The following is a 112,965-nucleotide window of genomic DNA, read 5'->3' on the forward strand; positions in this document are numbered from 1 at the left end:
GTGGATAAGACTCTACACTACCCTTGACTCTCTGTTGACAACACAAGAAATCTTAAGACTTTTATAAACCCTGAGCTCTGATACCAATATTGTAACGACCCCTCCTTGGTCGCTACCGGTGTTCGAGACTTTCGAGGGATTTTCGCTAAGTCCCGAACAAGCCTCATTTAAAACTTCCGCTAGATTCATTAAATACATATAATCGCATGCGTAAGCGAATATTAATAATTAAACTACTATCTATTCCATTCAAAATAAAAACAATTCACGTTTATAAGTTAACAACATTTTTTCAATATCTAGCAATTTCGTCAATTATCAAATATAACATATATAACATATTTATTGGAATATAGTTTTTGAAATTTAGCATCCACTCACCTCACAATAATGGGACACTACTTTACTATTGATTTTTGCGTATATTTAGTTATTCTTTTTTTTTCCTTTCCTTCTTCTCCTCTGTCACTGCTCCTTCTCTGATTCTTCTTCTTTTTTTTCTTCTTTCTTCTCCTCTATTGCTGCTCCTTCTCTCCTTCTTCTTTTTTTTTTCTTCTTTCTTCCCTCTCCTTCTTCTCCTCATCGCCGTGCTCCCCCTCTCTTTCTTTTTCTCTTTCTCTTTCTTTTTCTTTACCCCGAGACGCCTCTCCCCCTCTTCCCTTTTCTTTCCTCTCTCCTTTCTCTCCCTCCGGTCCCCCATCTCTTCCTTCTCTTTCCTTTTCTCTTTCTTCTTCTCTTTCTTTCTTGTCTTTTCCCCCTTTTTGGCAGCTTGACTTTTCTTCCTTCTCTTTTTACCCCCCCCCCCCCCCCCCCCCCTTACTTTTTCTTCTTTATTGTCTTTTTATGAGAGGGGCGTTACACCCACTCTATCTGCTCGATTGCTACATTGTAAAGCACACTTTAAAACCCAAAATGATTTGTCGAAAAACACTGTAATTGTAATTCTTACTATTCAATTAATGTAGTAAAATTACAAATTTCAATTTTGTATAGAAGTTCGATATGGTGAAGCTTTTTTTTTAATAAAAATATTAAGATAATATCACCAGAAAAAAAGAAAAAGTTGAGAATTTTCTAATTAATAAAGAAAAGAATGAAAATTGATATGATCAAAAATGGAGTTGTAGGCGAGTATAGTGTAGAGAAGAAAATGAACCCTCATTGCCCAAAAAATGGTCCCCGCAGAACTTCTACTCACTCGGATGAGGCCTCCTTTGAGCTTTGAGCAATGCAATGAGAATATTATACCATGCTATTTTCTAATTTTGATTAAATTTATAAGGGATATTTTGATTTGGAGAAATCAAATTTAGGGAGAAATAATTGGGAAAAAAAATCAATGTTTTTGAATCGTGATACATGTGATACTGATGTATCTGAAAAAAACTTTTTCGTATTAAAATTTTATAAATTAAATTGCTGAAATTTTATATAATAAAGAATCGTTGGTCACAAGGGATATCCTTTCTTTCTACGAAAAAATTTCTTTATTTTACAGCTTTTTTTATTGTTTAATTGTCCCTCGTAATGTGGTAATTATTTTAATTTTAAATATTATATCTGTAAATAAATTTATGTGTTGTAAATTAATCTTAATTAGTCCTACCGACATTAATAATTTGATTTATATATACGATAATAAACACATAAATATACACAGAATCATATATTCAAAAGGATTAAGATCATTAAAAAAAAAAAGATATAAGGCTAGATTGCTACATATTTTCTTTTTCATCCTCCATTGATATAAAAAGATACCTTTTTAAAATTGAATTAAAAAATTTTAAGAGTAAACCACATTGGAGGAATAAATGGAAGAACATAACTACTTACACTTGGAAGAAATGTAGGTAAAAATATAGGTGAATGGGGCACGTTGAAGGGCCAAATGATTTTTATTTTTAGAAGACATGCCTATTGGATGGAAGAAGATCCTCATTTATAAGTTCAAAACTCATTTAATCGATTACTAATATCAGATTTGTGACATATATGAATGCATATTGTATATATATACAAATTATATACATGCTTATTCAAAGGTTTTTCTTTTTTTGGAAGATCTTTTTATACAATTCTGCCATATTGAGCATTGCTTCATGTGGATTGTGTTTATAGGGACTGACCTATTTGGATCGAAATAAAGAAACAATAGTGTCCTTCCCAAAAGGTGCAATTGTCACCAAAGGAAGTATGAAAATCCAGTAAATCATGAATGATTGCAGTCCCTATGCTACGAACTTTTTAAATACGGGGCATCCTTGTGTTTTGAGTACAATGGAAGATCAAGAGCAATCTCTGCAATCTTTCTGTATTCTTGAATCTTTGTAGGGATGGCAAATTATTCAAAGTTAAGTAGTAGTGCTGACAAAAACAGGTTCTTAAACGTCTCCATCATAATAGTGTGACTATAATTTTAATGCAATAATAACAGGCTCTTTCCAAGATAGTGTTATGCTGACAGGAGTCTCCATGTTTGAGACTCCTCATGGCATTACAGCTTATCTGCAATAAAACTCATCTTTCAAAAAAAAAAAAAATTAATGCAATAATAACAAACATATGATATTCAGTGTATCTTGCACAAATTTTGCCTTCTACTTTCAATGGAAAAGAATATGAACAAAAGAAAAACAGAGTATGGTTAAGCTCTAATTATGGCCTTATCCACACGAAACAATTTGATTAGCTCCATCAATAAGTAGCCGACTTATATGCATTTCGCAACAGTTGAGTAGCTGGAATAACACTCACACATGTCTTCGTCACAACATCTAAACCACTAACTGTTACTTTTCTTTTCTTCAAATCTTCCTTCCATGCTATAAACATGTTCTCTCTCTCTGTTCTGTTTTGTTTCTATTAAGCATGCCAACTATTGCAATAATTTTTTTTAATGTTTCTATTAAATGTGTGATAAAAATATGATTATATAGAGATGACAATTGAAAGCCTCAAATTAAAATCAATCCAGAATCAAATGTAATTAAATTAAAAAAAATGACGTATTTGAGTTAATTCAGAATGATTCGAACTCGAAATGAATTCATATGTAAATAAACTCAACCCCGAGTTTGAACCAACCAAAGCTACCCAAACTCACCCATTTTGCCACCTCTACTAGCTTTAATCACAGCCACTTTCCCTTTCATATCGACCAATTACGAATGCGTGGTAGAATGGTATTAATAACAATGAAACTGTTTATTCAATAAAAAGAGGAAACTTTCTTCAATCTCTACTGAGAATGAGATAATTATTCCTTCTTAATTTATATTATATAGGCTTGAGGAGGACGAAGATTGCAGTTGTTTTCTGGTTTTCCGGGTTCAAGAAAATGGGCGACGCCGAAAGCTTCCGTGAGTACATCTCGAAGAGTGGATCAATGATTTTCTTTCCGAAGTGTTTCTCAATAAGTGCTTCCAAGGCAGCTCTTATGTACAGCGTTCGCTGTCTTAGGTCAGGCATGGCTCTGTGCTGCTTTGGGATGTTCAATATGTCCATTCTCTCAATGCTGAAACATCCGTTTCCCTCTATAATTTGCCGCAATTCTTTTGGGTACGTGTAGTAAATTGGCAAGTTGAAAGTATCAATCTTCGCCTCACTTACTATTCCCTGCATCACAGCCATTTCAATAATGAGTAAGCTAAGTTCATTTCGCTCGTGATTCTTGTTAGACTTGAGCTAAGTGTAGAAACTGATAAATGGTATTCAATTTGAAACCGAAAGAGTAATTGATTAGAGGTAATTATTATAAAAAAATAAAAGAAAAAAAGAAAGCAAGCTACCATTTTGGCCATGTCCATGAGGCAAGAACCCACAAGTTCAAATTCTGATCCTGTTGTAATATGAGGGTGGGAGATCATATCAGGAACAGCGGGTATAACAAGAGCCATTAACCCGCCAGGCGCAAGCTCTTTCACTCTTGCCTGTAAAAATGAGCCTATGTCCTTGGCAAATTGATCCGAATAAGCTTCAAAGACTTCCTTTGGTGCACCTGTGTAATGAATCCGACCCTGATTCCAGGCAGGATCAGTTTTGTCTACGACTTCTTTTGGCACCTTAGAGAGCCAATTGAGTGCACATGATGAGTAAACAAAATGCAGGGAAGCCGTGGGAAATAGGCGGCCATGGAAAGAACCTGGAACACAAGCTGCATAGTATTGCCTCCCAAGTTCTGGAAGTGATGCAAACAGTGAATTGAAGTCGTTGCTAACTTGGTCATTGAAGAAAACCTGGAATTCAGGAGTTGGATGGGTTTGGAACTTGCGCTTTAGTGCCTCTAAGATATTTTGGATTGCCAGAATTGTATTGGGTCCACAAGAGCAACCTAAGTCTGCAATCCTTATTGGCTCTGAAGCTGCTAATGAAAGTTTTTGAATGTCAAGTTTCATGGCGATTTCCTCATTGATCATACGTTTGGCAGTCTCCATAATTCCTCTCTGCACAAAATGATAAGGCATCCCTGCTTAAATTTATTAGGCTAATTGCTCATTAATAGAATTAATGAAGTTACAGGTGGTACCTGATACATTGAGTTCTGGGCATAGCTGTAAGGTCCATCTCCTCCGTTCATAGCATATGAATCGGCCATTATGCTTTGGCTTTTAGCTTCCATCAAAATGTCTGCAAACCTCCTCAATGCACGCTCGAAAATGTACTTCACAACTATATGACAATGTTTCCTTTACTTGCACAAAATCTTTATATACATACTAGGATGATACCCGTAGCTACGCTACGGAAAATGTTATAAGAAATATAGATTATGTTGTATTGGATTTCAATTTAATACCTTCAAAAGATAAATTGTTTGTAGAGAAAAAGATAAATTGATATTAATTGCAAATAGTTATTTGTGTCGATTTCAATCATTAGAAAGTTGGTAAAGGATAAATTTATTTTAATAGTATATATAGTAGTAATAGTTTTTTAAGTAAAAGAGATAATAAAATAATCGAAAGGAAACACCACAAACAAATCAAATTGTCAAAAAAATAGTTTCTATTTTGGTCAAACAAAATGATCACACTATTAGACGATTGTAAGATATGTCTTTTTCCCATTTGTTTGGTTTTTGTTGTTGTGCTGCTTCTGCTAGACCTATTGTATATATGAAAAGATAAAATTTGTTTAGTGTCTAACTTTTATAAGCTTTTAAGTCGAATTCGTAAAAGATTTGTAAAGTAATGTAATTAACATACATGATTTTTTATTTTTCACTTCTGGTTCTTCTAGCATTAAGTCCTCGGTTGTTAAGACAGAAGTAGTATTTTTAGTCGTATCTTTTTCAGCCACAACAGTAGTAGGCAAGAAAATTAAGGTTCTAATCCTATAGAAATTACTTATATATACGTTGTGATAAGATGACTCATGAACACAGTTGCAATGTAGTTATCAAATTAATTTTTCAAACCAATCCTTCAACCAAATTATTTAATGCCTCTGAAGTAGTTGTTGTCCTTATGATAGTTGAACCATTTTGTAAAATCCAATTAGCTAGTTAAACCAGGTATTTAAATCTTGGCCGTAATTCTACTAGGATATAGAAAAGGACTGACCATTCAACAAATTTCCATGATCAAATAGAACATAGAAGCATGGCTGCGGGGAGATGAATTTGTTAAACAAAGGATAATCCCTTTTGTTTGTGATAAACGTTATATAGACCTATTGTATACATGAAAAGATAAAATTTATTTAGCGTCTAACTTTGATAAGCTTTTAAGTTGAATTCGTAACAGATTTGTAAAGTAATGTAATTAACATACATGATTTTTTATTTTTCGCTTGTGATTCTTCTAGCATTAAGTCCTCAGTTGTTAAGATAGAAGTAGTATTTCTAGTCGTATATATTTTCGCTACAACAATAGCAGAATTTGAATCGCTAGGCAAAAAAAATCAAGGTAGATATCATGTTTGGAGTTATTATGCCTTTGATAATGACTCCCCTTGGCTAATGGTTAATCAAGGTTCCAAATTTGACTTGATTCTAATGGATTCCTACTTTGAGATATATTAGGCCCTCTCAGCAGTCCCCTATTTGCTAATTACTAATGGTAAATAACAACACAAAAACAGGGTGATCAATGCAATCATTCTCCCAAAGTTTACTTTACTTTCAAATAGGTCATCTAAAGCCAACTGTCTGTCACTTATTGGCAGTTTTTTTTCCTCCAATTAGGGAAACAAAAATTTTTTTGGGTGGGCATGAAAAAGTAAAATTCAATCTTTCATCAAGGTTTTCATATTTATTTGCAACTCAAAAAATAGATCTGAAAGAAAAATAAGCATTTTCCTTACAAAAAAGAAAGCAAAAGCAATCATTCCCCTTATGTACCGTCACAATAAAGAGAGTTCAACTCGACATGCGAGGAAACCGAAGCTAGCCAACAGGCAGAAGATTGCTTTCTCTACAAACTATTTTAAAGGTACCAAATTGAAGTCCACTCCAACATAATCTATATTTCTTGTGATTCTTTTCGTAGCGTAGCTACGGGCACCATCCTAGTATTGTTAAATAGTATTAGGTGTGGTTGGCTTGCAAGAAAATTAAGGTTCTAATCCTATAGAAATTACTTATATATACGCTGTGATAAGATGACTCATGAACACAGTTGCAATGTAGTCGTCAAATTAATTTTTTCAAACCAATCCTTCAACCAAATTATTTAATGCCTCTGAAGTAGTTGTTGTCCTTATGATAGTTGAACCATTTTGTAAAATCCAATTAGCTAGTTAAACCAGGTATTTAAATCTTGGCCGTAATTCTACTAAGATATAGAAAAGGACTGACCATTCAACAAATTTCCATGATCAAATAGAACATAGAAGCATGGCTGCGGGGAGATGAATTTGTTAAACAAAGGATAATCCCTTTTGTTTGTGATAAACGTTATATAGACCTATTGTATACATGAAAAGATAAAATTTATTTAGCGTCTAACTTTGATAAGCTTTTAAGTTGAATTCGTAAAAGATTTGTAAAGTAATGTAATTAACATACGTGATTTTTTATTTTTCGCTTGTGATTCTTCTAGCATTAAGTCCTCAGTTGTTAAGACAGAAGTAGTATTTCTAGTCGTATATATTTCCGCTACAACAATAGCAGAATTTGAATCGCTAGGCAAAAAAAATCAAGGTAGATATCATGTTTGGAGTTATTGTGCCTTTGATAATGACTCCCCTTGGCTAATGGTTAATCAAGGTTCCAAATTTGGCTTGATTCTAATGGATTCCTACTTTGAGATATATTAGGCCCTCTCAGCAGTCCCCTATTTGCTAATTACTAATGGTAAATAACAACACAAAAACAGGGTGATCAATGCAATCATTCTCCCAAAGTTTACTTTACTTTCAAATGGGTCATCTAAAGCCAACTGTCTGTCACTTATTGGCAGTTTTTTTTCCTCCAATTAGGCAAACAAAAATTTTTTTGGGTGGGCATGAAAAAGTAAAATTCAATCTTTCATCAAGGTTTTCATATTTATTTGTAACTCAAAAAATAGATCTGAAAGAAAAATAAGCATTTTCCTTACAAAAAAAAAAAGCAAAAGCAATCTTTCCCCTTATGTACCGTCACAATAAAGAGAGTTCGACTCGACATGCGAGGAAACCGAAGCTAGCCAACAGGCAGAAGATTGCTTTCTCTACAAACTATTTTAAAGGTACCAAATTGAAGTCCACTCCAACATAATCTATATTTCTTGTGATTCTTTTCGTAGCGTAGCTACGGGCACCATCCTAGTATTGTTAAATAGTATTAGGTGTGGTTGGCTTGCAAGAAAATTAAGGTTCTAATCCTATAGAAATTACTTATATATACGCTGTGATAAGATGACTCATGAACACAGTTGCAATGTAGTCGTCAAATTAATTTTTCAAACCAATCCTTCAACCAAATTATTTAATGCCTCTGAAGTAGTTGTTGTCCTTATGATAGTTGAACCATTTTGTAAAATCCAATTAGCTAGTTAAACCAGGTATTTAAATCTTGGCCGTAATTCTACTAAGATATAGAAAAGGACTGACCATTCAACAAATTTCCATGATCAAATAGAACATAGAAGCATGGCTGCGGGGAGATGAATTTGTTAAACAAAGGATAATCCCTTTTGTTTGTGATACACGTTATATAGACCTATTGTATACATGAAAAGATAAAATTTATTTAGCGTCTAACTTTGATAAGCTTTTAAGTTGAATTCGTAAAAGATTTGTAAAGTAATGTAATTAACATACGTGATTTTTTATTTTTCGCTTGTGATTCTTCTAGCATTAAGTCCTCAGTTGTTAAGACAGAAGTAGTATTTCTAGTCGTATATATTTCCGCTACAACAATAGCAGAATTTGAATCGCTAGGCAAAAAAAATCAAGGTAGATATCATGTTTGGAGTTATTGTGCCTTTGATAATGACTCCCCTTGGCTAATGGTTAATCAAGGTTCCAAATTTGGCTTGATTCTAATGGATTCCTACTTTGAGATATATTAGGCCCTCTCAGCAGTCCCCTATTGGCTAATTACTAATGGTAAATAACAACACAAAAACAGGGTGATCAATGCAATCATTCTCCCAAAGTTTACTTTACTTTCAAATGGGTCATCTAAAGCCAACTGTCTGTCACTTATTGGCAGTTTTTTTTCCTCCAATTAGGCAAACAAAAATTTTTTTGGGTGGGCATGAAAAAGTAAAATTCAATCTTTCATCAAGGTTTTCATATTTATTTGCAACTCAAAAAATAGATCTGAAAGAAAAATAAGCATTTTCCTTACAAAAAAAAAAGCAAAAGCAATCTTTCCCCTTATGTACCGTCACAATAAAGAGAGTTCAACTCGACATGCGAGGAAACCGAAGCTAGCCAACAGGCAGAAGATTGTTTTCTCTACAAACTATTTTAAAGGTACCAAATTGAAGTCCACTCCAACATAATCTATATTTCTTGTGATTCTTTTCGTAGCGTAGCTACGGGCACCATCCTAGTATTGTTAAATAGTATTAGGTGTGGTTGGCTTGCAAGAATATTAAGGTTCTAATCCTATAGAAATTACTTATATATACGTTGTCATAAGATGACTCATGAACACAGTTGCAATGTAGTCGTCAAATTAATTTTTCAAACCAATCCTTCAACCAAATTATTTAATGCCTCTGCAGTAGTTGTTGTCCTTATGATAGTTGAACCATTTTGTAAAATCCAATTAGCTAGTTAAACCAGGTATTTAAATCTTGGCCGTAATTCTACTAGGATATAGAAAAGGACTGACCATTCAACAAATTTCCATGATCAAATAGAACATAGAAGCATGGCTGCGGGGAGATGAATTTGTTAAACAAAGGATAATCCCTTTTGTTAGTGATAAACGTTATATAGACCTATTGTATACATGAAAAGATAAAATTTATTTAGCGTCTAACTTTGATAAGCTTTTAAGTTGAATTCGTAAAAGATTTGTAAAGTAATGTAATTAACATACATGACTTTTTATTTTTCGCTTGTGATTCTTCTAGCATTAAATCCTCATTTGTTAAGACAGAAGTAGTATTTCTAGTCGTATATATTTCCGCTACAACAATAGCAGAATTTGAATCGCTAGGCAAAAAAAATCAAGGTAGATATCATATTTGGAGTTATTATGCCTTTGATAATGACTCCCCTTGGCTAATGGTTAATCAAGGTTCCAAATTTGGCTTGATTCTAATGGATTCCTACTTTGAGATATATTAGGCCCTCTCAGCAGTCCCCTATTTGCTAATTACTAATGGTAAATAACAACACAAAAACAGAGTGATCGATGCAATCATTCTCCCAAAGTTTACTTTACTTTCAAATGGGTCATCTAAAGCCAACTGTCTGTCACTTATTGGCAGTTTTTTTTCCTCCAATTAGGGAAACAAAATTTTTTTTGGGTGGGCATGAAAAAGTAAAATTCAATCTTTCATCAAGGTTTTCATATTTATTTGCAACTCAAAAAATAGATCTGAAAGAAAAATAAGCATTTTCCTTACAAAAAAGAAAAGCAAAAGCAATCTTTCCCCTTATGTACCGTCACAATAAAGAGAGTTCAACTCGACATGCGAGGAAACCGAAGCTAGCCAACAGGCAGAAGATTGCTTTCTCTACAAACTATTTTAAAGGTACCAAATTGAAGTCCACTCCAACATAATCTATATTTCTTGTGATTCTTTTCGTAGCGTAGCTACGGGCACCATCCTAGTATTGTTAAATAGTATTAGGTGTGTTTGGCTTGCAAGAAAATTAAGGCTCTAATCCTACGGAAATTACTTATATATAAATTGTGATAAGACGACTCGTGAAAACAGTTGCAATGTCGTCGTCAAATTAATTTTTCAAACCAATCCTTCAACCAAATTATTTAATGCCTCTGAAGTAGTTGTTGTCCTTATGATAGTTGAACGATTTTGTAAAATCCAATTAGCTAGTTAAACCAGGCATTTGAATCTTGGCCGTAATTCTACTAGGATATAGAAAAGGACTGACCATTCAACAAATTTCCATGATCAAAGATAACATAGAAGCATGGCTGCGGGGAGATGAATTTGTTAAACAAAGGATAATCCCTTTTGTTTGTGATAAACGTTATATAGACCTATTGTATACATGAAAACATAAAATTTGTTTAGCGTCTAACTTTGATAAACTTTTAAGTTGAATTCGTAAAAGATTTGTAAAGTAATGTAATTAACATACATGATTTTTTATTTTTCGCTTGTGCTTCCTCTAGAATTAAGTCCTCAGTTGTTAAGACAGAAGTAGTATTTCTAGTCGTATCTTTTTCTGCCACAACAATAGCAGAATCTGAATCACTAGGCAAAAAAAATCAAGGTAGATATCATGTTTGGAGTTATTGTGCCTTTGATAATGACTCCCTTTGGCTAATGGTTAATCAAGGTTCCAAATTTGGCTTGATTTTAATGGATTCCTACTTTTAGATATATTAGGCCCTCTCAGCAGTCCCCTCTTTGCTAATTACTAATGGTAAATAACAACACAAAAATAGGGTGATCAATGCAATCATCTCCCAAAGTTTACTTTACTTTCAAATGGGTCATCTAAAGCCAACTGTCTGTCACTTATTGGCAGTTTTTTTCCCTTCAATTGGGGAAACAAAAATTTTTTTGGGTGGGCATGAAAAAGTAAAATTCAATCTTTCATCAAGGTTTTCATATTTATTTGCAACTCAAAAAATAGATCTGAAAGAAACATAAGCATTTTCCTTACAAAAAAAAAAGCAAAAGCAATCTTTCCCCTTATGTACCGTCACAATAAAGAGAGTTCAACTCGACATGCGAAGAAATAGAAGCTAGCCAGTAGGCAGAAGATTGCTTTCTCTACAAACTTTTTTAAAGGTACCAAATTGAAGTTCACTCCAACATAATCTATATTTCCTGTGATTCTCTTCGTAGCATAGCTACGGGCACCATCCTAGTATTGTTAAATAGTATTAGGTGTGGTTGGCTTGCAAGAAAATTAAGGTTCTAATCCTACGAAAATTACTTATATATACGTTGTGATAAGACGACTCGTGAACACAGTTGCGATGTCGTCGTCAAATTAATTTCTCAAACCAACCCTCCAACCAAATTATTTAATGCCTCTAAAGTAGTTCTTGTCCTTATGATAGTTGAACAATTTTATAAAATCCAATTAGCTAGTTAAACCAGGCATTTAAATCTTGGCCGTAATTCTACTAGGATATAGAAAAGGACTGACCATTCAACAAATTTCAATGATTAAATAGAACATAGAAGCATGGCTGAGGGGAGGTGAATCTGTTAGACAAAGGATAATCCTTTTTGTTTGTGATAAACGTTATATAGACCTATTGTATACATGAAAAGATAAAATTTGTTTAGCGTCTAACTTTGATAAACTTTTAAGTTGAATTCGTAAAAGATTTGTAAAGTAATGTAATTAACATACATGATTTTTTTATTTTTCGCTTGTGCTTCTTCTAGCATTAAGTCTCAGTTGTTAAGACAGAAGTAGTATTTCTAGTCGTATAATTTTCTGCCACAACAATAGCAGAATCTGAATCGCTAGGCAAAAAAAATTAAGGTAGATATCATGTTTGGAGTTATTGTGCCTTTGATAATGACTCCCCTTGGATAATGGTTAATCAAGGTTCCAAATTTGGCTTGATTCTAATGGATTCCTACTTTGAGATATATTAGGCCTTCTCAGCAGTCTCCTCTTTGCTAATTACTCATGGTAAATAACAACACAAAAACAGGGTGATCAAAGCAATCAGTCTCCCAAAGTTTACTTTACTTTCAAATGGGTCATCAAAAGCCAACTGTCTGTCACTTATTGGCAGTTTTTTTCCCTCAAATTGGGGAAACAAAAATTTTTTTGGGTGGGCATGAAAAAGTAAAATTCAATCCTTCATCAAGGTTTTCATATTTATTTGCAACTCAAAAAATAGATCTGAAAGAAAAATAAGCATTTTCCTTACCGAAAAACAGCAAAAGCAATCTTTCCCCTTATGTACCGTCACAATAAAAAGAGTTCAACTCGACATGCGAGGAAACCGAAGCTAGCCAGTAGGAAGAAGATTGCTTTCTCTACAAACTATTTTAAAGGTACCAAATTGAAGTCCATTCCAACATAATCTATATTTCTTGTGATTTTTTTCGTAGCGTAGCTACGGGCACCATCCTAGTATTGTTAAATAGTATTAGGTTTGTTTGGCTTGCAAGAAAATTAAGGCTCTAATCCTATGGAAATTACTTATATATACATTGTGATAAGACGACTCGTGAACACAGTTGCAATGTCGTCGTCAAATTAATTTTTCAAACCAATGCTTCAACCAAATTATTTAATGCCTCTGAAGTAGTTGTTGTCCTTATGATAGTTGAACGATTTTGTAAAATCCAATTAGCTAGTTAAACCAGGCATGTAAATCTTGGTTGTAATTCTACTAGGATATAGAAAAGGACTGACCATTCAACAAATTTCAATGATCAAATAGAATATATAAGCATGGCTGCGGGGATATGAATTTGTTAGACAAAGGATATTCCCTTTTGTTTGTGATAAACATTATATAGACCTATTGTATACATGAAAAGATAAAATTTGTTTAGCGTCTAACTTTGATAAGCTTTTAAGTTGAATTCGTAAAAGATTTGTAAAATAATGTAATTAACATACATGATTTTTTATTTTTCACTTGTGCTTCTTCTAGCATTAAGTCCTCAGTTGTTAAGACAGAAGTAGTATTTCTGGTCGTATATTTTTCTGCCACACAATAGCAGAATCTGAATCGCTAGGCAAAAAAAATCAAGGTAGATATCATGTTTGGAGTTATTGTGCCTTTGCTAATGACTCCCCCCAGCTAATGGTTAATCAAAGTTCCAAATTTTGCTTGATTCTAACGGATTCCTACTTTGAGATATATTAAGCCCTCTTAGCAGTCCCCTATTTGCTAATTACTCATGGTAAATAACAACACAAAAACAGGGTGATCAATGCAATCATTCTCCCAAAGTTTACTTTACTTTCAAATGGGTCATCTAAAGCCAACTGTCCGTCACTTATTGGAAGTTTTTTTCCCTTCAATTGGGGAAACAAAAATTTTTTTGGGTGGGCATGAAAAAGTAAAATTCAATTTTTCATCAAGGTTTTCATATTTATTTGCAACTCAAAAAATAGATCTGAAAGAAAAATAAGCATTTTCCTTACAAAAAAAAAAAGCAAAAGCAATCTTTCCCCTTATGTACCGTCACAATAAAAAGAGTTCAACTCGACATGTGAGGAAATCGAAGCTAGCCAGCAGACAGAAGATTGCTTTCTCTACAAACTTTTTTAAATGTACCAAATTGAAGTCCACTCCAACATAATCTATATTTCCTGTGACGTTTTCGTAGCGTAGCTACGGGCACCATCCTAGTATTGTTAAATAGTATTAGGTGTGTTTAGCTTGCAAGAAAATTAAGGTTCTAATCCTATAGAAATTACTTATATATACGCTGTGATAAGACGACTCATGGACACAGTTGCAATGTCGTCGTCAAATTAATTTTTCAAACCAATCCTTCAACCAAATTATTTAATGCCTCTGAAGTAGTTGTTGTTATTATGATAGTTGAACGATTTTGTAAAATCCAATTAACTAGTTAAACCAGGCATTTGAATCTTGGTCGTAATTCTACTAGGATATAGAAAAAGACTGACCATTCAACAAATTTCAATGATCAAAGATAACATAGAAGCATGGCTGCAGGGAGATGAATTTGTTAAACAAAGGATAATCCCTTTTGTTTGTGATAAACGTTATATAGACCTATTGTATACATGAAAAGATAAAATTTGTTTAGCGTCTTACTTTGATAAACTTTTAAGTTGAATTCGTAAAAGATTTGTAAAGTAATGTAATTAACATACATGATTTTTTATTTTTCGCTTGTGCTTCCTCTAGAATTAAGTCCTCAGTTGTTAAGATTGAAGTAGTATTTCTAGTCGTATATTTTTCATCCACAACAATAGCAGAATCTGAATCGCTAGGCAAAAAAAATCAAGGTAGATATCATGTTTGGAGTTATTGTGCCTTTGATAATGACTCCCCTTGGATAATGGTTAATCAAAGTTCCAAATTTGGCTTGATTCTAATGGATTCCTACTTTGAGATATATTAGGCCCTCTCAGCAGTCCCCTATTTGCTAATTACTAATGGTAAATAACAACACAAAAACAAGGTGATCAATGCAATCATTCTCCCAAAGTTTACTTTACTTTCAAATGGGTCATCTAAAGCCAACTATCTGTCACTTATTGGCAGTGTTTTTCCCTTCAATTGGGGAAACAAAAATTTTTTTGGGTGGGCATGAAAAAGTAAAATTCAATCTTTCATCAAGGTTTTCATATTTATTTGCAACTCAAAAAATAGATCTGAAAGAAAAATAAGCATTTTCCTTACAAAAAAAAAAGCAAAAGCAATCTTTCCCCTTATGTACCGTCACAATAAAGAGAGTTCAACTCGACATGCGAAGAAACAGAAGCTAGCCAGCAGGCAGAAGATTGATTTCTCTACAAACTTTTTTAAAGGTACCAAATTGAAGTTCACTCCAAGATAATCTATATCTCCTGTGATTCTTTTCGTAGCATAGCTACGGGCACCACTCTAGTATTGCTAAATAGTATTAGGTGTGGTTGGCTTGCAAGAAAATTAAGGTTCTAATCCTACGAAAAGTACTTATATATACGTTGTGATAAGACGACTCGTGAACACAGTTGCAATGTCATCATCAAATTAATTTTTCAAACCAACCCTTCAACCGAATTATTTAATGCCTCTAAAGTAGTTCTTGTCCTTATGATAGTTGAACAATTTTGTAAAATCCAATTGGCTAGTTAAACCAGGCATTTAAATCTTGGCCGTAATTCTACTAGGATATAGAAAAGGATTGACCATTCAACAAATTTCAATGATCAAATAGAACATAGAAGCATGGCTGAGGGGAGATGAATTTGTTAGACAAAGGATAATCCTTTTTGTTTGTGATAAACGTTATATAGACCTATTGTATACATGAAAAGATAAAATTTGTTTAGCGTCTAACTTTGATAAACTTTTAAGTTGAATTTGTAAAAGATTTGTAAAGTAATGTAATTAACATACATGATTTTTTATTTTTTGCTTGTGCTTCTTCTTGCATTAAGTCCTCAGTTGTTAAGACAGAAGTAGTATTTCTAGTCGTATATTTTTCTGCCACAACAATGGCAGAATCTGAATCTCTAGGCAAAAAAAGTCAAGGTAGATATCATGTTTGGAGTTATTGTGCCTTTGATAATGACTCCCCTTGGATAATGGTTAATCAAGGTTCCAAAGTTGGCTTGATTCTAATGGATTCCTACTTTGAGATATATTAGGCCTTCTCAGCAGTCTCCTCTTTGCTAATTACTCATGGTAAATAACAACACAAAAACAGGGTGATCAATGCAATCATTCTCCCAAAGTTTTCTTTACTTTCAAATGGGTCATCTAAAGCCAACTGTCTGTCACTTATTGGCAATTTTTTTCCCTCAAATTGGGGAAACAAAATTTTTTTTGGGTGGGCATGAAAAAGTAAAATTCAATCTTTCATCAAGGTTTTCATATTTATTTGCAACTCAAAAAATAGATCTGAAAGAAAAATAAGCATTTTCCTTACCAAAAAAAAAAAAAGCAAAAGCAATCTTTCCCCTTATGTACCCACACAATAAAGAGAGTTTAACTCTACATGCAAGGAAACAGAAGCTAGCCAGCAGGCAGAAGATTGCTTTCTCTAGAAACTTTTTTACAGGTACCAAACCCACGAATGTGCAAATGGTAATGCAATCAGAAGCCGAAAGACTTCTACAAAATAGTTGAGAAATTAGTGTCATCTGAGCAAGTGAGTGAACAACTACTAATTTCTGCTATGCATTTGTATAATAATTTAATCATAATCCGTATTTTACGATTGTGGGCAGTCGAGACCTTGGAGCCTACCTATGAAAGGCCAGTCGAACTATTTTGTGGACATTGATGTCCCATTATCTGAGGGCCACCAGTACATGCCAATAGGGCACTTGGAGGATCGACCAGACTGATGCTTAGGTGCTCGAGAAAAAAGGAGAAAATTAAAACAGAATAGAGTCACTGGTGGCCTCAAACGGAGGTGCACCGTCGCTACTTTAGTGGATGAGTTGTCAAGCCTTGAGTTGATGGAGGAAGGGGACAACCATGGCAATGGCAGTGAACAGCCGATAAGGACGATTTTAATGGTTTGTGTTCAACAATTCCATATGTGATTATCGAATAACATATCTATGTTTACAGTTAGACCATGCGACGACAGCTCCTCAACCACCGATAGGTTCTCTTCAGACGCATACTGTTAATGAGCCATCCGTAAGATCGGTTGTAACGATTTGTGTTTAACATTTTCGCATATGTTTATCGAGTAATACAGTAATTTTTGTCATTGCAGTTAAGGGAGACAACGACAGCTCCTTAACCATCAATCGGGCTTACTCAACCACACAATGGTAACGAGCTGCCAATATGGATTTTAAAGTTGTAACGGTTAATGTTCAACAATTCCTTATATGATTATTGAATAACACAATAATATTTGTTATTGCAGTTGACCCATTCGACAAGAGTCAATGACGGAGTAGTCACAAAACGCCAGCTACGACGGATCATGCACTAACATAAAAAAGACATGTCGGAGCTAAAAGCTTCAATTTAGTCATTGACTCTAGCCATGCAGACGTTTGAGGACCATGTCGTTGCTAGTATTTTAGAAGGCTTGAAATCACGAGTACAATATTCTATCTTCGCTCATATATTGGTCGTTTATGTTTAGTAGGTGTAGTTCTATTTTTTGTTCTTGATTTATGATTTGTGGTATTTTATGAGCTAATGGATTTTCCCATTTGTCTCGTTTTATAGGGCGATCCTTCATCTCATGATGTTGGTGAGGACGACGATGATGCTGATGATGGGTAGCATGATGAAGCTGCTGTTCACATTTACGATAATGTTGTTGGCCGTGATGGAGATGATGCTGTGGCAGGGGATGTGACCCTTCAATCAGATAATGCTGAAGGAGTCCATGTTCCTCAAGCTGATTTGGTTATCTATGCATCTGCGGGAAATGAGGGGGACCTTCACTCTCTCGTGGCTAAAGGAGTCCATGTTCCTAAGGTTGATTCGATTATCGATGCATCTTCAAAAGGGGAAGGGTACCTTCAGTCACTCGTGGTTAAAGGAGAGCATATTCTTGAGTCTTATACAGTAGTCGAGGTAGCAGCATGAGGGGATGGGAACCTTGCATCACTTCAGGCTGAAGGGGACCATCTTTTTCAGAGCATTCCTGAAGCCAGCGGGACACAGTTGTTGTCAACAAAGTCTGATGTCATCATCATGCAGCATCAATTTCATACCCAACAAGCAGGCACGGGTTAAACTGGTGAGCAAATACATGTCAAGTCGTACGTCGACCCTTGAGTGAGCCGTCGGGATATGAAGGTTGTAATGGTGCAAGCATATGAAGCTTTCAAGAAAGACGAGTGTGTAAAGTAAGCTCATAAATAACATTGCAAATATTGTTTTTTAATGAAACATTAATCCACAAGGCTTTTGAAATTCATTCTATTACATATGCATGCGTGACGTCAAGATCTTAGTGGATCAAGGTACTAAATTTTTCGCAACATTAGAGGATCCCAAAGAAGAAATGAGTAGTGAGCATATAAACGCATGGCTCAGTGTACTCTGTAAGTAGATGAGAGGGTTGAAGTCAAACCTGTACACTACTCGTGCATGCGTGGTTGACACGATATTCTTCGTAAGTTTATCTGAAAATTTTCCAATTCTAAAAATACTAAGTTTTTTATTGCATTAAGTGCAAGCTAAAGGATGCAATAGTTCACAGGACACCATCCATCTGCTACACACCACATTTCCAACTGAAGATGCCCGGTCCACGATGGAAATTTTGGATGAGTTATGGGGGTACATGGAGGGTGAGAGGTCGACATACGACAAAAAATGAAAAGATGACGATTTCATCCTCGCACCTTGCAATGTAGGCGACCATTGGGTGGTAACGAAGATCGACTTGGTGAGGTGGATGATTAAAGTGGTGGACTCCACAAGAACTTCGTATGCTAAGGATAACAGAGTACATGCGGCTCAGATGACACTATTTACGACTATTATGTCAATCATCTGCCACCAAGCTAGTTATTTCAACAAAATATGCCAAAAGACATGGGATTTGACGTCGATGCCATTGGAAATCCATTTGCCAAAAGCTAAGGTGCATCAACAGAACGATAATCTTAGCTGCGATATGTTCATGATATGGTACATTGACAATATTTTGCAATCGAAAAATATCAGAGTTAAACAAAATATGATTGCAAATATGCGTCGTCAATACGCTCTAGAAATTTTTTTCAACAGTTGTGAGAGCAAACCCGGAACATATCTACCCTTGTATGTACATCATTTTTTTTATATATACAATTAATTTTATTAATTTTAATATTCATACATTTTATACATTACTTTCCCATTACTTATTCTTTATCAATTAAACATAAAATCAAGCTCAAAAGTGAAAAGCTAAAAATCCAAAAAAGAGAATACTTTGATGCATTTCAAGATTGTAAAGTACATTACCAAAATTAAACTTGCAAATATATCATCAAAAGCCTCCCTAAAAAAACAAAGTACAACAATTGGCCCTTGTCGTGTCACCCCACAAAACTGCAACAAGTCAGCATGTCATGCCATAAGTCTACATTCACTCAACGTCTCACTACAATTGGCCCGTGCCATGTCACCCCACAAGATTGCAACAAGTTAACATGTCACGCTAGAAGTCTGCATGCACTCAGAGTGTCACCACAATTGGCCCATGTCGTGTCACCCCATAAGACTACAACAAGTCAGCGTGTCACACCATAAGTCTGCATTCACTCAGCATGTCACCACAATTGGCCCGTGCCGTGTCACCCCATAAGACTACAACAAGTCAGCGTGTCACGTCATAAGTCTGCATTCACTCAACATGTCACCACAATTGGCCCGTGCCATGTCACCCCATAAGACTGCAACAAGTCAGCGTGTCACGTCATAAGTCTGCATTCACTCAACGTGTCACCACAATTGGCCCGTGTCGTGTCACCCCGCAAGACAGCAACAAGTCAGCGTGTCACGTCATAAGTATGCATTCACTCAGCATGTCACCACAATTGGCCCATGCCGTGTCACCCCACAATACTGCAACAAGTCAGCGTGTCACGCCATAAGTCTGCATTCACTCAAAGTGCCACACAATTAGCCCATGCCACATCACCCTATAATACTGCAACTAGTTAACATGTCACGCCATAAGTCTACATTCACTCAGCATGTCACCACAGTTGGCCCATGTCGTGTCACCCCACAATACTGCAACAAGTCAGCGTGTCACGCCATAAGTCTGCATTCACTTAGCATGTCACCACAATTTGGGCCCTACCGTGTCACCTCAAAAGACTACAACAAGTCAGCGTGTCAAAATGGTGTTGATAAGTCTAAGAACATTCTTATTTCTTATGCACAGGATCCAATTGAAGTGGCAAGTGCAGAGCATACTCAGGACTAAACTCTTTACATATCTATTCTTATTTCATTCTTGAGAATATTAGAGAAGAAGGAAGAAAGTTTAAAAAGACATTGTTATGAACATATTATTCTTTATTTAGTTGAAAGGGGTCTTCCTACCTCAATATTACATAGACTTCCCCTTTTCATAGAGAAAGGAAAAGGAACAGACAAACTTTAAACAGTACAAGCATTATTATACATTTTGGATTGTTTAAGATAATGATGCTAATTGGATGTTACTTCAATCAATATCTGGATCAGAAACAAGGCTGAGTTCTTTTTTCTTGTTCTACTTTCTCATGCGATTAGAAAAGTATTATGCGTCTTCTGTGCAATTCTTGTGAAAGACATGACATGTCTTTTTGTTTTTTATTCATTCGAATTATGTGATGAGTTTGTTGAAAGATTTTTTTGTAGACAAATCTATTCTGCAAGATTTTCCCATATTGCCAGGGATTTTGTGACAATTTATAAGAAATTGATATATTAATTGGATAATCAAATAATATATCTACAAAATTAATAAAAAAAATAAAGACTCATCTACAAGCGGAAACTAACAAACACAAAATCCAAATATGAATGAATGTAAGATACTGCAAGAGCAAATTGTGACAAAGGTATTGCACATGGGTTACACATTTAGTTAGGCCGACAGGCTGTCTTCATCCATAACACACCCTACGTTTTCAGACATTGTCTTTCGTATTGGACAATTGTTTCTTGTGTGATCGGTTTGTCTGCAACTTGAAAATGTTTTCGATTGGCGCACTCGTGGAGGCATCGATTGACTTAGAGATGGTGCTGGATTTGTGGATGGAATTGCAAATGGTGATGGGCAATTCTGTCTATTATGGCTGTACCTCTTGCATTACAAACATCTGCGTGCTCGACTGCCTTCACCAATTAATGGAATCCTTCTCCTCCTAGGTCTTCTCGCTTGGCCTCGCCATGGTGGTGGTAAAACGACAATTTGTTTCACATTAAGGGGCATGTCCCATTCACTAGGATGCCCTACCGGGCGAATGGATCCCAAATAACCCTCCACCAAAACGGTTGTCTTGTAGTAGTCAACACAGAATTCAATGGCTTCACGTTTGCATTTATTGAAAAATACAATAAACTCAATCTTCAAGCACAATGTAAATGCTATGTTAATTAGGGTTCAAATAAAAAATAAAGATATTCTGACCTTATTGCTGCATGGCAGTAAATCTGTTTGGAACTCACAACATGAACACGTATTCCTGGAAAGGTTTACAAGTCTGTCCATTTTCTCGTCTTTAACTTCGAACTCCACTCGATTGATAGGCTTAACTACCAAACGATGTGCATCATTGAACCGTTTGCTCAACTGCCTGGCAACCCAAGGGCTGAGGGGCGTGGTCACCTCGACGGCCTCCTCGTACTGGTCATGGAACCAACGCTGGAACATGTCCTCAATGAACTCGATCAAAACAGTGATTAGCATTTGTCTTGCATGCTTAAAGTATGAGTTAACACATTTTGCAATGTTGGATGTCATCATTTGGTATCACCTTGCCGATGAACATGCACGTGCCCATCTCTCAAGCCCTACTCTCATAAGGTCAGTGTGAGCTTCCGCGTGAATCTGCTTGAGCTGGTTCATATGTTTGTTGAAATCGGAAACCTTATAGCAATCTCAAGCAAGGGTGAAAATCATAGACGTTGCGCTTGAACTTGTTTTTAAAGTTTTTTTTCAAGTGGTAACCGCATAAACCATGGGGCGCTTCTGGGTATGCATTTTGGATAGCTTTTTTAATGCCGAGATACTAATCAAAAATGAACATAGTGTTTCAAGACAACCAACCGTATCACGTAACTTGCTAAGAAACCACATCCACAAGTCTTCGTCCTCAACATGGCTGATGCCAAACGCAACTGGATATACGCACTCGTTCGCATCTTTTCATACAATGACAAACAAAACACCTTTGAGCCTGCCTTTCAGATTTGTCACATCAATTACAACCGTAGGACGCATTACATCCCCAAACCCCCAAATACAAGCCCCGTATGACCAGAAACAATATTTGAATCTTTCTATCTCATCAGTTGCCACTGTAGTCACTATGCCAAGATTTTCTTGTTTCAACATATAAAACTATGAGGGTAGTAGTTGAAATAACTCCTCCAAAAGACCGAAAACAAGCCTCTCTGCATACTCCTTCACTTGCCAAGCCTTACCATATAAGCATTCCAATCCCCACTAAACCCTCATCTCACAAATTTTATCCTTAGGTCTCAATGCTACTCCATTAGCCCGAAACTTGTGTAACATAAGTTCACCAATTATCTTCGCACTTGTAGTTGAAAATCGCCCTTGCAAACCATCAACAATACAAGTGTACACTTTGTGGAACGTTCGAACTTGCCAATATTCTCCTCTGTCAAGTAACTTCGTTGCACGCACACTGAACTTGCATGCTTTGTCCTTGCAACCAACCTCATAACGACCTTTACATGGCCTTTTTACTCTTATCGCAAACTTCTCTTTTATAACTAACATGTTCAAAGCTCGTTTCAACTCGACCTTCGACGAAAACATTCTTCCTTTGTATAAACGATCATTGACACATGTCAACTCCTCAGTGGCAATTGTTTAGAAGGAGAACCTTTCTGCACTTGTAATTAGCCACGTACGAGATATCCCTGCATTTTCCCTTTCCTGATAATTGTCATCGAGCAATGTATCAAGGCAACAAATCCCGTTCTCACCAGTGATGGGTTATTATATATGGGATCATCACACTAAACATCTCCTACATTAATACCTCCAACAGGTTCCGTTTCACCTTCAACATTATTGCAAATTGGAATGTCACTGTTATAAAGCCAATCATCGTCTAAACTGTCATCATGCCATTGTTAAAGCCCATCATCTGAATTGTCATCAAATCTATCTTCACCGGCAACGAACAAATCCTCATTTCCCTCATCAAATGCGGTATTATCCTCCAACGTCTCAATGTCACCCTCCAACCTCACATTGTTGTCCTCAGGTGTCGTATTCTCATTTGACAATGGCATTACACACTCTACAGTTTCACCCGATCGTTGCATTTGTTGGACAGAAGCAAGCAATTGGCTTGATGCACATCCTGATCGAAATTGTGCAGCCAACTGTTCTGTGAATGTCATTTGTCTATCGGGCTGCACAAACTCTTGTGCATACCTCAATTGCCATTATTTTGGGTTACGGACCGAATGCTGTGGTATATGAGAAGCATTGTAAATCTCATTTTGATTGAGCTGATTACCATGTTGCTCAACTTCTTCATGTGACATAACATTTGTTTCGCATCCCTTAATGCTGACATACACAGCCAGAACATTCCTCTATTTCAGCTGAATGAATGCAACATCCTCATCGTCCTTGATAATTGACCGTGATAGCTCTTCGGGTGTACTGATCAATGCATGTAACTCAATCTCGTTAATTTCTGAGTTTACCCCAACAGCATCTTCAACTAGTTGCATCAAGCCCGCAAATAACAAATCACTCCTAACCCCCCACATTCGTGACTCACCACCCTTGTAAATGCCATCCACCCACTGACCACCGTGTCTTATCACAAGTAGCACAATTGGAACCCCACTGAAATTTTGTAAAAAAAAATTGTCAATCATTTTACACAACACATGCCGTATTCAAAAATTTGTCAGTCATGTTGTTACACGCCATGCATATAACGTAAAATGTGGTAACACGCAATGCATATAACGTACAATGTTGTAACACGCCATGCATATAACGTAAAATGTTGTAACAAGCCATGCATATAACGTAAAATGTTGTAACACACCATGCATATAACGTAAAATGTTGTAACACGCCATACATATAACGTAAAATATTGTAACACGCCATGCATATAACGTAAAATGTTGTAACAAGCCATGCATATAACGTAAAATGTTGTAACACACCATGCATATAACGTAAAATGTTGTAACACGCCATACATATAATGTAAAATATTGTAACACGCCATGCATATAACCAACGTCGTGACACGCTAAAATAACGTTAACACATGTTATAGATGCATGGCGTGTAACAACTCTGGGCAATGTTTCTAATCCATATTCTAATTTACACCAAATGTTTTAGAAATTTAAATGTGTTGCAGCAATAAACCCAATAACAGGTACCTTGATGTCATCTCTGCTATAGGGTTTGTTAATTTACGACAATATGGCCAAATGCCGAGAGATAGACCACAGTCTGATGACAATGGTACTCAACAGAGAGTTGACAAAGCTCATACAGTTCAGAGATCTGAAAGAGCTGACAGCGATGGTGTTCAACAGAGAGTTGGCAGAGTTGAGACAGTTTAGAAAGTTGAGAGAGAAAGATGACCGAGCTCAAACAACTGAGCATTTATTTGAAACAATATTTTTAAGGGCATTTTGGTCTACTCATGCTTCATTTTGGCTAAAAATAGATAACTTTATATGAGTGGTTATTTTTGAAATCACCTTATCATGAGGTATTTTTCTCACAATTTTCTCTTTCCTAAAATGTGATGGCTCTGTACTCTTACATGCCAGTGAGATATGAACTTGTAATTGTAGCTGGCAAGCCACCTTTGTCATTCCATATGTTGAAATCCTTAACCATACCCAAGTACTAAATTTGTCAGAGGATCGAGTCGCGTTTGCATGTGAAAACATTCATGTTTATCCATTTTTTATTTTTGTAAATATATCATAAGATAAGGAAAGAATTAATGGGACAACAATTTGGGACGAAAGATTGCTAATAAGTTGGCCAAGATTTTCAGCAATTTTTTATGCAAAATCTCAATCAGATACATACATATGCATGCATGATTGATTAAATTTAGGGTAATATATAGTGTGATAAAATTAGATATTTTAACATCATTATGGTTCGTGAATCTGACATTAATGAATTTTAATTTAATACATCAAATGATCTATGTCTATATCTATATCTATATATTCTTGCCAACAATATTATAATGCTAAGGGATAAAGCTTCTCTACTTTCGATTTACATATATGGATACAAAAATTCTAATAAAAAATTTTAATAAATAAAATCTAAGACATAAGTTCTTATTTTTTAATATAATTTTTTAGATTTTTATTTAATTTAAAAACATTTATAACAATTACTATTTATTAATATGACTAACAATTACTACGTAAAAGCAATCTTTGACTGGTATAGCTTTGAATTCTATAATTTTATGTAATTTATGGTTTTGTTCGTAGTGCTAGATTCTATGTAATACAGCTGGTCATCTTTGATAGGCCAGCAGCCTTTCTAATTGTGTCGCTTGACAGGAGTTGGGAAGTCCCCCCTTTGACTACTATAAGTGGTTGAAAGTTGCTTCCTTTACTCTATGTTGTGCTTTCTTTCGATTCTGGAAGAGATGCTTTTTGCACAGGAGAGGAGCTGCAGCCCCTTTGCTGCTTTTGTATAGAGTTGATTCTATTTGCATAGCCCTTATGTTGTAAGATTTTGTATGTAATCATTCACTAGAGGACCAACATCCAAAACGTACTAAGAGTGAGCATCGGTCGATTTCACTTTTGGAAGAAATTAAAACCGTTGAAACCAATTTTTCTTTATGATCGACCAAAATTGATCGGTCATAAAAAAAAAAATCGATCAACCGAAACTAACCTAAGTTTAAGTCGATTTTGGTTGGTTGGAGGGTGGTTTAGGGTTGACTTGAGCTTAGGCTTAAATGGCCCAAAAATGTTAAAATCATGAAAAAATTTGTATTGAGTTTGGGCTTAAATTTATGTTGTTTAAATTTGAGCTTAAATTTTCATTTTTATAATTGAAATCAAACCATATGATTCATTTTTATTTATATAATTAAACACTATATAATTTTTTTAATAAAATCAATAAACATCATATTATTTATTTACAAGAATGTCAAATCAATTACTTATTTTTTTAGAGAAGTAATAAATACCATATATTAAATTGGATAACGAGAATATTAAATAAAATGGAAAAGATAATGGAAAAAGATTTTCATAAATTGTACATAATATGCAATGCAATTTTGTAATTTATGCAATGCAATTAATCTAAATCCGAGAAGTATAACATAAATTAATAAATTGTACATACTGCAAATGCATAAAAATTAGAAGTTATATAACCAAAAGTGAAACAACATAAATTACTAAATTCAAAACATAGATTTGATGGACCTCGGACCTCCAACTCCAATATAGCGATTTTCCAAAACATGTTTCTAAAAATATTAAAATATAAAATAATTAGTATAAATGATTATGTTAAGATAATCTAAATAAATTATAAATGTAAATATGCATAACACTTATGGATAATATTACCTGAAATGTGAAAATAGTCAATAGGAATATCACATTACTCAGAGTCAGACCCAGCCTCAATCTCACATATGTGCTCTAACGTAATCTTTGTTAAATCTAAAAATAAAATAACAAATATGGTAAAATCTTTAAACAAGAACTAAAGAAACAAACAAATTAATTGAGAAAAAAATGATACTATATTATGATAAATTAAACAAAAAACGAAAGAAACAAAGAAATAATTACCTAAATCAAGTTTATCAAGCTCGTCCAAATCATCCTCAAGCTGCTCCGGATCACCACGTGTGTTTCCATATAGCCAATCTTGACCACAAATAAGTGTTTGCATGATCTTAGGAGTCAAAGAACTCCTATATGCATCAAGCACACATCCATCAGTACTAAAAGCGGATTCTGAAGCAACTGTTGATATGGGAACCACCAATACATCATGAGCAATAGCAGCAAGTATAGGAAACCTACACTAATTGAGTTTTCACCACATGAGAACATCAAAGTCAGTATCCTCGCTAGCATCATCATCCAATGGCTCCGATAAATTTTAACCAATTTCGATTTCTGTTCTTCTAAGCCACTATTTAACCGATGCTTTTTAAAAGCACCCAATCTTTTCTTAGTAGTTATTGGGTCCTTGCCACTCGAAACAATAGCACTACCATGCCCACCTTCACCACTGATGACTTGTCTCATTAACATTTGAGACTTTTGACCACTTTCACTAGCATGAGATTGAGGTTGGGGTTGCAACATAATCTTATAACATTGAAACACCTCATCCATTGTTTTTCTCGTCAAAGAAAACATCAACAAAGCTTGTTTGAGAGAATACATATCTTGCAAAGTAAATTCAACATAAGCAAGTTTTTTTCTTGGATTAAGAATCGAGGCAATGTATAACACCAAATTCATTTTTTCCACATTTCTCCAATACTTGTCATATTTAGCTTTCATTCTCATTGCCATAGACTTCAAATCAACATCATCACTTTGTTGCCATTCAATCAAAGTGCCATACACATCAGAAATAGAATCAAGAAGAAAATTAAAAGTGACATAAGATGTACTTGAAATATTCACAGTCATATCATAAAACTCTTTTAAGAAAAGAAAAATCCTCTTAATAGTTATCCAATCATTATCATCAGACACCCCATCTCCATTCCTCACTAGTCATTTCTGTAACTACTATCACAATACTCAAATGATGCAAAAGCCCTTTCAAATTTCACAGTTGTATCTAACATAAAAAAAGTAGAATTCCATTCGGTGCACACATCCAAAGTCAATAAGCATTTCCTATCCACTCTTGCACTAGTAGCATACTCTTTAAACTTGGCTAATCTAGAAAAAGATTGTTTAATATATCTCACTACTGATCTAACATGAGCAATTGAGTCAGTGATATCCTTTAACCCATCAGTCACAATAAGATTAACAATATGTGCAACACATCTCATATGAAAAAATTTACCTCTTAATAAACTAGTCCAGCAATATTAAATTTTTCTTCAAATGTCCTATTGCAACATCATTGGAATTAGCATTATCAACAGTAATAGAAAAAATCTTTTGAATCCCCCAATCAACCAAGCATTTATCAATTGCCTTTCCAATAGCCTGACCTTTGTGACTCGTAATGAGACAAAAGTCGAAAATCCTTTTTTTGCAACTTTCAATCGTTATCAATAAAATGAGCAGTCAGACACAAATAATTAATTTTTTGTACTGAAGTCCATATGTTTGTGGTGAGACATATTCTACCAAGACATGATCTACAAAATTTTCTCATATGAGTTTTTTCATCAACATAAACCTTATAACAATCCCTAGCAACGATCCATCGTGAGGGTATACGAAATCTAAGACATGCTTCTTTCATGTGTTTCCTATACCTTTTTGCTTCCACAAATTTAAAAGGCAGCTCATCTATAATGATCATCTTAACTAAACTCTTCCTAATTGCATCCTGATCAAGCTTCCAACTACCCAAAGACCCATCTCCTCCAGATGAAAAAACTAATTCCATTTGATTACTCTCCTCACTAACACGGAGTATTTTCAACTTCGAACAAACCTTAACATGATTATTTGAAGAAGATGTTCCATTTTTTTTTTACATCAGCCCATAAAACCTTATCACAATGACTACATGCAGCCTTATGATTACCTTTGTTATCAACAAATTTTGTGAAGTGATCCCACACAAGCGATGACATCTTTGATGGTTCCTTTTGCTTCTGCGGTTTAGAGCTTACTACTTCACTTCTTGCATTGCCTTCAGTAGCATTTGCATGAACTTGAGGTGTAGATGTTGAGTCATTGGTTGCCAAATTTATATTCTCCTCAATTTCATTTGATATCTAAAAAAAAAAAATAATCATCATATAAGTAAATTTGGTATGCCAAAGTGAAGAAGAATAATAGTATTATGCATAAACAAAAAAAAAAGAAAAAACATATTGAAAAGAGGTCAATTTCATTATTAATATTAATATTGTAAGTATTAATCATGAAGATTAAAACTGTCTTTCTAAGTTCTAACCCAAACCACGTCATTTTCTAATTTGTCATACTTTAATGGAGCGTAATATGAATGATTTAAATCCTGAGACATTTTCTAAATTAATTTTGATTTATGAATATGAAAAATAGAAAAATTAATATATTGGTTGATATCCCTTTTTTGTTTTTGGGTTAATATCTTCAATTTGTTCTTTGATTGATGTGCCCTTCATATGACTCATGTCTCCTTTCTATTATAAGAGGTTGAACATGTAATTTTTGGGTCATATTAATTAGCAAAAAAATTGCCTTTTATACACAAGTTAATTTTTGGACACATAAAACTTAACTTAATGAGGGTGTGACATGAATTTATTTGTCATCACCTAAACATTTCTATGATTTATTGATGAAGTTTATTAGGAACTTGCAAATAAAACGAATTTTCTTGGAGAAAAAAAAAATCAATGCAAGCATCAATTTGGCCAATGATAGTATGTTATGAATTATATAGAGACTTAGACATGAATAAAAATTTTTATTATTTATGATCTAATTAATAAAATAAAAAAATAATAGTTAGATAAAGAGTTTATAAAGGAATAATAATATAAAATCCAAATTAATTTCTAAATTCTAACGTTATATTTCTTTACATAAAGAAATTAAAAAATGTATATTTCATTATCTAAAAATCAGGTTCAATTTTCTCTAATTCATGTTGTAAGCATTAATGTAAAAAATATTTAATAAAGAATATAAACTGAATAACTAAAAATCAGGTTCAATTTTCTCTAATTCATGTTGTAAATATTAATGTAAAAAATATTTAATAAAGAAAATAAACTCAATAACTAAAAATCAGGTTCAATTTTCTCTAATTCATGTTGTAATAGACATGAGACAAGAATTAATTTTCTCTAATTCAATTTTCTCTAAATAAGCTGGACTGCTGGAGGCTAGAGCACAACCGGGAGACTAGGGAAGACTAGCTTTCATTGTTCAGTCATCAATGTTTACAATCCACATACACAAAAACAAAAATCACAATAAAAGCCCCACAAATCACAAAACCCATGAAAATACAAAAATCTGAATCTGTCAACTACTCAATTCTTCAACATTGAATATACCTTGAGGCTTGAACAAAGGGAAGATGACAGCAAGTCAGCAACTGCAAGAGACAACTGGCGACTGGCGAGGAGGATGGCAATGACAGCAAGGGATCGGCGATGGCAATTGATGAGGACCAAGGAAGAAGCCAGATGGTTTTTAGGGTTTCAAAGGGAAAAAAGGGGGCTGATTTGATGAGTGAATACAAAAATCGGGGAAAGGAAAAGAAGTTAAGAAGACAAAAGGGGATTAAAGAGGTTAAATGAAATTTCACCCGTCCCCCTCGATTTTTTGGTCGGCTCGGGTGGGGAGGAAGTGTGTATAGTGACCGAACTGTGAAGCACTCAAAACCAACACCGAATAACCGAGTCGACTGTGACCACTGACGTTGGTTGCGGTCAGTTGCACGGTTGTAGCCAACTGGTGCTCTCTCCTAGAACGTACTACAAGAAGAGTCCTCAAAAACCCCTAGAGCTAGGCAACACAACATAGAAAAGAATATCAAAGCACAGCTCACCAGCGTAAGCATCAGCTATGAACATCTCTAATTTGAGTAGAGATGTTATTTGGAATTCAGTGTATCTTGCACACGAAACAAATTGATCATTTGCTCCATCAATTAATTAGTATCTTAATTTAATGCTTTGCTGTACCTTCAATTGTTTTATTGCGTTAGACCAAGTTTAAGGATATGAGGCATTATGTGATCCTCTCCTCTCCTCTCCATGTGATTGTATGTCAAAGTTTTCCCACTTATATTCATTTCTTAATAAATATCTAAAATGGCATTCACAATTTTCATTCAGAACATTTAAATAATAATTATATTAAAGGTGTTTATGGATCGGATCGAATCGAGTTAATCGAATTTTTTAAAACAAAAATAAACATGTATATCCATTTACTTATTATTTTTCAAAATAAAAATATAAAGATTTCGTTGATTGTAATAAATAAAGAAGAATATTGTTTTCTAGAATCGGAAGAAAGGTGCATGGGAGGATTTTGTGAGGGGTTGTGTGGAGTATTTTCTCTCCTAGAATGCAATCAAAGTTTTCTTGTGAAGGAAAACCAGATAGATATAATACTAAACTTATAAATTCAACTCTTATACAAGCACAAAGGCCACTTGTTTAATTTTCACCTCTTGCTACTAAGCCAAGAATGAAATCCTTGTAGGATCCTGTAAGAATCCCTTGAATTTTGTTCGGAACATAACCCTCCTTCTCCCTCAACTCTTTTTGGGTTACGATTACTCGAGTCAGTGCTTTTTTTGATTCCTCATCCGCATCCACAGTGAGAGCTGCATCCAGAACCTGAAAGGAAAGAGATGAACAAACGATTAGATTAAAAATTAATTAGGAAATCATAATAATCATAAATAATAAAAAATAAAATTCCACCATAATCTTACCCTGGTGAAATATGTTGCAGGGGTACACAAGCATTCTACTGTATCTTTTAAAATTCCCTCAGCTTCAAGGTCCTAATCAAATAATTAAGCACGAGTGAGTCAAAGGTATATATACGTACGTATATGTTGGACTCTGGAGTTATCAAATACGGTTAAGTATCCAATATGAATGAGTTCAATTAATTTTAAATTTTTCGTTATATTTGTAGAGTTAGATCTCCATATCCGTATGTCACTGTATCAGATATGGGTATTTCAAAGAAAAGCCCGAGCAGCATATATAGTACATTAGTCTCTAGCTGTGGAATGATAAATTGTGTTGGCTATACCTCAGTGATGGTCTTGCCGCAAATTTTGTTGTAGTGTTCATATACTGCCTGAAGATGTGGTTTGCTCCTTGTGGAAAGGATCATGATTGCGTCCTCGTCCTCAATAGGTTTCCTTTTATCAGCATTCTTGATTGCATTGGAAAGGATTTCAGCTTCAGATTTTGCAACATCGTCATTAACCTTTGGTCCCTCGTACCTGTAAGCACTCACAAGTGCCACCAAGAGCTGTTTCAAGGAATAGAACCCAACATCATGAGATCTTTGTGCATTTATTGAAGGCACATGTTGGACATTATTATTGGGTTGGAAGGCCCAAAAATTTAATGGGCATCAACAGTGTCTTCATTTTCTGGTGGGAATAGTATAATTTTTCATGTGAATTTGACCCAACGTCATGAGATCTTTGGTATACTCACCTTACGCTCACTACCTTTAATGTGGGAAGCGAGATCTTCCTCGATGGAGTGGTCAAACAGGGAATGATAAGCCTTCCTTGCACCCAATAATTCATTTGATGATCTGGTACATGCTATCTCTACAATGACACTATAGTGTCTTGGGCCCTTTTTCATTGCCTTTTCAATCAAACGAGCATCTCTTTCCCAAGGATGCAGGAGTGAAAGCACCACAGCATCCTAACAACCACAAGGCAAACCCCAAAAGAACCTTATCAATATCTTGAAACTATAATTCTAATTGACTTTATCTTTTTTTCCAATATCAAAAACAAAGAAAAACAGCCTGGAAAAGAAGCAATATCAATTATTGAACCTACTTTTGATAGTATTAAGATGTAGATTTTGTTTTACTTTTTGTTTTATCAACAAAACTGCTTTTACACTTACTATCCCAAAAATCTCTCTTGCCCTATTACTAGGTCATTCATGTAGATTTTTACTATCTACAAAGCTATTTAAACTTAAGCTTGCATCTATGTATTGATGATGCTTCTTTTCTCACTTTTCGTGTTTTCATTTATCCGAAAAAGAATGAAGATAATACGAGGATCGGAGTACTCACTCTTGTTAATTTTAAACTAAAAATTTTGATGTACAAAACTACATATGCATCATATATGTCACATACCCTAAATCGCTTGAATTCAAGTTTGAGATTTTTAATGGTAGATTGATGCAATCGCTCAAATCCATTTTCATCCTCAATGAAGAACTTGGAGTATCCTTTCCTGAGGGATTTCTTATGTTCATGGTTTGAATTTGCCAATATAGAGATTAATGAATTCTCATCCACTCCAATCCCTGAAAATAAAGGAAGGTAATGATCATTGATGAATTCATAAACAAAGAATTAACTTGCTAGCTTCAATATATCAAACAATGCCCGCAACAATGTACAGAGCTGTTGTTCTTGCTCTTTTCAATAACAAGTTGAGAGGAAAACATTTTAATTAAGAAGAAAATGATGGAAAATTGGAGAAGATGAAGGAAAACCTGAGAAAGCTTTGATAAGAGCTTCAAGATCAGCCATTCTTTGGTGGTCCCTGTAGTGCAGTGTGGAAAATTTTAGTGTATGAGTTATGCAACAAAGGAGAAATATATTTATATCATCCTGGAAGGTTACATATGTCATTCTTGTATTAAAATTATTTTTGGGGAAAAACTGCAATAATAATGACGAAAAATAGACAAAATAATGGTTTGGCTAACGCTTGGACCCTTAAAAAGTGGTTAACGTTAAAAGGCAACAATTAATTCTTTCCTTTTCTTTTTTTTTTTTTTTTTGAGTTTATGGTCCATACATTTTTGGCGTATAGTACTTGAGCCCACTTTTTTATTCAATTTTATTGTTTTACCCACTTAATATTTGATTTTGGAGATTTACCCCGCAGGCAATCATATTATAGACTCCTCATACAAAGGTTAAAATGGCCGAAACATGATCTAAAGTTGTTGGCCTAACCCTCATTATGCATCATCTCAGCACATTTTAAAATTATAAAGAAGAAAAATATGGCTTTTTTAAAGGATTATGATATTGTTAAGTATTCAAACAAAAATCAATTAATAATAGGCGAAAGAATCAATGAATATGGACAACTCAAGACTTAATTGATGTGGTATAACATCGCTTAACATATATTTTTGAATTATAATTTTGGAAAAGATGAAAATCGAAAAATTAAACTCAATTTTTTCCTTTACATCTAAGAGATAAATTCTATTATTAATTAATAATTTACTTAAAATTAATTAAAATGTTAATTTAAAAATATAGTAAATAAATATGGCTAATTTCGTCAATCAAAAGTTTTACCAACACTCATGCTATTATATGTATTATATGCTTTTTGACAAAATTATTTATGAGTAAGATGTTGACTGGATAAAATTGATAATGACATCCTATTATAAAAGAAGAAGATAATGTCAAATATATGATAGAAGATTTGTCACTCATACAGCTAAGCACCAACTTATCAACTGCTTCAATTTAAAAAAAAAACAAAAATATAGTATATATAGTAAACATTGAATATGGGACAATCTGAGTTTTAGTTTGGGACTTTTAATCATGATTGATGATTGTGGGGGATGCTGTTATATAATTTAAAAGTTAAAAAATAAATAAACGAGTTAAACGTGTTTAATTTAATATTTGGTGTACTTATCTTCCATAAACCATCTTTAAATCAAAAAATCAACAATACTATACAATTGTTTTTTTATTGTGTGTCAAATTTTATGATTGTGAACTTAAATTAGAAATTAAATTCAAAGTAGTTTTTTTTTAAGATTTGGAAAAAAAGAGTCGGATTTGGACCTAAATCTTCTGAGTAAGGAATATATACATTGATGATTGAATCAAATATTCAGATGCATCTATCAAATAGGATCATGTCCCTAGTATTACTAATAATACATGTTTAATAAAAAATATAAGAAATAAAATGAAACATCATCTTGCCGAGCACTCGAGCATTTGGCTTATTAGTTGATGCATAATCTCCTACCTAAAAAACAGGATTCGAATCCTCCTCCCCAATTATAAAAAAAAAAAAAAAAACACCATCTTGTTGAGCTTGCAAAACAAGTGTCTTTCTGAAACTATGCTGATGAAAGAGTAGAACTCACTCTCTCTTTTATTCTGTCTTTTTGATTGAGTCACTCTCAATGAACATCATAGGACCCATAGGGGTCTATTCTTGCTTCTTTATAGTGGTTGAGGTGGAGTTATGTATTGATCACAGTCCAGCTAGATAGGACCCAAGAAGAAGCATTGACAGCTATGATTTTCACATATTGTCCTCTCAAATACTAAGATTTTTTTTATAAAAAAAAATTATATATGTACTAGTAGCTAGGAAATGAAGTAGTATCAAGAGTTGAACTCGAATTCCTCACCTTAACAAAATAATGTACATTTTGCTAACTTCATTAATTATTTATTAACACTCGATGTTTCACGCATCGAATTTTTTAAATAACCATTCAAACATTTAACCATATATGTTATGCAGTTATTCTTTATATCTATGGATTTCAAGCCATTACTTGATTCCCCATGATCAATTAGATAGACAAGGATCATTGAGCACCATAACCAACTTGCAAACACTTTAATGTCACACTTGCAATCTGATAAGAACAGTTTGATTAGACTGTCAGGCACTCCATAGTCCATATACTTAAATTGTCTTCTAAAACATTGCATGCAAAAACACAAAGACAGACAATGAGAAAAGGATATGCTCAGCAGACAAGAGTCGTACTCATTGTTGAGGATGGCCCCAGAAGGTGTTAACTCGTGCTTTTCATGTAACAAAACAAATGAGTAAGATCACTGACAGAATCTATTAAAGATACTATCATAATCATGTCTAAATTTTGATAAGACATAGATATTTAAGAAAAAAAAAACAGTAAAGATATTTAAAGGTTTTACTGATAATTTTTTATAATTTTTTTGCATGAAAATTTTGAATCACACAAAAAAAAATAATTTTCTCTTTTCTCGTAAATTTATCAAAAGCACTCTTACAAGTACATTATTTTATGATATTGCAGAGTTATATATTTTATATATTACCACAGTGAGTCTGCAGATACACAATGTTAATAACAGACTCGATTCACATTCATGTAATTAGTGTCAATTTCAATTTATGACCTAAAAAAATACCCCATATGCTGGCAAAATTCTTTTGATAGCTATTGGCAATTGCTTTATGGTTTCCCCACCCTATTGTCAAGAATATACTTTGCTAATAAGCAGCAGACTGGAATTAATCCACCCTTTGGAATTGAGGGCCATTCTCAATTCTCTGGTTTTTCAGATATAGAACCATGCATAATTGTTAGAATATATAAAAATCCAGCTGGGAAAGAACCAAAGACAGCTAAGGTTTGCAGTACATTTTTCAATAATTATACAGGTCGAAAGCACATCAATCCTTGCCAAGCAATTCCAACACTGGGGCCTTTAGTCTTTTAGTCTTTGTAATTTACAAGAACTTTAATTTAATTTTTATTTTTTTCCAAGCTTTTTGCCTTTCTTTTACATTATTGTTTAACTAATTTGGAAGGAGGTAAAGCTGTTTATAAATACCATGGCATGTTAAACCAACCCATCATCTAAGATCACATGCAAAATATAACCATCCCATGAAAAAGCATATGAAATTTCATTCAAAAATAGATTTACAAAAATTACTCGATAAAATGACAGTAATATGTAAGATTACATAAGAAGAGATATTAGATAATTAGAAATTTAACATCTAATTCAACATAAAATTTTGATTTTATACAGCTACGATGGAATTTAAAATTTTGATTAAAAAAATTAAATGAGAGGTAAACGGTTTGACTTGCAAAGCATTTCGAGCCTTATATATTATAGTCACATGTAACATGCAGCTCTATTCTTTAAATAAAATAATAATTAATGCTTTATCAAAACTTAGCTGTTGAACTAACAAAAGTATATTATAGGTAATATATATATATATGATATGGACAAAATATCTCTACTCTAAGGTTGTCGGTTCTTTTCTAAAATTTATTGAATAAAGATACATATATTTATTATTCAATCACATGTTCAGATGGAAGTTTATATATATATATTAAATTTTATATGGTCTTACAAACTTAAATTTTATGAGAAACCAAAAAAAAAATATTGCTTTTTTTCAATCTCCAATTCTTTTTTAAGGATGTACAACACTTATTCACAATTCTTTTGCTTATTTCTTATGTAATCTTCTGTTTTTGCCAATGCATTCCCTTTTCTTTATTAATTTTTTTTTTTTTTTTTTTTGTTAAGCATATACTTTGCCTAGAAGCAGCAGCTAGCATTGCAATTCCTCTTTTCGAATTGTGTCACTTTGAAAACACAGTGGGGAATAAAGGGTCCAATCTTACTTCCTTTAAGTAATTATTTTTGACTAACTTTCCTGCTGGGAAGAACCATAGACAGCTAAGATTTTCACATTTATATTTTAATTAAGCAGATTATTGGGAGCACGTTATTCTTAAGGAATCCCAACACTTGGCCCTTTGTTGTTTGTCCTTCTCTTATCTGTTAGATCAGCTTTGGAGATCTTCTTCATTTATTTATTTTCAAGTCTCTTTCTCCTACCAAACTAATTTCTTTTATGAGTCCTTTCTTCTATAGGTTAAAGTATTGATGCAACGAGGACACTGTATAAATGGATGAGATAAAATATCATAAATTTTATATCAATAAAAAATGAATAGGATGTTAAATTTATAAGTAAAAATCTTCTTTCACTTAATAGATATATTTTTTTGATGTGGAATTGTGACACATGCACACGTATGTGTACGAATGTTTTTTAATTTTCAAGGTGACAGTTTTTCGATATTTTCACTTTATTTTTCTGAATTGTGGGGAAAGGATAACCTGCGAGTAAATTATTTCATTTCTGCTTAGGGAGGGGGGGGTGGTCCTCAGGGAGCTGTCACACGCCAGAACAAAGTTTTGCAGTCATGAAAAAATGAAATCTCATCCAATTTTGATTCAATCAAATATGAAAATGTGTCAAGCCGAAATATCAGAAACAAGCTTGGAAGAATATGGATATGGAACCAGTTTTTAATTGAACAATGTGACATTATTAAGCGTTTCATACCTACCAATCTAAATATCACATGCAAAAAAATGTAAAGTCAGAGAGAGACATCAGACCTACCAACAGCAGAGAAGGATAAGACAGAAAAGGGGTTTTAAAAGTAACACCACAAACTGAACATCTTATTCAGGTCATCCAGAATTGTTAGCTTTTTCAAGTCATAATGACACTTTGAATGAAAGCAACCCAAGGCAAAGAAATCAACACATGCAGAATTTTGGGTTGTTAAGCACGGTTCTGCTAACATGTTGATGAGATAGAGCACTAAGGTCAATTTGCTTTCACCAAAAGCTTTCTAAAAAGTTGGTAATTACCTCAGTGAAACTGATATGTTACTGAATTATTAATTTAATTTTTATTTTTTTCCAAGCTTTTTTCTTTTCCTTTACATTATTGTTTAACTAATTTGGAAGGAGGTAAAGCTGTTTATAAATACCATGGCATGTTAAACCAACCCATCATCTAAGATCACATGCAAAATATAACCATCCCATGAAAAAGCATATGAAATTTCATTAAAAAATAGATTTACAAAAATTACTCAATAAAATGACAGTAATATGTAAGATTACATAAGAAGAGATATAAGATAATTAAAAATTTAACATCTAATTCAACATAAAATTTTGATTTTATACAGCTACGATGGAATTTAAAATTTTGATTAAAAAAATTAAATGAGAGGTAAACGGTTTGACTTGTAAAGCATTTCGAGCCTTATATTATAGTCACATGAAACATGCAGCTCTATTCTTTAAATAAAATAATAATTACTGCTTTATCAAAAATTAGCTTTTGAGCTAACAAAAGTATATTATAGGTAATATATATATATATGAAATAGACAAAATATCTCTACTTTAAGATTATCGGTTCTTTTCCAAAATTTGTTAAATAAAGACACATATATTTATTATTCAATCACACGTTAGGATATATATATATATATATATATATATATATATATATATATATATTTAATTTTATGTGATCTTACAAACTTAAATTTTATGAGAAACCAAAAAAAATTATATTGCTTTGTTTCAATCTCCAATTCTTTTTTAAGGATGTACAACACATATTCACATTTCTTTTGCTTATTTCTTATGTAATCTTCTGCTCTGGCCAATGCATTCCCTTTTCTTTATTAATTTTTTTTTTTTTTGTTAAGCATATACTTTGCCTAGAAGCAGCAGCTGGAATTCCAATTCCTCTTTTTTTGAATTGTGTCACTTTGAAAAAACAGAGGAGAATAAAGGGTCTAATCTTATTTCCTTTAATTAATTATTTTTGAGTAACTTTGCTGCTGGGAAGAACCATAGACAGCTAAGATTTTCACATTTATTTTGTAATTAAGCAGATTATCGGGAGCACGTTATTCTTAAGGAATCCCAACACTTTGCCCTTTGTTGTTTGTCCCTCTCTTATCTTTTAGATCAGCTTTGAAAATCTTCTTCATTTATTTATTTCCAAGTCTCTTTCTCCTACCAAACTAATTTCTTTTATGAGTCCCTTTCTTTTGTAGGTTAAAGAATTAATGTAACGAGGACGCTACACAAGCAGATAGGATAGAAAATTGCGATTCTCGTATCAGTATATGATGAATTGAATTTTGAGTTATATATCTTCTTTTACTTAATAAATATATTTTTTTATGTGGATCTATAACATGTACACACGTACGTATGAATGTTTTCTATTTTTCAAGATGACAGTTTATTTTTCTGAATTGCGGGGAATGGATAACCTCCTACTAAATTATTTCATTTCTGCTTAAGGGGGGTCCTCAGGGAACTGTCACATGCCAGAACAAACTTTTGCAGTCATGAAAAAAATGAAATCTCATCCAATTTTGATTCAATCAAATATGAAACCGTGTCAAGCCGAAATATCAGAAACAAGCTTGGAAGAATATGGATATGGAACCAGTTTTTAATTGAACAATGTGACATTATTAAGCATTTCATACCTACCAATCTAAATATCACATGCAAAACATGTAAAGTCAGAGAGAGACATCAGACCTACCAGCAGCAGAGAAGGATAAGACAGAAAAGGGTTTTTAAAAGTAACACCACAAACTGAACATCACGTTCCTGTCATCCAGAATTATTAGCTTTTTCAAGTCACAATGACACTTTGAATGAAAGCAACCAAAGGCAAAGAAATCAACACATGCAGAATTTTGGGTTGTTAAGCATGGTTTTGCTAACATGTTGATGAGATAGAGAACTAAGGTCAATTTGCTTTCACTGAAAGCTTCCTAAAAAGCTAATAATTACCTCAGTGAAACTGATATGTTACTGAATAATTAAATGTTTGCATTCAATGATGAGTAATTGAAGCAAATATGAATACTCCATGGTACCAAATATAAATTGCAAAACTGAATGGTGGTTTAGAAAAATATGTCAGAACCAAAGGGCCTTTTTAACTTTTTCTCATTTTGCAAACTTTTATTAATAAATGGCTTTAATTTCATTATCTTTCCTTTTCTTTTTTCACTTAAATCAAAGGGTATCAAAGTCTTAACAAAAATAGGGATTACAGGTCCTGATATTCAGCAAACTATCAGGAGGGAATACAGCAGAAACGGAAGAAAAAGAAACTGAGAGAAACTCCAGTGAAACAAGATGAAGAGTTTTAAGAAACTTTTCACAAGTAAATCAAAAACCCATAGCCCTGCATCTAGTTTTAAGATTGGAGGAATGGGTTCACTTAAAGTACTAGATGTCATTCCTTCTCCAGAAGAAGACTCTGAGAAACTCAAGAAAGCTTTTCAAGGTCTCCTCTCTATCTCCACTTCTTTTTTTTCCTTTAATTCATGTTTATTGAGATAATTGTTATGATCCTTTTATAACTGAATTGTTGTTATTGATGTTATTGGGAAATTGTTTACAGGACTGGGAACAGATGAGGATGAGATAATTATGATATTAGGACACAGAGATGCAAGTCAGAGGAAGCAAATTAGAGAAACTTATCAGCAGCTGTACAATGAAAGTCTTATTGATGCTCTCAATTCTGAACTTTCTGGTGATTTCAGAGTATGTTCTCTTTCTCTACTCCCCATTTTATTTCATTACAAGTTTCCTGTTTAGTTGACTGAATTAAGAATGTGAAATTCCCATCAAAGTTCCAATGGTTGTCTCTTGAAACTTCTGCAGTAAATCCTTAAAAGATTCAGAATCTTGAGAACTCATTGCTGTGAAGTTTTAAAGTTTAACAGTACCAAAAACATTTTAAACCAGGTTATAACTCTGATCTAGGTTGTTACCAACAGGAGGAACCAAATCATATGAATCTATACCAATAGAAGAATGCATTCCCCTAAATCATATTCATACTTTTAGGCTTCTGGTTTCTTCCAGCTTGTACTTCCTTAAATCAAGTATGTCTCAAATTAAGGTTCTCTTTGTTTTCTGATTCACTGGGGGAAGGAAATCATTGCAACAAAAGAATTTTTCTGGGTTATTCCAGAACATTAGGAGTTCAAATTCATTTAGAGTTTCAAATGTTAAGATACAGTACTTTGTTAAGAGGCTTGGTTTTAGTCTTGGAATGATTCTCAAACTTGTTGAACTGCTCCAATGATTTGAAGGAAGCATTTGATTTCTAAAAACAAATGTTCACATCATTGTGAATTCCTATGGTATAATAAACATTTCTGATGTTTAACAGACAGCTGTCATTCTTTGGACATATGATCCTTCTGAGAGGGATGCAAGACTGGCAAATGGAGCATTGAAGTCAAAGAAGAAGGGTGTCAAACAGCTAGAAATCATAGTTGAGATGTCATGTGCATCTTCCCCTCAGCATCTTGTAGCAGTAAGGCAAGCCTATTGCTCTCTCTTCGACTGTTCACTCGAAGAAGCTATTGCAGCTTCAGTATCTATGCCCCTCAAAAAGGTGAGTACACTCAGAATAGATAGACTAAAAGTAATTGACCGCGCCTTCATATACATGAGTTTTAATAGGTTGCAAGCCATCGAGTTGACTTGGAAATTTTGGTGATGCACAGGTTTTGTTAGGCCTAGTTACATCCTACAGGTATGACAAAGAACTGGTGGTGGACATGGATGTAGCAAATTTAGAGGCAGATAGGTTACATGAGGCCATCAAAACCAAAGAGTTGGCTCATGATGATGTTGTGTATATACTCTCTACAAGAAATTTCCATCAACTCAGGACAACATTTGAATGCTACAGGAAAAAATATGGAAATCCCATCGACAAGGTTCTGCTAACATATATAACTATTATGCAGTCTACATATATCATTTCCCTTTTCCTTTTCGACTTTTTCGGTTTCGTTTCACTGAGGAGATCTTCTTTTGGCAGGACATCATGAAATCCGGGAAGGGTGATTTGGAATCACTGTTGAGAATGGTTATTTTGTGCATAGATTCCCCAGAGAAGCACTTTGCTGAGGTGATTGAATCCTTTTCTTCAGCCAAGTAGCAATAAAAACCATGAGAACCATGCTATTTCTGATCCATGATTACTGTAAGACTACTTCCTTTCTTGCTCCTTTTCGGGTGGATTCTCATCTGTTCAAATCATCAACAGGTTGTTGGAACTTCCATCATTGGGCTGGGAACAGATGAAGATTCACTAACAAGAGCCATTGTAACAAGAGCAGAAATCGACATGATGAAAGTAAGAGGAGAATATTTCAACATTTACAAGTCCAACCTTGATGATGCAGTTATAGGGGATACATCTGGAGATTACAGAAAATTCTTGGTGACCTTACTTGGTGGAAAGATGTGATTCTGTCTGTCGTTGTATATAACTAGTCAATTATATCTGCTTCAGTATGAATTGGTGACAATGGATTGTTTGTATTGGTATATACCTTTCCGAGCTCCGGTCTAGATCCCTACTGTTACTCTTGAACGTTTCACTTTCTAGTTGCAATCCAAAAGAAAAACTGAAACTCATATGCTTTAGTTTCTAAATGGATGAATAAATGATATAAGAGAAAGAAGCTTGTATTTCAGTTTTAAATGCCATCCAAAACAATATCTATAGCTTTGACAATATGGGAGGCTAAATTCTCGTCGGCAGAAATGATAACAGTACCAGTTTCTCCCACATGGATCACGGCTTTCTTGGGCTCATGGATTTCTACAACACCCGCAGCACTTTCAGATTCAGTATCATCCCTGACTTGTTTTATGGTTCCGTTAATACCTATCTTTGACAGCTCAGTCAGAAGCCCTTTCGAATCTGGTGAACCCCAGTGTACTAATGGTCTTTGTTGCTTGGAGTCTGCTGGATGGGACCCAGAAAGTAGCCGATGTTTGCCATAATCCATGAAAAGCTCTCCCTCCAGCCTCGTGATTGTTTCCTGCTTCAATGTTTTCCAGTGGAACTTGGAAGCCAAATCTGTTGCAATCTCTATTTCTGTGCTATTCTTTGAGCTTGGTATACGTAATGTTTCATTTTCAGAGTAGAGAAAAATCGTGTTTGCTTCTGAAATTTGGATCTTGCACCTCAAATCCTTGGGAAACTGTCTTAAGCAGGAAAGAGCATGAAGTGCTGTTAGATAAATAATATTTTATACAACACATGGAGGAAACAAACTTCAGTAGAAGTAGAATAGATCACCAGAACTAATTTTGGCTGCAATGTCTTTAGTAAGGGTTGAACTTTCTGCAACCTGCAAGAAACAGGGAGACGTAAATGCAACAGTAGCTAAACCCCGAGAACAATCTGAAGAAGCAGTATTAATAACACATAAATTCCATGTCATCAGGGCAAGCCAGAGGAATTTGCTTAAAAGATCATCCTAACTGATATTGAATAAAAACTTCATTCTTGCCAAAAGCAAAAAAGAAAAAGGTACTGATAAATTTTTTATTCAGCAATCTAAATAAAGACTGGACTTCATGCTTCAGTCATTTTCAACTTGAAATATTGTAAACTCCAAGACAGTTTAGACAATCTTGCATACAGTTGAAGAATTCTAAATCACCTGCATGCAAGACAGATGTTTTAAAAGGTTTTCCTCTGGCTTAAAGTTCTTTCTGCAAGCTATTTGTGTGTGTATGTGCTTGAGAGGGAGAGCGAGAGAGTCAAAACTTACCTCATTCCAGACAGAAATGAACACTGAAGAACCTTCATTGCCATTGGCTTGAAAGGCAAGAGAGCTATGTCAGCATCAACACCACTCTACAAAATGCACATAAATTTATTCCATTGCTCAAAAGCATTCATAATTAAATCATATTCAATTTAGTAGCCATAACAAATAATGAAGATGCTTTGATAAAGCATATAGATGCAAAGAAGCACCTCAAGGACAAGTAAAGAGTTTGGATCTGAGCACCAATGCCGAAGCAAATGAACAACTGGACCGAGCCGCAAACTCCAGTGAGGAGAGAATATGATACAAGGTTCCTGCCAATTGGTTCTATGTACTCAATGTTAGCTTCTTGTAGTTATTATATGATACATGATTAACAAGTCCGTAATTATACCAAACTGATTACTAAGTTCTAAACCATTTTAATGCTTTATCAAAAAGTTACACCTTACTTCCCTAATACATCTTTCTTTCAGAATGACATGTAATTGATGTTACTAGAACCCATAGTGGGCAGGAAAAGAGGCATTGACAAGTGGCACCAAGCATCTTGGTAAGTAATCAATAACCCTCATCATATTAAGACTAAAAATTATCACAACTCAGGAATGTGGTGACAAAAAACACGAACCTTTAATTTAAATTTTTTTTATTGGTGACAAGGAACGTAAACTTTTAAGCCATAGCACTTTGGGTAAAATTGTTCCACCATATCACTAATAAAATATCATAGTAAGCTAAGTAATATACTAAGCTCGTGCTGAGTTAATCCTCACACCAACATGGAGCAATTTGGCAAATTTTCTTCTACCATATGAACTTCAAAAGCATTTTAGCATGCTAAATAGGCCAAGTGCCAAGTTACTCTCCACCACCACAAAGATCTCTCTACTTAAAATCACTTAACTTATACATATTTTAAAAAGTAGGTACCTATCCAATTACAAATTCTCATCCTTTTTTTCTTTCTGCCTATCAAGAAAAGTTTAAATTCTGTTTAATTGAAGATCTGTAACGAGAACAAGGACAATTCGTTGATGGAACAACTAAAAAAAAAGTGCTCAATAAAAAATTAGGTAGTGAAAAATAAAAAATTAATATTATATCAAATAAAATATTTTCAAGGACCCACGGAATATGAACAGAAAAGAGCATGTCACAATTTTCTTTTTTTTTGAAAGGCAAGAGCATGTCACAGTTAACATTTTTCATTTACAAGGGTAACTATCAGCAGGAAATAGAAAAAGAAATAAAAGGGCATATCTTACAATAATTCAGGTGAATGAACTGCAGGAAACACATGAATGTTCCTCTCTTTTATGAGCTTGGCATGTTCAAACAATGGTTCACCAGAAAAAAGCTGTCAAACCAACAAAAAGAGAGATAAAAAAAAGGTCCTTTATATATACAAGACAATAAGTGACTGCTGAAGATATACCTTCTCTTGCCGCTGCTTGCAGAGCCACTCTGGTATTATATTGGTAAATGCCAATAATTCTTCTGCTACAGAAGATATAATGTACATGGGAACCTGCACTATATAGAGCATATGACTGTTGGCAAAGAAGCATGAACCAATGCAAGCATACAAGTGAAATATATTCAGTTTTTCTCCTATTTAAGAACTGCCCAACCAAAAAACTTGAGCTATAAGGTCATGGCATAAGAATAGAATTAAATCTAAAATGCCCACCCACGTACAAGCCTTGGGTCTTAAAGTCTGGACAAAGCCAAGGCCTGCCTCACCCTGTGATGATCAAAGAGGTGTGAAGACCCCAGTTCCATCAAATATATAGATGAGTAGGAACTTCAGTTTTAGTTAGTAGAAATTCACTATGATGAAGAAACAACAATTTCTACAAACAAGAACTCCAGCTGTGAAACAACAATTCCCTCTCTCTCTGTCTCATACCTGCAAGCTCTTGTGTTCCTTTTGAGTATAAGCTTCGGATGTGTGCGTCAAAATGAGTCGCTACACACACAAACCCAAAAGAAAGAAAAAATGAAAAATGCAATACCTTTGCAGATGAAGACTCCAACAAAACTGACATTTGCTCCAAAAGGCCCAGAATGATTCCAAGCCGATCAATAGGAATAAGAACTGATCCACCTCCTCTAACAGAATCAAGGGCACAGGTACATATAAAAGCTAGTTTCTCCATTTCCTCCGTACTTTCATCATCCTTCAGCAAGGATGCAGACATCTCTTCCAAATTGTTGACATCATCGCTACAATCATGAGACATAGAATTTCAGTTCTATCAAAAAAAAAGGCACCCCAGCAAAGACTAACTTAATATATCATTACCTAAAGGCAAAATTACCTGAAATTTAACGAAGCAACTGGATCAAAGTAAGTATTATCATTCTCCATATTTTCTGCAGCACCAAGGGAGAAGAAATCTGAATATATTATCAAATCATTCCCTCGAAGACCAACGAAATCAAAATCTGCCGCATGTGTAGAAACAAAAATAGAGTTCGTAATATAAGCTATATTTCTCTTTGGACCATTTATTGTCCAATTGCAGGTCCCAATTTCCAAACCAGAGCTGAATGCTTTTATAATCAAAGTTCCATTGTAGCAAGCTTCTTCAGCATATTTTAGCGTTTGAACCTTCCTCATGCAATCCTTCACATCATCTGCACTGAAAAGGACCCTCCATTAATTTCTTATACATCAACTTTTACATTCAATAAGCTGTAAAGAAATAATCTGGATACAAAATGCGTTTCATAGATGAAAACTTGGTTGGTGATAACACAACAATAATGGATTACATAGAATTCTAAAAGCAGATTCAGTTACGAATTTGCAAACCATATTTGTTATGAAGAGCGTCTCTATTCTACCATCACCATTCAAAAACAATGCCTAGAGAATTACATAATACATGTACAAGCCATGCAATCAAAAGCTGCACCAAATTAATCTATGGATAAATACAAACATATGATCTAGGAATGATAATCACCTGTACAAAGGCATCCAAGCTCCCAGCTCCTCACAATCTTTGCCTAAAGCTATTTTCTTCATTTCAGATTGAAGAACTTCAAGTTCTTCCCACCTCAACCATTGAGGGAAACAAGAATCCTCTGGTCCATAAAATTGCCTGAATTCCATGTGCATTGAAACAAGATCCTCCATCAAAAGCTGTCCTATTCTTGCAGTTGCTTCAGTCACATATATCTGACCAGAATTAAAAGCAGAGCATAGAAATCAACTTTCAGCTAAGGCTAACAAATATCAACACATAATATTCTTGTTTTAAAATGGAACATTTTCCAAACTCTAATTACCTTTGCAGAAAAGTCCTTGGTCCGAGTAAGATACGGCAAGCCAAGCATGCCCATAGGACTTGAGATCAAAACAACGTCAATAAAGGAAGCATCCCATAGGTGCAAACTTTTTACAGTTTTATACCAAGGCTCTGCATGTACTAAATCATTTGCATCAAGAGCCTTTTCCATCTTCTGCTTTTTCCTAATAACCGAGTCAGTATCCAAAGACTTATGGGCCTCATGAGCCACTGGAACAGGAGAAAAAAAAGCAAGAGATGAAAGGTCCAAGGGGCAATCAAGTAAGATCCTAAACCCAGATACATTGAGCATATGACATGCTGGGAAATGGAAACCACCACCTTTACGAAGGCATGTCTGCAAAAAGCACAAACTCAATGAATTCCCCTATATCAGAGTTCAACATACACACAAATATATTGTATAAAATCACTGTCTTAGACACCCAATAATGAAGTTTAAAAACTCCACTAAGCAAACTTACAGACTCATCACACATCCATTTAACTAAAGATGTTAACTTTAAACCATTTGATTGTTACTTTCCCTACTTGCTTTGTTGCTTCCAAAAGGAAACAAGAAGTGCCTTTGAATACAAAACTAAATAATATTTTTAAAGAACTATAAATTAAAAAAATGTATTTTTTTTGTTAGAGAACAAAACCCATAATTTCACTTTTACATAGGAAAATTTTTACAGAATTTGTGTTAAAGTACAGTAATTATTTGTTCATTGTTAATTAATTATGATTTTATCTTATATTTTTCACCATTTGCTACACACACCTAACAAGAGCAACAATCAAGTGGAATTCTAATAACTTCTCATTGACTTCCTTATTTACATCATCCATGAATAAGACTGTAATCCTTTAAAAGAAATTGGTCCTTCCATATTGAAACCAATTTGTAGTAAGAAGAGAGAGACTTACAAACTTCATTGAGAGACAGGAAATGGTGAGAAAGCTAAGCAAAACTTCACCTGCAAAACAAAATCACATTGAAAAAAGTTAACTTGGATGCCTTGGATTGAAAATTTTTTATCTTTTAATTGTTTTCGTTTAATTTTATTTTCTTCATTATTAACTTGATCGGCGGAGGGGGAGGAGGAGCCGCCGGAGGAAGAAAAGTAGAGGCCAAAGGGAGAGGCGTGGCTAAAGCTTTCAATTTTTTGTGGAGGGAGGGTTCGTAGGTACCGTTTCTGGTAGTTATAGAGACATGAAAAGGGGAAATGGGATTTTGAAATTGTTGGGCTGATGTCTGTGGTCAAGCCAAGGCCCATATCAATTACGTGCGATCGAGATTGGTACTGTGCAAAGCCCACTCTCCCGCTGCCACGTGAGTCACCGGAGGGAGAAGGTAGAGGAGCAGGCGAGGCCGCGGAAGGGGAGGACCACCGCCGCACAGGCCTGGCAAAGGAGAAGAGAGAAAAGAAAGGATGGAGAAACAAGGGGAAGAGAAAAAGGAAGAAAAAGGAACCGGTGGATCAGGGCGGCAAGGGCCGGATCCGGGATCCGACAAAGGAGTGACCCCTACGACCGGCGGAAGGAGATGAGCGAAAACTGGCGGCTAGGGTGAGAAGAGAGGAGAGAGAAAAAAGGAAGAAGAAAATTTAGGTTTTAGGTTTAAATCGAAACTCTTAAACGACGAAGTTTCGAGAATTTTTTATCAACAATATGATTAATGTTAAAAAAAACTCAACTAATGTTAATTATTAATATATAAATGTTGTGAAAATGATTTTAAAACCTATTGTATTTGTTATATATTATGTTACAAATTCAAATGCTAATCCATAATAATTTAAATAAATATAAATATAAATATAAAGTATGATCTTTGTTATTAATAATTGAATTAATTTTTTTAACTGATGGGTACACTCGACCGTTACGACAATCCCTTTCAGTATAGTCTTATTATCGGAATTACATAACTAATTTTGGAAGTTTGAGCAAGTCTTGTTGCCAAAAAAGGTTCAAATAATTATGAAATTCTCATGGATTTTCAACCTAAAAGCCTAATAACTTTTTCGTGCAAAGTTCACCATAAAGTTCTAATCACTGGAAAGCATTAAAAGACTCAGAATGGTCGTTGGTTTCTGATGATTGCTGTTAAACTTTGCATAGAGGTCATTTTCTTGTTACCTCACCAAAACGACTCCCTATAGTACGTTTCAAGCACTTAACACTAACAACAATTAAAACACAAACTACACCATTTTGACATCTGCAAGAATCCTTTTTAAACTTCAAGTACCGTTGACTCCAGCCACATATCAGCTACCCAACTACTCAGCTACTAGAGAAAAATATTACTCTTTCAACACTCCCCCATAATCTTTGATCTAGAAAATTCACAAAAGTGCTCTCAAATACTCAAACCTTTCTCTGCTCAGATTCTTTGTAAAGATATCAACTAATGGCTCATTAGTATGGCAATACTGAAGATCAATCTCACTATCTTTGACAACCTCCCTTAATGAATGATACTTGACTTTAATATGCTTGGTCCTTCCATGTTGAATAGGATTCCTTGCAATAGCCACTATAGACAGATTGCCAACACAAGTCACTGTCTCTATAGTTTGCTTAAACCCCAAATCATCCATTATCTTCCTCAGCCAAATGGCTTGATTAGAGCAGCTGCACAAGCAATATATTCTGCTTCAGTAGAAGATTGTGCAACAACCTCCTGCTTCTTTGAATTCCAAGTGAAAACAGCACTCCCAAAAGAAAAACAAAACCCACTTGTGCTTTTTGAGTCATTTACAGAACCAGCCCAATCGTTGTCACAATACCCTATCAACTGACTGCTTTCTTTCTTCTTGTACACCAGGCCAAAGTTCAAAGTACCTTAAATATACCTCAAGATTCTTTTTACCCAAGTAAAATGGAAAACAGAAGGGTCTTGCATAAATCTAGACAGCAAACAGGTAGCAAACATTATGTCAGGCCGAGTAACTAATAGGTAAAGTAATGAACCTATAATGCTCCTGTAGATCTGACCATTAGCTTTTGCACAACCATCTTCTTTGCTAAACTTAGCACCAAATGACAGAGAAGTGCCTACTGACTTGCAAAAACTCATCTGAAACCTTTTAAGCAAATCCTTTGCATACTTTGTTTGATGCAGAGACACATGATCCTTGGCTTGTACAACTTCCATCCCTAAAAAATAACTCATTAAACCTAAGTCAATCATTTCAAACTCACACATCATTTAAGACTTGAATTCTGCAAGGTGATGGTTATCAGGACCAGTTATTAGAAGATCATCCACATAAAGTGCCACAATAAGTAACACAAATCCTTCACTACTTTTCACATACAAGGTTGACTCACTAACACTCCTTTGAAAACCTTGTTTCTTGAAATGTTCATCCATCCTTTCATACCAAGCCCTCCGTGCCAGCTTAAGGCCATACAGAGCTTTAGCAAGCTTACAAACCTTATCCTCTGATCCCTTCTCCACATAACCTTCTGGTTGCTCAACATAAATGTCTTCTGTTAGGACTCCATTCAAGAATGCAGACTTGACATCTAGATGATAAATTCTCCATCCCTCCCTAGCTACCAAGGTTGCAAGCATTCTGATTGTATCATGTCGAGCCACAGGTGAAAATGTCTCATTGTAATCCACTCCATACACCTGTGCATAACCTTTTACTACCAATCTTGCTTTATACTTATTAACTAACCCGTCTGAATTCAGCTTAGTTTTAAAAATCCACTTAAGCCCAATAACATGCTGGTTATCTGGTCTATTAACAAGAACCCAGGTATTGTTCTTCTCTATCATCTTCATTTCTGAATTCATAGCTTTCTTCCAATTTGGATCAACATTTGCCTCAACAAAACTTGATGGTTTACTCACAGCTAAGTTGCATCTGTTATAGATATCTTGCAAAGTACTGATACCCCTGACAGCATTCTTTTCATCTTCTATATAAAAAAAACTATCACTCTCAGCTTCATACTGATCTTCATTACTAGTAATGACCTTATCAAACCTTTCTACAGCTGAAACTTCCCAATTCTAATTGTATCTTTCATCAAACACAACATCTCTACTGATGAAAACCTTATTTGTTTCAACATTGTACAACCTATAGCCTTTGGATCTTTCACTGTAACCAATAAACACATCTAAAACTGATTTTGCATCCAATTTTGATCTCTTTTCATCTGGTACCTTTGCATAACAAACACAACCAAAGGTTTTCAGATGAGCTACAAATGGTTTACATGCAAACCACATTTCATAAGGAGTTTTGAAGTTCAACACCCTGGTATAAGTTATATTGAGCAGATAATTTGCAGTGTTAACTGCTTCTGCCCAAAATACCCTTGGTAGATTGTTCTGAAATAGTAAACACCTTGCCATCTCAACCACTATTCTATTCTTCCTCTCTGACGTGCCATTTTGTTGTGGAGAATATGTAACTGTCAACTAATGCTCAACTCCAAACTGAGCCAAAAATGCTTCAAAATCAACAACAGTGAATTCAAATCCATTATCACTCCTTAAAGTTTTGATCTTCATCTTAGCTTGGTTTTCAACTATTGCCTTAAACTTGGAGAAGTGCATTAAGGCTTCAAACTTCTGCTTCATGAAAAAAATCCAACAATACCTTGACTAATCATCAATAAACAGAATATATAATCTACTATTGTTCAATGACAAGGTTTTCATAAGACCACACACATCTAAATGAACCAACTCAAGCTTCTTTTTAGCCTTCCAACTCTTCCCCTTTGGAAAATACTTTCTGCATTGTTTACCATACTGACAAACTTTGCACAGCATGTCTGGTTTAACTATTACAAGCAGACCGTCAACCATCACTTCTGAAGACATTTTTATCAGTGAACTAAAGTTCACATGCCCCATACGTTTGTGCCAAACATCAGACAAATCCTGCTTAATATACATAGCAAAGTGTTCAGCATCCTTTAAATTCAAAGGATAACAATTGTTTTTCATTTCTGCATTCAATATCTCACAACCAGCTGAGTCAAACATTGTGCAGAACCTATCTTTGAATAGTAAAGCATAGTTACACTCTGCTAGCTGTCCAACACTAAGCAAGTTTTGATCTGCATATGGTGCATATCTCACATTGGCTATATGCCTTATACCTGCCATAGTTTCAATTACTATAATACCAACACTAGCAAACACCAACAATTCACCATTTTCAATTTTAACCCTAACTCTAAAGCTAGTATCCAGATCAGTAAACAGACTCTTATTGCTAGTCATATGATGAGAGCAGGCACTATCCAACAACCATACATCATTGTTAGCTGACTCTCCAGCTAAATTAGCAACAAACAGCAGCTCTTCTACTTCCTTAGTCTTTTCAGCTATAGTAACCTGACCTTCAGCATTAGACTTTTTGGCTTTACAAACCTTTTCTACATGTCCTAATTGCTGACAAGCTCTGCATTTCACATTAGGACGGTACCAACAATACTTGCTGGTATGATTTCTTTTCTTACAGTAGGGACAAGGATCAAACTTATCTCCATGTTTCTTCTGCTTATCATTACCAATCTTAGTCCCTTTATTTTCATTCTTCTTTGAACTACCAGCTTTCACCTTTAAGTTTTTAGTCTTAGCTACAAGAGCATTTTCAACAACATTCTCATTTCTCAAAGCTTTTCTCTGTTCTTGAACTGGCAAAGCATTTATCAACTCAATCACAAAAATCTTAGTCAGATCTCTTGAATCTTCCAGAAAATATATCTTAGCTTTAAATCTCTTTGAAAGACTAATCAAGAATTTATTCACCACTCTTCTTTTTGTAACCTCTTCCCCCAACAATCTTAATTCATTAACCACCTTCAACACTCTATCTGAGTACTCAAGAATACTTTCATTCTCCTTCATCTTAAGTAGCTCAAATTCTCTAGACAGATTTAGGACCTGAATCATTCTAGTCCTATCATTCCCTTAAAACTCCTCTTTTAATGTATCCCAAACAGACTTTGAATCATCAAAATTAATTATTCTAGCAAAAATAGAATCTGAAACAGCAGATTGAAGGCATGATAGAGCTTTATACCTCTTAGCTACCTCCTCACTATGCTGTTTGGTTTGCACCAAGGTTGGATTTGCATGCCTCTGAATTGGAGCCTCACCTAATTCAACGATTTCCCACAGATCAAAGGCTTTCAGATAGGCCCTCATCTTTACTGCCCAAATTTGATAATTTGAGCCAGTAAACACTGGAAGAGTTGAAGTGGAAAAACTTGCAGTAGCCATCGATTGAAGAAAAATCAAAGATCTAACACTTTCAGGAGAAAAAGTTTTATCTTACAGATTCTTAAAAAAAAACGCTCTGATATAATATTGAATTTTCAGTATAAAATCTTAGAGGAAAAATTAAGAAAGAAATATTTGGAGAAGAAGAGCACAGCAGAATAAGTTTTTGGGAAAAATGAAATTTCTTCTCACAGTTTCAAAGTCCTTTCCAGCATTTATACAAGGATTTTCAAATCAAAGATTAATCGAGCTTAGATCTAGCCTCAGTGAACAAAATACTAGAAAATAGGATCAAAAATCTAACAAGAAAATGAACTAGCATCGATTCTTGAGAAAGATTCAACGGTAACTAAAGCAGAATCTTGAAACATATAATAGACTCCTCACCAAAACGACTCCCTATAGTACGTTTCAAGCACTTAACACTAACAACAATTAAAACACAAACTACACTGTTTTGACATCTGCTAGAATCTTTTTTAAACTTCAAGTACCGTTGACTCCAGCCACATATCAGCTACCCAGCTACTTAGCTACTAGAGAAAAAGATTACTCTTTCAACACTCCCCCATAATCTTTGATCTAGAAATCTCCCAGAAGTGCTCTCAAGTACTCAAACCTTTCTCTGCTCAGATTCTTTGTAAAGATATCAACTAGTTGCTCATCAGTATGGCAATACTGAAGATCAATCTCACTATCTTTGATAGCCTCCTTTAATGAATGATACTTGACTTTAATATGTCTTTATTCAACTTTTTCACTCACAGGCTAACATTATATTCAAAAAATAGTTGTTGTCTTATCCTGTCAATTGCTTTTTCTATAAAGATTAATTACACTTCCATCCAACTCAAATTGAAAATTTTTGTAAAAATTGAACTATCGTATTCTTCAATTACATTGTTACTTATCAGTTAAATAAGATGAGAAACCATTTAAAAAGTTTTGATAATTATAAAAAATCACAAATTTTACTATATTTATATGATTTTCTTAAGAGAAGCCACAAAAGAGATCGTGCAAAAATTAGTAAAAAAATTGGAAAGAAAAAGAAAAACATGAAAACCTGAAATTTCAAAAATAAAAAGATGAAGAAAATGTTTAGAGGCAGCAAACATGTATAAGATATTTGTCCTGAAAAATATGTTTTAAAACTCAATTCGTATTTTTTTAAATTTAAATTTTCTCCAATATCTTACTGTATCAGTATTATCAAAATATTTATATGAATATCTCCTCAACTATCAAATGTTGAAAAAAATAATAAAATACCAGAAATTTGTATGCAAATGTTGATAGTTAGTCAATTGTTATAATATATATAGAACATTATGATGCTAAATCATGTGAGAGGTATGTGATAGTGGTTGAGTCATGCACAATGGCTTTTCCTTTAAACTTCACAGAATTTTACATTGAAGTCTGAATTTGATCCTTCACTATTTCATTTTATTTCATTTTATGACTTTAATTTTTTTATATTTATTAAAAGTTTATTTATAAATAATTGATAATAATGTTAACAATTTAATTGACATGACATTTTAAATGAATGACCAAACATGTTGAGGAGAATTAATCTTTTGATCACGTTATACATAGCAGTATAAAAATATCATTCTTTTATTTTTATTAAGTAATAATTAATATTTTAAAAAATATATATATAAAAAATAATTTTTAAGTATTTTTTTATTAAAAATAAAATTTTTTTAATCCTAATGTGTGTCCCCGTAGATAAAAAAAAATGTAAGTTAACATGTTACGTTATGCTAGAGTTCAACATATATGCATATATACACATAGAATATTAAGTATTTTATAAGATAACTATGTTAATTATTCTATGATTAATGTAAAAGATTAAAAATATTCTATTAATGTTAATTATTAACATATAAATATTGTAAAAATGATTTTAAAACCTATATTTGTTCTATAGTATGTTACAAATTCAACTCATACATAATAATTTAAATAAATATAAATAAAATATGATATAGATTATGATCTTTGTTATTGATAACTGCATAATTTTTTTAATGTAAATAATTTTGTTTTCAATATTATAAATTTAAATGATGCTCTTATTTCACAATTATGTTATTATCATTGAAAGAATTTGACAACATGAATATTAATGTAAAAAATATTAATATATTTTTTGAACCACGAATATTAACGATATCATTAAATTATATACAATTAAATATAAATATTAAAAACAAAAACTTTATATCAATTTCAGTATGTATCATAATATTTTTTTTAACACCAAGTAACCAACATCATTATATAATAATGTAGTAGTAAATTTTACACTCCATCTTTTTACGCATGTTTTTTCTTCTCTCATTTAAATTTAATGTCCAATCAAAATTTTTTAAAATATTCTATATTATACAATTATTTATATCACCTATTCGAAACTACAATGAGTATTTTGGAATTACAACATATAAAGATTTTGTTCGGCTTGATATCCTTACCTACATTTCCATTGAACTAAACATGAAAATTCAACACTACATTTTCATCAAATTAAAATTGAAACCTTTCATAAAAATTCAGCTACCATCTAATCCAATTACACCAACACTTTACAATACTTTCGAAAAAAAACTCATTATGCTCAAGTGATTAAAATGTTTGCCCCGAAATCATGTAGAAGAGGTTTGGCAGCCATAAAAAATCACATAGTTTTGGAGTTATTATGTTATTCTTGCATGATTCTCTTATGACAAGTCATAAATGAGATCATGCAAAAACCAGTAAAAAAATTGATAAGTTCTTAGAAAAAGAAATAATGAATGTAAAAAATCTTTTATCAAGAAAAATAAGCAAAATGAAGAAAATGTTTATAGCTAGCTAACATGTCTAGCATATTTTACATCGAAAATATTCTCTAAAGCCCTCTTTGTATTTTTCATTATTTACAAAATTTAAATTTTCTCCAATATCTTATTAGCATTGTATCAGTAGTTTTACGAAAATATACACATATCTCCTTAATTATCGAAGGCTGAAAAAAATAATAAAAATACTTGCACAACAAATTTGTATGTAAATGTTGATAGTTACTTGATTGTTATAATATATATAGAACATTATGATTTTAAAATCATATGAGAGGTATGTAATAGTGGTTGAGTCATGCACAATGGCTTTTCTTTGAAACTGCACATAATTTGACAGCTTTTTCTTTTTTTTTTTTGAAAAGCCTCATAATTTGACAGTTGAAGTCTGAATTTCGTCTTTTACTATCTTATTTTACAACTTTAATCTATATACTTTCAAATTTATATACTTTTATTAAAAGTCGACATATGAAATCGATGTATGAACAATCAATAATAATAACAATTTAGACATAACATTTTAGTGATGGCCAAACAAATTAAGATAGATTAATTTTTTCGTTATGTGACATTTACTAATAGTAGCGTTAAAAAAATTAATTTTTTTATTAAATAATAATTAATATTTTAAAAAAATATAAAAAAATTAATTTTAAGTATTTTTTTTATTAAAAACAGTTTTCTTAACCTTAACACGTGTCTCATAATAAAAGAGAATAAAATTGTACTAAGTTAACATGTTACGTCATAAAAAATATCACAATTAAATGTAATTGTAACAATTTAACGCTGCTGTCAAGTATCTATTTAAAGTAAGACCAAAATCCCATAATTGAGATAAAACAAAGGTTAGTTTGGTCCAAATGTGTAGCAAGGCTAATTAACTTTCATTGTTTATTTCGATAGAAAACATATATCATAACAAATTTCATGATATGATGCAGGTACCCCAGTCTCTTGGGGTTCATTCTTTTCTGTTACTAGAGATGAAAAGCTTGTTAGAAGGACATCAAAGAAATGGTTAAGACCTGAATCTCACAGCAGGAGAGAATTTGCAGACTTCAAATGGCAGCAGAAGAAATGAATATCTATTAACTTAAGCTGGGAGATAACTTGGATCACAATCCATAGTTGAAAGATTGCAGGCTTCCTTCGTACAGAAGGCATTGACTGTTTTTTCTTCAACTTTTACATGCAAGATCAGTAGGTTGCGGGAGGGGAAACATACAAGGAAGAGCAAAGAATCTTGAGCAAAATCAGAGTGAAGTAATCAATGGCTGTGCCAAGTTGCGCTCTGATTGTGTAAAGCTCACTGGACGCAGACAAGGTTGGCGATAGGCTCCAACTGCTTTCCCATAGCTAGCTTCCATCTGACCTCCTTTTTGATCGAGTTCATCATTTTCCACAGCATTCTGTCCATGAAAATCATATAATTATAGTATTGAGCTAAGATCTTGTGAGTATTAACTCCTGTTGGTATGATTTATGAGATATTTAAAGAATCAAAACAGACCTGAATAGGGTACCCTTGAAATGTAGGAAGAAAGCGGATCTTGCAGTACTCATTGAACATTATGGTCAGCAATACAAGGGGGATGGTGGATATAGAAGCAGCTGGTTTCAACTTGAGTCCAAAGAGACCGATCATAGTGACTTGCATAAGAATGATTGCGACGAATATATAATGATGAATGAATGGCCAAAACTGACCAAATGTGTCATAAACAGTGTTGTACACATCCTGAATCTGCAAAAATGTAGTCAGACTGTTCACTCAGTTCCCAAATGGAAAACCAGGTCAATATATATGGTAAAGGTGAGAAAGTTACCTGATTGATGTACACAGCATAGCCTATGTAGAAGTAGACAAGAAGACATGGAAGCAACAATGGAGCAATAACTGCATACACTATACCAATCAGGATGGACAGGGAGACTGTGGGGATGATTCTAAAGTATTGCAGTGAGTAAAGATATAGGTCTTTCTCTTTTCCTCGGCAGTAGGTGTGTGACTTTATAAGATCCCACAAGAGTAAGCCAGGCTGAAGAACCTCCAAAGAAAATCCTGAGAGCCCGTCTGTCAAGATGTATGTCATAAAGAAATCTGCCTGGAACATGTGAATCCGTTGTTAAAATCATGAACCAAAAAGAAAAGTGAGCATAATATGCTAAAATTACAGACGAAGACAAAGCAAGCTTACTTGCGAAGAGACAAGACTCGCAAGATGACTGGGCAAATTCCTAGGATGACTAAAAGATTCTCCAATTTCATCAAGTAGGGACCCTGATATCAAGCTCAAGAAGAAAACATTTCCCACTAGAAAATAGAAAACCATGTTGCAAGCTTTGATCTCCTCTTTGCTTGTTGAGATAGAGCCACCTACTTTAGCCATGGCAAGCATTGCAAATGGAACAATGTATATGAATCCTTTGAGGATAGCACTGGGAAGGTACCCTGTCACCACAGAGGATAATCCCGGTCTATGGTACAACAAATATGTCAGGTGAAGCAATGTAATAAGTATATTATAATGCCTGAACGGATCAGCAAAAGAACAAGAGTTCTTACATCAATTGTATAGCCATGGCTGGAGGAAACCATTTCTTGAGTTTCTCAAATTTAGCTATCCCTTGAACAGCTGTGACTGGGACTGCGAAGAAAACTGTAAGAAGTGATGCTGCAAGAATGACTCCAATTTTGTGAAGTGGCAAAAATTTATACTGAGTTGCTAGATTCCTCCATGAGACATCACTCGGTTCTGGAGCTGTTCCAGTGATCCATAGAAGTGGATTTGTGTGCTGCTGAGTTTGTGCAGCCAATGCAGCTCCCCAACGGGATTTGAATGTGACAAAGGCAACAGGCAATTCCTACAGAAAGCATGAAGGAACTCAGGAGTAGTGTAGTATATGTAAGACTTCCAGCTAAAATCTTTTTGCTCCTCAAGTACTTATTCATACATTTCTTTCCATGGAATTGGGACTAGCCAAAAGGATCTTCCTCTTTACATGATGAAGATGTCGGAGATGGCTCATGATGTTCCAGCTGAGCACTATCAAGGTGACAGATCTCCAAAACAAACTAACCAGCTCATACCTCAAGCTGTTATCACTTGGAAACAGCCTTTTGGCTATCAACAACAGTAAGAAAAGCAAAAATTTCCCCACCTTTCAAATTCATTCAACAGAAACCTTGCAATCATTCATACAAGCCATTCAGAAAGCACATGTATTCAAAAAAGAAATGATCAGGATTCATCTAGTTTCTTAACAAGCAAAGAGTATACTAAGCACTGGTGGCAGAGATTTAAAAGTTTCTTATGATTAAAGCACCATGGTTTCTAGCTACGCATAAAAGTAAAAGTATAACCATGAGGCCAAGAGTCCATTAGTGTTGAACCTTGCACCTTTTAGACCAGGCATAGGAGGGATCACAATTGCGAGAACTAGCTTGGTTTGTTATGTTTAGTAAGCATTCTAGATGCTTCAAGGTGTGAACACTATATCCAAATAAGATATACAGATGAGATTCTTGAATTTATTTCAGGTAAAAAGGATAGGCACTCGAATTCTAGATGAATATATTAAAATGAAAAAGGAATTAACTGCTTTAAAGTGGTATAAATGTGAATGTGAACTAATTGCTACTATGAATTTCAATTGCAATCCCAGAATCGAATGTATGTATTATTGCTGTCAAGAGATTACCCTTTCTTTGAGCATGTCTTCACTCTGTAATTGACGAATCTTATGACAGAGTTCCTGAAGCTTTTCCTCAAGCAGGGCAGCTTTCATAGATTCATCTCGACATTCATCCAAGAGCAACATTTCTCCAATATGTTTCTTGACAGTGCATTTCTTTCTCAAGTCCTGTATCTTTCTCTGTACATGTTTTGCCTGGTTCTACATGCAATTCATTTGTAAGATTTCTGTTAAAAGGGAATGACAACCAGAGTTGAGAATATCTCTTCTGTAGCAACGATAACTATAAATATTTTGGATGATCCTTGAAAGAAAAAAGCAACTTCCAAAGCATGGTACACTACAATTATACAAGAATTTGACTGTTAAAAATTCAAACAACCTACACCTTTAGTACACTTTGATGACATGTAAGGCAAAGTACTCCTAAGAAACTGCTTCATTTTGAAGAAACACAAAACTTCATCCATGAACAACAGGAGGAAACAGAAAAACTGCAAAGAGGTATTCGATTCAAGACTGTTTGACACTTACCAACAGAACTTCAATGTCTTTCCCATCATATAACATTTGGTAAGAATGATAACTGTAAGGATGATGTTTAGAAAAGAAGTGATCAACACAACATCCACGAGCCTTGTGCTCTGTGCAGAATGGAATCTGTCGAACTAGAATCGTAAACTGATCAGGACGATCCCTCAGGTTCTGCAATTTTTGAATCCTTTTGACCAAAATCTCAGAATATTCCTGGAAAGGGAAATGTAGGAAGTCACCTGTTTTGTCAACACTTCTGAATGTTAAAGTACAAATAATCTGCCATTATAAGTCTGTGCATAAGAAAACAAACTATCACAAGTTAAAATTTCTTGAGTATAATGGGAAGGTATAAGTGCAAGCCAGCTGACCTTATATAAGAGGTATAATCCATAGAAAGATATAAACCACATGCATATAACATGCACCCAAAGCCTGTAAAACAAGAAGCTAAACTCTGTGATTATAATGGTGTGAATGAACAGATTGAAACAAGGCCTGCACTTTGAATCTAAGTATATACTTGTGTCTTTATTACCATTCAATGTTTGTTTAAGTTCATTTACTGAAATGAAGACTGCCATTTTTGTTGGTTATGAAAACTTTGTAGAATCTTTATGGACAGCAATTGCCCACTGACGGAAAATCAAGAAACGAAAAGAACATACATAGTCTTACATGCCAAGTGTGGAAGTCCTACATGTTAGAACCTCTTTCGATGTTTGATATTGAGCAAGAATCCATGGAATGATAACTTGTAGATGGATCGTTCTGTCCACCATAATTAATTGGTAGGAGTATCAACAATCCAATGAGAGAGCAAACAGCAAAGAAATTGATCCTGAAGAAGGAAAGAAAGGGAAAGTCTAAGGAACCCATAGTTCCTTAATTAAGAATTCAAATTAAATGAACTAAATAATAATAATAATAATAATAATAATAATAATAATAATAGAGAGAGACAAAAATGGAGAGATTGATTTGTATATAGCAATACTACACTGACCCGAACTTGAAGAGTCTTATAACAACGAGAGCATCAAGCCCACTGGTTTCAAGGATTTCATCTTCAGTGACACGAAAGGCTCGAAGGATCCAAGAAAAGGAAGGAAGGAAACGAGATGGAGAGAAAGGATCAGGAGGAAGGATGGTGATGGGATGTCGTTTCGAAAGAGGACGAGGGTAGTATATGGGAGCGTTTGATGGCTGTTTCTTCAAGATGGAGAAGAGAATCAGAACCACCAAGGCTAGCCCTATGTTAATGCCTGCTGAAGCCAAAAGGCCCCGAGGATTCATGTTCGAAGAAAGAGAGATCAGATGAGAGAAGGAAGCAAAGGCAGAAGGAGGAGGAGGTGTTGCTTTGTTGGCTTTGGTGTGGTACGTGGCAGTGTTGCGTACAGGGAGGACGTAGATTTTCCTGGATGTTTTTGCATGAAAGCTTCGCCAAATGTATGACACCTGTGATAGAAAAACCCCCCATCAAAAGGTCCGGTCCAACTGACAACCTTGTAAAGTCATATCCTACTTTGATTGTTGTCCTTGTTCTTTTTGTTGAAGATGGAGGATTGATGTGTAAAAGAAAGTGTTACTGACATTAAAAATTGTCCTGTGTGGTTTAAACTATGGATCAAAGTCTTCATTGATGCATTTAGAAAGCGTAAAAACATGCAAATTTACCTATCTTGATGAATCAAAACTCATACTATTGTTTCTCTCTCCTTTTGCAGCTCCTGATCTGATTTATTTATCTTGTTTTGCAGTGTCAAGTGTTAAAAGGGTTTGCAGAACTAGGCAGATGGAATTGGTATATTGTAACTGTAATTCAACATAGCCTATCCAACAGTTCTATGATGAATTCGTCTTCTTTACTTCATAACAGGTCTTACAAGAAGGCAACTCTTTGTATTATTGTACAAGAATTAATGTTGGATCAAATTAAGATTCATTCTTGACTGTGTTACGTAAAGTACATGATGATCATGTTCATGTTCTAAACTTGGGCATTTGAAATTCAGCCAAAGCATATTTGTAAGGATGAAATTTAGATAACTAGGTTAATCTTTTTTTTTTTTTTGTAACTTTTATCTTTTGATTATTCTTTTTTCGGATTCGAAGAGATGTTTAAGGAGACAGAATTAAGTGAATGACAGGTGATGATGACCGTCATCTCTCAATTTTTAATTTATTATTATTATAAATATAAAATTTGATATATATATATATAATATAATTATTTTTATAATTACCTTTTAACCATTCATCGTCCTTCTAACTCTTTTCTATCGGTTTGTACCCCACCTGGCCATCCCTTCCCCCTCTACAAAATAAACCCATGATGAACAAGTCAAAAGCTGACTCATACAGATGAACAAGTCTGAAAAATTCTTCTCTTTTTTCTTTTTGTTTGCTTTATTTTCTATCTTTATCAATGGAAGTTGGAAGATATAACTATTATTTATGTCTATATCTAATTTGCATACACTCCAATAAAATATTTAATTAACACCAATATATATCTTCAATTTGTACAAATTAATTGTTAATATCTTCTTTTCTTGGTAATGTCCAATAAGAATAAAGGCAGATGGAAACAAACAATACCAAGTCATTATCATAATTAATAGTTATTATTTGCTTCTGTTTACAGTTCATTGTAAAGGTGTAGGAAGGTCACTTCAAGGACAAAGTCGGACATTTCACTTGAGGGAGTGGGCCAATATATGCATTTATATATATAATTAATGTACAAGTAGAAGTAGCATATGAGAATATTAATAAATTGAAAAATAATAATGATGTAATTACATTATAATGTATAATATTCTTTAAATTTCAAGCGGTATACTTCATATTAGATATAAAATTAAAATCTCCACATCAAGAGAAAAATCAAAGTCTAACTAATAATTTAAAAAGACCATATGATTGTGTACATTTAAAAGAAATTTCAAGGGCTATAGAAAATAAATGAAGAAAAAGAAAGAAACAATAAGTACACTATTAGTTGGTAGAGGTGTCAATTGTGCAGTTTAGGCAGGTTGATTTCGGGTTATTTTGGATTCTTTTCAATTTTGGATCATTTCCGATTTAGATCATTTCGAATTTGAATCATCTCGAGTTTGAAATCATGTCAAGTTTGAGTGGAGTTTGAATTGTTTCGAGTTTGGATCACATGCCAATTTTTTTGAATTCAGGTCTTTGACTGTTTTTTTTCAATCAATTTGGATTGGATCAAGTTCAATTATAAATCAGTTCATGTGCATTTTTTTTAATTCAATTAGATTTTACCGTTTGTTAACAATGGAAAAAAAAATAGTTAGCATACCATAATTGACATTAATATATTCAGCGATGGAGTTAGCCAACTTTTATTGGAAAAGTTTATAATAGATAATAATTTTTTATAACATGTAAATCAAAAGAAGCAAAAAGAAAAAGACTTATGATAGTTCTCTAAGAAAATTTTGTTCAACGATGGCAATGTCTTTATTAATATAGACAACTAAATTATCTATAAGAAACTCATCATTTATTTTGTGTCGGAGTTTTATCTTTTTCAATATAAATAATTAAAAAATTAATGCAGTCAATATCTAATATTCTTATTGCACCCGAACATTTGACTCAGTGGTTGGTGCACGATCTTCCTACCTAAAGAGCTGGGTTCGAATCTTCCTTCCCTAATTGAAAAAAATCCAATATTCTTATTTTATTCTATTTAACTTAAAATGCTAAATAGTAAACTATAATGTATAAAATATAAATAGTTAAATACAATATACAAAATTAATAATTTTCTCTTATATAATCAGAGTTGTTTAAATATTAAATACTCAAGATACTCTCATTTCAATAAAATATAAAACGTAAAGCACATTAAAAAGATATACTCAATGTAATTTCTTCTTATATAATTAGGATTAATAAAAAAAGATATTTTCATGAAATTTTAAGTAATAACCAATAATGTAACGTTGGAATTTATATTTGAAAACTACATAATAATTTTTTAATTTTTAAAAACTAAAATCATTGAAATAAAATCCACATAACAGAAAAAAGAATATAGAACCTACATAAAAAAAAAGAATATGATTAATGGTTCGTACAAATTTGAAAAAACAATTTATAAAAACTTAAAACTTGTGAGCAAATAGAATAAAATTGAAATAAAAAAATAAATATAAATAATAATATAAATAAAAAAATTAAAAAAAGACTTTATCTCTTTGTAATTTCACAATGAAAAGACAAAAAAGAAGAAACAAAGAAAAACAAAGAGGTGCGGAGAAACTTAAAGAGTTAGAAAAAAATTTTAAAATTTAAAAATTTGAGTGAAATTGAATGGGACTTGTAAGGTCAATGTATTATTTTTTATTTATATTAATTATTTAATAAAAAAATTATTTTGAAGGAGTCAAGAAAAAAATTTATGATATATTGAAAATTTTAAAAATTTTGGGAGGGCCATGGCCCCATAACAAAGGGATGCTCCACCCCTGAATATATTTATTTCATTGATTGAGAAGAAAATTCTCAATTTAATGAAGTAAATAATTATGTATAATAATGCTTAACTAGATAAAAAAATTAAATATCTAATGAAGTTGCCTTTCAAAAAAAAAAATCTAATGAAGATTAAAACTAAAAGGGATATCAATTTTATAATATATGTATAAATTTTAGGAAGAGGGCCAAATTAAGAAAATCTTTGGTGGGTGCCAAAGAGGAAATTTTCCTTTTTCTTTGTTGAAAAGCAATCTTCTTAATAACATTAACCTAAGATTCTGTATCTGAATAATCCGAACAAAAAAATATTAAAATTTATATAATTTGTTCACACTGTACCATTATTTCTATGGTTTCATATTCGAGTTCAGACCAATTTACACATTCTTTGACTCAAAAGAACAATGTTATGCTAATTGTCAAAGTTAATAGGTTTTTAATTTCCTTCCCAACTTCTTAATGTGAACTTATAATATAAAGTTCAATATTTCATGACTTTCTTTTTTCTTCCATATTTTTCAGAATCAACTCTTTTGAAATATAGAATACTACTAATAAATTTTCTCATTACATTGAGGCTCCTACCTCTAGCTTTCCACAAGGAAAATATATACAATCCTAAGTCAAATCAAGAAATATGGGAGATTCCACCAAAAAGAAAGTTATTAGACGGTAAGAGTAGTACAAGAAATTGTTGAAAATGTAAAGGGTAGACAGGAAAAGTTGTGATCACGAACGAATTTACGAATTTTTTTAAGTAGTGTTATAATTAAAATAATTATAATAATTAATAAGTTTATTAATATTATTAATTATATAAAATTTTAATATAAGTAATATAATTAATAATAATTTTTTAAAATTAAAAAAATTCAAAATTTATTTTTTAAGTAAAAAGATTATGTATTGATTAATAAATTTAAATATAATTAATAAAAAATTTTGATGTTTTAATACTATCATCTGACACCACGTGTATCGACGTAGGTTTGCCCCTCAACTTGGGGTCAAAAGAAAATCATAAAAAAGTATTTTGCAGCTCATGTCTTTCACTTTTATGCCTGCGGCTTTAACGTGGGCTCAATGCCATCCCCAGAACTTTCTAATTTGTCAAATGGGGATGGCTGCGTCCTCATGTTGGAATTGCTCATGCTCTGTTTCCCCTCCTTTTAACACTCCATTCTGACCAGGAAATATGAGCTTCTCTGTTTTTCCTAGCATCTTTATTCTTGCCTTGGTCAAGTTTATTGTTCACATTGCTGATACTCAGTTTAAATACTTGTTTTATATATCTAATTAATTGTAAATAAAAAAATGAATATTCAAAATTGGTTCGTTAAATGGATACCTGGCAAGTATATAAATTCGATTGAGTTTTAAAATTCCACTGCTGACTTATAGGTTCATAATTAAAAATTATAATATCATACAATTGAGGTAACTCTCTATGGTTAGTGAATTCAAAATTCATATACATCTCAAAATTTTAATCAATTATTGATAAAAAATAAAAAAATTAAGCATAGTATCTAAAAAAATTTTAAATTATTTTAAAAAATATAAATAAATTTTTATTCTTTTATTACGTTTAATCAAATACTTATAGTACGATTTTGAATCAAATAGATCTTTTCGTTAACTCAAATATCACTTGTTATTTCATATCATATGGTGTTGACGTGACATATTAATATATCATGATATATTATGACATGTAAGTTGATATAATATGATGATATGATCACGTAATATTTTCATCATTCAAGTCCGTGCCATTATCAATGACGTATAAATATAAAATGATAAGTGACGTTTTGACTAATGTTAATTAGTCAACTGTTAGTCATAAAGACCTATTTGGTCCAAAACAAAAATGTAAAAACTTGATTGAGTGTAATAAAAGAATAAGAGTTCATTTTGAATTTTTTTTAAAATTGTTTGAGAACTTTTTAAAATATTATGTCGAAAAATTACCAATCATTGAATTTAAAAAGACATAATGTTAAAAATTACCTTTAAACTACTCAAAAAAATTCAAATAAGCCTTTTAACTTTTATTTACATTCAATTAAGCGCATATACTTTTATTTTTAGATAAATAAGTCCTTATAACTAATGATTGATTATTATCATTAATCAAATTATCACTTGTCATTTTATGTTCACATGGCACTGACATGACGTTGATATGAAAAGTAAAAAATATCACATAATTATGTTATCATAATATATTAATATATCATTTCATCATTAATTAAAATATATCAACATATCACACCATCATCAATTACGATACATTAAAATATCACATCAATTTCATATAATATAAAACAATAAATAAAATTTTGACCAAATCAACTATTAGTTATAATAACTTATTTGATTCAAGTTAAAAGTATAAGGATTTAATTAAATATAATAAAAATATAATGATTTATTTAACAAATTTAAAATAATTTAAAAGTTTTTTTAGAATATATATCATTTTAAAATCACTGATTCAATAATTTTTTAAATTTAAATTATTAATAATAATCGATTTAAATAAAAATTTAATAATCTCATTTATATCTAAGATGAGTTGACCTTTTCAGAAAACACTTTGTAGGGTATAGCTATCCTAAACTCGTGCCCTTTCTGATTTGTGAGGCAGGAACCTGTTCGCTTCTTTACCATTCAAAGCTTGAGAGAAATAGCTAACTATTGCTTAGTCTAAATCATAAAACAAGCAAACAAACAGAAAAAAGAAAGCAGAGAAACAGTGTTCTTTTGACTCAGTCTTCTCAGACAAGAAGAAGAAAATTGTAATAAAGAAGGTAATCACAGGTCAATAGCCCCAAAGGTGACATTAGCATTGACATTGACATGGACATTGACAAGGAAGATACCCTTCTCCACATAACTCCGAACTGCATACTTCCATTTCCAAAACTTTCACCAGTTTTCCTTACAAAGAAAAATCCGCCCTCCCCCTCTCTGTTTCTTTGTTCGGGTCCAATGAAGGAAGCTGACAAACAGATTGATACACGGGGAAAAACGAGTTTGGGAGTCATGGGGTCGGTCTTGTCTACCCTCGCCTTTGGTTTTCTTTCTTTGTTTCTCACTCGTGTTTACCCCGTTTAAGACGGATTAAAGATTCAAGGCCGTCTCTGTTTCCTGGTCTTGTTCTCAGTCTTTGATTTCCAATCTTCAGGTTAACTTCCTTCTCTTTTCTTCAACCCTGAATTTTCTTCTTCTTTATGCACATGTATATATAAATCTAGGTTTGTATGTAATTTTTACGTATAAGATGTTTTATCTGTGTATAATTTTGTTTTTCCTTTGATTTCTCTGACACATCTCTGAATTTGGCAACCCCTTCTCTGTTTCTGCCAAAACCCCTTGTTCCTGTTTGACCCCTCTGTTCAGACACTGGAAAATCCTCTGTTTTCAACCGTTCTGTTTTTCCTTTTTCTTTGCTGTACTCTCTAAAGTTTTAAAGAATGAAAAATACTGACAGAAGAAGATTCCCTGAGCTTGTATCAGAACTACAAGCTTTAGTGGAAGAGATAGCCTCACTTGCAAAAGAATCAGGATCTGAAAGAGAACTATTCTCTGAATTCGCACGTCTTCTCAATAAACTTGCTCCAGTTTTGAGTGATATAAGGGATAACAAAGATGTCATGGACACGGTCACTATCCGAAAAGCGATAGAATCGCTCGAGAAAGAGCTTAAACGTGCTAAGACTTTGATCAAAACCCCTGATTCAAAACAACCGAATATATGGATCGAAGACGTGATACAAGATCTGGGGAGATCCATAGGCCTTGTTCTGTTTGCTAGCATTGATCTTCATTTTGATATGAAAGAGAGAATTGGTGCATTGCATAAAGAATTCATGACTGTGAAGTTTGATGCAAGCTTAAGTCCAAGTCCTAGCCCATCTCCAAGTCCAAGCAATGGATCTGCGTATGTTAGTGCCACAGCATCAGAGAAAGAAATCGAGGAAGAAAGGACGGAAATTGAGGAGGAAAGAACAGAAATAGAAGAGGAAAGATCGAATCTTACTATCGATGATGCTGTCCTGCAACTGAAGTATGGTAATGATGATGAATTCAACTTCGCGCTTTTGGGGTTCAGCGAGTCTATTAGGCAAGGATTGATTACAAATGAATGGATAAATGAAGAAGGCATTATCTCCATTCTAGTTAATAGGTTGGGATCATGTAAGCCAATCAACCGTTTGATCATTCTCCAGATACTGAAACAACTTGCTTTAGAAAATGCTGAGAACAAGGTAAATTATACTGATGAAGAATCTTTTCTTTCAATTTCTCATTCTGTTCTCAATGGAAAGTTTTCTTACATTGCACACTATTTAACAGGAGAAGATGGCAGATGCTGCATCTTTATCAGCATTGGTGAAATCTTTGACGCGGGATGTGGAAGAGAGGAGGGAAGCTGTAGGGCTGTTGCTTGATCTGTCAGATCTTCCTGCAGTTTGGAGACGGCTTGGCAGAATTCAGGGATGCATTGTTATGTTGGTTACCATGCTTAATGGGGATGATCCAATTGCTTCGGACAATGCAGGGAAGTTGTTAAATGCATTGTCAAGCAATACACAAAACGCACTGCACATGGCAGAGGCTGGTTACTTCAAGCCCCTAGTGCACTATTTGAAGGAAGGTAACAAATAAATACCCTTTACTTGATAAATTTGAGTTCTTGATTCTAGATTTTTTGCAAATGTAGTATCGAACTAAGAATGTCTATCAAAATGTGCAATTCTATCATGTTTCAACTGAAGGGCTTAAGTTACCTGTTAAAATCATCACTGTGTCTTGCCAGGCTCAGACATGAGTAAGATCCTCATGGCAACTGCAATGTCAAGAATGGAGCTCACTGATCAAAGTAGAGCCTCCCTTGGAGAAGATGGAGCAGTGGAACCTCTCGTTAAGATGTTCAATGCTGGAAAGCTTGAAGCAAAGTTATCATCTTTAAATGCATTGCAAAATCTGTCAAACTTGTCGGAAAATATACAACGATTGATCACTTCAGGCATAGTAGTATCTCTGCTTCAGCTCCTTTTCTCTGTCACATCTGTGCTCATGACTCTTCGGGAGCCTGCTTCAGCAATTCTTGCAAGAATTGCACAGTCGGAATCTATTCTTGTTAATCAAGATGTAGCGCAGCAGATGCTCTCCCTTTTAAATCTCTCAAGTCCAGTAATTCAGTATCACCTCATACAAGCACTCAACAGCATTGCTGGCCATTCTAGTGCATCGAAAGTTAGAACGAAAATGAAGGAAAATGGTGCAATTCAGCTTCTTCTACCCTTTCTGACTGAAAGTAATGCGAAAATCAGGACCGGAGCTTTGAATTTACTTTACACTCTTTCAAAATATTTACCTGAAGAAATGACAGAACAGCTAGGAGAAAGCCACCTAATCATCATTGTGAACATTATCTCATCATCACCGTTGGACAGTGATAAAGCTGCTGCAGTTGGCATAATGAGCAACATACCAATTAGCAATAAGAAAGTGACAGAAGTTCTCAGGAAAGCAAATTTGCTGCCAATTTTGGTTTCCATTATGACTTGCACTCCTTCAACCTTAACATCCACATGGCATTGGTTAGCAGAAGGCGTTGCAGGTATATTAATCCGATTTACAATCCCTTCTGACAAGAGACTACAGCTTCTCGCAGCAGAAAATGAGGTGATTCCTTTGCTTGTGAAGTTGGTTTCCAGTGGATCATTGGCTGCTAAATGCAAAGCTGCTACCTCACTGGCTCAGCTATCACAGAATTCGCTATCCCTACGAAAGTTGAAAAAGTCAAGCTGGTTCTGCGTTCCTCCTTCTACCACTGCATTTTGTGGAGTCCATGATGGCTACTGCTTTGTTAAGAGCACATTTTGTTTGGTCAAGGCAGGTGCTATTCCTCCATTAATCCAAATATTGGAAGGTAAAGATAGGGAAGCAGATGAAGCTGCTCTAAATGCACTTGCAACTCTGTTGCAAGATGAGATTTGTGAAAATGGAAGTAATTACATTGCAGAAAAGGCAGGTATTCAAGCAATCATCAAAATCCTGGAATCAACAACTGTAAAGGCTCAGGAGAAAGCACTATGGATACTGGAAAGGGTTTTCAATGTTGAGGCTCATAGAGTAAAGTATGGGGAATCTGCTCAGGTAGTGCTCATTGATCTAGCTCAGAATGGCGACCCCAGGATAAAATCATCAACTGCAAAATTATTGGCACAGCTTGAACTCTTGCAAGCTCAATCTAGTTACTTTTAAGACAGTACAAATTCCTACTATCTCACCAACTGGTTTTTTGCATGTCAATTTGCTTTTATACTTTTTTACACATTGTTTTCTTGCTTTATATTTTGTATTTCCTATAAGTTTTGTTTGGTTATTTTCAGATGTATCATAAGAAAAAAAAAAAACATTCTTGATGTAAGTAAAATAATAATTATCGGTATTCAAGTATTCGGCTTAATGATAAATACATATATGCATTTTTCTATTCAAAAGTTAATTGGCATAAAATTTAAAAAAGTTTTTAAATTTTTCAAGAAAATTCAAATAAGTGTTTATACTTTTATTATGTTCAATCAAATTTTTATATTTTTATTTTAAACTAAATAAGCTCTTATATTTTTATTTTGAATCAAACAAACTCTTATCATTAATAATTGATTTAGTAAAAATATCATATCATTTTATGATGAGTGACACTAACGTGGCAGGTTAACATATCATAATTGACGATATCACATGTTAATATATAATAATTGATAAAAATGTGATATGTCGATTTGATATGATAACATGATTATGTGGTATTTTTTATTCTCCACATCAATGTCATGTCAGTGTCATGTGAATATAAAATAATAGGTGACATTTTGACTAATGATAATAAGTCAATCATTAAACATAAAAACTTATTTAACTTAAAATAAAAGAACAAGAACTTGATTAAACGTAATAAAAGAATAAAGTTTATTTGAATTCTCTTAAATAGTTTAGGAGTTTATTTGAGTATTATGCCATGTTAATTTAAATTTCCTCTTCTTCAATAATAATAATAATAATAGTAGTAGTAGTAGTAGTAGTAATAGTCATTAAGCATTCAACTTATTTAGTTTTTTATATATATTTGGTTAAATTATATAATTAGTCTCTGTATTTTATAAAAAAAAATGAATCAGTGCCTATATAATAATTTGTATAAATTAAGTCCTTGCATTTCTCTAATTTGCTAATTTTAATCACTAATTCTAACACGTTAAATTTCAACCATTAACTATATTGACGTGACATTTATTGTTGATGTGATATTGACTATGTGATGATGTGGTATTGACTATGCTAATTTAGTAAAAATGTTGACATGGCAGTTGGCATGTGACATATATAAAATTCAACTAGGTAAGCAAAATCAAAATTCACCGTTCAGAAAATGGTATTAACTAAAACGTTGGAAGGAAAAATATATAAAAATTTAGATGCGGGAAATCTCAAACATATACAAAAATATATTTTTCTTTTCAAAAAAAAAATAATTGAAGGGAATTACATGTCTTTTTTCAAATAAAAATAAGAAAAATTACAAAATTTAGATCAAATTGAAAAACAATTGTGTCTATCTAATCAGAGTTTTTGTTTTATTTTATCTAAAGGGGCTTGAAACTGTTTTATCTAAAAGTGTTTGAAAAATGAATTGGGATTGGGATTTTAGAGAAGGAAATAGAAAAAGAAGAGATTTTTTCTATTTTTGTGATATCTTTGTCATAAAGAGATTTGATTTCTCTAGATTACTTCGAAAATCATGAAAGTGAAGTGTTGATTTTATATGTTTTTGATGATAACAAAACATTTCTTATTCATTGGTGTCTAATTATATTATTTAAGTATGCAAAGGAAAACTTAAATTTATTAATATAATTGATATTTGAAAGCAAGTCAAGATACTTATTCAGTTACAAGATGAGTTAATTGGTTAAATAAGCAAAGCAAAACTAGTTTTAATGAAGATAGCTTAGTCTTAACCGATTAACATAGATTCTTAATCAATTAAAGTAATTCTGGACACTACATTAAGAACAGGCAAAAAGGTTTTAATTGATTAACACAAGGTTTAATTAATTAAAAGAGTGCTGGATGCAAAATAGAAAGTTATAAATTAGTTAACCAAAGGGGCTAATTAATTAAAGGCCACACTTGAAGTATCAAAAAGTGTCAAAATTCAAAATGAAGTTGATAAATGGAAGGGTGTCAAATGACGGAATTCAAATTTGAAGATATTTTAATCGGTTAACACTTTTTTCAACCAATTAAAGTTGAAAGAGGAAAGTCTCAATTAGTTAAAAGGACAGACTAACCAGTTAAAGGAAGACTGCTGGTTGGAAGAAGTCTGAAAACAAAATGTTCTTAACTGGTTAAAGCCATCTTTAACTGATTAGCACAGTGAAGCGGATTGTGAGATAGAAAAGCTTTAATTGGTTAAATCTCATTTTTAATCGATTAATGAGAAACTACTAGAAAAGTTGGAAAGAGCCGTTAGAAGACTAAATAATAGCTATTTTTGTTCTAAAATTATTTCTAACGGCTATAAACTATTCTTGAATATTTAAAGAGGTTCAAATAGTCATAAATGAAGAGACAACATTTGGGAATAAGATTAGAGCCAAGAAGTGTTAGAAAGTCTTTTTTTCAAATGTGCTTCACTCTTATCTTTGTAAAAGAGGTTTGAGCTTAACTTTATACATTTTAGATCAATTAAGTAATCAATTATACTTTATTTTTTTTGTATTATTTATTTACTTAGAGTGTGAGAGATACTTTGAAGGGTAGACTAAGTTTGGAAGGCTTAGGGATTTTGTAAGGGTTTGGAGTTTGGGTTAAAAACTCATTTCGTAAAAGCTTGGTAAAATATATTAATTCTACTAGTTTAGTGAAAGTGAGTTGAAAATCCTTGATTGAGACATCAATATAGTAGATGTAGTCAAAGGTACCGAATTACTATAAATATTTGTATTTTGTCTATTTTTCTCTACCTTCTTTTTACTTGGTGCCTTTTAACTTCAACAAGTTTTAAACCTTCAATTTCAAAATTATACAAAAAGTTTTTCAAGCTCAAGAGCTGTCTTCAAAATATTTTTTAACTACCATTCACTCGCTTCTGGTACTTTATTGGAACCAATAAGAAGCACATTTATTATCCTTATAAAAGCCATTCCAACAGGCAAGAAAAATGGAGCAAAGCTTGCAAAGAATTGCTTGAAGGACCCCAAAGGCAATAGAGGGCTTGATAAATCAATCAACCAAATTATCAAGTTGTTTGGCAAAATATCCAAAGTGTGTGCTAGTTTTGCTTGTTGAGCCAGCAATTGATCAATCTATTTGGACCATACCTTCAGCTAAAGATTGGTGGGAGGGTTATGTTTTTTTGAAATTGATGGCACGGTTATGTTAGGTTGAAGCTCAACATGCTCCAAACTTCAAGCCTGTGGGAATGGCACTGATTTCTTGTTGCCAATCAACAGAAGGTGTGAATATGGCTCTTATAGGCACTTGGTTCTGTGTGAAGTGAAGGTCTTTTGCAGCCATGCTAGTTTTTTTGTTGTTACAAGCGTTGAGCTGTCTCTCCTCTTAGTGGGAGGCTTTTGTATATATTCTTGTATTTGCAATGAAATTACTCTACTTAAAAAAAAAAAAACCAGGAGGTGTGAATATGTTTATTAATCTTTGTATCATTTCATCAATCTATTTGTAACATTTATTTTTTTATTTAGAAGTAATTAAAATTTTAATTTCAAAAAAATCTTTGTAACAATTACCACATCATTTTTTTCGCCACGTCAACATGTGCTATGTCAGTATTTTTGTCATATTTGCACATAGTCAATGCCATGTCTGAAAGAAATGTCACATCAGCTTGGTTAAAATGTCACGTTAATATATTTAATAGTGAAAATTTAACGGTGATAAAATTAGAGATTTAAATTAATAAATTAAAAAAGTATAAGGACTCAATTTACATAAATTATTATATAGAAATTAAATTTACATTTTTTATAAAGTATAAGGACTAATTACATAATTTATCTATATATTTTTAAAAAAATTTAAGTAATTATATAATATTTATTAATTAAAAGTGATAAGAATTGAAATAGTTAAAGCAAATACAAAAATCTTTTCATGTAACTAAAAATTTTTATGTAAAAATAAATTATATTCTTAATTTGGAAAGTACATAATGTGAAAGAAAATGGAGCAAGGAGTAGGAAGCTTCGTAACTCCCAAAGGTAGTGTGAAAAGAGACTTTTTCTTTACAGATGGTTGCTGACACGAGCATATGATACGATTGGGTTCTAAGATTCCACAAACCCTTTATACCCTATGTCGGTAATATTATTTATTATTCACAAATTATTGATAAATTATCCACGAAATAAATTTTATATATTTTAAAATTATATATTAAAAAATTATCAATGAAATTTTATCTAATGACTTAGCACAAATTATTGATTTTTCATTAAAATTAAATCATTATTGACGAAAATTTTCGTACGTAATTTTAAAAACTATACTAACAAATATTAATTTTAAAAACAATACAACCTACTCTTAAACCCTAACTATGTAAATACTTTTTTCCACATTGTTTCTCATTTCCTTCTCTCACTAGACTTAGCTGCCTCTCTCTCTGAACCAACCACCAACCTTTGGTCGACTGCCTGTGATGAGGATGAAAACCAGTACCAACTTGAGGATTCATTTCAATTTCTTCGTTTCCTGGGAATCGTGCTTGGACTGTCTGCCAATATGTTGATCTTTATAATTAAGTCATGAGCTATTAAGAAAATTTTCTAGTTAATTACTATGTGGTGGCTAGCCTTACACATAGCCTTGGCAATTCATTTTTTTTCTTCAAATTTAGTGTTTATCTTTCTTTTTTAAGGATAATTTAAATCTATGTTTAAGAATTGATTTCACTACTTAAAAATCATTACAAAAAACTACTTTTAAAGCAGTAGTGGAACAGAACATCACATTGGGACAGAGATCTCCCTCTTATGCATTTTTGTGTATGAAAACTTATTAACAACCTAAAGCGGTTGTATTTGGGATCATACTAGCCAATACTCACTTTATACATCATCTTAGTACATACAAGAAGAGCCCTAACAAGCACGATTTAGAATCATGTCACCACAACTGGGTTTGAGCACCCCTACACAAAGTCGACTCCATTTATAACAGCAAAAAAATAAGAACTACAAGCCCAACTGCTATTGGTAGTGACAAAGATCGTTTACTTTTCTTTTTTAAATATATAATATTTTTACCTTTTAATATTTTATATTTTATATTAGGGTAAAATATCCCTATATGTTCCTAAATTTTGATTATAATTCACTTTTGATTCATTAGTATTAAAAATGAACACTTTCTCAAAATTAAAAATATCGTTAATGGATTTTGTTAAATGACTAAAATGCTCATATCTCTATTATTTTCTTTATTTAACGTGATTTTGACTAAGCTGCCACATATTACATGAAAAACAACCATAACATGTCACACAAAAATGAAAGAATAACCATGAAACTGATGTTTGATGGGTTGACGAGGTCGGAGCACTTCACTATAGGGAGGAGTTCCCGGATGAAGAGAGTTGAGACTGGGATGCGGTGGTGCGTGGGAGATGAGGAGGCGAAGGCTGCGTTACATCCTCTTTCTCTCCCTCCCTCCTGACATCGACGTCGCCTCTAAAGTCTTGACTAATGACATTCGCTTAATGATTTGGTACAAAGTAGTGATTTGATGGGAACAATTTTAACGAATTTTTTTGTCAAATGTCATTATCGATAAAAATTTTCACCGATAATAATATTTTAATATTTTTTTTCTTTCTTGTTGTCAAAACGACATAATTTTGAAAAAGCTATATAACTTAATAATAATAATAATAATAATAATCTTTTCGATTACTTTCAAAAGAAGTAAAGATCAATTGTGGATTTTGGATTAGCTTCGTGACGTTCATCAGTGACTTTACAACAGTTTAAATGTCTTTAACAAAGGTTGGAATGGACAATCTAATGTCAATAAGAAGTTTTCCTCACATGAAAGTATCTTTTCTATTGTGTTTAAAATTAAAATTTTAAGAGGCTAAAGCAATAAAATTTTGTTGTTGTCAATGGAGAGTACTCAAAAGTATTGGATAAGTTATTATATATTAAGTTTTACCCGATGAGTTATTGCCTAAATAGTTAAAATAAATCCAAAGATCAAAATTGGATGAACTTTTTAAAGTTATAAAACTTGAAAGTAAAATTAAACAGCATTTTTGTGGACTCCCTACTAATGCATACACATGTATGAATTTTCAAAAAGTTAAAGGGGTCATTGCCTTTCTTCGTTCTGTGACTGCCTTTGTTGTCTTTTATTGTGTACCTAAAAATTTTTATGTAAAAAGAAATAATATATTCTTAACTTGGACAGTACATACAAGGGATACGAAGCTTCCTAATTCCCAAACATATAGTGTGAAAGAAGCTTTTTCTTTACACGTGGTTGTTGGGAGAGGAGGATAAGATAAGATTGGATTTTCAACATCTTGTTACCAAATGAACCAAAAAAAGCAAGTTATGAAAGTAATGTGCACTTTATCTTGTTGGGAGGTCACATTTCACATGGAATAACTTGGAATGGTTATGTCATCCCTCTCCTTTTCTCTCACTATTTTTATACTTTCATTTGATTCATTTTTAATAAGAAATGACTACGGAATAATTACTATTGATTCTTTCTTGATATTAGTTATTCTGCACAATCTGGAATGAGCTAAAAAATTTTTGGATAAAAATACTTTTAATCATTTTGTGCAATTACTATTTAAAAAGATAAATTTTGAAATGTTAGTGACCAAAATGGATTGAAAAATTTGAAACTTTTGATAGTTAACTGAGATTGAATTTTACTTTATGTTATTATCATTTCACATGCCACACTAACAAAAAAAAAAAAGTTACGCAAAATGTCATGTATGAAATCCGTTAATGACATATGATCAAAAAATGCAGAATTTTATAATGTTGCAGATCGAAAAGAAATTCAAAGATTTTAGAGATTAACCCAAATGTTTTTACCCTTTTTTATGGCATTTACAACTCAAACCATCATGAATTTCGCTTTGCCAAACATTGAATATATACTATATATATATATTTATATATTTATACCAATTCAATGACAGGTAGACAAGAATTTGATAAATTACTCGCAAAACATCATATGATTTTATTAATTATCACTCACATGAAAGACAAGTATATACTTTTTCTTTCTATCGCAAGGATATGAAAAAAAAGTATAATTACAAGGATAGAAAGTACTATAACTATATATAAGACCAGCATATATAATTGAGCCCAAAAAAAAAAAAGAGCACATATATAGTGCAACGAAGGCTCAGGGATGTTTTAAGTTCGAGTCAAAGTACAAAATAACTATTAAACGAACAAGATGAACATTTTAGATGTAATCTCGTACATCTGACTGCTCCTTATTCTACAGATCGAAGCAAGCATCCCACAGCCAGCAGCAGCACAAGGCAAAGAGACTGCATTTCAAGGGAAAATTTTGAAAATTAATGATGAAAAATAGAGAGAAAAGAAAATGAATGATTTTGTAATTTAAAGGTGGTAGAATCAACGACTCACCATCCTTCAAGGAAGCTTCTGTTCTTGCCTGTGCCCTTGTCTCTTGTCACAGGACAACATGCTGCTATTCATGTTAGTAGAATTGTGGATCAGTCTATAAGTTTAAAATCCAGCATTAAAATTAACAAAGAAAGACTATATATGTTGTTCCGAATCATAATATATGAAAAATCTACACAAAATTGAATTCGAATCCGACTAACATAGAAGAAACATGCATTTGAAAACGAAAGAGAAGAATTGATCAATATTTATGTGGCGTTGAGAGATCACCTGGTGATTTGTCGTTACTTATTTGATCTTGGTTTTTGTGATTTGCCATGAGAAAATCTAGGGACTTAGATCAGCTCTGGGTGGAGAAGATGTTATGTACAATTAGTTGTTGATGATTTGTTCTTGCAATCTGATGAACTTCCTGCATCTCATGGCATATTTATGTAAGCCAAGGGAAGCGTATATTTTCATGTTCTAGTTGGGGAATTCTTGAGAATTCTAGCTTTGCTGCTACTTTCCGTGTTTGTAAATGTTATCTTTAGAATCTGATTCTTAATGGACTTTTGGTCAGAGAAGGCACACCATTTTTACTGTACCCAGATGCCACACTAAAGTGCTCAACCATTGTCCATGAAACCAATATGGAGAATCACTTGAAAGACACTACGCCCTTTTTGCTGCTTGGTGGCATAGGATAGGCTTCATCTTTGATACGCTTTAGATTAATGATAATCAATACACCATTATGATTATTCGCATCTATTTTTAAATTCACAAATTCAGCTTTTTGTACAATTTAAAGTTACAATATAAAATAAATAGATGCATATGTTCATCAATGATATCCGAAATCAAAAGAATCGATAATAAAATAAAATAATATAAAAATTAATCATATAGAATATAAAGACGAACTATTAGTTATTTACCTTTTTTTGAATAGATATTTTGATGCTGCATACTTAATTTTATTTTATTATTTAAACTTTAAAAGTTATTGGGTTACCTTATTTCATTAGTCTCCATCTTTCTCATCTGTTACTATTATATTCAGTTACCTAAGTGTGTTTGGATACGATCTATCAAGAAAGATGAACGGAATAATTAAAGTTGATAACACGACAGCAAAACAAGAATATTCTATTTTTTTTTGGGAGAACTTTCAGTTAATGCTTTCCCATTGTTTTGAACTAACATTTCATGAATGTGGATATAATACATGAACGTAGTTTCAATATCAGCAATTGAGGGTGGAAATAAGATAGAAATTGCACCTGTTTTACTAATTTTGACAGCACACGTTCATATTCGGAGAACTGGGTAGCAGATTCAATGTGCTGACACATGCCAACTTTGTTCCTTTTAGTTTTTTATTTTTTATGCATTCCCTCTTTCCCATTTGAATGAATTGTCAAGATGAATCAGATTTGAGGTTGACAACTATTAAAAAAAGAAACCAAAGGTTGTAATGTTTGACTAGTATGTCTAATCTCAGAAGCAGGGCCATCTAAATCAATGGTTGTTGCCAGGGAAGAGAAATCTATGGAAGTCAACATTATTCCATTACGAAATCGAAACCTTAAAAGATATTATTGGGATCTTACTTGACTTCAATATGGGAACTATGCTTTGTCGGATTCTTGTAGGTTCAAGATGAATGTTAAGGATATGAAATCCTAGCCTTGAAGGCTATAGCTTATGTGGATGGTTTGATAGAACGAAAGTGATGAAAATGAAATAATAGTTGAAAAGGTAAGAGAAAGAACTTAATTGAAGGAAAAAGATTGAAGGTTTAGCTAATCTTTGGGCTCTAAACAATTTGGAATTTATCATTTTTTATTTTGAGTACAACATAGGTTTTTTTTTTCGTTTTCCTTTCATAAAAAGAAAAGGGCTAAAAGGCTATTAATTCATCCAGCATATAATATTCCCAAAATAAGGAAATTACTTCCATCTCCTCCAAATGAATTCTAGGTATTAGTTTTTATCCCATCAACTCCAAAACTAAGAAAGACAATATCATTTACTTCTTATTATATAAGGATGGATTTCTACTTGCAAAGTGCATGTTACATGATAGGTGCGTCATTCTCACATATGAAGTTCATATCATGTAATAAATCTTTTATCTTTACAATCGAGTAAGAGTATTGAAGTAGTGATATAAGAAATTCCACATAGGTTAAATTGGAGGAATCATAGGCACATAACATGACTAAGACCTTTTTAGTTATTATTTGTTGATTTTTGATTGGATGCTTATTCTTAAATTTAACATTTTTTACATACATTATGTCTCTTAATTTTTTTTCTTAACATGTGCCTCTCACTTATTTATTGTTGTGGAAATTGCCCAAGAATCAACAAAGATAAAATCCAGAGAAAATAAGCAAACAGAAAAACACAAGAATTTACATGGTTCGGCCTCTTACCTACGTCCACGGAGTGAAACTGTTTTTCTATTATTGAGAATTTAAAATACAATGAATTGACCTTTATGGTTCCCCAAAACAACCCAAGATCCCTTGCACACTCTTCCTCAATAACCTCCCAAGAACATTCACTCAAACCACTCTAGTTCCACCTAGAGCAAAGGATAGAGTTACAAGATGTTCTCTTTCTAGAGCTCTCAAAGCACTACTTGCAATTCTAAAGCCTAGAAATTCACTTTTATAGTATAAAAGTCCAAAGTAGAATGTGATTAGGATTCGATGTGGAATAAGAAGTTTAAAATCATACAACTACTTAATATTGTATACAAACAAAAATCCTAATCAAATAAGATTTAGAATTCTAGTCAACCTAAAACTCAACAAATCTCCACCTTTGACTTGAATTCAAACTCCTTAAACCTCTTCCACTAGTCGCACCTAATTGCAACTTCCTAACTCCACCTACTTTCCAACACCTTGAACAACTCTCCAAGCACAAGACTTTCTAAATCATTGGCCTTTATAATTACCACGACTACACATACCGAATCAAGCATGGTCCAACACTTGATTCCACAAAACGGCCAATGCACCTGTGTAGCCGTCAAGTCAATGGCACTAATTGACTTCGGAAAGGGACCTCGACGACCCTTCCAATTCACTACTGGCAAGATTTTTCGTCCTTTTACCATCGTCTACACCATGGGAACCTTTCATCACCTCCTCGGCAAATGAAATCTCACTTTGGTAGCTACCATCCCCTGTGCACTGTTCCCATCCTTTCGAGGCCTCACATTCTAGACGATACAAGCCATTATGCAAATTCCCCCTCATCAGGACCATGTCGCCTTGTGTGACTTTTACTACTCCATCACAAGCAGAATATCCATACCCTTTGGAGTCTAACAGGCTCAATGATATTAGATTCTTACGCATTTTTGGGACATAGGCTACACCACCCAAAGAGCGCACAACCCCATCAAACATTTTGATTTTCACCACTCCAATACCCATGACCTTCACTATTGACTTATTACCCAAAGTCAAATTCCCAGCCACCCCTTCTTGAAGTAAATCAAAACAATCCTTTTGATAACATATGTGAGTAGCAGAAGTAGAATCTAAATACCAATTAGAATTTGCATCCATATTTTCTGAAATTGTAAGAACATCACAATCATCACCTTCAGCAACGAAAGCACACTCACCTTTGTTCTCGTTACTTTCATCCCCTTTTGTAGGACAATCCCTTTTAATATGCCCATACCCTTTGCATTTAAAGCATTGAACATTGTTGGATCTAGACTTGCCACCCTTAGATCCCTTACCAGTTGACTTCCTACTATTAGCCTCAATTACTAATGCCAAGCCATTTGGATCTCTATCCCCTTCTTTACTTTTCTTTCGGGCTTCACGAGACATTAACGTTGCTTGTGCTTGTTCTAACGTTATTGTATCCATCCCACATATAAGAGATTCCACAAATACCTCATAGGAGTCTGAAAGCGAAGCCAAGAACAATAGTGCCTTTTCCTCTTCCTCCACCTTGACATCAACCTTCTTCAACTGATCAATGATTCCATCGAATTCATTCATATGCTTCATGAGGTCTCCATTCTCCTCCATCTTTAAGCGATACAACTTTCGCCTAAGCTGCAACTTGTTAGAAAGACTTTTCGCCAAGTAAATTTTCTCTAACTTTGCCCATAATCTTAGAGCAGAATCCTCATCAATAACATGATTAAACACATTATCTCCAATGCAAAGTCGAATAGTGCTCACACACCTTTGCTCTAACTCTGCCCATTCAACATCCTTCATGTCATCTGGTTGCTCTTCCTCCTTTCCTAGCAAGGGGCGCATTAAACCTTGCTGCACAAGGAGATCTTTCATCCTTCTCTGCCACTGCGTGAAACTAGTCTTCCCATCAAACTTCTCAATTGAAAAATTCGTAGAACTAATAACTTTCGACATCCTTGTTGAATCTTGAATTTACCGAACCTGAAGCTCTGATACCAGTTTGTTGTGGAAATTGCCCAAGAATCAACAAAGATAAAATCCAGAGAAAATAAGCAAACAGAAAAACACAAGAATTTACGTGGTTCGGTCTCTTGCCTACGTCCACGGAATGAAACTGTTCTTCTATTATTGAGAATTTAAAATACAATAAATTGACCTTTATGGTTCCCCAAAACAACCCAAGATCCCTTGCACACTCTTCCTCAATAACCTCCCAAGAACATTCACTCAAACCACTCTAGCTCCACCTAGAGCAAAGGATAGAGTTACAAGATGTTCTCTTTCTAGAGCTCTCAAAGCACTACTTGCAATTCTAAAGCCTAGAAATTCACTTTTATAGTATAAAAGTCCAAAGTAGAATGTGATTAGGATTCGATGTGGAATAAGAAGTTTAAAATCATACAACTACTTAATATTGTATACAAACAAAAATCCTAATAAAATAAGATTTAGAATTCTAGTCAACCTAAAACTCAACATTTATCATGTTAGCTCCTGGAGCTTATGATTTTTGAAGATCTCTTGCATGTCATTCCTCCAACTCAGAGGCAGTTGAGTCTTCGTCTTTGTCTTGAGCCGGTGACTCACTAAAACTGAAGTGTTTCCTCTCCTACATTCTCTTTCGAGGATTATATATACCAACACTAGTAGAATTAATTCTTGACATTGCGAACTAATATATTTATTGGTATGCACTCATTGAATGTAATTAAGGGAAATTTACCTACTAAGGATGTGGTCCTTGAATTTTGAAGGCCGCCATGCATAATATGAAAAACATGGTACAAACAAAGGCGGCACAGCAGGGATGATATGAAAGGATACTTTCCATTCATAGAAAACCCAACTAGGGTATTGTACAGAGAATGTCAGGCTTATATACAGAGAATTACAGGTGTAAAAAATAAGAAAGAAAGCCTAACTAATTCTATACTTAACTAACACTAACTAACTAACTTAACTAATATTTAAAACAAAGACTTATTAATTGAAACGATGAGTTTCATATACAATATGCCTTTGTCTCCTTGCTTTAGTTAAATGGTGCGTGTGGGGAGAATGGTATTCTTCAATGGCTTCAAGGCTCGACTACCTCCTTTCTCTGTTCTGATATTTTCTTTTTCCTTTGCTCTTTAGCTGTCCAGGCCAATCTTGAAGTTATTTATATACTTCTATTTCTGATACTGCCCCTCAAGATGAACGATGAATGTTATCAACGTTTATCTTGCCTAACAAGCTCTTAAATTGTTTTGGCTGTAAAGCCTTGGTGAAAATATCTGCTAACTGCAGATTTGTTGAAATGTGCAAAGGTTTGATTTCTCCAGCCATTACCTTCTTGCGAATGAAATGGTGATCCACTTCAATATGTTTAGTCCTCTCATGGAAAATCGGATTCCTATTGATGTAAATTGCTGACTAACTGTCTAAATATAACCTTACTACTCCTTGATGCACAATTCTAAAGTCTGATAATAGAGACTTTATCCACACAATCTCACGACAGGTTATTGCCATTTATCGATACTTAGCCTCTGTTGAACTCCTTGCAACAACTACCTATTTCTTTGACTTCCAACTTACTAAAGAATTTCCAATGAAAATGTTGTATCTAATAATTGACCTCCTTGAATCAGGGCATCCTGCCCAATCACTGTCATAGTAATCTTTAATATTCGAGTTTGATTTGGAACTCATTAAAATTCCTTGACCTGGTGATCTCTTCAAATACTTTAGCACTCTATATGCTACCATTTGATGTTTGTGTGAAAACTTCTCCATAAATTGAGAAAGAACCTGAACAACAAAAGAGATATCAGGTCTGCTACATGTTAAGTAGAGCAGTTTACCAATGAGTTGTTTGTAAATTGTTGGTTCTGCTAACTTTTCTTCATCATCAGTTTTATGCAATTTATGATTGTGATCTATAGGGGTGCTGACAAGCTTTGCTCCTAATAAACCATGTTCCTTCAATAGATCCAAGGTATATTTCCTCTAACAGATTGAGATCCCTTCTGGTGATCTTGGAATCTTAAGTTCAAGAAAGAATTTAACAACACCAAGGTCTTTTAACCTGAACTGTGTACTTAAAAATTCTTTAACATCATGTGTTGCTTTGATAGATGTACTCCCAACAATAATGTCATCTATATAAAGTAACAAAGCAATGAATTGTCCATCTACTATCTTCATAGCAAATAGTGAGTAATTTGAACTTGACTATTTGAAACCATAATGCAAGATTGATGTTGTCAATTTAGGATTCCATTGCCTTGAGGCCTATTTGAGTCCATAAACTGCCTTGTTGAGTTTGCATTCCAGTTCTGTACTGTAGGATTCTCCACTTTAATGTCATAACCTTCAAGTATTTGCATGTAGACATCCTTTTCCAAGTCTCCATTTAGAAAGGCATTATTCACATCTAATTGTGATAATGTCCAATTATGTGCAGTAGCCAACGCAAGGAATACTCATACTGTGGTCTGTTTTGCTCCGGGCTAAAAGTCTCCTAATAGTCAAAGCTTGCTATTTGGTTGTAACCCTTGGCTACAAGTTTGACCTTATATCTTTCAACCTAACCATTAGCATTAAGCTTAGTTTTGTAAACCCACCTACATCCTATAATCTGAGCATTGGAAGGCTTATGCACTATTTTCCATGTGTCATTATCCTCCATAGCTTTTAGCTCCTGTCTCATAGCTTCTCTCCAATGTAAATGACTAATGGCTTCATGATAAGATCTTGGTTCATGTAATTGTGACAATGTAACAATGAAAGCTTTTATGTGCAGGTGACAAGTGTTTGCAGGATATGGACTTTGAGATGGGATAAGCTGTAACACTACTTGATATATAAGGTAAATCAGTATAGTATGCTTTTTGATATTTAGGAGGATGTTTTGATCTTGAACTTTTTCTGATTGGTAAATTGTCTGATGAATCATTGTTGTTTTGGTTAGTAGTTTCATCAGACACATTTTGCATACTGTCAGTTGCAGTAGGCATGCTGACTATGATAGGTGAATGAATTGCAAAATCATGAGAATTTGGTGTCATTGATGTTTATGAGGGTGAAATAGGTTCAAATGAAGTTGGGTCAATTAATGGTTGGTCTTGTGAAGAAAAATTTGGATGACAAATGTCTAAATTGTCTAGATAATCAATATGCACACCAGGTGTTTGATATAATGAAAAAAAAAAACTGTGAATCATGTTGTTTTGAGTGAAATGGAAACACATGCTCATGAAAAACAACATTTCTAGATATGAGGACCTTGTTTGCTTCCAAATCATATACCCTATACCCTTTAATGTTGTTTGGATATCTTAAGAAAATGCATTTACTTACCAGTTTTTCCAATTTCTTCCTATTTTGTGACAATGTGGATGCAAAACACAATGAACCAAAGACTTTAAAATAATCATATGAAGGTAGTTTATTGTATAACAATTCAAAAGGTGATTTGTTTTTAAGAATTCTTGATGGCATCCTATTGATGATATGCATTGCTGTTAATACAACATCCCCCCAAAATTCAATAGAAACCTTAGATTGGTGCATAAGTGCTCTTGCCACAACCAGTATATGTTTTTGTTTTCTTTCAACAACTCCATTCTGCTATGGAGTTTCTACACGAGATAGTTGATGGACAATCCTAGTATTTGGATAAAAATCACTAAGTCTGAACTCTTCTCCATTATTAAACCTTAAGCTTTTAATTGTTAAATTAAACTATCTTTGAACAAATTTCTCAAAAAAAGGAACCACTGTTGAAACATCTGATTTACTTCTTAACAGAAAGATCCAAGTGAAACGACTATAGTTATCCACTATAAAGAGAAAAATCTTTGGTCTACCATTGTTGGTGTCTCATATGGCCCCCAAATGTCAAAATGCATTAATTCAAAAACTCTTTCAATATTTTGCACACGTACTGGAAATGAAAGTCTTTTCTGCTTAGCTAAGGGACAAATTTCACAAACTAAATTCTCAATGCATTTAACATTTGGAAAATTTTGATTTATTACATTGATTCTTTCTACAGGAACATGGCCTAACCTAAAGTGTCAAAGATCAAAAGAGTTATGTCCTGTTTCACAAGAACTGACAGATAAAACCTTTGGAAATTTTACAAGTTTTTCCAAACATAAATTTGAAAAATCTTACTCATCTTGACTATCTTGCATCAGGTAAAGTCTTGAGACAGCTTTAGCTACCCCAATCACAGTCCATGAATGAGTGTCCTGAACAACATAGCATTTTTCAATAAAAACACACATTTTTTCTTATCTTTGGTTACCTGTCCTATTAACAACAAATTGAATTTAAAGCTGGGGATACATAAGACATCATGTAGTATCATTTTTTGACGCGACTTGATTGTTCTTATTTATGAAACTGGAACTTTCTTGTTGTTTGGTTAGTGAACAAAGCAGTTTCTTACTGGTTTAGCATATATGAAACATTTCAAAGAATAAGCTGTATGATCTGTAGCCCCTAAGTTCACTATCCAGTGATGTTGTTTAATCATGTCAGTGCTTACATAATTGAATCTAGAAGGCATGTTATTAACAGTGTTAAAAAAGGAATGGCCTGAGACAATACGTGCAAATGCTGAGTTAACAAGTGAATGTTTGGTTGGTTGTGTGTTCATTGGGACATTTTTACCAAATTTTCCATTTGCCTCATTTACATTAAAGAACTCCATGAGCCTATTCACCTGTTGCTGTATGATAGATAATTAAGACATAGAACCAGTTCCTAAGTCCTATTCTTGCTCAACATGTGTTTCATCCCTTGCACCAGTTTCATAGCACCCTAATACATTGTTAGTTTCCACTTTCCCCTTTATGCCTCTGTTCTTCCCTTTTGTGAACTTGAAATCTTCTAGGAAACCAATGATTCTAAAACATTTATCCTTGGTATGTCCATTTTTCCCACAATGATTGCAAACAACTTATTTTCTCCATTTCTTCTTGTTGTCTGCATTCACCATAATAGTAGAAGACTTAATGATAGGTTGTCCTTACAACATCATGTTTCTTTGAGTCTCTTCTTTTAAAACCAAACTATAGACTTGATCCAATGTAGGAATTAGGTCCATGAGGATTATTTGAGATGTGATAGTTGAAAAAGACTCATTTAAACCATTCAAAAACCTAAATACCATGTCTTTTTGGTTCTGATATGTATACTTTCTAAAGCAGTTAGGATTACATTTCCCACATTGGCAGTGAGGGAATGGTCTGTAACTTCTCATTTCTTCCTAAATAACTTTTAATTCAATAAAATAAACATCTACAGTTCTAGTTCCTTGTGTCACATTTCTAAGGGTATATTGAAGATTACAAATCCTAGTATCATCTGGCTGAGTAAAGTTTTCCTTAAGTGTTTTCCATATCTCAGCACCAAACTCAATACAAAATATGGTTGAAACAACTAGTTGTGTGATCGAATCTAATAGCCACGCCACAATCAAATTATTGCAACAGGTCCAAAAAAGAAAAAAAGGGTCTGAGACATCAAGTCTGGGGATTGTTCCATTTATAAATCCTATTTTGTTCCTGATGGAAAGAGCTAATAGAAAGGATATGCTCCAAGCAACGTAGTTGCTAGTTGTCAATTTGGGGTTAATAACTACTGATCCTGGATTATCAGTGTGGTGCAAATAGTAAGGTGATTAGGGGTCAGAAATAGGTGGAATCTGAGTGATTTGAGTAAAGGTTTGAGAAGGTGAGGTTTAAGCTGGTGTTGATGCAGTTGAATCAGCCATTTTTATATGAGTAATGACTAGTTAGATATGACTGAAAGATTTAAAGAAACTAGATCAGATAATCTTTAGAAAAGAGGTGATTCACTTACTGAGGAAACGATTGAAGGAACGATCTGTATTCTTCAGTGACAGATGTTTGTGATATTTGCTAAGGTAGAGAATCGGTCAGTTCTGATACCATGAAAAACATGGTACAAACAAAGGTGGCATAGTAGAGATGATATGAAAGGATACTTTCCATTCATAGAAAACCCAACTACGGTATTGAATAGAGAATGTCAAGCTTATATACAGAGAATTATAGGTGTACAAATAAGAAAGAAAGCCTAACTAATGCTGTACATAACTAACACTAACTAACTAACTTAACTAAAATTTAAAACAAAGACTTATTAATTGAAACGGTGAGTTTCATACACAATATGCCTTTGTCTCCTTGCTTTAGTTAAACGGTGCGTATGGGGAGAATGGTATTCTTCTATGGCTTCAAGGATCGACAACCTCCTTTCTCTGTTCTAATATTTTCTTTTTTCTTTGCTCTTCAGCTATCCAAGTCAATATTGAAGTTATTTATATACTTCCATTTCGGATATAATATCTTGATCAAACTGGAGATTTTATTAATCCAAACAAACAGCAGACTATAGAGGGCTCTAAGCACAAAAGAGCTTCACACTTTAGAACCAGGAGCAGTATAGCCATTCACAACAGACAAACCTCATGGCTTAAAACCAACCTCCACAAACAAGAAGCATAGCAACCCAAGAGAAAACTGGACAGCAGGGTTAGGCAGATCCATCCCAACCATCAGAAAAAGAGTATAGCTCCTTCATACACAACAAGTGGCAACCACACGAATGAATAAACATCAAGTCGGTTCAATTGGGGTACACCTGCTTCTGGAAGACAGAGAGCAAGGGTGGACAGACAAACCCGGAAACCAGACCAGCAAGAACAAACAACGGAATAGAGCAATAAATATGAAGATAACCTCAACGCCAAAGATAGCAGCAATAGCACCGCAAAGAAAGCAGAGAATATCAGCGGGATAGAAAGCGACAGCCACCACGCAACAACAGCTAATAATTGAAGGCAGGGGAGAAGCAGCTACCACCACGAAGAAGACATAGACTCCTTGTGAACACCATGTCGTTTTAAGTCATCCAAAAAGGAATTCCCCTCCTTTAAGCTATGCTAGAATGTGACATCACCAAGCTGTAAAACCAAAGAATCAATCTCCTTCTGGTATGATTGGTGGATAGAGGACTCTTCACTTAAAAATTGTTACTCACGCATTTTCACTCTTGCTGAAAACAAATCTGGCACAATTAGTGAATTTGGGGCTTGGTACAATAATGAATGGGTTTGGAATATTCAACTAAGAAAAAGAATATTTGGTTGGGGAAGAGTCAATGGGCAAATTTTAATAGGAAAATTAATGAGGTTGTTCTTGTTAGAAATTTGAAGGATAAAATTATTTGGAAGGGATCTCCCAATGGCATTTATTCTTCTAAGAGTTATTGTAGAAGCGTCTCTCCTGGGAATCTGAATGATAAACTGACTTGGAAAGCTGTATGGGAGGGCCTTGCTCTGCCTAACTGTGTTTGGATACGATCTATCAAGAAAGATGAAAGGAATAATTAAAGTTGACAACAAGACAGCAAAACAAGAATATTCCATTTCTTTTTGGAGAACTTTCAGTTAATGCTTTCCCATTGTTTTGAGCTAACCTTTCATGAATGTGGAAATAATATATGCACGTAGTTTCAATATCAGCAATTGATGGTGGAAACAAGTTAGAAATTGCACCTGTTTTATCATAATTTTGACAGCAAAATTTCATATTCGGAGAACTTGGTAGCAGATTCAATGTGCTGATAGATGCCAACTTTGTTCCTTTTATTTTTTTAGTTTTTATGCATTCCCTCTTTCCCATCAAGATGAATCAGAGTTGAGGTTGACAACTATCAGAACAGAAGAAAAAGAAAAAAGAAGAAGCAAAGGTTGTAATGTTTGACTTGTATGTCTAATCTCAGAAGCAGGGCCATTTAAATCAATGGTTGCTGCCAGGGAAGAGAAATCTATGGAAGTCAACATTATTCCATTACGAAATCGAAACCTTAAAAGACAGTATTGGGATCTTACTCGACTTCAAAATGGGAACTATGCTTTGTCGGATTCTTGTAGGTTCAAGATGAATGTTAAGGATATGAAATCCTAGCCTTAAAGGCTATAGCTCCTGTGGATGGTTTAATAGAACGAAAGTGATGAAAATGAAATAATAGTTGAAAAGGTAAGAGAAAGAACTTAGTTGAAGGAAAAAGATTAAAGGTTTAGCTAATCTTTGGGCCCTAAACAATTTGGAATTTATCCTTTTTTATTTTGAGTACAACATATGTTTTTTTTTTCTTTTTCCTTTCATAAAAAGGAAAGGGCTAAAAGGCTACTAATTCATCCAGCATATAATATTCCCAAAATAAGGAAATTACTTCCATCTCCCCAAAATGAATTCTAGGTATTAGTTTTTATCCCATCAACTCTAGATAAAGGCAATATCATCCATTTCTTCTTATATAAAGATGTATTCCTACGTGCAAAGTGCATATTATGCGAGAGGTGTGTTATTCCTACATATGAAGTTCATATCATGTAATAAATCTTTTATCTTTACAAGTGAGTGAGAGTATTGAAGAAGTGATATGAGAAATTTCACATTGATTAAGTTGGAGGTATCATAGACACATAATATGATTAAAATCTTTTTAGTTATTATTTATTAATTTTCGGTTGGATGCTTATTCTTAAATTTAACAATTCTCACATACATTATGTCTCTTAATTTTTTTTTTCTCAACACGAGCCTCTCACTTATTTATCATGTTAGCTCCTGAAGCTTATGATTTTTTTGAAGATCTTGCATGTCATTCCTCCCACTCAGAAGCAGTTGAAACTTCCTCTTTGCCTCGAACTGGTGACTCGCTGCAACTGAAATGTTCCCTCTCCTACATTCTCTTTTGAGGATTATATATTCGAACTCCAGTAAAATTAATTTTTGACATTGCAAACTAATATATTTTTTGGTATGCACTCATTGAATTTAATTAAAGGAAATCTACCTGCTAAGGACATGTTTTTTGAATTTTGAAGACAATCATGCATAATATCTTTATCTATACTATTACTATATATAAATTGCTTAATCAAACTGGAGATTTTAATAATCCAAACGGGGTACAACACACCTTAAACGAGTAACAACATAACTGTCCACCAACACAAACAAACAGCAGACCATAAAGGGTTCTAAGCACAAAAGAGCTTCACACTTTAGAACAACCGGCAGCAGTATAGCCATTCACAGCAGACAAAATTCGTGGCTTAAAACCAACCTCCACAAACAAGAAGCATAGCAACCCAAGAGTAAACTGGACAGCTGGGTTGGGCAGATCTATCCCAACCGTCAGAAGAAGAGCACAGCCCCACTTTACACAACAAGTAGCAGCCACATGAACGAATAAACATCAAGTCAATAGGGGTACACCTGCTTCTGGGAGAAAGAGAGCAAGGGTGGACAGACAAACCCGGAAACCAGACCAGCAAGAATAAACAACACAAGTGGGCAATAAATATGAAGACAACGACAAGGCCGAAGGTAGCAGCAATGGCACCACAAAGAAATGCAGGGAATAGCAGCGGGATAGAATGCGACAGCCACCACGCAACAACAGCCAATAAATGAGACAGGGGAGGAGCAGCTATCACGGTAATTTGAATATAGATTCCTCGCGAAGTCCATGTCTTCGTAAGTCATCCAAAAAGGAGCTCTTCTCCTTTAAGGAACAGTAAAAAGTGACATCACCGAGTTGTAAAACCAAGGAACCATATGGATGCAATGTGAGCAAGTTAGGTAAAAAATTACGCAAATATTGTACGAGAATAAAACATTTCATTTCATCAAATACAAACAATTTTCTTTTAGGAAAAAGAATGAATAATATTACCTCATCACTGTATAGAACAATAATTTTTACCTGCGGGATATGGAAATGCGATATACAGGGTATAATTAAATTGGGTTTGGGCTACTTGTCAAGCCTACGGGCTAGGTTGGGTCCTAAGAATGAATTTTCAAGCCCAAGCCTAGCTCGAGACATTATAATAATAAATATTTATTATTTTATTTAATTTTAATTTTAAAAATATTAAAATCTTAATATCAAAATAATTTTTAATAATAAATATAATTTAAATAGGTAAATTAAACTCAAGCCCAAACCTAAGTTTTAAAGATGTTAATCGGACCTGATCTAATCTATGGACACTACAGGTTGGAAGTGGTTTCAATTAGGACTTTTTGATTATAAAATTGGTCATGTTGCCGATGAAAAGTGAAATTAACTGGTAGAGTTTGGTTATCTTCTCTTTTGTTTTTTTATCAAATATAATTTTGGAAAAAAAAGGGATTCAAATAGTTTACAAATATAATTTTATCATCTTTATATAAAAGTGCCTTTACAAATATTTGATTTACTAGTTCTCTTGTACCCTTTTTGGTATTCGAATAAATTTTATTGGCTTAGCAAAAATATATATATATATATATTTATTTAATTTTTAATGATAATTTTTCATGTGATTCAAAATTTTTTGACAGATTCATATGTAGATTGGAACACAACTAATTGACATGAGAATTAAAATTAGTATTACCTGGTCAGAGCTCTCCTCAAAGTCTGACATCGAACTTGAGAATGCATCTATGGCTGCTGTATTATTCTCAACCTGCCAAAACAAATTAAGACATTATTCTGGCAATGAGGACTTAACTAATTGTGCTATATCACCTCCTGTTTCAAAAATTCCTTTATTAGCAATACAAACCGAAATAATTAATTTCATGATTTTTTCCTTCAAAAACTTGAAATCATATTCATACAAGTATTTATTTAACATTCACACCTTTACAAATATCTCTTGTGCCATTTTTTGTATTCTAAGAAATTTTATCGGCTTAGCAAAAAAACAAAAAATATATATTTTTTGTGTTTTTAATGGTAAATTTATATCATTAATTAAGGTGATTTAATTTTTTTAAACAGATTTATATTCAGATTCGAACACGACTAATTGACATTAGAATTAAAATTAGTATTACCTGAGCAGAGTTCTCCTCAAAGTCTAACTCCGAACTTGAGAATGCATCGATTGCTTCTGTATTATTTTCAACCTGGCAAGACAAATTAAGACATTATTATGGCAATAAGGACCTAACTAATTATGTTATATCATCTCAAAATGGTTAGAATACTAAATTCCTTTATTAACGATATAGATGGAAGTGCATATTATTATATGTACTTGGATGGAGAATGGAAAAGAAAATAATTTCATAATTTTTTTACTTCAAAAACTTGAAATCATATTCATAGATGTTGATGTTTCGATTCTGAGATTCCCAAATAAGTTTAGAGGTAAGTGAGAGCAAAATATATTAGATGTTTCAATTTAAAAAATTTATATATGTAAATTTACCTTTGCAAGCATGCATTCTATATGAGCGGCAAATAAGCCATTACATTCTTCACAACAGTATTCATGATCATCTGAGCATCTTTCTTTCTTACAAATATCATAGTAAAACTCTTTTGAATCATTTTCAACAAATGAATCTTTCAAAGTTAAAAGATGAATATGACGTCTGGATCTAAAAGTGTGAGGTATGGGTATACAATCCAAGTGAAATTTGTTGGCACATTCTAGGCAGCAATATAAGGGTACTCCACAAGATCTATGACATTTACTACAATGAAACAAATGTTCCCCAATTCTTTTAAAGAATTGCTGAAGTTTTGTCCCAAAATAGTAAAGATCGTGTTTGTGGGACTCACATTTCAGAGGCCGCCGACCTCTTAAGGAATTAGCACATACAGAATGGAGGTTGAGGTCACACTGTTTACAACTATATTGAAAACCAAAAGTCATATTGCGACAAGAATAGCACAGAGCAAATTTGTTGATTCTCCTAAAAATCAACAAGTGTTCCAAATGAAATGGGACTCGCATCTTTGGTGGCGTTCCAAGACAAGATTTATGAACTTGAAAATCGAAGGCAGGGTTGGGGCAAAAATAGGTTGGACCTAGCAATGGCAATTCGCAAAATGTGCATGAAATTTCCCGTATAGGGTCACTACAATTGGCAAGGACAAGCTTATGCGGGTGATAGAAATGGTTTAACTCGGCTCCCTTTCCATCTTTTTTCGTTGCAACACCTCAGTTTTATGAGCTGTTAGAGTAGCGCACTTCACATCAAGCTTGAAATCACACTCACCACAACGATAAAAGAAGCCAAAACATACATCTCTACACTCATCGCATATATTGAAAATATCATTGGAATAAGCACCAAACTCTAAAACTAAGAAAGACAATATCATCCATTTCTTATTATATAAGGATGTATTTCTACTTGCAAAATGCATATTACATGATAGGTGCATCATTCTCACATATGAAGTTCATATCATGTAGCAAATCTTTTATCTTTACAAGTGAGTGAGAGTATTGAAGTAGTGATACAAGAAATTCCACATTGATTAAGTTGGAGGTATCATGGGCACATAATATGTTTAAAACCTTTTTAGTTATCGTTTATTGATTTTCGATTGGAGGTCTCTTAATTTTTTTTCTCAGCACGAGCCTCTCACTTATTTATCATGTTAGCTCCTCAAGCTTATGATTTTTGAAGATCTTGCATGTCATTCCTCGAACTTGGAGGCAGTTGAATCTTCTTCTTTGTCTTGAACTGGTGACTGGTTACCACTGAAATGTTGCTTCTTCTACATTCTCTTTTGAGGATTATATATTCCAACTCTAGTGAAATTAATTTTTGACATTGCAAACTAATATATTTATTGGTATGCACTCATTGAATTTAATAAAAGGAAATCTACCAAGGACATGTTCTTTGAATTTGGAAGACAGTCCTACATATTATCTTTATCTATATTATTACTATATATATAAATTGCTTGATCAAACTGGAGATTTTATTAATCCAAACGGGGTACAACACACCTTAAACGAGTAACAACATAACGTTCGACCAACAGAAACAAACCGCAGACCATGAAAGGTTCTAAGCACAGAAGCGCTTCACGCTTCAGAACAACCAGCAGCAGCATAGCCATTCACAGCAGACGAAACTCATGGCTTAAAACCAACCTCCACAAACAAGAAGCACAGCGACCCAAGAGAAAACTGGATAGCAGGGGTGGGCAGATCCATCCGAACCATCAGAAGAAGAGCAAAGCCCCTCCATACACAACAAGTGGCAACCACACGAATGAACAAACATCAAGTCAATTCAATTGGGGTACGCCTGCCTCTGGAAGACTGAGAGCCAGAGTGGACAGACAAACCCAGAAACAACAAACAACACAATAGAGCAATAAATAGGAAGACAACCACAACGCCGACGGTAGCAGCAATGGCACCACGCAACAACCGCCAATAAATGAAGACAAGGGAGGAGCAGCTACCACCACGAAGAGAACATCGACTTCTTGTGAACACCATATTTTTCTAAGTCATCCGAAAACAGCAACTACTTGACATTGTTTAAATATTAAGACTTGAAGAACTTTCCCATCTTCAGCAGCTACTTCTTCAATATATATATAAGCTTTTGGCTTTAGGGCCTTCTTGTTCAGTTTTTTTTTTTTTTTTTAAAAGCAAAGCTTCATTCATTGAATAAAAAAGCACTACATCAGTCGGCTACCCTGTAGCAACAAAAAGTCAGCCTCCAAACCCAATAAGCACAAAACGTAAATGGACAAACAGAAGCATTCAGAAGAAGAAAAATTATCATGCATAGCAAATCAATGGTGAAGCATGCAAAGATTGAACGGTTCACATACGGCTACTTTAAGAACCATAGAAATATATATATATATATATATATATATGCACACTCTCCCTTTGTACCCTCTCACGCCATTAAGGCTGAGTTAGAGAAGAACAAACGCTATTATTAAATAAATAAAAAAAAATTAATTTACAAAAGAATCAAAGACCCAGAGATACTTGTTTGTACCTTATAGGGTAGAGTTATTTTATCTTTGTATTTAATTAGAATAATTTGTTTGTAGAAGTAAACCTGTCCTCGACTTGGGCTACTTGTAAAGCCTAAGTGCCGATTCAGGTCTTGTACCATTTTTGGTATTCTAATAAATTTTATTGGCTTACGAAAAAATATTTATTTAATTTTTAATGATAATTTTTCATCATTAATTACAGTGTTTCAAATTTTTTGACAGATTCAAACACAACCAATCGACATGAAAATTAAAATTATTATTACCTGGGCAGAGTTCTTATCAGGGTCAAAATTATTCTCAACCTGCCAAAACAAATAAAGAGATTATTCTGGCAATGAGGACTTAAATATATATGTTATATCATCTCAAAATGGTTAGACTAATAAACTCCGTTATTAACAATGTAAATGGAAGTGTATTTTTTTATATGTAATTTATGGAACATGGAAATAATTAATTTCGTGAATTTTTCCTCCGAAAACTTGAAATCATATTCATAGATCTTGATTTTTCAATTTTAGGGTTCCCAATGAGTTTAGAGGTATGTTAGAGCAAAAAGTATTAAATATTTCAATTTAAAAAAAATTATAAAAGTAGACTTATCTTTGCAAGCACGCATTTTATATGAGCGGTAAATAAACCATTGTATTCTTCACAACAAAACATATGTTCATCTGGGCATCTTTCTTCCTCACAAACATCACAGTAAGACTCTTTTGAATCAACTTCAACAAATGAATCCTTCATAGCTAAAGAATGAATATGACATTTAGATTTAAAAATATGAGGAATGGGTATGCAATCCAATTGAAAATTGATAGCACATTCTAGACAACGATAAAAGGCTCCTTCACAATGTTTCCCACATTTAGTACAAGGAAAGAAGTCTTTAGCCCAAAGACTTTCAAAGAATTGGCGAAATTTTGTCCCAAAATAATAAAGATTGTGCCTGTAGGACTCACATTTCAGAGGCCGCCTTAAGGAATTAGCACACAGAGGATGGAGGCCGAGGTCACATTGTTTACAACTGTAATTAAAATCTACACTATTTATCTGTTTGCGACAAGCATAGCACTGAGAATATTTGTTGCTTTTGCAAAAACACAACATGTGTTTCAAATGAAATGGGACTTGCATCTTTTGTGGCATTCCAAGACAAAATTCATGAACTTTAAAAATGCATCGAAAATTGAGGCAATAATAGGCTTGACCGAAGATTGGCAATTGACAAACTGTGCATGATTCTTTCCATAAGGGGTCACTACAATTGCCAAAGACATGCTTATGCGGGTGGTTGAAATGGTTTAACTCGGCTACGCTTTCCATCTTTTTTGGTTGTAACACATCAGTTTTATGAGTTGTTAGAGTAGCGCATTTCACATCAAGCTTGAAATCACACTCATCACAACTATAGAACAAGCTACGACATACATCTCTACACTCATCACATATAATAAGACCTCTTCTATAGTGATAAGTACGAAGGATAAGAGGATGGCTAGAATGAAAAGGGTGTTGTATCTCATATGGTAATTTAGCGGATTTTTCATGTAGGTAGTACTCCGTATGAGCGGTTGAGAATGTTGTACATGAGTAACAAGGACCACTATGTACCAGACGGCAAGCCTCACAATAATGATTTTTCTTTGACTTTTCAACTACTTCGTAGAATCTCATGGGATGCCGATGGATGATAGGTCCAATCTGCGTTTACAGAAAAAGGTGAATAATCAAAGTATGAACAAACTCATGTCTTAAGGATTATATATATATAATTCCCCACATAATGAGTATAATGTATATAAATTGTAAAATGTCAATTTAATTATGAATAAAACGTCAATATTGAATTTAAATTAACTTATATGTAATTCAATGTTGAACATGCATGTTATAAAATGTCCAAATTCTTTTTTAGAATTTAAACTCTACTTAATTTGAAAATAATTAGTTAATATATTAAATGATAGTTGCGAACCAAAAATTGTTGAGTGGTGCGGATGCCATCAATAACTTCTCAAATGAAATTTTATCCTATTGAAACAAACGTTTATCACATATCAAACAGACACACACACACACATATATATATATACATACACACATGTTGTTAAACATGAGAAAATGGAAAAGTGCAGCAAGTATAATTAGACAAAAGAGGATTTAGCGTGGGTTGGTGCTATTATTAATATACCCTGCTTTCAACTTAATAAATTTTCCTTTTTGGTTTTCAAAACATAAAAAAAAAAAAAAAGTAAGGCAAGTAATTTTTACCTCATTGAGCACACAATGAACATGAGTAATATATTTGCATTTTTCACAACAATAAACAGGATGTGCTGGATTCCTTTCATTTTCACAAATATCACAGTAATATTCTTCAGAATGATCTTCTGCAACTGAATCCATATAGTTAAGTGGATGCCGGTGATATCTATGCTCAGTTGAAGATGGTATTGGAACACAATGAAGGTGGACATTGAAATTGCATTCTACACAACGATAGAAATCACAATCACAAAGCGCGCCACAAGCATTGCATGAGTTAGCATTTTTAGCTATCTTGGATATTCTGAAATAAGTGAGAAGGTGTTCGTGGCACTTGTGTTTTAAGGTGGGTAAGAGTTTAGTGCAGCCAAAATGAAGGAAAAAGTTGCACTTTAAGCAACAATAACTGAGATTCCCGAAATACTTTTCACTAAGAATATCTTCTCGCTGAGCCAAAAAACAAATATCTTGTCCACAAGCATTGCAATTGTTGCCGATGTCTTTATAGTGCAAGCGAAGAGGGTGCGAAGGATGAAAAGGATGATAAAGGGTTCTGAGTACCTTATCCCTACACAACTCATGAAGGAAGAATTTACAACTTACGCAACCATAGCACACTTCCGATAGACACTTTTCACACCAACTACAATTATAGCCGTAGTTTCTTATCTTCCTATATTGGAAGAAGGTCAGCTTGTGAAGGTGGCTGTAATGCTGAATTTCCTTTTTCTTGCCATCTTTAGGTCTCTGCCACTTTTCTTCAGGTAAAGGATCATTAGTTGAAGAGGCGCATGCTAAATCAAGACTAAAATCACATTGCCTGCACTTGTATCCGGAGGCAGCAAAAATATACAAACATTTATCACAAATGAAATCCTCACGCACCTCTAATTTTAGTTCAAGATCGTGCTGTGAGTGGAGAGGGTGAATAATCTTTTGAGGCAGATGTTGCACTTCACTCGCGCATGATTTGTGGAGCCTAAAACCGCATCTGCAAGCATAGGCCATCTTCAAGATTTCTTTTGTGCATGCACCGCAATATTCTTTCTGATCATTCTGCAGATTTCTGAAGGACAAGGAATGTTCATTAGAGGAATGACGGATACCCATCTCAAAGAAGATAGAAAATGGATAAACAAAGAGATGGATAGAAAGATAGAATAAAGATTATAATATCAACAATTTTTTAAACTTGCGCTAGATAAACTATGTATAAAGGCAATCCAGATTAAGAGGATTGAGATCTAAGAATGGAATCTCAACTCCCTTACTTCTCTTATTATTATGTATTAAAAAGAAGCAAACCCTTTCTTGAGTGATGCAAACACTCAAGGTATATATTTGCTTCCTATTGCGGTACGTTAGAGATAAACTATATGCAATGGCAATCAAGATTAAAAGGATTGATATCCAAGGATAGGATCTTAACTCCCTCACTTTTCATATTATAAAATAATTCAAAAGGAACAATCCTTTTCTTGAGTGATGGAAACACACAAACTATATATTTGCTTCCCATTGCATTACGTTAAAGATAATCCCTATGCAAAGGCAATCAATATTAAGAGGATTGAGATCCAAGGACAGAATCTCAACTCCCCTACTTCTCATGTTATTCGTATTATTCAAAAGGAACAATCCCTTCTGTCACTGTTGGAAACACACAGGGTATATATTTGCTTCCCATTGCTGCAAGTTAGAGATAAACTTTATGTAAAGACAAGAATATTAAATTAATAAATTGGTACCTGAATCATCCAGAAACAGTTTTGCTTTTTTCATAATTAAAGCATGTTATATTCCTTTTTGAATAAATAAAAATTTCATTTATCTTGAAAATCGTATGAAGTCTTCTACAATAGATCAAATGAAAATACAAAAACAATTCCAATTTTAATGTAAGAAAATGACTTCTTTTTGCCCCCATCTTTGTTATTATAAGTTTTCTTAAGCTTCCTCCTCAATGGATATTTCATAATTATTATTAAAAATAAAGTATGTTAATTAATTAAAAAAAAGAAAAGTATGTTATAAAAAAACATTTGTTTTCCCTATTAACGCATAAAATTATGTTATAATTTAATATTACTTTAATGATTTTGCAGATCTTATACAAAAGTTTAAACAATTCAAATACTCCTTTAATGACACAAGATTAGTTTTTTACAAAGTTTAAAACTAGCCTAAATGAATAAAGAATAGCTAATGACAACAATGTAGTTTGAGGAGCTCATGACAATTATTTGGAAAAGTAAAACTGAATGCGAGTTCATAAATGAACAAAGAATGATGCAGTGTTTGAGGTGATAACTTGAAGGGATGACAAATTTTTCTACCCATTTAAGCTTTACATAATCCATACAGTGAGTTCATGTTTTCCTCCTCACAAGAGCTGAAAATATCAAGGCAAGCAACTGAAAGTAAAGTAAAATTTAAAAGATGGGCTCCTTTGGTTGATCATGCAGTACCTTGAGGTGATACAAATCAGAAAATTTTGTTTTTTTTTTCTCTAACATGTGTACTCATGAGGATTGTTTGATCATATTGGATCATAGCCTACCCTTGTCCCCAACAAATCTGAAATCAGTCTTTGCATGCCCAAAAAGAACAAAAAATAGTTAAATGATGTTAATGTCCAACATTCATATTGTAGTTTCTTGGACAATACGAATGTTTTTAACTTATAATTCAAAGACACTTAGCTTCTTGACAAATAAAACATAAGGACCAAGAGACAAAAGAAATCAAAAACAAGATAAACTATAATATCAACAACTTACACTTGTGCTAGATAAACTCTATGCAAAGACAATCAAGATTGAGAGGATTGAGATCCAAAGATGGAATCTCAACTCCCTTACTTCTCATTTTATTATGTATTAAAAAGGAACAGTCCCTTTCTTGAGTGATGAAAACACACAAGGCATATACTTGTTTCCATTGCAATAAGTTAGAGATAAACCATATGCGAAGACAACGATGTTAAATTAATAAAATTGATACCTAAATCATCGAGAAATAGCTTTGATTTTTCCATAATTAAAGCAAGTTAATTTTCTCTTTCGAATAAGTGAGAATTTCATTTATCCTGAAAATTAGATCAAGTCTGCCACAACGGATCCACATTGCCGCATCTAGATGGCAGAGAGGAAACATACAAATTAATGTGGCAAAAGATCAAATGAAACTAAAGAAACAATTCCAATTTTAATGCAAGAAAATGACTTCTTTTTGCCTGCATCTTAGTCTCCTCAATGGATATTTTATCATTTTTTTATAAAAAAAGAACATTTTAATTAATTTAAAAGAAGGAAAAGTATGTCATCCAGAAAACAACATTGGTTTTCCCTAATAGAGCATAAAATTATTTAATTATCTAATACTGCTTTAATGATTTTGCAGATCTTTTAAAAAAGTTAAAATAATTCAAAGATGCGTGTTGCAGATCCAAGGATGGAATCTCAACTCCTCTACTTCTCGTATCATTATGTATTTAAAAGGATCAATCCCTTTCTTGAGTGATAGAAATACACAAGTTATATATTTACTTCTCATTACATTAATAAATTAATAAATTGGTTCTTGAGTCATTGAGAAGCAGCTTTGCTTTTTCCATAATTAAAGGATGTTCTTTTTTAATGAAAGCAAAGAGACAATTCCATTTTAATGCAAGAGAATGACTTGTTTTTGCCCGAGGGCGTTACTGTATGTTTTACTAAGCTGCCTCCTCAATGAATGTTTTATCATTTCGTATTAAAAAATAAAGAATGTTAATTAATTAAAGAAAGGAGAAGAAGAGAGAATCAAGGAAGGAAAAGCATGTCATCAAGAAACAACATTGGCTTTCCCTAATAAAGCATAAAGCTATTTAATAATAATAATACTTGTTTAATGATTTTGGACATCTTTAAAAACCGTCTAGCTTATGTTTGTTAACTACGAATATATATATATATATATTGAAAGGATTAACTACGAATATATGAAGCAACATGTTATGTTTAATGATGAATACAGTTTTCTTCGGCCCTTCTCCATTTTCCGAAAGACAAAGAAAACAGATGAAATCCTCACGCACCTCTAATTTTAGTTCAAGATCGTGCTGTGAGTGGAGAGGGTGAATAATCTTATGAGGCAGATGTTGCACTTCACTCGCGCATGATTCGTGCAGCCTAAAACCGCATATACAAGCATAGGCCGTCTTCGAGAATTTTTTTGTGCATGCCCCATGGTATTCTTTCTGATCATTCTGCAGATTTCTGAAGGACAAGGAATGTTCATTAGAGGAACGACTGATACCCATCTCAAAGAAGATATAAAATGGATAAACAAAGAGATGGATAGAAAGATAGAACAAAGATTATAATATCAACAATATTTTTAAACCTGTGCTAGATAAACTTTATATAAAGGCAATCAAGATTAAGAGGATTGAGATCTAAGAATGGAATCTCAACTCCCTTACTTCTCTTATTATTATGTATCAAAAAGGAACAAACCATTTACTGAGTGATGGAAACACGTAAGGTATATATTTGCTTCTTATTACGATACGTTAGAGACAAACTATATGCAATGGCAATCAACATTAAGAGGATTGCGATCCAAGGATGGAATCTTAACTCCCTCACTTCTCATATTATAATATAATTCAAAACGAACAATCTTTTTCCTGAGTGGTGGAAACACACAAAGTATATATTTGCTTCCCATTGCATTACGTTAGAGATAACCTATATGCAAAGGCAATCAATATTAAGAGGATTGAGATCCAAGGATAGAATCTCAACTCCCCCACTTCTCATGTTATTCGTATTTATTCAGAAGGAACAATCCCTTCCTTCAGAGATGGAAACACACAAGGTATATATTTAAATCTCTTCCTTCAGAGATGGAAACACACAAGGTATATATTTACTTCCCATTGGGGCAAGTTAGAGATAAACTCTATGTAAAAATAAGAATATTAAATTAATAAATTGATACCCGAATCATTGAGAAACAGTTTTGCTTTTTTCATAATTGAAGCATGTTATATTCTTTTTTGAATAAGTAAAATTTCATTTATCTTGAAAATCGTATGAAGTCTTCTACAATAGATCAAATGAAACTACAAAAACAATTCCAATTTTAATGTAAGAAAACGACTTCTTTTTGCCCCCATCTTAGTTATTATAAGTTTTCTTAAGCTTCCTCCTCAACGGATATTTCATCATTTATTATTAAAAATAAAGTATGTTAACTAATTAAAAAAAAAGAAGAGAAAAGTATGTTATAAAAAAACATTGGTTTTCCCTAATAATGCATAAAATTATGTAATAATTTAATATCACTTTAATGATTTTGCAGATATTTTACAAAAGGTTAAACAATTCAAATACTCCTTTAATGACACAGAATTAGTTTTTAACAAAGTTTAAAACTAGCCTAAATGAATAAAGCATAGCTAATGACAACAATGTAGTTTGAGGAGCTGATGACAATTATTTGGAAAAAATAAAACTAAATGCTAGTTCATGAATGAATAAAGAAAGATGCAGTCTCTGAGGTGATAACTTGAAGGGATGGCAAATGTGTCTACCTATTTAAGCTTTACATAATCCATAGAGTGAGTTCATGTTTTCTTCCTCATAAGAGCTAAAAATATCAAGGCAAGCAACTGAAAGTAAAGTAAAATTTAAAAGATGGGCTTCTTTTTCCATTCTTCCTCTGGTTAACAGATAATGCAGTACCTTGAGGTGATACAAATCAGAACAATTTATTTATTTTTTCCTTTAACCTGCGTATTCATGAGGATTCTTTGCATTCCCAAAATGAACAAAAAATAGTTAAATGATGTTAATGTCCAACATTCATATTGTAGTTTCTCAGACAATACGAATGTTTTTAACTTATAATTGAAGGAAACTTAGCTTCTTGACAAATAAAACATAAGGACCAAGAGACCAAAGAAACCAAAAACAAGATAAACTATAATATCAACAATTTACACTTGTGCTAGATAAAGTATATGTGAATACAATCAAGATTGAGAGGATTGAGATCCAAAGATGGAATCTCAACTCCCTTACTTCTCATTTTATTATGTATTCAAAAGAAACAGTCCCTTTCTTGAGTGATGGAAACACACAAGATATATATATATATTTATATTTATAATTAGGAAAAGGAAGATTCGAACCTTATTTTTAAAATAGAGAGATAATGCACCAACTAATGAGTCATATGTTTGAGTACACACAAGGTATATACTTATTTCCATTGCAGCAAGTTAGAGATAAACCATATGTAAAGACAACGATGTTAAATTTATAAATTGATACCTAAATCATCGAGAAATAGCTTTGATTTTTTCATAATTAAAGCATGTTAATTTTCTCTTTTGAATAAGTGAAAATTTCATTTATCCTGAAAATTAGATCAAGTCTGCTACTACAGATCAAATGTGGCTAAAGATCAAATGAAACTAAAGGAGCTGCTTTAATGAGTTTGCAGATCTTTTAAAAAGTTAAAATAATTCAAAGATCTGTGTTGCAGATCTGAGGATGGAATCTCAACTCCTCTACTTCTCGTATCATTATGTATTTAAAAGGATCAATCCCTTTCTTGAGTGATAGAAAATGCACAAGGTATATATTTACTTCTCATTACATTAATAAATTAATAAATTGGTTCTTGAGTCATTGAGAAGCAGCTTTGCCTTTTCCATAATTAATGAATGTTCTTTTTTAATGAAAGCAAAGAGACAATTCCAATTTTAATGCAAGAGAATGACTTGTTTTTGCCCAAAGACGTTACTTTAAGTTTTACTAAGCTGCCTCCTCAATGAATATTTGATCATTTCTTATTAAAAAATAAAGAATGTTAATTAACTAAAGAAAGGAAAAGAAGAGAGAATAAAGGAAGGAAAAGCATGTCATCCAGAAACAACATTGGCTTTCCCTAATAAAGCATCAAGTTATTTAATAATAATACTTGTTTAACGATTTTGGACATCTTTTAAAAACGTCTGGCTTATGTTTGTTAACTACGAATATATATACACACACACATATATATATATATATATATTGAAAGGATTAACTACGAATATATGAAGCAACATTTTATGTTTAATGATGAATACAGTTTTCTTCGGCCCTTCTCCATTTTCCGAAAGACAAAGAGAACAATATTTCATAAAAAAATTAAATCAAGAATTTAATTATTTTGTGTTACATTCTTTTGGGTACAAATACAAAGTGATTTGCTATTTTCTTAAACAAATATTGCAGTCTACAGTTATGTGAATTCTCCTTAATTATTCTATTGATCAAAGCAAGCATCCCACAGCCACCAGCAGCACAAGGCATAGGAACTGCACATACAGTTGAAGGCCAAATATAATTAATTTGGTGTTGAATTAGTTACAAAATCAATTATCAATCAATTATAGTTAATAGGACTAATGGTAAGTACACAAGGTAATCTTTAACAAATATGTACCTGAATCTTTTAATTTTATTAGTGATCATATACTAATTCTTATTAACAAAATTGGCTTGAAGGCCCTGGGTTGTTTTGAAGGCACAAAAATTCAGCAGTAATTATAAATTTAGATTTTATGCATTCCCTCTTTCCCATTTGAATGAATTGTGAAGAGGAATCAAAGTTGAGGCTGACAACTACCAAGACATGCATGCATGTTTGACTAGCACGTTTAATCTCGGAAGCAGGGCCATTTAAATCAATGGCTGCTGCCATGGAAGAGAAATCTATGGAAGTCAACATTATTCCATTACGAAATTGAAACCTTAAGAGACATCATTGGGATCTTACTCCACTTCAATAGTTGAACTATGCTTTATCGGATACCTGTAGGTACAAGATGAATATTAAGGATATGAAATCCTAGCCTTGAAGGCTATAGCTCACGTGTATGGTTTGATAGAACGAAAGTGATGAAAATGAAACAATTTATTGAAAAGTTAAGAGAAAGAAATTAACCAAAGGAAAAAAGATTAAACAATTCCAAAACAACTATTGCCTGAAAGGTTTAGCTAATCTTTGGGCCCTAAACAATTTGGAATTTATCCTTTTTTATTTTGAGTACAACATATGTTTTTTTTTTCCTTTTTCCTTTCATAAAAAGAAAAGAGCTAAAAGGCTATTAATTCATCCAGTATGTAATATTCCCAAAATATTTTTTAAAAGAGAAAAAAATATTTTCTGAAAAAAGTAGAGATGATAATCCACTTTAAATACCCCTGTATCATCCCTACTTCCCAGCAGCCCGCTTCCCAAAAGAAGCCCTTTCATTCCGCTGCTTGCATGTGTTCACTTTCTCGCCTTGTTTACTTTAAATACCCCTGTATCATCCCTACTTCCTAGCAGTCCGCTTCCCAAACGAAGCCCTTTCATTCCGCTGCTTGCATGTGTTCACTTTCTCGCCTTGTTTACTTTAAATACCCCTGTATCATCCCTACTTCCTAGCAGTCCGCTTCCCAAACGAAGCCCTTTCATTCCGCTGCTTGCATGTGTTCACTTTCTCGCCTTGTTTACTTTAAATACCCCTGTATCATCCCTACTTCCTAGCAGTCCGCTTCCCAAACGAAGCCCTTTCATTCCGCTGCTTGCATGTGTTCACTTTCTAGCCTTGTTTACTTTAAATACCCCTGTATCATCCCTACTTCCCAGCAGTCCGCTTCCCAAACGAAGCCCTTTCATTCCGCTGCTTGCATGTGTTCACTTTCTCGCCTTGTGGTCTTTTCATATCCTTCTCGGCATATATGAGGTCATCGATACACAGCCAAACCGAATCAATTGCAGAATCCCCCTTGTGGCTTTTAATTGCAAAAATGCTGGTATTGGTTTTCCTGATAGCGATTGCTGGAATTTCCTTACAGTCAGTTCCTTCCTTCAATCACCGTCCTAGTTTCTTCATCCCGCGCTCTAATTTTCCGGTCATTCGAGCCCAACTGGTTGGTTCATAATAGTAGTAGTAGTAGTAAGAATCTAAATATGGCCATTATATTTTGTATTTTAGTTGATCTTTTCTATTTGGTTTTTATGTAGTCCCCGAAAAGGAGAGAGGAGGAAGATGTGTTGAACATGAAGGAATGGGAACTTGGAATGTTTCAAAACGAAGTCGCTGCGAGTCAAGGCATAAGAATAAGGCGAAGACCACCTATGGGTCCGCCGTTGCATTACATGGGCCCTTTCGATTTCCGTTTGCAAAACGAGGATAACACTCCTTGCAGTTTTCTCGAAGAAATCATTTGGCAAAAAGACGTGGAAGTTTCCCACGTAATTTTACAAACTTTATTATAATTTCATTTATTCGCTTTTGCGCTTATTCTTGTTTTGTGGGTCGAAAGTTGCTAATGATTCTGGGGTTTGGCAGATGAAAGAGAAGAAGCCTCTGGCTTCATTGAAGAAGTTTATCGAGAATGCAGCTCGCACTAGAGACTTCGTCGGAGCTCTTAAGGCGGCGCATTCACGGACTGGGTTGACTGGTTTGACTGGTTTGATTGCTGAAGTTAAGAAGGGTTCGCCTACCAGAGGAATTCTCAGAGATGAAGTTAAGAAGGGTTTGCTTTGGAAGGAGAAAGTAAAAAAATCAACTAAAATACAAAATATAATGGCCATATTTAGATTCTTACTACTACTACTATTATGAACCAACCAGTTGGGCTCGAATGACCGGAGAATTGGAGCGCGGGATGAAGAAATTAGGACGGTGATTGAAGGAAGGAACTGACTGTAAGGAAATTCCAGCAATCGCTATCAGGAAAACCAATACCAGCATTTTTGCAATTAAAAGCCACAAGGGGTATTCTGCAATTGATTCGGTTTGGCTGTGTATCGATGACCTCATATATACCACGAAGGATATGAAAAGAAAACATGGCGAGAAAGTGAACAGATGCAAGCGGCGGAATGAAAGGGCTTAATCAATTCTTTTTTGGAGTCTAAACTCTGCAGAATTTGAAAATAATTTGTTAATATATTAAATGATAGTTGCGAACCAAAAGTTGTTGAGGAGTGCGGATGCCATCAATAACTTCATTATGCTCCCTTTCCTCCGTTAACAAAGTGTTGCTGTAAATGGACTGGGGCGTCGAAGATGAGACCTTCTCAAATGAAATTTTATCCTATTGAAACAAACATTTATCACTGTCACATCAAGACATATCAAACAGACAAATATATATATATATATATATATATATATATATATGTATCTGTGTTGTTAAATATGAGAAAAGGGAAGAGAGTGGCCAGTATAATTAGACAAAAGAGGATTTAGCGTGGGTTGGTGCTATTATTAATATACCCTGCTTTCGACTTAATAAATTTTGCTTTTCGGTTTTCAAAACATCCAAAAAAAAAAAAAAAACAGTAAGGCAATTAATTTTTACCTCATTAAGCACACAATGAACATGAGCAATATATGTGCATTTTTCACAACAATAAACGAGATGCACTAGATTCCTTTTATTTTCATAAATATCACAATAATATTCTTCAGAATGATCTTCTGCAACTGAATCCATATAGTTGAGTGGATGCCGGTGATATCTATGCTCGGTTAAGGATGGTATTGGAACACAATGAAGATGAGAACATCTGCATTTTTGTACTTATAAGATGATTTGTCCATCTTATCAAGTCGGGTGTTTCCCTCGTTGAACCATTTCTCTCAAGCGATTGCCATTCTTGAATTAGAAATGGCGATTGGAAGTACTCGACAGAGCAATTATAATCTTGTTCATCCATCCATCCAAAATTATTCTACAGATGGAAGCAAGCATCCCACAGCCAAAGCACAGAGACTGCATTTCAAGGCAAAATTTGAAAATTAATGATGGAAAAATAGACAGAAAAAAAAAACGAATGATTTGTAATTTAAAGGCGGTAGAATCAAAGATAGACTGCAATTCAAGGCATATTTATGTAAGCATTCTAGATGGCGAATTCTTGATATTCCAGGTCGGCTGCTACTTTCCTTGTAAATCTTATCTTGGAATCTGGTTCTCCATGAACTGTAGGTCAGAGAAGCCATACCATTTTTACTGTACATGAAACCAAAGTGCAGAATCGCTTCAAAGACATTATGCCCTTTTTGCAATCCAATGTGGATTGGTGGCACAAGATAGACTTCATCTCTTGTATTCTTTATTACACGGTTGCGATTATGCTTATCTAATTTTTTTTTTTTAAATTCCTAGATTCAACTTTTCACGTAATTTAAAATTATAATATGAAAAAAATGGATGCATGCATTCATCTACATCTATTTAATATATAAAATCATTGATCCAGTCGATGATATTATGAATTTAAGATAACAACTCATGCGATGATTAAATAATATAATATATATATTAATTCTATAAAAAGCAAAGGCATATCATTATTTATTTTTATTTTTTTTTGCGAATAAGTATTTATCTGTCACATATGTAAATTTATTTTATCATTTAAATTTTAAAATTTATTCCATTCATTAATCTCCATCTCTCTCATCTATTATTATACATTCAGGTACGATTTGTTAGGATAAATGAAAGGAATAATTAATCAAGTCCGTAGGATGTTATGTTTTAAGGTATTTTTTTCTTGTACTCCTGTGCCAAGTCCATCTTAGGCAACTGGAACTTATTATTTTGCTTAGGTTCTGATCATGTGTAAGCTGCCAAAATCTCCCTGAGCAGCCATATTTTGTCAATTGTACAGTCTCTTCACTGCCCGAGCTTTTTAACAGTATGCCATGGGAGTCTTTGGCTACTAGCCTCAGACTTCTGATGGCATCCATGGGCTTATGAGGCATAATGATGCTCGCTTTTCAAACAAAAAAAATTAATCAAGTCGATAGAAAATCAAGAATATTCCATTCTTTTGGGGGACTTTTGGTTATTGCTTTTCCATTGTTTAGAACCAACATTTCATGAATATGGATATTACATCAATATCATATCATGCACGTAGTTTCAATATCATCAATTAATGGTGGAAATAAGATAGAAATTCCACCTGTTCTATCACAATTTTGACAGCAAAAGCTTGCATTCGGAGAAGCTGGCAGCAGATTCAATGTGCTCACAGATGCCAACTTTTTCCGTTTCCTTTTTACTTTGTAATTTTTATGCATTCCTTGTTTCTCATTTGAATGAATTGTCAAGATGTATCAAGTTTGAGGTTGACGACTATCAAGACATACATGCATGTTTGACTTGTATGTCTAATCTCAGAAGCAGGCCATTTAAATTTAAATCAATGGTTGCTGCCATGGAAAAGAAATCTATGGCAGTCAACATTCATTTAATTGAAACCTTAAAAAGCAGTATTGGGATCTTACTCGACCTGAGGACGTACAAGAGGGAAATGAAACACTAGTTGAAAAGGTAAAAGAAAGAAATTTAATTGAAGGAAAAACAACTATTGGTTTAAAGATTTAGCTAATCTTTGGGCCCTAAACAATATGGAATTTGTATTTTTTTTATTTTGAGTACAACATTGGTTTTATTTTGCTTATTCCTTTCATAAAAAGAAAAGAGCCAAAAGGCCATTAATCATCCAGCATATAATATTCCCAATTCCATCTCCCCCAAATGAATTCTAGAATTACTATTCATCCCATCAACTCTAGAACTAAGAAAGGCAATATCATCCATTTTTTATTATATCAGGATGGATTTCTAAGTGCGAAGTGCGCATAATAGGCGTGTCATTCTTACACAAAAAAGTTCATATCATGTAATAAGTCTTCTATTTCTACATGTGAGGAAGAATATTGAAGAACGTTTGGTAAACAAAATGTTGGTGAGCCTACCCAAGAGGTATGAATCCAAGATTTCTTCTTTGGAGGATTCAAGGGATATGTCACAGGTTACTTTGAAGGAGCTGGTAAACTCTCTATAAGGATTAGAGCAAATGAGTGCTTATAGGCAGAAGACCTCAGTATATAATGCCTTAGTAGCTAAAACTAAACACTTGAAAACAAGTAGCAATTCTAAGAAAAATGATTCGGAGAGAAAGGAGAAGGGAAAGAAAGCTGTAGATGATAAGCCTGGTAAACAAAAAACTAAGTATTCTCCCTGTCCACACTACAAGAAAAGAACTCACTCAGCAAAATTTTGCTGGTACAAGCCTAATGGGAAGTGCAGGTCCTGTAACTAGCTAGGACATGTTGAGAAAGTCTGTAAGAACAAAACCACTCAAGCTTAGGGCAAAGCTGCAATCGCTGAAGAACAGATAAAAGCTTCAGAAGAAGTTTTGTTTATGGTTAGAAAGGTTACTAAATCAATGAAGAAAGACCTATGGTTGATTAATAATGCCTGCTCTAATCACTTAACTAGTGATGAGAGTCAATTCACTACTCTTGATAGGAGCTATGGGTCAAAGGTTGAG

The 112,965-nt window shown here is 33.4% G+C and overlaps 7 protein-coding genes and 3 long non-coding RNA genes across 13 annotated transcripts; 3 read left to right on the plus strand and 7 right to left on the minus strand.

Moving 5' to 3' along the window:
• Positions 1-3,017: 3,017 nt before the first annotated feature.
• LOC18587360 (loganic acid O-methyltransferase-like) lies at positions 3,018-4,734 on the minus strand. Its single transcript, XM_007011097.3, has 3 exons — positions 4,529-4,734; positions 3,792-4,445; positions 3,018-3,618 (listed from the first exon to the last, which is right to left on the minus strand). Exons 1-3 carry the CDS (start codon positions 4,619-4,621, stop codon positions 3,280-3,282), a joined length of 1,086 nt encoding a protein of 361 aa, XP_007011159.3. The 5' UTR covers positions 4,622-4,734; the 3' UTR covers positions 3,018-3,279.
• A 21,448-nt stretch (positions 4,735-26,182) lies between these two features.
• Positions 26,183-31,042, minus strand: LOC18587361 (uncharacterized). The gene is made up of 5 exons (XR_016023219.1): positions 30,166-31,042; positions 28,698-28,890; positions 26,756-26,932; positions 26,528-26,623; positions 26,183-26,424 (listed from the first exon to the last, which is right to left on the minus strand). It is a non-coding gene; the product is annotated as an uncharacterized LOC18587361 (long non-coding RNA).
• Positions 31,043-31,198: 156 nt separating this feature from the next.
• LOC18587362 (annexin D4) lies at positions 31,199-33,497 on the minus strand. Its single transcript, XM_018128617.2, has 6 exons — positions 33,340-33,497; positions 32,975-33,147; positions 32,305-32,523; positions 31,889-32,113; positions 31,560-31,631; positions 31,199-31,461 (listed from the first exon to the last, which is right to left on the minus strand). The coding sequence occupies exons 1-6, from the start codon at positions 33,476-33,478 to the stop codon at positions 31,279-31,281; spliced, it is 1,011 nt and encodes a 336-aa protein (XP_017984106.2). The 5' UTR covers positions 33,479-33,497; the 3' UTR covers positions 31,199-31,278.
• Positions 33,498-40,487: 6,990 nt separating this feature from the next.
• On the plus strand, positions 40,488-42,946 carry ANNAT3 (annexin 3). The gene is made up of 6 exons (XM_018129382.2): positions 40,488-40,787; positions 40,905-41,050; positions 41,685-41,912; positions 42,025-42,240; positions 42,345-42,434; positions 42,573-42,946. Exons 1-6 carry the CDS (start codon positions 40,637-40,639, stop codon positions 42,774-42,776), a joined length of 1,035 nt encoding a protein of 344 aa, XP_017984871.2. The 5' UTR covers positions 40,488-40,636; the 3' UTR covers positions 42,777-42,946.
• A 35-nt stretch (positions 42,947-42,981) lies between these two features.
• Positions 42,982-48,986, minus strand: LOC18587364 (integrator complex subunit). 2 transcript variants are annotated; one of them, XM_088802452.1, is made up of 12 exons: positions 48,482-48,986; positions 48,327-48,376; positions 47,395-47,751; positions 47,070-47,284; positions 46,419-46,742; positions 46,113-46,323; positions 45,533-45,625; positions 45,363-45,454; positions 44,304-44,421; positions 44,095-44,141; positions 43,617-43,668; positions 42,982-43,518 (listed from the first exon to the last, which is right to left on the minus strand). In XM_088802452.1, exons 2-12 carry the CDS (start codon positions 48,333-48,335, stop codon positions 43,009-43,011), a joined length of 2,028 nt encoding a protein of 675 aa, XP_088658578.1. In that variant the 5' UTR covers positions 48,336-48,376; positions 48,482-48,986; the 3' UTR covers positions 42,982-43,008. The 2 variants fall into 2 exon arrangements, with proteins under 2 accessions (XP_088658578.1, XP_088658577.1); XM_088802451.1 differs by having other exon boundaries at positions 44,095-44,180; positions 48,482-48,985.
• Positions 48,987-57,588: 8,602 nt separating this feature from the next.
• On the minus strand, positions 57,589-62,090 carry LOC18587367 (Early-responsive to dehydration stress protein (ERD4)). The gene is given in 10 exon segments (XM_088802602.1): positions 57,589-57,934; positions 58,036-58,269; positions 58,352-58,630; positions 58,724-59,003; positions 59,092-59,390; positions 60,228-60,422; positions 60,756-60,968; positions 61,127-61,205; positions 61,438-61,596; positions 61,762-62,090. Coding segments are annotated over 10 exon segments (2,184 nt in total). The 5' UTR covers positions 62,052-62,090; the 3' UTR covers positions 57,589-57,778.
• Positions 62,091-68,184: 6,094 nt separating this feature from the next.
• Positions 68,185-71,738, plus strand: LOC18587368 (U-box domain-containing protein 44-like). Of its 3 annotated transcripts, none has more exons than XM_018129600.2 (4): positions 68,185-68,457; positions 68,673-69,541; positions 69,630-69,930; positions 70,093-71,738. In XM_018129600.2, exons 2-4 carry the CDS (start codon positions 68,747-68,749, stop codon positions 71,544-71,546), a joined length of 2,550 nt encoding a protein of 849 aa, XP_017985089.2. In that variant the 5' UTR covers positions 68,185-68,457; positions 68,673-68,746; the 3' UTR covers positions 71,547-71,738. The 3 variants fall into 3 exon arrangements, with proteins under 3 accessions (XP_017985089.2, XP_017985090.2, XP_088658675.1); XM_018129601.2 differs by having other exon boundaries at positions 68,764-69,541; XM_088802549.1 differs by having other exon boundaries at positions 68,790-69,541.
• A 6,810-nt stretch (positions 71,739-78,548) lies between these two features.
• On the minus strand, positions 78,549-79,481 carry LOC18587369 (uncharacterized). Its single transcript, XR_001929706.2, has 3 exons — positions 79,268-79,481; positions 78,995-79,055; positions 78,549-78,894 (listed from the first exon to the last, which is right to left on the minus strand). It is a non-coding gene; the product is annotated as an uncharacterized LOC18587369 (long non-coding RNA).
• A 6,351-nt stretch (positions 79,482-85,832) lies between these two features.
• On the plus strand, positions 85,833-91,068 carry LOC108663570 (uncharacterized). Its single transcript, XR_001929677.2, has 3 exons — positions 85,833-86,148; positions 86,228-86,293; positions 89,755-91,068. It is a non-coding gene; the product is annotated as an uncharacterized LOC108663570 (long non-coding RNA).
• A 1,461-nt stretch (positions 91,069-92,529) lies between these two features.
• On the minus strand, positions 92,530-103,930 carry LOC18587371 (uncharacterized). Its single transcript, XM_088810541.1, has 12 exons — positions 103,652-103,930; positions 99,580-100,639; positions 98,920-99,009; positions 97,569-97,607; positions 96,603-96,790; positions 96,431-96,521; positions 96,284-96,366; positions 95,098-95,168; positions 94,742-94,878; positions 94,365-94,436; positions 93,920-93,991; positions 92,530-92,691 (listed from the first exon to the last, which is right to left on the minus strand). The coding sequence occupies exons 2-12, from the start codon at positions 100,579-100,581 to the stop codon at positions 92,530-92,532; spliced, it is 2,007 nt and encodes a 668-aa protein (XP_088666667.1). The 5' UTR covers positions 100,582-100,639; positions 103,652-103,930.
• Positions 103,931-112,965: the final 9,035 nt, after the last annotated feature.

The sequence above is a fragment of the Theobroma cacao genome, chromosome 10, assembly GCF_053813885.1.
Source record: "Theobroma cacao isolate CCN51 chromosome 10, ASM5381388v1, whole genome shotgun sequence".
NCBI lineage: Eukaryota > Viridiplantae > Streptophyta > Magnoliopsida > Malvales > Malvaceae > Theobroma > Theobroma cacao.

Bases quoted from the DNA above. Each gene is read 5' to 3' on its own strand.
- ANNAT3 (XM_018129382.2), top strand. From the start codon at position 40,637: ATGAAGAGTTTTAAGAAACTTTTCACAAGTAAATCAAAAACCCATAGC. The intron at 41,913-42,024 runs GTGAGTACACTC...GGTGATGCACAG, and splicing joins TATCTATGCCCCTCAAAAAG to GTTTTGTTAGGCCTAGTTAC. The intron at 42,435-42,572 runs GTGATTGAATCC...AATCATCAACAG, and splicing joins CAGAGAAGCACTTTGCTGAG to GTTGTTGGAACTTCCATCAT.
- LOC18587371 (XM_088810541.1), bottom strand. From the start codon at position 100,581: ATGGCCTATGCTTGCAGATGCGGTTTTAGGCTCCACAAATCATGCGCG. The intron at 97,608-98,919 runs GTACATAGTGGT...TTGTTTTGGCAG, and splicing joins ATTGTGAGGCTTGCCGTCTG to GTTGAGAATAATTTTGACCC. The intron at 94,879-95,097 runs GTGAGTCCCACA...TAACTTTGAAAG, and splicing joins AGGTCGGCGGCCTCTGAAAT to ATTCATTTGTTGAAAATGAT.
- LOC18587362 (XM_018128617.2), bottom strand. From the start codon at position 33,478: ATGACATATGTAACCTTCCAGGATGATATAAATATATTTCTCCTTTGT. The intron at 32,524-32,974 runs GTATGTGACATA...TGTGGTTGTTAG, and splicing joins TTGAATTCAAGCGATTTAGG to GATGCTGTGGTGCTTTCACT. The intron at 32,114-32,304 runs GTGAGTATACCA...TCCTTGAAACAG, and splicing joins TTAAAGGTAGTGAGCGTAAG to CTCTTGGTGGCACTTGTGAG.
- LOC18587364 (XM_088802451.1), bottom strand. The intron at 47,285-47,394 runs GTAATTAGAGTT...AATTCTGGTCAG, and splicing joins CCAAGGACTTTTCTGCAAAG to ATATATGTGACTGAAGCAAC. The intron at 43,519-43,616 runs GTGATCTATTCT...TGCTTAAGACAG, and splicing joins TGCAGCCAAAATTAGTTCTG to TTTCCCAAGGATTTGAGGTG.
- LOC18587360 (XM_007011097.3), bottom strand. From the start codon at position 4,621: ATGGAAGCTAAAAGCCAAAGCATAATGGCCGATTCATATGCTATGAAC. The intron at 4,446-4,528 runs GTACCACCTGTA...CATTTTGTGCAG, and splicing joins CCCAGAACTCAATGTATCAG to AGAGGAATTATGGAGACTGC. The intron at 3,619-3,791 runs GTAGCTTGCTTT...GCTGTGATGCAG, and splicing joins TCATGGACATGGCCAAAATG to GGAATAGTAAGTGAGGCGAA.
- LOC18587368 (XM_018129600.2), top strand. From the start codon at position 68,747: ATGAAAAATACTGACAGAAGAAGATTCCCTGAGCTTGTATCAGAACTA. The intron at 69,542-69,629 runs GTAAATTATACT...ACTATTTAACAG, and splicing joins TAGAAAATGCTGAGAACAAG to GAGAAGATGGCAGATGCTGC. The intron at 69,931-70,092 runs GTAACAAATAAA...GTGTCTTGCCAG, and splicing joins AGTGCACTATTTGAAGGAAG to GCTCAGACATGAGTAAGATC.